This window comes from Amphiprion ocellaris, chromosome 9, assembly GCF_022539595.1.
Source record: "Amphiprion ocellaris isolate individual 3 ecotype Okinawa chromosome 9, ASM2253959v1, whole genome shotgun sequence".
Classification (NCBI taxonomy): Eukaryota; Metazoa; Chordata; class Actinopteri; family Pomacentridae; genus Amphiprion; species Amphiprion ocellaris.
The window spans coordinates 26,907,381-27,051,559 of NC_072774.1; the positions used below are offsets into that span (position 1 = coordinate 26,907,381).

The 144,179-nt window shown below is 40.8% G+C and overlaps 6 protein-coding genes across 12 annotated transcripts in view; 4 read left to right on the forward strand and 2 right to left on the reverse strand.

The window, feature by feature from the left end:
• elovl4a (ELOVL fatty acid elongase 4a) overlaps positions 1 to 6,264 on the forward strand; it is a 7,657-nt gene extending 1,393 nt beyond the window's left edge. The window contains exons 3-7 of the mRNA XM_023299793.3: positions 288 to 475; positions 1,406 to 1,486; positions 2,488 to 2,659; positions 4,010 to 4,137; positions 4,295 to 6,264. Coding sequence (XP_023155561.1) covers positions 288 to 475; positions 1,406 to 1,486; positions 2,488 to 2,659; positions 4,010 to 4,137; positions 4,295 to 4,621 — 896 coding nt within the window. The 3' untranslated portion in view covers positions 4,622 to 6,264. The remainder of the gene's footprint in view (positions 1 to 287; positions 476 to 1,405; positions 1,487 to 2,487; positions 2,660 to 4,009; positions 4,138 to 4,294) is intronic.
• Positions 6,265 to 15,114: 8,850 nt separating this feature from the next.
• LOC111589139 (protein SOGA3-like) lies at positions 15,115 to 38,622 on the forward strand. 3 transcript variants are annotated; one of them, XM_055013553.1, is made up of 12 exons: positions 15,115 to 15,265; positions 16,119 to 16,918; positions 17,120 to 17,344; positions 17,438 to 17,596; positions 18,296 to 18,367; positions 18,742 to 19,061; positions 19,289 to 19,448; positions 19,812 to 19,881; positions 20,064 to 20,610; positions 20,693 to 20,822; positions 20,949 to 21,269; positions 25,803 to 25,940. In XM_055013553.1, the coding sequence occupies exons 2-11, from the start codon at positions 16,178 to 16,180 to the stop codon at positions 21,057 to 21,059; spliced, it is 2,535 nt and encodes an 844-aa protein (XP_054869528.1). In that variant the 5' UTR covers positions 15,115 to 15,265; positions 16,119 to 16,177; the 3' UTR covers positions 21,060 to 21,269; positions 25,803 to 25,940. The 3 variants fall into 3 exon arrangements, with proteins under 3 accessions (XP_054869528.1, XP_023155650.2, XP_023155640.2); XM_023299882.3 differs by lacking the exons at positions 15,115 to 15,265; positions 16,119 to 16,918; positions 17,120 to 17,344; ... (6 more) ...; positions 20,693 to 20,822; positions 20,949 to 21,269 and adding exons at positions 24,239 to 25,472; positions 30,541 to 30,843; positions 33,303 to 33,833; ... (2 more) ...; positions 37,046 to 37,081; positions 37,164 to 37,304 and having other exon boundaries at positions 25,803 to 25,970; XM_023299872.3 differs by lacking the exons at positions 15,115 to 15,265; positions 16,119 to 16,918; positions 17,120 to 17,344; ... (6 more) ...; positions 20,693 to 20,822; positions 20,949 to 21,269 and adding exons at positions 24,241 to 25,472; positions 30,541 to 30,843; positions 33,303 to 33,833; ... (1 more) ...; positions 34,366 to 36,178; positions 37,164 to 38,622 and having other exon boundaries at positions 25,803 to 25,970.
• Positions 38,623 to 43,073: 4,451 nt separating this feature from the next.
• Positions 43,074 to 48,327, forward strand: echdc1 (enoyl CoA hydratase domain containing 1). 3 transcript variants are annotated; one of them, XM_023261045.3, is made up of 7 exons: positions 43,074 to 43,109; positions 43,980 to 44,051; positions 45,062 to 45,237; positions 45,373 to 45,515; positions 46,538 to 46,590; positions 46,730 to 46,810; positions 46,885 to 48,327. In XM_023261045.3, exons 2-7 carry the CDS (start codon positions 43,987 to 43,989, stop codon positions 47,321 to 47,323), a joined length of 957 nt encoding a protein of 318 aa, XP_023116813.1. In that variant the 5' UTR covers positions 43,074 to 43,109; positions 43,980 to 43,986; the 3' UTR covers positions 47,324 to 48,327. The 3 variants fall into 3 exon arrangements, with proteins under 3 accessions (XP_023116813.1, XP_054869438.1, XP_054869439.1); XM_055013463.1 differs by lacking the exon at positions 43,074 to 43,109 and adding an exon at positions 43,146 to 43,381; XM_055013464.1 differs by lacking the exon at positions 43,074 to 43,109 and adding an exon at positions 43,153 to 43,381 and having other exon boundaries at positions 46,906 to 48,327.
• Positions 48,328 to 48,895: 568 nt separating this feature from the next.
• Positions 48,896 to 52,812, reverse strand: LOC111562470 (E3 ubiquitin-protein ligase rnf146). Of its 2 annotated transcripts, none has more exons than XM_023261008.3 (3): positions 52,678 to 52,812; positions 51,909 to 51,971; positions 48,896 to 51,666 (listed from the first exon to the last, which is right to left on the reverse strand). In XM_023261008.3, exon 3 carries the CDS (start codon positions 51,652 to 51,654, stop codon positions 50,494 to 50,496), a length of 1,161 nt encoding a protein of 386 aa, XP_023116776.1. In that variant the 5' UTR covers positions 51,655 to 51,666; positions 51,909 to 51,971; positions 52,678 to 52,812; the 3' UTR covers positions 48,896 to 50,493. The 2 variants fall into 2 exon arrangements, with proteins under 2 accessions (XP_023116776.1, XP_023116768.1); XM_023261000.3 differs by having other exon boundaries at positions 52,673 to 52,805.
• A 71-nt stretch (positions 52,813 to 52,883) lies between these two features.
• On the forward strand, positions 52,884 to 54,433 carry mdh2 (malate dehydrogenase 2, NAD (mitochondrial)). Its single transcript, XM_023261018.3, has one exon. It carries the CDS (start codon positions 52,994 to 52,996, stop codon positions 54,005 to 54,007), a length of 1,014 nt encoding a protein of 337 aa, XP_023116786.1. The 5' UTR covers positions 52,884 to 52,993; the 3' UTR covers positions 54,008 to 54,433.
• Positions 54,434 to 55,126: 693 nt separating this feature from the next.
• rspo3 (R-spondin 3) lies at positions 55,127 to 69,292 on the reverse strand. 2 transcript variants are annotated; one of them, XM_055013462.1, is made up of 6 exons: positions 68,439 to 69,292; positions 63,890 to 64,084; positions 63,077 to 63,220; positions 62,830 to 62,991; positions 62,491 to 62,676; positions 55,127 to 56,151 (listed from the first exon to the last, which is right to left on the reverse strand). In XM_055013462.1, the coding sequence occupies exons 1-6, from the start codon at positions 68,536 to 68,538 to the stop codon at positions 55,934 to 55,936; spliced, it is 1,005 nt and encodes a 334-aa protein (XP_054869437.1). In that variant the 5' UTR covers positions 68,539 to 69,292; the 3' UTR covers positions 55,127 to 55,933. The 2 variants fall into 2 exon arrangements, with proteins under 2 accessions (XP_054869437.1, XP_023116801.1); XM_023261033.3 differs by having other exon boundaries at positions 62,830 to 62,976; positions 68,439 to 69,291.
• Between the last annotated feature and the right edge of the window lie 74,887 nt (positions 69,293 to 144,179).

The window sequence follows — 144,179 nt, forward strand, 5'->3', positions numbered from 1 at the left end:
ATGCCTCCTGCAGGTGAAGCCAGTGAGGGATCACAGCTTTCATTTAGATTCTTTTCTTCCTGTGAGTCAGATGAATTAAATCTGTTGGGAATCATCATCTTCCTCGAAGTATTCTGTTAAATAAGGTCGACATCAGACCGACCTCCAGACGGCTCACCTTGGGACAACATCCGCTATCTTCACTCCCACCTGTTTGACCTGCGCTCTTCTTAAAATAAGCTGACACTGAACCCACATTGTGCTAGTGGAACATTAGGAATATTTATGTAAGAACATCTGTCCCGCAGACAAGCGAGTGGAGAAATGGCCTCTGATGGACAACCCTCTGCCCACGCTGGCCATCAGCACCTCCTACCTGCTCTTCCTCTGGCTGGGACCCAAATACATGAAGAACAGGGAGCCCTTCCAGCTCCGCAAAACCCTCATCGTCTACAACTTCAGCATGGTCTTCCTCAACTTCTTCATCTTTAAAGAGGTAAGAGTGCTGCACTGCTTTACCTGCGTTATGTCATCTGCTGTAAAACGTAATGTCTGTGCATTATTTCACCTGCTCTGTGTCCTACATTATAAACACTCCAGTTCTTTAACCCTGCTGAAATAGCTTCAGATCACCAATTCAACTCATATAAAACTGTTTTCCACCTGCAAAAAATGACAAAAATGTAATTAATGCATCAAAATGACTCGAGGGTCATATTTTTAAGATTATAACCCAAAAGACAACTGCAAAAGAGATCATTTGAATAAGAAACCAGTACATAAATCATGTCTAAACAAGGATATTAGACAGACCAATACATACAACCCAAACATCAGTATCAATATGTTTATTTTCTGCATTCATCAAGTAGTTTTTTGATTTATAAAATGTCAGAAATTAGTGAAAAATGTTATTCAGTGTTTCTCTAAGTCAAAATGAGATCCTCAGATGCCTTGTTTTGTCCACAACTGCAAGTATACCATCACAGAGGAGTAAAGAGGCCAGAAAATACTCAAATTTAGTAAGCTGGAAACAGAGAATGTAGACTTTTAGTTGGAAATCTAACTAATCGATTAGTCGTTGCAGGTCTAGTATCATCTTAATTCTCAAGCCTGATCACGCTACAAACATTTCTTTTGCCACAATTATTCAGTAACAAGAAACATTAAAGTTTTATGAAGACAAACCTGTGCGTTCACCACTGACAGAAGTTTCTGGCAGACACTTACTTGCATGTGTCCAGAAGCTGTAATAAAGGAGGTGAATCTGAAATTCTCCCATATGAGTATGTTAGAGAATCCGTTCATGTCATGTGAGTATAGATTAACCTAATTACAGCATACTTTCTGTCTCTGTCACTCCCACCACGTGTCTTTGTCTCTTCATATGAGTGATTCAATCGAGTTATTTTCTCTTTATTTTCAGCTGTTTATGGCTGCGCGGGCGGCTCGATACAGTTACATCTGTCAACCTGTGGACTATTCCGATGATCCCAATGAAGTCAGGGTGAGTGTTACACAGACACACACATTTTATTATATAAAGCATTTACTTTAATAGTACCACTTCACCTGCTCTGTTATGTAACTTACTGCCTCACAGTTCATGCAGCAGTTAGTTTCCTAGAAGGAACAAAACACCTCAGCTAACTTCTACTGATAGATCCAGATCTTAGTCTGCTACTGTGCTCTACTCTACCACAGTGATTAAATCCATGTCAGCCTGCCAGGGAAGCTTCACTCTCTGTGGTTTTAGAAACACGATCAGTCCCTGCTCCTGTTATCTGAAAAAGCTGGAAGAGGGATGGTGACTGGTGTACAGTTTCACCTACAGTGCTGTTGCTCCATGACGTAGTTACATGTCGGTCGGAGGAAGTCGGTCTCAGATGACCCAGAGGTTAAGATGTGAAAGATCAGGGCAGAGAACAAACATGTTCTTCACACAAATGTGACAACTGCTCTTCTGTTTTTATAATGATATGATAGTAACTGTCTGTATATACAGCACCAAAAAAACAAGGGTTTGCAAAGTGCTTTGACAGATAAAGCAAAAGCAGGATACCTAGAAGGCAATAATAACCAAGGCAAAATGAAGGGGATTAAAGTTAAAATGAGAAAACGAAAGACGCAAAAGTACAAAATGCAACTTGTTAGTATAAAGAGATACAAATAAAAAAAAACAATAAAAACATTAGCAAGAATTAAAAGCAAGCTGATAAAATGGGTCAGTGATTCTGGGAGCCTTCTGTCCTCTGATCAGTGGTAGGTGATCAGTAAAACTGTAAAGTTATCTCTAAAATGAAAGGGGAACCAGTGAAGAGAAGCCAGAGTTGAGGTAATGTGACGTCGGCTGCTGGAGAGAGTGACTTTTGATTTTGGTTTGGTTGGTAGTGAAGCCTGGAGTAAATATTAGTGCATGACTAACTTTTTGAAGGTAGTTTTGGAAGTGTTTGTATTCTCCTCTCATTTTCTGTGTCTGCTTGTTCATCTGTACCTCTCCCCACACAGGTGGCAGGAGCTCTGTGGTGGTATTTTATCTCCAAGGGAATTGAGTATCTGGACACCGTGTTTTTCATCCTGAGGAAAAAATTCAACCAGGTTACCTTCCTGCACGTCTACCACCACTGCACCATGTTCACGCTCTGGTGGATCGGCATCAAATGGGTGGCAGGAGGGCAGTGTGAGTAGCTCACATAGTAACTGTCAACATTATGGTTTACGTCTATTTCAACACTCTATTCCTAAACGTTAAAAAAAAAAACAAAACTGTAATATCCCAATAAGTTGAGCAGCAAAAAATCCTCTCCATGGCAAAAAAATACAGTTTCTGGGCTTAATTTTGCATGATGTCGTGGATTTTTTGGCTTTTTAGAGTTTAGTGAAAGATAACAATGAAATTACATACACTACCGTTCAAAAATTTGGGACATTGGAAATGTTCTTATTTTTGGAAGAAAAGCAGTTTTTTTTTCAATGAAGTAAAATAATCAGAAATCCAGTCTAGACACTGTTAATATGATAAATGACTATTCTTGCTGGAAACAGCTGATTTTTAATGGAATATCTCCATAGGGGTACAGAGGAACATTTCCAGCAACCATCACTCCTGTGTTCTAATGCTACATTGTGTTAGCTAATGGTGTTGAAAGGATAATTGATGATTAGAAAAACCCTTGTGCAGCTATGTTAGTACATCGATAATTCATGGAAACATGAAACTGCCTGGGTGACCCCAAACTTTTGAATGATAGTGTATGTGAAAAATCTTATGGAAAGTGCATAATCCATGAGTTTACAGTTAGTGACTTTTAGATTTGCCAAATACATGTTATCAGTGTGTGGAAATGCAGCTTAAAATGATTCTCACATCTGTAGACGTCTGTTTGCAGCCCTGCTAGCAGCTCTGTATGGCTATACTTAAGCCTTGCAGCACTTTGAGCTAAATGCTAACATTATCAGGGCAACATATTCATAATGACAACATTAACTTGCTGAAGTTTAGCAGGTATGCCATGTTTACAATATTGTAGCATTTTAGCATGCTGTCATTTGCTAATTTGCACCAAGCACAACTGGCAACCGAGGTCACTGGGAATATTATCGATTTCCTAAGTATGTGGTCTTAAGTCAAAGTGTAACAAAAGTTGAGCCACACCAAAATTAGGATTTTACATCCATTTTGTCTGCACTAGATATGATGGAAATGTATCGCAGCAGCAGTTGAGACATCTCATTGAAAACCACAAACGTTACCTCATTATATATACAATAATTATGTAAATGTCTGCAAAATGTAATGATCACTAATCCCACAGTTTTGAGATATTTCACTCGAGACAGAACTGGTATCTCATTTAGCAGTTACGCCTGCCTGCATGGCTGATAAGAAACCAACATTACTGTATTTTTAATGGAAAAATATCGCATGAGATTCAACTGAATTGGATTTGAAACTTGTGCATGCTACAAAGCTGTATTCTTAGTTATCATGCCAAATTCTAATTTAAGCATTTTTTTCTTCTCTTTGCAGCATTCTTTGGTGCACACATGAACGCAATGATCCATGTCTTGATGTATCTGTATTATGGTCTGGCCTCCTGCGGACCAAAGATCCAAAAGTACCTGTGGTGGAAGAAGTATTTGACTATTATCCAGATGGTGAGATATCACTGCTTTCTGTGGCTGGTGTCTCTTTTGAAAGTTAATCTTACTGAATATCGAAGTGAAATAACAAATCTTGCACAGTCATTTTGAAAAGCTGTGAAACCATTATGCAGTGCAAAAATGTGACTTTGTGTGTCTCGTTGCGTCTCAGATTCAGTTTCACGTCACCATCGGTCACACGGCTCTGTCGCTCTATGTCAACTGCGACTTCCCCCACTGGATGCACTACTCGCTCATCTGCTACGCCATCACCTTCATCATCCTGTTCGGCAACTTCTACTACCAGACCTACCGCCGCCAGCAGCCTGCAAGACGCGACGCCTCATCCTCCTCCAAAGCAGGCAAAGCTCTCTCCAACGGCGCCCTCAACGGGCTCAGCAAAGCCGCCAACGGAGCCGTTCTGATGAGCAGCAAAGAGGAGAAGCCCCAGGAGAACTCTGGGAGGAGAAAGAGGAAAGGACGGGCTAAAAGAGATTAGATGAAGGGGAGCCGGAGAGGTTCAGGTGAGGTTGGACCTTGCTTTGGCTTCTAGGTTGAGAGTGCTAAAACATGCAAGACTTAATTTGAGGCAGATTTGGATGGATGGATGTGTTCAGGTGTGATGTGTTCATTTAAGCCATGATCTGAGTTTTGTAGATAAAACATGAGGCAGGCCTTTGTTGAGAGAGGATGGTTCTGTTAGTAAGAGGTGTCAAAGGTCAACACTAAGATGACCATTATCACAAATAACCCAAAATACAGTAGTGGCTGGTCTGGGATAGATCTTTGTATTCCTTCTCTTTATTGTGGTGCCAAGTGCGCTAGGTGTGGTTGAAAAAGTGACTTTCAGCAACTAAAAACTGAGTCTGAACAGGAAACAGAGTTTACTGGTCCCCTTTGGCATGCTGGGAAAGCTACATACATAAATGCACCTGAACTGCTTTAAAAAGATTATAAACTTATATTAGCAAACACTGCTGTACTGAGACAGGAATACACATCATAACACATGCACAAACATGTCAGTTTATATTATTTTTTGGTTGTTCACCTGTACAGATATAAAGCTGATGATAACTATCATGTCATTTCTTTCCTCATCCTATTCAAGCTAGTGTTGATGTTACCTGAGAGAGACTTTTAAGTTTACAGTTCTGCTGATACTGACGCCTCTGCAAATATCCATTTATATGTGCAGATGAAATTGTCTTATTTATTTTGGGATGTGGACTCTAACTTCTGAGCTGTCATCCTTTAGCGCTCAGATATATTCTAAGGAAGGAAAATGAATCCAGAGGTTTACATAGAAAGAGGAAGAATAAATTTCAGGCCCTTTGAGAGTCAGAGGATACTGTTCTGTCGCTGTTTTAAGATGGAATAATGATCAGCTGTAGCTCATGTAGGGATGAAATTTACTGGTTTTATTTCTGTGTACAACCATAAACCTATTTTGTATATCCCTACATGTCTGTAATGTGATGAAATGTCATGAATATTATCCAGAGAAACAATGGATCTGATGATTATCTCAGTGTCTCCCCCTCTGACAGAGCAGCTGTTCTTTCGTCTTTGCAGATGTTTACCTGTCTTTTTATATTATATCCTCTCTGAAGTTGTAGTTTGTCTTCGACGCTGGTGAACATGTTGTGTGCCGAACAAAGACGTGCTGGTGGTGTTTTGGGTTCCCTTTTGTATTTATGGAGAATTCAGAACTAGCGTACAGCCACTTTTTATCATGTGAACTACCTTTGGCACTGTTTTCTTTAATTATCTTCACATATTCAATCAAATATCGTTTTGCATCTGAGCTTTTCAGGCTTGAATTATGTCCTGAGCTGGCTTGAATGTAAATTTCTTGATGTTATTTATTGGTTTATTGGTTATTTATTGTTCTGTAAATACCGATTTCCATTTAGCTGAGAGTGCTTGTCTGTGTATTTGTCTTCTTTTTGTGTTGTATATATTACATTGTGATATTTTGTACACTGCGCATTTGGGAGTGTTCCCACCTTGTTAGCTTGGATATTTATACATCCACATTTCTTGTATGTGTGTTTTTTCTTTCTTTCCTTCCTTCTTTCTTTTGGTATCATATCTTTGAAGTCTCTTCAAATTAAATTAAACTGAATGCCTGTACAAACACTGGTTTCCCCTAACTGTCTACTGCATGTTGTAGTACATGCCACTGTCTGTCTTTAACCAGAATATCAATTATTTAACTTTGTAAGTGGGTCTAGACTCTGTTTTTACATTACTGGCATGGTTCTTGGCTATGTGATGGAGCAGCTAATGGAGGAATGTACCAAAATGTTTTTTATCATAGTGAATTTCCAGCTTTTAACACTAGAGGGCCCCATGGTCCCATTAAATGTGCATCACTGATCTACAGTCTGCTCACTATGCTCTCCACATCTCACACAGCTTCTGTAATTATGGAACAAAACTTTTCCTCACGATAAAGAACTCTATTAATCCATATAGGAGAACAATATAATCAGTCTAACTTTTTAACAGACATCTGTGAATAATAAACTTTATTTCCCAGTTATCAGTTTGGTATTATGGTCCATTATCAAACCCAATTTTGCACAGTCATGTTTCGTTTTTTTGCTTCATGTTACTTGTGAAATGGGCTGAATACTAATATTGAAAAGTTAACAAGGTATATTTACTTACAGTGCCAAATTCATCCTCATTGGAAGTTTTACTCTTTTATTGCTTTTCCACACTGAACCATGCTCATTATTTGTGGCTTTTTTGACAAGAAAAAATCTCTTCATGCCAAAATGAAAAGTGATTTCTACAAGGTAACATCTGTAATTACAAATATAAAATGTAAAATAAGTGATTCATATTTCAAGTCGGTATTTTGTAGATGCACCTTTGGCCACAATTACAGAACCTATGTGAATGTGTCTCAAACAGGTTTGCACATCTGGACGCTGCAATTTCTCCTCATTTTTCTTAGCCAGTCTGCTTTGGCTCTGTCAGGTTACGCAAGAACAAACATACTTCACAGTAGGGATGGTGTATTTTTGATGATGTGCAATGTCTGGTGTTCGCCAAACATATTGTCCAGTCTGATGACCAAAATGCTCAATTTTGGTGTCATGAGACCAAAGAACCTTCTTTCAGTTGACTTCAGAATCTCCCCACATGCTTTCAATTACTCCAGATTTAATAAGACATTATTCAACAGTGGCTCTCCAATAAAGCTTTGACTGGTGAAGAAAAGGCAACAGCTGCTGCATGGACAGCTCTGTCATCTCCACCTTCAGAGGAGTCATCTTGGTGGCCTCTCGCTTCTTCCTGGAACAGTCACTCAGTTTTTGAGGACGGCCTGCTCAACGCAGATTTACACATGCCATATTCATTCCATTTCTTAATAATGGATTTAGCTGTACTCAAAGAAATATTCAGTGATTTGGAAATTTTCTAGTATCATCTCCTGACTTATGCTTTTCAGTGACCTTTTCACAAAGTTGCCTGAAGTTTTCTTTTACTTCCCAGTGTTGTAATATTCAGGCACTGCTCTAATTTAACACACATTCACTGCACTGAAATGATCCCAGTTTCACCAAGTGTCACTTAAAGCTTCAATTGGCTGCACTTGTGTTAAATTAGATGAATGATTTTAAAGAGAATGACTAGTTACTGTATGTAAGCACTTATTTCACATTTAACACTTATAATTAATTGACTATAGGTACCACAGAAGTTCCAAAGATTACTTTATTCATTTGCGTGATTCAAACAAAGCTTTTACTTTGAAAGGTAAATGGTCACACACAGAGCCCTTTAGACTTTGGATGAAATGCCATTAAGATAAATTAATTTACAATTAATAAGCTGTTAGTGGTTATCTTTATATGTTAAAAACTTAACCCAGTAGCAGAGCCTAATCTGTCATTTGTTAGCATTGTTAACAACCTCATTAAATGTACTAATTTAGTAACTGATATTCAACTAACAAGCTGTAATACACTTGTTCATTGGATTCTGGTGTGCTGATAATGATTAATTGTATTCTCTAAACGTCTTACCTGATAGAAGTGCATCATAAACCGTTTCCTATGTTGCAACTCCACTGTGATTCTAGAACCTGCTGCTAACTTCCGCCCCACGATCCGCCATTGCGCCGTTGGAGTGAACGGAAATAACGCAACTCTTTCTGTCAAGGGCTCTGGTCTCACTGATCCTCCAGTCACCTTAGGCAACACCTGGAACGCACCTGCGGAGCGGAAACTGAACAGCAGCGCGCCACGATCTGTTTGTTTACTGCATCAGAAACCTTCATAGCAAAGACTACTGTTCATCTAAGAAGCTCCAACTTTTCCGAACATCCACATGAGAGATAGGACCAACGGAACCACCCAGAGGAAGCTCTTCCCTTCATGGACTGTGGTAAATGGACATCCACACACAGCTAGCATAGCGTAACAGGAAACACAGCTAAGCACAGGATAGCTTATGGGTCATTCCAGAATTGGAGGACATTTGGACTTAAAAAAGTTTTTGAAAAATAAACATTCTCTTTTACAATTCTCTGCTCAGTATTCATCAATAATAGGCAATAAACTATCAAAGACTTGATTGGCTCAGCTTACACATCAATGGTACCATTTTTATTGCATGTTTTATTTGTTGTTTGCTAACCCTACTCTAATCACAGTAACAGGGTTGCTAATCCATGCTAATGTTAGCTTTTTCTCAGGAATAGAAGCTAAATACTTAGCTAGGCTGTTACTGCTGACCAAGAGGACAAACTGACTGATGGAAAACAGTAAAGCTAAAAATAAAAAGAATTTGTCTGATCCTGATAATATGCATAACAGGGTTGCATGAGGTAGAGTGAGACATTCAATCAAGGCTGACAATGTTATTAAAATATGACAAATAGAAGGGAGGACATAGCTTTGCTCTACCCATTCTTCAGGAAAACTGTTTGATGTTAATTCCAGCATATCGTGTGATTCAGTGTTTTTTTCTTTAATTCCACCAGGTTGAAAAGTTATGCTAACAGGGTTGGGTGCATGTTGTGGGACACATGTTCCATGCATAATAATAATTATTTAAAATATTATGTTGATTAAAAAAATTTTCCCACAATTTCAAGACACATCAATGAAAAAAATAATACCAAAAAAATTGATTTAGGTTTCATTTTAAGTGTTTTATTTGAGATTCAATTTGGCCATCAGGGGAGTGGGACAAGAGAAAAATGACATTTTAGGGGGAACTCCAGACTTATTTGGTATTTTTAAAAACATTTTCAAACATTCTTTTCTCCTAGTTTTTTAGATTTGGTCTCAGGACAAGAACATTTACAAAACAACCGCATGTTTTAGTACTTTGTACATGGATTATTTGAAATTTGATGGGTGGGATGTAAAATGTCCTCCAATTCTGGAATGACCCTTATGTTAATGTGAATATACTATTTTCTTGGAGTTGCAGAGCTGTATGTTGCTGCAGGATTAAGTAAAGTGGTAATGGTGATGTTAATTAGGCTGCACACAGACACAGAGTATTTCATGCAAACAAACATCCTATTTATCTAACAGTGGAGTCCTCAGAAAATCACACACATGATCTGATTTGGCCTCCATAGAGAGGAAACCCAAACTTCCAGCTTCAGTCTGTTTTGTTCTGGTTTAACACGTGGGTTTAATGCCTGAAGACAGAACAAAGAGACATTTTAATGTGCCTGTATGGAGTTCGATTATTCTGTAAATATTGCGTGCTTTGCTTCTGTTTATTTTAATAAATGTTTTGTGTACCCGTTGGTCTAATTAATGTTACTTACGAGCCATTGGTTCAACTATTAATCAGAATATCAAATTGATAGTTTCGAGTATTTTATGACACTGATTTATAAGACTGATTTTTTGGTTCAGTGTATTTTCCTTCAATCTATGGTGGTGCCCAAATTCTCCACAAGTGGTTTATGGAGATTCATTTAATAACCAGGTAACACGGTTGAACCCACAGTACTCCACTATACTGATAATCAGTGATTTGGAATAATCTTGTATCATCCCCAGACTTATGGTTTTCAGTAACCTTTTCGCTGAGTTGCTTGGAGTGTTTTTTGTCTTTTTTTTTGTGGTTAAAACCAGGAGAACGGATTCACCAGTCACTCAGTCTTCCAGAGACATTCACTGCATTTAGAAAATCTCCATTTCACTAATTGTGACCTGAAGCACCAACTGGCCACACCCATGCTCAGTTAGTTGAGTCAATTTAAAGGAGGTGAGTGCTAATGCAAGTTGCACATTTTAAATTTTGTATTTTTAATTTACTGACATAACTTTGTAGAAATCTGTTTTCATGTTGCCATGAAGCGGTCTTTTTTTTGTAAATTCTTTGAAATAAGAAGTGATCCATGATTTAATGTTGAGAACCAATAAAAGATTAAAACTTCTAAGGGCGGTGAAGATTTTTATTGCCCCTGAAAAGACTGAACTTATACTTTTCACCACGTGACACTAAAATATTGCATAATTTGCTCCACATTTATCTGATAACTGGAGCTTCCTTGGCTCAAGATTTTATATACAAATGAACAATGAACTTATTTCACAATATATTATTGCCCACTACACATACATTAGTGCAAATGAGCTTTAGGCCTCCATAACCAGCTATAACATTAAAACACTGCCTGCATGTGAATACATCAGCAGTGATATAGTAATGCATTTATGTTCTGACACTCAGAAAAGGGTCATCGTGTGTAAATAAAACAACTACATGGATGGTGGTGGTTCCAGTACAGGGTGGGGACACATCTGTCACGTTTCAAGTCATATATTGATTATCTAATATACATTAAAGAAAAATAAGTCTGATAATAATGGTAGATGGTCATAAAGGAAGGAAAAGAGAAACCCCTATAATTTAAAATTACATTACTGCTCAATCCTTGTTGAATTCTCCTCCCATTCTGACGAATTTAGACAAAGGTTTCCATGGCAACTGTACACAGCAGCTGTCTCACACTCGTCCTCCCAGACCCCTCCCATCCTGTCATCCCCTCCTCCAGCCTCCTCTCCTTCAATCAGCCAGGGTCTATGTGGGAAAGAGCAGCAGTGCAATAAACTATTAAACAGGGTTTTAGTGCTTGTGTGTGTGTGTGGGTGGGTTTGTGAGTGGAGGTGTTGTGTGTGTGTATTGTATGTGTGTTGTGTGTACACTGTTGTGTGAGAGATTGAGAAACACACTTGTGTGTGTGCGCGATTCCCCCTGCAGAGTTTATGAGTGGGAGGCCTCCGCTGGCAGAGGGGTAGTACATGGATGATGTTTGTGTTATTCTTCAACCCAGAGCAATAATTTCACAACTCCGTAACAGAAAACCACATCAGCAGTCTTTGCCTGGACGGCGGCCTCATGTTCTTACAACTCCTTCAGCCCGCTCTGAACAGTCTGTTCTGGTGGACAAACACGTCTCTATAGCATAAATACTATGACAAAATGATCTATAGCTCCTCATAAACTGCTCTCTAAATGCCTTCAGATGTACAATTTCTTTCCTATTGAAATACCTCATATTATCTAAATATTTACTATACTAAGGACTTATTAATGGATACTCAAATACCATACAGTGGCAGATTTAGCCTGGTTGGCATCCTTAAGCCTGACTTAATGTGTTATATAATTAATTAAACTCTCATTAGGATTATCCTGTCAATGTTTGACTTGCCAATTCCATGTTAATCTAACGCTTTTGTTCAAATCTTGAATGAAAACAAAACCTTAGAGAGAACATAAGAACTAAATGCAAAGGCAGCACTAGATGTACAGCATGTGTATAAATGTATGTGTTTGGGAAATACAGTAAACTCCTGCCAGCATTCTGATGAGTGCATCAGCATTCATTTATGTCACTTTGAATGTGTCACTGTATCTATGCAGAGCTGCCTCCTTCAGAGAAGCCCCCTGTGGATTTCACTGCAAAGTAACAATTTCCCTGCCTGTCAGAAGCTCACTTGATATCTGGAGCACAACAACTGAGACCGGAGACACAACGTGTTTTTTATGCCTTGCAGAAGAATGTATTGCTACAATATCAGACCCCGACTTAAAAAAGCTCCCGACTGCTTAACTGACAGAGAAAAAAAACAGCAAATGCATAAGATTTTTTCAAGAAAAAATTAAAATAACTCTGTATTTTATGGCACAATAGTCCAATAAGCTCTGTGTTAAATTTTGTGTGGATGCCAAAGCTGCTAGTCACACTTTATTTATGGCAATTATATTATTGTACCAATGTGTTGCGGGGAGCATTAAGTGAAAGTTCACCGTGATACTGCAGATTATTCCTTATGTTTCACAGTGACGAGTGCACTGCATGGGATGTCTGCCTACACATGGTGTTACTGAGCTGATCTGGGTTAAGGGGGCCTGTGAATAATGGAGGGAGTGAGAGTGTGAAATGAATGAGGGGGTTATTTTTAGAAACATGTTCATCAGGGGCTCTCTTACTCCGTCTCTTGTATCCTGTCCTCGTAGCTGCTCTTGTGCTCACTCCAGTGTATGGTGTGAGATAAGAAACCAGGAAGCAAAGGATTCAAGGATGTAGATGCATACATCAGAACAGAAAACAGTGACAAAGATTGAAATGTCCACATAGGAAAATGTCAGACTGTGTAAATTATCCAGCATCACACAGGAATTAAAATAACTGATACCTTCTTTTTTTAGCCAATTATCACTTTGTTATGTCCATAATCCTGACTGAGACACATGAAGCAGACATCTGTCACTTTAATGCAAGCAAATGATTGAATAGTCGTGGGGCAGAAGGGCGTTAGAGGTGGGGGAAGTGGTGAATTTGTGAAAGGGACTGCAAGACCCCAAACATCTGTTATCCTGCTCAGAGGAAAAAAGGATCATTGTTCTTTCGCAAATCTGGCTGATTGGCTCCGCAGCATTCTGTCTGGCAATTAAAGCGTGATTACAATAGATAGAGTAGCTGCTTTTGCGCAGATTAGGATATAGTGTTGTAAAAAGCAGCCTTGACAGAAGCAAATGGATTGTACAGAGGTAGGAGGCCAAGAGCTGTGGTTACTGAAGCCTTGACAGAAGCTTAAAGCCGATGACATAAAACTTACAGAGCAGAGCAAATCCCAGCTTTCAATCCGAGTCAGTCTCTGGCACTTCTGCAGATTTACTTGTTATTTTCCTCACACAGTGGTGATGCAGACAACACAAGTGCACCTCCTTTGTTGTGTATCTTTATCTTATTTTTTTTCCTTATCGAGTTTAAGGAAGCTATCGATGCAGGGCCAAGAATTAAAAATGGCAAAGGATTAGTCAAGTAAGTTTGGCCCTGACAGTGGAATACAACCGAATCAGAATGACGATGCTGTGAGTTTATGGTGAGCCTAAAGACCTTTTTCTAAATAGAACAAATGGTCCTCCATAATTATTTCCACTGGAAAGACTGAAAACCTGCTTTCAAACCTAACCTTTCTAATTTCCATTTCCTGCCAATGCAGATTTGGACAAATGCTGGGAGAAATGAGTGGCACACACAATTCTAAATTAAATTTCTTATTTATCCCCTAAGAATACTAACTAAGGCCGAGCCTGCCTGATCCAAGCACTGAGTAATGCAAGTATGGAAGAATTGTGCACCAGCTTCAGTTTGAGATTAGTAGTAAAAGAAAAATAAAGATGACAACTGGGAAAAAGAGAGCAGCAGCCAAGAAACAGTAATAAGTATAACCAAGATTGTGAAACTTTAAAAACAGAACATCACTGCTTTAGAATAAGAGCCTCTATGAGTGAACTACAGAATTTCACTTAAGGTCACAAATGAAGATGTAACAGAAATTTACATGTATATGTTAATATACATATTTATGTGTAATGTAATCTTTAATCTGAAAAAAATGACAGCAGGTTGTTTTGGAATCACTAGTGGAGTTATGTGACGATCAGCGTTGGTTTGTCTGTCTGTCTGTCTGTTAGCAACATTACTCAAAAACAGACGGATTTGGATGACATTTTCAGGGAAGGTCAGAAATGACACAAGGACCAAGTGATTAGATTTAGTGATGCAGTTAATAGTCTGGATCCATGGATTTGTTAAAGATTTCTGTATCACTGTGAGATAGCGACACAGCGTCACTGTAACTATGACAACAAGTGAACACTACGTCAGCTGTCTGCTGATGATCACATGATTGTGATGCTACTACAAATCCACTGTTGCAGACTTACCGGGACTTATCTTTCGGAAAAGATAAAGGGCCATTGATTAAATTGTGGTCCCATCAATTCCTGCCACCCGCTACATATTTAGGTCACGTGATTCGGTATCTGTGCATAATGTACACATGCATAACACACACCTGTGCTCAGCGCAAGGTCATTTTGTTTGTCAGTACATCTATAGTAAATGGCCACATTCTATGGTGCAGTGATTTCTGCAACAAATTCTTTCAAGATTTCATCCATCAGAAATGATACAATGACTGAGCAGCCTTGGTGGAGTACTGCGCTCTCTAAGTGCTTTTCTTGTTTGTCATCTAAAAAAGACAGTTATTTAACAGTCTTAACCACAAGTCAACACTTAATTCAAGGTGCTTGATCGTAATAATTATCGTAATAATTTCTCTGTATAAATTCTGCTTTTTCAGCTGTAATCACTGTGCATTTCTCTTCTTTATTATCCTATTATAGTTTAATGAAAATCAAAAGACATAATGTTGCAACAGATTTCCCCAAAACCTGCAGGTGCTTAATTTCTTTTTAAAAAAATCTGCTCTACTTGCTCTTGTGCAATAGCAGCTGTTGAGTTTTGTCCATTGAAGTCTCAAATTAAAAGCTCTGCTGAACTCAGCCTCAGGACATTCACATTCTGTAGTGGACAATTGAAGTCAAGGTCAGTTTAAATGAGTGAATACAAGGTGAGTTTAGGGCTTCATCCAATCACAGCTCAGACAGAGACAGACTGAGCATCCCGTCCTCTTCCAATGAGAGCAGCCTGCTGCGTGCAGCTCCATCTCCTCCCAGCGATGATGTAATGTCATGAATATTGAAACAGGTTGCTCGGTGGCTGGGAGGCGCTCGACTCAGCATCTCTTCCCCATCACCACTACCCTTCAGCATCCGACAAAAGCACCCAGAAAAGGTAAGAAATTCATGTAGAATTGATGTTTCCCCCGTGTTAATGTCTTTTTCTTTGTGTAGACACGCGTGTTGTGGATGAATGTGAGCAGCAGTAACCTGTAATGAAGGGCAAATGTCTGTCTGTGGTCCACTTTGTGTTCTGAGCTGTCAGGCCTCCAATGTAGGCTGATTTACTGTTCCTGTTCACAGTTGTTTTTGTGGAGGAGATGCATTAAGTTGAGCTGTTTTTCTTGTTTGGACTAATTCTTCAATTTATCAGCGCTGAATGAGAGACTGTGTGACAGGAAGTCGATTCTTGCTGCTTTTTTGAAGCAACAAAAGGAAAAACTGTGCCAACAGTGCAATAGGTTTAAAAGGAGGTTTAGTGACACTTTTGTAGCTCATCTTCATCCGTTTGGTTAGTGAGTCATCGATGATGTTGAGCAGTGAGATGGAGGCTGGCAGTCAAGATGATGCTCTTCTGGATCTTCCTTTGTTGGATCAGATCAGAACCGGCTCTCTGTCAGCTGTTTAAATGTCTGTCTACTGCTTCGGGGTTAATGACATTTCCTTGTCTTTCCAGCCTTTGGGTGCAGATGACGCAAGTGTAGCTCCTGGTCTAATTACCGGAGCTGCAGCTGATCTCAGGCTGCATGATCACTGGTGCTCACGTACCTGCTGGCAGCTTCCACTGTAACCTAATTATCCTGGCTGAGAGCTTCCATGTAAAATGCATGATGATGCTTGGATGCAGACTCAGTTCCTTTGAGTATAAGAAACAAACTATTTTATGGACCTGTAGAACACCAGCAGCAGGACTGTGATTCTGTCCATCTTCTGTAGCCTTTAGATGTAAAAAGTCAGTTATTTTGCAGCTACAGGGACACTGGTGGAGGGATGGATGCTGCTGACGGTGAGCTGAGCCTCTGACACCATGATGAACCCATCATCTGCCGACGCGCCGCGGCAGCCAGACAATAGCAGCCGGAGGCAGCAGCGATCCTCGTCCCCGGCCGGCCAGAAAGACTCTGGATCCAAAGCTACGCAGAAAGGCAGCAGCTCGTCAAAGCCCATCACGTCAAAGCAAGCAGGAGCAGGAGGGGGAGGGAGAGGCAGCCGAGGTCATTCTCCCGTCTCCACCGGCAGGGAGCGGCAGGCCGGAGGCTCTCCAGCCGTCAGAGGCGCGGCTGCTGTCCAGGCTGCTGGTGCTGAAAGCCCGACGCTGAGCAGGCCTCCGTCCGCCGCCGCCACCGTTCAGCCGGCAGAGGATTCTCCGCGTCTGGTCGCCGATGCTTCCTCGCCCTCCAGAGCGGATCCGAACCGCGTCGTCTCCGACCAGCCCTGCGCGTCCAAATCCCCCAAACTGAGGAGCAAAAACCCGAGAGGAGGCGAGGCCGCCGCGGCGACGAGCAGCAGCAAGAAGAGCTCCAAAAGCACGGTGGGCTGCGGGCCCGGCTTCTGGAAGGAGGGATGCTTACAGTCCGAGCTCATACAGTTTCACCTGAATAAGAGCTTGGGGAAGAAAGGGACAAAGATGCAGACGAAATCAGCCTCTCCACCGGCCTCAGAGCCAGAGCTGTCCCCGGAGCCCCACACCCCACAGCTGGCTTCAGAGCCGGACCAGACGATGCAGGACGAGATCGAGAGGCTGGAGGACGAAAACGAGGATCTGAAGGTAGATTTACGAGTTTGTCAATTTAGATTTCTTTTGCGTGCAGATTATGTGATGCGACGGTCGCACCTGTTGTAGGCCTACATGCATGCAGGCTGCATGGTAACCATAGCTACTGAAAAATACGTATTTAAAAGGGCCTGGCGTTTTAATTTGTTGATAGATGCTAGATTTTATTATTTTGTGACGCACGTGTTTTGTTAGAATGAAATCGAGGAGATGCGGGCAGAGATGGATGAGATGCGGGACACCTTCTATGAGGAAGATGCCTGCCAGCTGCAGGACATGCGCAGAGAGCTGGAGAGAGCCAACAAGAACTGTCGGATCCTCCAGTATCGACTAAAGAAGGCCGAGAGGAAGAGGCTCAGGTTCACAGAAAGTGGCCAAGTGGATGGAGAGCTGCTCAGAAGTCTGGAACAAGACCTGAAGGTGAGACTGTGGAAAGCTGAGCATTGTTCAGGACATATTCAGGATCAAAAACCTAACTCTTGTCTTTAATTCTGTTTCTATCCCTTCTTCCAGGTGGCTAAGGATGTGTCTGTTCGTTTGCACCATGAGCTGGAAAATGTGGAGGAGAAGAGGACAAAGACGGAGGAGGAGAACGAGAAGCTGAGGCAGCAGCTGATAGAGGTGGAGGTCACCAAACAGGCCCTGCAGAATGAACTGGAGAAAGCCAAAGAGGTGAGAGACTGAAGGGTTTGTCTTATTTCTTTGCCTCCTATGTCCATTCTGCAATGCAAACTGTTGTCTGAGAACTGCAAAAAGTCACGCTGAAGATGTGAAATGCTGTCTAAGAATCACTGTCAACAGAGCAGTGTTTACAGGGCAGTACATGCCAGTATCTGACATATACACATGCATTATTCACATTATACACATAGAGCTGTAATGTAAAGTTTTTGTTATTGAATAAAAGACCAATATGCTGTACATAATTGCCTACGTTGTGATGAATTAAATAAATGTGGACTGAAATTTGAAAGAATCTACAAAACAAACCTAAATTCACAGGTACGTTTGGTTAAGCACAATGCCATTTTACTTATTTCCTCCAATGCCCAGCGGTAACATAACAGATTTATGTCCTAATCTCCTTTTAAGATTCCTGAGATACACATTCGAACAAAGACAAGGATGTTTTTTTGGCCTTGTTTTTTTACTTCAAGTGTCTACAATAACACTTGAAATGAGAGCAGTGTGATTTGAATTTGAATATTTTACTAGAAATGTTCTTGAGGCTGAGCTTAAGCGGTCCCATTTTTCCACTAGTGAGCCTTCAGTGTTCCATAAATCTGGATGATATCACTGCCTTCAGTAAGAAAACAGCGAGCTGATCATGATGATGATGATGATGATGATGTAACCACTGTTTCCCTGCAGCTCTCACTGAAAAGAAAAGGAAGTAAAGATGTGCAGAAGGCAGAGAGAAAGACTCCGCAGACCCCGATCGAGGTGAGTCAGCATCTGCATTATTAGACTGTAGAGGTATAAACCTGAGGATATGTTTGGTAATGTGGTTATTTTCCAATGCAATTTCCAAATGAAAACAAAATGTAATATGCACAGCTGGGTGTCAGAGAGTCGTGATTTATAGTGAGCTAAAGAAACATGGAAAAACATGATCGTAATGATTATAATATGTGCTTAGGCAAGGAAATAGTGTGGGAATGCAGATTTTTAAGCACACTGCCAAAGTAATTACAACTTGCAGAAGACAAGCTACATCCCTAGTTAATATTCTCACATGGCTCTCTGTAAAAATCCATCTTGCACACAGAATCCTGGAAACTTCAGGCAAATAAACAAACTGTTTCCCCTCTTCATAGGAAGAAAATGAGGATCTGAAATGCCAGCTAGCCTTCATCAAAGAGGAAGCCATCTTGATGAGGAAAAAGATGGCAAAGATCGACAAAGAGAAGGATCGGCTGGAGCAGGAGCTGCAGAAGTACCGATCCTTCTACGGGGATGTGGACAGTCCGCTGCCTAAAGGTGAAGCCGGGGGACCTCCAACCACCCGAGAATCTGAGCTGAAGCTCCGTCTGCGCCTCGTGGAGGAGGAGGCCAACATCTTGGGGAGGAAGATTGTGGAGCTGGAGGTGGAGAACAGAGGACTGAAGGCTGAGCTGGATGACATGAGGGAGGACAGGTACTCATTCTGGAAACTGGATTAAACCAGGAGATTGCTGGTTACAATGTAATGACAGCCGATATGGAAAGAAGAACATTTATATTCCTGCATTGCAGACAATCAAGTCTGCAATTTCATGAATTGTTTTCATGGTTGAGTTGGTGAAACCTTTGTTTTTGCAAAAAATATAATACAAAGAAGCTAAATTTCATAGCTAACGGTACTTTTCTTCTCACCTCTCCTAGTCTGGCGGCAGCAGGAGTGGACGGTTCCAGCAGCAGCGGTCAGCAGAGCAGAGAGCAGGGAGAGGCTCTGTCAGAACTCAGGCAGCAGCTTCAGCTGGTGGAGGATGAGGCAGAACTTCTCCGCAGGAATTTAGCAGATGTAGAAGAAGAGAACAAAAAGGTACATGGTGTGGACTGTCCTATGAAAATTCTAACAAGAAATTCTACAAATTCCAACATGGACTCTGAGTCACAAATTAACTAGAAGCAAATGTTTGAAAAGCAGAAGGTATAAAAGGGATAAACGGCCTCATTTGTTTTTTCTGTTTTGCACACTTTCTGTTAAAATTGCAACAGACTGCATATAGAATAAGATGTATGCCTTCTGTTGTTACCCAGCTATACACTGCTGCTGTATGTAAGATGACAAATGTCTCCCGTTTCTTATCTGTTGCTAATATTTTGATCATCAGTTACTCTGAGACTTTTGAATCGCAAACCAATACTAAACAAACATGGGATTAACGTTCAGTTTTATCTTTAGGTGACAAATGAGCTCAATAAACTGAAATACAAGGCTGGATCCCATGAAGCCGGATCAAGACATGGAGGAGGTAAATTGTTTTTGCAGGAAATAAAACAACTTCACTGCAGAGAATGAGATCTATCTTCTCTCTCAGCGTAATAAATCTGTGCCAAGTGAAAAATCAGTTACATAAAACCTCCAGGAGCCGTGCATTAAAGTCTAATTTGCAGAGGTGTTCCACTTTTCATCATTGCCTTGTTCCAACCCCAGGAGGAGCTGACCCTGCTAAAGTGGAGGCCCTCCAGGAGGAGCTGAAAGCAGCGCGTCTGCAGATCAATGAGCTGAGCGGCAAAGTTATGCAGCTGCAGTACGAGAACCGCGTGCTGCTCTCCAACATGCAGCGCTACGACCTGGCCTCCCACCTGGGCATCCGTGCCAGCCCTCGGGACAGCGACGCCGAGAGCGACGGAGGACGAGACGATGACACGCCTTCAGCCTCGGCCTCCTCCCCTCGCCTCCTCCCTCCGCATCGCAAACGCGAGGGCCCTATAGGAGGGGAGAGCGACTCGGACGAGGTGAGGAACATCCGCTGCCTCACCCCCACACGTTCCCTTTACTCACCTGTAGACAGTCGTTTTTTATCCAGAAGCCTGAAGGACCGGCAACAGATGATAGACATCCGCATCGAGGCGGAGAGGCTGGGTCGGACCATCGACAGGCTCATCGCTGACACCAGCACTATCATCGCTGAGGCTCGAGTGTACGTCACCAACGGGGAGCTGTTTGCTCGACTGGATGAGGATGAGGAAGGTGGCAGGTAATAAATACACCCTATAGTACCGTGTGATCACTACACTGTTACTGTCTTGCGCTCATCAAATTCTACTTTTGCTCCACAGGATCAGAGAACATGAGCTCCTGTATCGTATCAACGCCCAGATGAAGGCCTTCAGGAAGGAGCTGCAGAGCTTCATAGACCGGCTGGACGTCCCCAAGCAGGAGGACAAACAGGCCGAGGAGCCGCTGTCTGTAAGCCAACTCATGACTGACTGTAATCTCTGTAATGACTAATAATCACTTTTCTTTTTCTAACTGCTTGTCATTCTACTCTTCACTCCCACTTCTCCCCTTTTCATTACATTCTCATCTCTCAAGATGTTCCAGCCCATCATTTTACTGATCCTCATTCTCGTTCTGTTTTCCTCACTCTCTTATGCCACCATTTTTAAATTGGTATTTCTTTTCACCCTGTTTTTTGTTCTGTAAAGCACATTATTCACCAATATGCGCATTTTCATTGTTTCTTTTATTTACTTTTTCATTCATTTCCATTCTGTTATGTTGAACACATCGCATAAGGTCACTCAAGGTACAGGATATTATCACTTTCCAAGTATGACCCAAGCCACTCATCTACTCCGATGCTTTCAACATTTACTGGAGACAACACAGCTCAGTGCGACGGTGGAGTGTTAGGTGAGTATGTCGTTAAATTCCCTGACTGAGTCACTTTTTCAACACAATCTTGAGTTCCAGTTTTAAAAATGTTGTTGTCTCCAAGGCTCTATACATCCATCATACACCCACACAGGTGATTTCACTTCATGCCTAATTTGCCTTCCTCTCAGGACTGCGTGGGCACAAACTGATTGACACCTCCCTCACTTATTTGTTTATCTAGGTGGGACAGTGTTCAACCTCATTACTACACAGAAATTTATGACTGAATGCTTTCGTAGCTCAATTTAGTTTCAACCTGAGCAGAGGTCTAATCAGTTACTGTATCTGCAAGGATCTGTGTGGGTGTGCAAGAGCTTTAATTGGATTTAAAAATGCAGTGGGGAAAACTTTAGCCAGTTTTTAGAGGTAAAAATAATTTTTTACAAAGTGAAGAGCTAAAACTTGTCTTGTCTGTAGCCTTAAGTTGCATTGTTTTCTCTTCAGTGTTGGAATTGTGAATGGGTCAGTAACGCCAAAGGTTAATAAGATTTTCTTTCTCGATCTAAAATTTCTTGTATCCGTGTGATTTTTTCATGTTGCTGTAGAAAAACATAGTAATTGCAGAAGTTTGTGTTGTAACCAGTGATGGAGGCTGAGACTCTTAATGATGAATTCTAAAGGTGCGGATGACGTAGAATCTCCTCATACAGTCTCATACAGGCATTTGTTTGAAGCGTCATTTGTTTTCTTGTGCAGTCAGCACACTTACTTGGGTGGATGACAAAGTTCACATCATGCATAACCTTGTGGATGCAGATTTGGGTGCAGGGAACATGAATTGACCATAAATTCTGGCCAACCCACATGATTAATAATGAAGGCCATCTGGGGGCTACACACTTACTCATAGAGCTGGAGTTATGTTCTGATGCTAATGTAATTTTTGACATGTAATTTAAAACCAACCATTAAAAAACTAAACTTGGAAAAACAGTTTTAGATTTTTTTTTTTTAAAAATCATTTGATAGCAACAACAAAAAAGCTTGTTCTTTATGAGTCCTTATGTGTTACTTCTAGATAGTTAGCATATATACATGCCTGCATAAGTGAATGATGAAAATAGGTGACCAAAATAACAGACTTTTTGGATGCAGAAAAAAAATGACCAAGATGTCACTTTCTCTGCTACTCTAAAAAGAGTTTTAATTACTCCGCCAAGGAATGTGGTGTAGTTATGTGACGATCGACGTACATTCATCCATCTGTTTGTCTGTCTGTCTGTCTCTGTGCAACATTACTCAAAAATGGACTAAACGATTTGGATGAAATTTTCAGGGAAGGTCAGAAATGACACAAGGACCAAGTGATTAGATTTTGGCAGTGATGCGGCTTATAGTCTGGATCCATGGATTTGTTAAAGATTTCTGTATCATTGTGAGATAGCGGCATGGTGTCACTGTAACTATGACTACAAGTGAACACTACATCAGCTGCCTGCTGATGATCACATGATTGTGATTCTACCAGAAATCGACCACTGGGGTCTTACCGGGATTCATCCTTCAGAAATGATACTGGGAACAACTGATTAAATTGTGGGAGTGTTTCCAAGTCCCATCAATTCCTGCCGCCTGCTACATATTCAGGTTACGCCATTTGGTATCCGTACATAATGTACACATGCTTAACACACACCTGTGCTCAGCGCAAGGTCATTTTGTTTGTGGGTACATCTGTATTAAATGGCCATTTTCTATGGTGCCATGATTTCAGCCACAAATTTTTTCAAGATTTCAGATGTTGGAAATGATACGACTGAGCAGCCTTGGTGGAGTACTGCGCTCTCTTAGTGCTTTTCTTGTTGAAGTTGTGTCTGCAGGACTTTGGGAATGCTTTGATTTGTACATACTTCCCATCAATTGTGCCCAGTTACAATATCAAGTTCTGAATTCTCCCAAAATACTGTGCTATGGCTGCTATCAAATCTTGTAAAAAGTGCAAAGTCACAGCCAACCTTTCTGAAACATCATCCGTTTTCTGTTTGATATGAAGGTTGTGGACCTTTTGTAGTGTGACCTGAACAGCCTGCATCAGACATGGAAATCATGAATGGGCTCTCAGTCTGAGGAGGCCTCGGCCACCCCTTGACTCTGCCCCTGCTTCCTGGCAGTGCACACACAGACACCCAAACACACTCCCACAATAACACTGACACTCAGACTGTCTGACACTGAAACAAATGGGCTCATGTCTTGCAAGTTCTTCTTAGGCAACTGCACTGAGTCATGACACAATGTCAACATAATCTGCAACGAATTATCCAGAGAGCTGTGGGGAGTATTGCAGGGGGCACTGGCAGGGTTGTGTAAAAGCGCCCTTGGGTGGGTCTGACAAACAGAGCCAAAAAAGTGAAGGAGGGTCTGTTTAACCAGCGGACCTGACCAACAGGACGGAGGCGGTACCGGTCCACTGCTTTCAACCCACCGGTGGGATGTTTTACGTCAGATATTAGAGCCAGCTGTGCAGGGAAGAGGAGAAAGAGAGAGAGAGAACGGGGGATTTTATTCCACTTAATGAAAGCATCATTTCAGCTGTAGGCTCTCCAGTTGTTTTTAACTAAGCCATTGCATTCCAGCGCAGGCTGCGTTTCAGCTGCTTCACCGGCTCCAATCTGTGGCGCTTTCGAATCAAGACGTTTATTGCGACGTTCAGGATCGAGGTAAGAGTGCAGCAGTCAGTAGTAGTCACCGTTACTTAGCTTTAGTTACTCTTTTCAGGCCTGATACAGACAAGCTACTGTTGATCCATCTCTCAAATAAAATCCCACCCCTCGCTTTCCTCGTGATAGTCATCCCCCTCTCATACTAAGACAGCAGATGGCAGGAGGATGTGCGTAAAGCTACCGCTGCTCCAAATAAAATAAGGGAGGTGGACGAGCCAGCTTTGTTTACAGTCAAGGTAAGACACCAGGAGTTGTTTTGTACAAGTAGTGGACATTTAGTGCAACAATTTGTGCTCTCATGGTCGAGAAGAAGTAGCTGGCTCGTCTTAAACTGCTTATCTTCACCGCTGTTTTTGCGGTCCAGCGGAATTGATTCGTTGCCATGGGGACAGCGCAAGGTGGCACATCCAGCGAAGCGCGGCTAATTAGAGCGTCCCGGTGTTGATTAACGGCCGCTGCCTCCTCCAGGCGCCGTTCAGCTATCTGGCTTCGGGAAAATAAAGTCCTGGTTACAGGGGAGGTGTAAAAATACTCTCCGCTGCTCTTACATCAGTGCGCTCCGGGATATTTTTGGGAGCTTCTCCCATTCGCCTCGGAGCGGTTACTGGGTGTCTGTCACATCCAAGCTCTGGATTGTCGCCTCAGTGCGGCGCAGAGACACGCAGCGTCCTGAGCTCTCTGCATGTAAACATGTACGAGAAGCAGTGAGGAGAAGACAGAGAGATAAATAGGAAGCACTGTGTAGACTCTGGAATCAGAATGACTGCTTGACCGAGTCTCCGTTTGGACATGGAGGGGACCAAAGCGTCCGGTCCGGCTCGCACAGCGGTGTCTGCTGCCCTGAGTGCTGCTGTGTGGCCGACGGGGGATCTGGCTGGGTTTGGATAACTGGCGCTGTTACGCCACTGGTCACCACAACAGTTAGAGTTGATGGAAAACTACGTTAAACTGTATCAGAGTTTATTCCAATGCATGCTTTCCACAGCAGACATGGATACTTTCAGAATAGCTTGGTGATCAGCTTCTACTAATTAGTCGAGTTAATTTTTTTATTTTTTAAAGTTTTCTATTTTAATGCACTTGGGAAATGTGGAGTGCGTTTATGAACGGCTCGGGGCTGCACGGTGGGGGCGGTGCCGGTGGGGGATACGTGCCGTCTCAGGGATGGGAGTTTGTGCCGTGCTCCAGGATGGAGAGGGCAGATAGAGGCAGGGGCAAAAACGGCAGCCCGCTGAGGAGGATCTCCTCTCCACCCACCGTCTTCAGTCAGATCTACGAGCCCCAGTTCGGTGCTTCCCCGGGTGGAGGAGAGGGTGGAGCAGGCACGCAGCTTGAGATCCTCAGGGGACAAATGTGGCCCGGTCCCGAACCCCAGCAGCAGCAGCAGCAGCAGCAGCAAACACAACACACTCGGCTCAAAAAGAAATTTGAAGATTTGAAAAAGAGACACGTACAGGACAAGGAAGAATGGATGCGGGAGAAGGAGTCATTGTTGAGAGAAGTGGCTGACATACAAGTACTTGGGAATATTTACCTCCTCTGTGAAAGCTAAGTGTATTTATGTGTGCGCGTTCCGTGCGTCATTACGCATGGGAAGGTGTTAATTATCTCAGGTGTACTAGTCACAGTAGATTTGTCATTTTTGTGGTATTATTTTTAATATTCCTAGAATATCCTTACTAGATTCAAATTCAGAATCTGGTTTCTTATCAAGCATTGATTTCCTTCATAGATCTTCTGTGTGATTGTGATGAGAGGTGTGATACTGTCAGTGCATTTAGACGAGCAGGCAGTTCCTCTGACATATTTGATTGACAAGGTTGCTACCAACTGTGTTTCCACGCAGGGAGGAGAGAACAGGAGGATTCTGCTGGACCTGAAGACGGTTTTGGATGAAGTGCAGGCGGAGGTGAAGAGAGAGGAGGAGAAGAGGAGCGAGCTCCAGCTGCAGTACACCAGAGACAGATGTGCCTGGGAGCTGGAGAAGGCTGAGCTCAAATGCAGGATTGCACAGGTAGGTGAAGGAGGATGATGCTGTATGGGTGGGGGTTTAGAGTCTTTGACTGTACACAAAAAGCAGCTAGACAGTTGCAGGGTTTTAGAAAGTGTTGGTGTGTTGCTTTGTACAGCTTTGTAAGCATGACTTTGTGTGTGTGTATGTGTGCTGACACAACCAAAAGTGTGAGTGTAGTAATCCAAAAAGTATCTTGTTTAACAGCAATCCTTAAGAACTGCCCACACACATGGAAGGATGTTTTAGATCTTGTGTATATTATATTTGTGCATTTTCCCGTGTCTGTGCATGCCTGGTATTCACTGTGGTGTAAATTGGACTCGCCACCCATATGGCAGGGTTATAAGTCACTGTGGCATCCGTCCAACTCAAGCCTCAGCTTAGACAAAAGATTTGCACTGGGTAGACAAACTTAGTAGTCTTCGCTCAGCCAGATGACACTTGGCTTTCACCAGCTAGCTCTAAGCAGATGAGATATTAGTCTGTTTTGGCATTGGAAAGCTACTGTTAAGTGTGCTTGAAATGGTCAGAAAATACCCAGAGTTAAGTTTTGCATACCGGTGCCACGCTGTGTCAGGCAGTGGACCGATCACTTAAATGACCGTACAAAGCTATTCTTCAAAGCAATGTGGCTGTTAGGGATTTAGCTTTTTCTTGCTGGGTGTATCAGAAGATGGATTTATTTGGCTGCACTAAAGTCCAAACCTGATGAGACTCGTTCAGCCTTTGTAGATTAAAAAACTTTTGACTTTGTTCAGATTTGGATTTCTCTGCCTGCTGACTGTCTTCGTACTTTTTATATCTGTTTTTTCTTTGTGCTGTTGTGGCGACAGTATCTTTATCATCTGAGCCCGTCTGATTCTTATCACAGACATAACACTGATTGTTAATACATCTGCTCCTCACACACAGCTCTCCTTTAATCTGACGGCGATGAAGTCTCAGAAATTCCATAATATGGTGCTGGAAATTAACAAGGTGCTGCAATGCTACTGGAGAGCAGTTGGACAAAAGCACTGGTGACACGATAACACAGGAATTCAGCAGAGTAACATGGATTTACCAGATCACACACACACACACACACACACACACACACACACACACACACACATATAGTGAGTTTAGCTAATGTAATTCCCTTTATGTGAGCTGAGGACACGCTGTTACTCTTCAGCTCCTCTCTTTGTCCGTCTGGCCTTCTCACAGTGTGGTTGACAAAGAGCCATGCAAAAACAGACATTTACTGTTCTGCTTTGTGTTTGTTAAGCCCAGTGAGGCAGCGGTAGAATGATAATCCAGTTTATGCAGGAGGACACACAAACATAGACAATGTTTTTGCCAAGATGCCGATACATGTAAGGCATTTGTATCACAGGCAGTCACCCACCAAGGACAGGATAGATGTCACAGTGTTTGTCTTTTTTGAATATTTGCAAAGTTCTCATGGTTGTTTGTGTCTTTCCACGTGTGTAAATATTCGAAATATAGCGATTTTGAATGGAGAGTTGCACACACATCCAGAAACTCTCACAGATTTCTACACTGATTGCACAAACAGAGCAAATGGAAATGTGACTTGGGGTGAAGCCATGCTGAGTGGGGTTAGTTCCATTGTAAAAGTTGTTTTGTCTTCATGCCACATCCCGCCACAGTTTATAGCTTTGGCTACATGTTTACCAAGTGCTAATCTAAGGCTGCTCGTCAGGTTCAAAATACAAATCAGGCTTTCTGAAATCATTTGCAGCTGAGTAATCAAGTGACTGATTTACAGACCTTACACATTTGTAGCCAACTTGTTTTCCACATGGGACATTTTAGAGTCAGTTTTTCCATAAACAGATGTTAGTGCAAGAAAATAAGATTACTTTGCAATTTAGCTGTTGATCTTCCACTATTTGTTGAAATCCTTTCCTCATAAACAATGTAATTAACTATGTAATGCAGCATTTTGACAGAACCCCCAAAACAGAAGGTTGATAATTGGACTGAATTTCCATTTAGTTTCACTTAATTTATTTATTTATGAACTGCTGAACACATCAGGCTGATCTTAACATAGAAAAACATTAACTAGAAGGCATGTGAGGAGGTCAGTGGAGCTAGAAGGGTGTCATCTTCATTTCACTTCGAAGTGAAATGTGAACAATTTCAACATGGGTGAGAAACTCCTCAGTCATTTTCCACATGCTGGTTTCACTGTACCAGTAGAGGCCATTTTTAGCTCAGACAGAATGAAAACAGTGTGAAAGAGCTTGAAGGTAATTGCTGGGACAGTTTGGCTGTTTGTACTGATCACGATGATCAGCTGAGTCTTACTGAGGTGGGTTCAGCTGAACTCTTTGGTTCATTTATTTCAGCACTTTTAGGTTCACAAAGTTGGAATTTTGAGGTAATTTTCAGTGAACCAGGAAGTAAAATGGTGTCTGGTTATTATCACAGCATAGAAATCCTTAACCAGAAGAGAGAAACGTCTACTACTACCTGCTACTTTATAGTGTAATCAACATATTTATATTGTTTGTCATTGGATTGGTGGAGAAGACAAACAGTTTAGCTACATCAGTACATCATTATAAATCTGGCTCAGCTGATACAGAGTGTGATCTACTGTAATCACCATACCAGAGATTTTGGGCTCTGAGTCAGTTTAGCATAAACACGGTGGCAGCTTATCAACAGTTGTTTGTTTGCTTCTGTTCTATTCTTGCGATTTTAATTACACACCTTTTCTCCACAGTAGATTACAGCTGCATGTCACTACTGAATGTTGCTTCCACATCCTTTTCGGGCATTTTTACCACCAAATACCGAGAAAGCATCCAAGCTCCTAGGCAGAAGTCTCGGGCCGGATATTTCCAGGCATATTTCTCCGCATGCCACTGATTTATGAATGCTGCTGGCAGCTAGGAGACATCTTACTCTGTCTTAGCAGCCAACTCCCCCTCCTCCCTTTACCTCGGCTCCCCACCCCCCCCTCGGAATGTGACATTGTACAAGGCTGTGTGTCCGCTATTTATAGTGGGTCACCCTGGTGACACAGTTACCTTTATATACCCTGTGCCATGACGGTCAGGGTGGCCAAGAGGAGTTGGAAGTTGTTCCTTAGGACTGACTTTAAGGTGCATGAGAGTGTTTCTGTGAACTGGATATGATGCTTGTAATCAGTCTTCCTGTTTACATGTTCGGCTTCTCCACAAGACAGTTTTCCTTTGCAATCTCAAACAATGAAAGCAGTGCTTGACTCTTAATAAGCATCTTGTTTTTGCACTTTCACTATTTGTTTACATTTCAACATTGAAATAGACTGTGGACAGCACCCATCATCATCCATCTCTAATTGTGGAGAACTTTGAGAAGAGCCACAGGCAGACAGAATGGCTTGACTTGTTTTTCTACACCATAATTTCTTGACCCGAGGCCACAGGCAGAAATAGCACCATGACCGAGGCTTGTACCAAGGCTTTGGTTGATGTCTGTGGCTGAACACTGAAATAACACTTTGAGGCATGCTCGAATACACACACTACATACACATTCTCACAAACACAAAGGCACATGAATGCATGCACATGCACAGGCGTTGTCCTGGGCTCTTTCCAGCACCAAAGCCAACATTTTTTTCTCCGTTTTTATGAGCAACAAGAATGCACATTTACCACAGAATGTACAGATCTATGCACTAAAACACACCCTTTTTCTTAGTTGTTTTTTAAATCAGGATATTCTCTAGAACTTTCTGTGAAAAGGACAATTCAGAGGGGATTTCCTGAGAACATCTTTCTAAATTAAGAGAACACCAAGTCTTAAGTCTTTGTCGCTATCAAATTCACTTGGTAAATTCTGGAGTCTGTCTTAAGAACACAGAATAAGTCAGTGTATAGATTTGCAACCTTTCTTCTCATTTTCTGTAAAGTAGCATCATCCTTTCAGCTTAAGTTTTAGGCCCAGGATCAGGGAAAGTCCCAAGGGAAATGCCTGTGGTATTTTACTTACAAAGGGCATTAGTAGCGGGCAGTCAGTAATATCTTAATTAGAACAATAATGGAACATTATTCTAATGTTGTTAGGAATCAGAAGTTTGAGAGATTGTCTTTCTGTGGATCTGTGTTTTCCCTAAAAACTGCATCACTAGAGTATCATTTGGCTCAGTCCACATCTGCAGACATATTATTCTGTCCCTGAATCTACCGTATCCTGCACTGTATCCTGTGTTAGTGACCCCTGATCTCATGAACCCAGAGTGTGAGTTCTTACAGGATATTTTCACTGTTCAATCTTTTGTCTTTTCTCCCTCTTCCCTCCCATGAACCCACTCACACTCATCCCCACGGTGCATTATCCCCCCACTTCCTCCACCTTCTCTTCCTGCCGCTCCTTCATTCTCTTAATTCCACGTTTGACATTTTCTCCCACCCCTGCTTTGCATGTCTTGTTATCTGGCTCCCGTCCTCCGGTTCTCCAACTGCAATCAATCCTTTATCACCACCGTCTCTCCCACTCTCTCCCTGTCCATCTCACTTCTCTCTCCTCCTCTGTGCCCTCTGCTCTCCCTGTCTGCTTCACTCAGTTGGAGGGTAGAGAAGCTACCAGGTTGGCGAGTGGAGGGCTTCAGTCAGCAGCAGGATCCGGCTCTGTGGCGTCACGGAGTCCTCGAGAACAGACCGGCGAGACCTCGACGTTCCGCAGGGAGAGGGAAGAGCAGCGCAGGATCCTGGCCGACACACATTCAGCAGCCATGGACCTGCGCTGTCGCCTGGAGCACAATGAGAAGGACTGGTTGAGGGAGAAAGCCGAGTTGCTGGAGAGGTTCAACGTGGAGAGAAGAGAGTGGGAGAGTCAGCTGAAGGATATGCAGAAGAAAATAGAGGAGGTAAGATGCTTTGAGTGTGTGTCTAACTGAGAACACGTCCACATTTTGTGATTTGCTTTGTGGTTAAGGTTGGATATAGATTAAAGAAAAAGCAAGACTGTGAGTAAAAGAAACTCTCAAAGATATAAAATACTCTTCCAATCTCCGTATTTTTGATTGGGCATCATTCCGAGGATGTTTGACCTAAGTCGTATATGAAACATGGCTTCCGATGTGCTGAGTTATCTGCAGTGTGTAACACGTTACTCCTACATATCCTGCTCAGCATCAACACTGTCAAAACAACATCTAAGATCTGTGCAACGGCAGAGTTTAAAGACAGGAAGGAGTCCAACGAGGAGGCCGAGAGTTCTGCTGCTCCTCTGATCTCTGAGACTGAAACAGTTTGAGATGGACCATGAACTCGAGTGAAGTAACCTGGCATGCAACCGAAAGTCATTTATAAAAGATTAAAAGATAAAAAATGCTCTCTTCCATAGGTGTCTGTAATCTGTTAGTCAGAAATGTTTATTATCCAGTCAAGATTTTCATTTTGACGTTTTAGGTTCATAGACATGGATATGGTGACCTCAGTACCACTTTTGTGCCAAATTATTGACCTATTTCTGAAGGAAAAGCTGAAAAAAGGAACAAAACTTTAGGAAAATATGGATCTGTTTATGTTTAGAAATATGTAGGTTCATGTCAGTTAGAGAGCTAACTCTAAACTAATCTTGGTCCTGTTTTGGTTTTTATGATAGATCTTATTTTAGCAAATTTGTGCTAGGGGGAAATGAGCAATGAAAACAACTAGTCAATTAACTGAGTATCTGACTGACCAAAAAGTAAATCAGCAATAAGATTAATTGTTGTTTTACACGCAAAAATGCACAAACTTAGCTGCTTCCAGTTTCCCAAATGGGACAATTTACTGTTATATAGTAGTAAATCTTCTTGTCTTTAGTGTAATTAAATATATTCCGGTGTTTTATGTCGTTTATGAGCATTTTTTAAAATATTTTTGCATCAACCAGTATCCATTAAAAAAAATATTTAGCAGATATACTGTCATGGAAGACAAATTTTAGCTGCACCCATAATCAGAAATGTCTTCAGTAAGTCAGGTCACAAAGAAGGAATTAGATTAAAATGAGTGGACTAAAAAGTGTAATAGGATAAGACAGAAAAGATAGGGAAGTAATTCAGAACCAATTAATACGCCTAAGAGAGAATTAAAAAGGAAAAGAAAGAGGCAGTTTAGCCTGGGTGATGACAAAGCACGAGTCTACCAGTGAATTAAAATCCGACATGCCCAGAAGAGCAGATTAGTGTTATTTTTTTATGAGTGAACCCAAGTAGTTGGACAGAGAGCGAATGCACTGGAACAATTTGCTATGAAAAGAACATGTGGCTCTCATTTGCCCCTTAGAGACCGGAAAATGAGAGAGCAAAGTAACAGAGGAATAAAGCAGGCTAAAAGGCAGTAGTCCCTTGTAGATGTTGCGTGATGGGAAAGGAGCCCAGCCAACATGAAATAGTGACTATTTTGAGATTTCCATGGTAGAGGGCCAGAGGTTATCCAGTTTTATTTGAAGGAATTCCTTGAATGTTTTTTAATCTTCTCTGGTCTAAAAATGTTCGTTAGTTTTAGTGCTGCCTTGCCTGATTTCTCATCATCCAACTTTAGTTTGTGATCAAGCAATATATCTAAAATATTACGCCATTTACATTCTGTACACCATGTGAGCCTTTCATGACCGTCCCATATATTTAATTTCATCTCAACCACCCAGTGACAGTAGATTAATTGCAGAAAGCCTGAATGGATGTCTAGTTGTGACTAACGGTATTTTAAATAAAATAAATTAATAGTAATTTTGCTTTTCCTTCTTCATTGGAAAACATCCAACACTTAGATTTAAACATTAATATCAATGTAATTTACAATTTATGCGATATCAGTTTCTGTATCATGTAGAATTCCATTTTGTGTGCAGAATGAAATGTGCAATATGTTATATTTTTCTTCAGTTTCATGTGTACTATTTCATTATCATGTGTAATATTTCATTTACATTTGCAATATTTTGATCACATGTGCAGTATTTCACTTTCATCTACAACACTGTCAGTGTAATGGACAGCATTTTATTATCATTTGCATCCCATTTTTCAGGTGCAATATTTCATTGTCATTTGTCATATTACTTATTACATCACTATAATTGCCAGTATTGCTTTTTGCTGTTGTATTCTAGCCTTTAGTTTACATATCTTATTACAGTGTTGTACTGCACTTATATCTTATTGCTTTTCTACTTCTCCGCACCGCATTTCTTAGCAATGTCTGGCACAAGGATTTCCTTTGGTATTAATAAAGTTTTATCTTTTCTCTTATCTTAAATCTCTTGTTGACAAAGTGTTTGTTCTAACAGTAGCAGAATAGGTTTTGACCTCCTGCTTCTTTTTCCCATTTCTAGCTATATTGTGAGGTGAGAACCAAGCGTGGGGGACCTGGACGGGACAGCGGGAGGCAGGAAGACGACGACATTGTGAACAGGCTCAGCATACGTTCCACCAGCACCGGCTCTAGTCTGCTCAGTGACAGCAGTCAGTCAGAACCAAACAGAAATCCAGCGGTACCGGGCTTCAGTCGCAACAGGAACATCAGTGGTGACGGTGTTTGTCGTAACAGAGACAGTCAGCAGAGCTCCTGTTTCCAGGCGGATGGCTTCAGTGAATTTAATGTTGGTGGTCAGTTCACTCAGAATGATCATTCACAACCTGAGCTTGTGGATGAACTGAGATCCAGAGTCAGTGATTGTAAGGCAGCTGTGGATACAACAGAGCTGGATGCTATTTTTCATGGGCCTCCTGGATGTGCAGTGGCACCGGAATACGCCTGTAAAGGGAATGAAACAAGTGTCCACGCTGATCCTCAAGAAAGTCCGGTTTGGGCTGGACCGACTTACGGCAGTGAAAAGAAAAAGAACACCACTGCTCTTAATGCTGTGAGTGATTTTACTACTTTAAAGATGCAGTATATCGACCATCTCTTATCTTCAGTTCTTTGTGCTGCTGTCATAAATGTGTTTGATTAGCAGAGTTCCTGTACCCTTGTTTTGACTATCCCTTAGTTGCTTTAAGGATACAGTTCTCTTTATGTGCCTTACTATCAATACACAGAATTCAACTTGTCTATTTTCTTTCTTTCTGCTACTTGTCTCTCGTCTCAGGCTCTGAAGGAGATCGCTCGTGTGAGTGAGGAGCTTTGTAGCTACCAGGATGAGATCAGAAAGAAGAGTGGAGATAAGAGGTAAAACCACAACGCTATGTTCTTTTCCTGGTACCAGTATGGAATTATTCTCGTCACTACATGCTGAGATATGCCAATGCCATACTTTCAATGCCATGTTTGTTTCGGAGCTGTAACTAAATGATAAATCACATTTTAGCAACAAGTTATTTATACATGAGCTGTAATGACAAAGATTGATTTTGTTAAAAGAGATAGGGGTAAGTGTACTCTTTAATTCCTTTCAGGAATCGATCTGAATCCATGTGCCTACCTGGGGAAAGTGAGATCCTCTTTGGCCAAGATAAAACCTACCGGGAGGTAGATGAAGCTCCTTGCGACCTCAGCCAGATCTACAATGACCTTCGGGCCTTGGGGAGGGAAAACTGGATCACTTTGTCACCAGATAACACCTGGCAGGCCAGCAGAGGGCCGAATGACACCTGGACAGGAAACTCTGCTGATCCAGAGAGCTACAGAGGCGAACAGATGAGCCCTGGAGTTCACTCTGAAATGGATACAGCCGCCCCACCCATCCCTCCCCGCACCTCCTCCTGGAATCTGAGCTCTCATCAAGAAACAGAACTCCACATCCCAGAATCCCCCGTGACTACGGCGAGAAAGTGCCACAGCCCCTGTGTTCTGGTGGACAGAAAGTGCAGCAGTCCATCTATTGTCAGGAAGTTTGAGGCTATGCTGCAAGAAAACGAAGGCAAAGTTTTCATAGACGGTGTGGTGGCATCATGTTCTGTACCCGCAAACTCTAACTGTAATACAGGCTGCTGCCACAACCGCTGGTCCTGTGATGCAAGCAAGTTCACGAGCAGTAAGTTGTCTACATACGGGACTGTCCAGAAAAGCTTCTCTGAAGTCAACATACTGACTGCTGGGAAAGACTTGCGCTCAGATTACAGACCTGGTGTGAACCTAAAAACTCCAGAGCTGCACATGCCATCAGCTGTCAGAGAATTACCTGTAGATTTGCTGTTGTCCTCTCTGGAAATAACACCTGTCAGCCCCAAACTCCAGAGCTCCAGAAGAAACATAACGCTGGAACAAAAAACAGCAGAGTTCAATAGAACTTTGTTTCAGGCTGAGATGGGCCGTGGCGTAGAGGAGCAGAACACTTGCACTGTAACAGACACCTGCTCTGTGGGTTTCCAACCAACCCTGAAGGCATCAGATGAAGTTTTATCTCCTAAAGAGAATAATTTTCAGCTACATTGTACTGATGTCACCGCTAACGTCATGGATGCACATCCTGAAGTGACATTACCTCTCTCCATCTCAGAACCCATAATAGACTACACCGAGGTCCAACCGAGGAGAATGAGATGTGCTCCTGAAGTCCAAGAGGTCAAATTAAAGCAGGAAACCCCTCCGGTCTTCTCACCTGAACAGCCACAGGTTGGACCCAGGGAGGCTACAGTAACCTCTGCTGCGCTCCATTGTGAGGTCAAACACAAAGTTCGAGCAGCAAGCAGTCCTTCCAGAAAAACACAACACAGAGCAGCCACAGAAGCTTTTTTATCTGAGTCTGTCTTGCCTGCAAACATCCATCCAGGTCAGCCTGCCGATGATTTCAGCCCTAAGAAGGAGGATCCTCATGGAGTAAAGCCTCAGACAGCCAGAGCTGATGTCTCACTCCAGCAGACGTCTACTGAGATAAAACAAAGACAGACAACACAGCCAAGACATGCGTCTGACTCCTCCAGAACTGTGCCTCGAATGATGAACGACCATCCCTGGAAGCCCCTCACTCTTGCTGCATACCCCCGGCCTGAAGGATCCAGGTCCAACTATGGGGCAGTGGAAAGGATCCTGAAGAATTATGAGAGTGCAGCTCGAGCACAACAGAACGAGGCGGCTTCAAGCCCTAACTTCAACGTTGGGCAGGAAGAGAACGTCACAGAACTGGACATGCTGGACATGGACCCTCTGCCTTTACCTGCTACTCTGAGACACACACAGATGTCACACACCTCACAGACACACATCACACGTGCACAGCTCAGCAGCCACAGTGCCATGGGTGTGAAGGAGATACAACTCATAGTGCAGGTGGGTACAGTCTCATAGATGTGTGCACACTTCTACATACATGAAAATGTCTTTAAACTTGGAAACATTCAGAAGCCTTCACTTTGAATCAAATTTGAAAGAGCGTGCTTTTTTTTGGCTAAAGTATAATAAAATCAAACTATACTTTGAAGGCCAGATATGCCAGTGAACCTGGATGAACTTGTAAATTTCATTCTGTTCCATTCCATTCTAAAAACACAGAGTGATTGCCCTTGACTGAGGACAGCTCCGGTGGGAATGTTGTTTATTTCTGGTATGTGCTAAGAGAGAGAAGCAGGCCAAAGCCTCCATTATAATCTGGGCATCTGGGCCAATCCATTGCTTAAAGGCTCCCAACAGGAGGAACTGGCAACGTGGTGGATAAAGTTTATACTAGGCAGGGGGTGAATCGCTCTCTCCAGTTTGTCTTTCATCTTTCAGTCCTTCCATGGGGCCTCATGGTGGAAGTGTTTTTCTGGCCTCTGTGTTGCAATTACAGAAGTATCTGCAAGAAGCCAGCTGACTAAATGCCCTTGGCAGAGCACAGCAAGGAGAAAGCTGAAGTGATTATGCTGCTTTAAAGTCATGCAAATGTTAAAGAAATTGTGGGTGTAATTATCAAGCCAATTTTATTTGACCTCATGAAAAGAATGTAATTAGAGGCACCGCTTTAGTTTAACTTCACCCAAGGAGCACCGTCCAAGATAAAACTGCTGCTAAATGGTAGAACCGCAAAACGTGTAAGGTATTAAAAGTTCAACTTTCCTCTTGACCAAAATCAGCGGGTTCTGCTTGTGTGACCTTTTCACATGAGTGTGCTGCCTTTTTTAGTGTTCCTGTTTGAAATATGCCTGTTGTGTTCCCCAGGGTCAAGAAGACAACAGATGGAACACGTGACAAAATGTAAAGTATCTGAGTGTGTGAGTTAGATCGTAGACAGAACGGTGTGATAATCCTAAATGTTAATTCATTTGTTTCTCCACAGGAGCATGACGGACCTTCTGTCTCTTCTTCCTCCGTCCAGAAGAACTTTTCGAGGCCGGCTCGTCCAGCCAATCGTCGCCTCCCGTCCCGCTGGGCCAGTCGCTCCCCCACCTCGTCGTCCTCCACCTCCTCCTCTCCTTCGTCCACCCCCGTCGTGCCTCCATCCTTCCCCCTCCAGAAACACACTTCCTCCTTCACTTACTCACACGCCTTTCACATAGAGACGGTCATCATTTGATCTCCATTACACTGTGTGTTTGAAACAACCAGAAGCCTTCAGTGATAATATCTGAACTTGGACCCTTCCTTTTTTTGCTCTTTTTACTGTTGTATATACCAAATCCAGACTGCTTCTCCACTATTACAGACTCAGAAGTGCTTTAGCTGTGAGTTCAACTCACTCTTAGAATGTACGTGGCATCCTGGGAAGCCTAACTGACAAGAAAGGCAAGAAAAGGATCTGAAGCTACTTCAGTTATTCAGCAGTTCGCTCCGAGTAACCTGCCAGGAATCATGCATAGCACCAGAGGACAGTGAAAACATAACTTTCCAAAGGATGACCTCAGCCAGTGTGTCATTCATTCATGCCAACCATCTGAATGGATATCTTATGCTCAGGTCTGGATTCTAGCTTTGACTAGTGTAGCCTTGCATATCTACCAACAAAAGGACCCTTCACTACTCCCTCTGTCCTGTATTTACTTAAAATGAATGCTAGTTCATGTTAAAATGATCTACAAACTTTCAGCCAAGTGAAAACCAGACTGATGTATTTATGATGTACTTTATTTTGTATTTTGCGTGCAACATATTTGTGTGCTTTTTTGCACAAAATATGATGTTACATACATGAGATGCAGCATCATGTTGTCTACAGAGATAAAGACAGCGGAGCAAAGATTTCCTCTCGCGGTATTTTCTCAGTATGCTGAATAAAGCAGCATCAGTTTTTCTGCCTTCTTGAATATCACCTACAGTAAATGCCTGGACTGTACCTTGTCTGTGACTAAAACATTTTGCTTTGCTTTCATGTTTGGCTTTACGTTTTTCATAATTAAGCAAAAAACAACATTTACTTGACATCAACAGATAGATATGAGTTCCTTTTTTTTTTATAACTTTGTACCAAAGGCTGGTTTCTTACGCATTTTCCTGATTTGAAAATGAAATGGATTGTTAGTAATTGCATTAATTTTTTTCTGTCCATCCACTGCTGTTGTTTTCCAAACAAATGTATGTTAAACCTCATCCACGAGAGCCTGCTTTTTTTGCTTAACATACTTAATGATGCGTATAAAAAATAAAGAAAAGCCTTTTTTCTACTTTTACTAATTCTGAATGGTCACATATCAGGACATTACTCAGCTGAGTAGTTCAGTTTTTTTGAGTCAAAGTGATAAATCATATGATGAAGGTGATGCCTTTGTTGTTCTTTTTGTGTAATAAACATAAGGACATAATGATTTCTCTTCTCTTTTCACATCGCACTGCAAAGTAGCTATATTTGGATTATACTTGCAGGATATGTTTTTTAAATAGATACACGTCTAAAAAATCTTCTTGGCAGCTTAAACCCATTGTACCACTGCAGCAGAGCTAATAGTTAAGGGAGTGTAATTATAAAGTTCTATCCCACACATTGAGTTTTCTTGTAGATAAACCTTTTTGTTTAACTTGCATGTTATTTTCTTTTTCAGGCTAAGCTGACCTCACCACCGGGCAGTTGCCATCCATCATTACATCCTTCCTCAGTCATAATTTAATAAGACCCTAGGATCAATCGAACTTTACACAGAAATATTTACGTGACTAATCTAGAGGAGTCGTATGTGTCCGTTCAACTCGCAAAGATGAAGCACCAGAACCAAACAACTGTCTGGCTCCTCTCAGTTCAATCTTGGTGCCATCTTTGGTGACGCTGTGATCTCTTCTTCTGAATGATGACTGCATAACTACATGACAACAGCAGAGGAACTGTCTGTCACTGGGATCATCTGTTTCTGTGCAGTATGTTTGAATTCCTCTGGAAATGTTTCACACATTCTTACTCCGGTGGTGTATTAAGCACTAATTTACTTGCCAACAAAAAGTCATCGACAAACGTGCGTTTCAGAATTTTGCTGCACTGTCTGTTAAATGAATTAGTTTTGCCCCATCACACACACACACACACACACACACACACACACACATAATTATACTCCCATTCACATACATGAACATACTAAAGGACGCACAACCATGCTGCACACTCGTGGCCCTGAGCGAGACAGACACCTGACCCCTCACCCTGAAACCTGGCACTCTAGGCTGACTGAAATAACAGGTGCGACAATGTTGTGGTGCCAGAAATCCTACCCCGGCGATGATATAAATATAAATATTGTCATACTCTCCTGATGCACAGCCTTGCGTTTGGCTGTCTCACCCTGTTTTCTTGTGTCAAGGTTGGGCAAGAGTGTAGATTCCCAGTGCTGGCCACTGCTCAAGTCTGGAGGTTTCCAGATGCTGAGAGCGTTATATAACCAGCGCTAACTGTCTTGATCCGAGGACTGCTTAAAATCCCAACGCTGGAAAGAATTTATGGAAGAATCTGTATTATATCATGCAAGCAGAGTGACTGAGATGATTGTCACCAAGTGTGGAGACAGCAGCTACTTCAAACAGTCTGTTGATTATTTGGCTGCAGGTGTCATTAGGTCTGCCGGTGTTTGTGATGTCAGCAGTTTAATATCAAGCTTTCACATACTGATTACGGCAAATTTATAATGTGAAACAGTGTATTAAGAGCTTTTCAGTGAAACACAACTGTGGTTGTTTTGTAGTGTTATTTCATATGACTGAGAGCTTCACACATGCACATATTTTAAGCCTTCCAAAAGAGAAGGATTTATCCAGATTGCTGCACAGTCTTGAGTACACTTCTGTCACTGTGCTACAAAGGAATTCTAATTAGTAGTGTACGTTTTGGCAGGCAGCTCTCTGCGTGTTCATGAGCGCTTGTTCGGCTGCAGAAACAGATAAGCCAGACAATATGCATGGTAAACCCTTATTGGAAACTGCAGAGCATGGGACATTAGGTTTATCTTTGCAAAAATGCTTCCCTCTTTTTCCAATTAGAGATTAGGGTTCCGTTACTTGGGGCTTTTGTGAGTAAATAAGATTATTGGTATGTGTTCTGGAGGTGGTTTTAATGCATAATTCATATCACAGTAAATGGCTGCATTTTGTCTGTCAGTGGTTTCATTTAAATTGGCCACATCCACTTTGCTGCTTCCTTTGAAAAGTGTTCATAGTCCTCTGGTGTCTGCTGCCTCTCTGACCTAACAGAGGAAACCTCCAGCCCCCCAAGAGCCTCTGGCACCTGCTAACCTGCCATTCTTCTGGCTCGGAAATAGGCGGTTACTGGCATTTATTTGATCTGTGTGTGTATATGTGTGTGTGTTTTCTTATCTTGGTGAGTTGGTATAGAGTCATGCTGACTGCAGCGCATTCCCTGACTTCCTGTGGAGGCCCAGACAGCTGCGTATCGATCAGTGCACTGATGCATCAGTTGGACACACACAGACGTACATGCAACAGCATTTGCGCATTCATAAAGACAAATGTGTGAAATGTATATCTCTGTCTCTCTATTTCCCATTAGCCAGGTTGTAATTTCAGACAGGCTTCCATTATCAGCTGCATTATCAGTCTGTGGCTGCATCGCTGATATCCAGAAGGATGGTAAATCAGACGGAAAGGGCTGAGCAGACGATTAATGGAAGTGGACAGGCACAGTCAGAAAATGGCTTCAAAATTTACATTGCTGAAAGAAGAGAAGCAGCAGACAGGCTGCCAGTCAATCACACACACCAATCAGTCACTTACACTCACTCCTGAGTGATTTAGAGACCACTATGCACGCAAATTCCTCAAAGCCACTGTGTCCTCCAGGTGCTGCACTTCACAGAACGATATTTATGGAAAGGTTGCAGGGCGGCTGACTGAGCTGAATGTACTGTACAGAGCAAGAAAGAGAGTCAGCGTGTCTGGAATGCATGCCTGGGAAGAGTCCCACCAACCTTTTTGAATTCCTTCCCCACTTTTAAATAGACCGGAGAGGTGTGGACTTTTAAAACAGAGTTGACTCTGCTGCAGTCTTGGATACAGAGTGGTGTATCCTTGTTGATGACCTTTTAAGAAAGAGTTTGGTTTGCACAAAACCATCCAGTCAGGGAAAAATAACCTTGATTGTTTTTATTCACTCACAAATCTAACATAATGATGCCACTGAGTCTTAATCCAGTGAAAGTATTTTGCATGAGAGATTCATTGGAATGTAGCTGTAAAACAACATGCTTCCAAAGAGATAAAGATGTTAAAATCAGTGCTGATCACTGGAATGCGAATTCGACAGTATTTTGTCTTCCTCAGATAACATGCGTACATACTTGTTGACTCCTGCGGCTGAAGTTTGCTTTAAGCCTTTGATTCAACATGTCTCTGGAATCCTCAGTAATCCAAGTGCAACAGAAGAGTATTTTGGTTCCTCTATTTTTTGTTTTTTTTACAGAGACGGCTGTGAATAGCGGTAGAGGATGTGTGGATAGGAGTGACGGATTTGTGCTCCCAGTAGCCACAGATCAGACCACAGGACAGGACGTGTCTCTGTCTCCCTCTGTTTTTGGCACATTTTGCGTCCTTTTTCCTGCACCGTCTCTTGATATTTATATCATCCTCTCTTTCTTGTATGTGTCTAAATGTCTTTCTAACTGCCACTCTTTCCATATCTCCTATCCAGCCTTCTGCCTCCTTTATATGTAAATGTCATTGTACAAATCCTTACAAACCTCAGTATTTACGTTAAAGCTTGTTTTTTTTTTTTTTTTTAAGTAACCATTTAAATACTGATTGCTAAACCGTTTTAAAGTCGGGCCTTCAGGTCTGAAGCAGTTTACATCTGTCTGTGTTTGCACAGTACTATGATCCTAGAGCATTTCACACTTTTTACTGCTCCTCAGAAAGGTGTCACCTTTTGGTATGGTATATGTTTCTGGAAGGAGCCTTTAAAAGATAATTCCTCAGTCTATGTTGTCTACGGATCATTTATAAGGTGCAAAACAAGAACAAACGCTAAAGCCAATAATAACTGCAACGTTTCTTGCTTTAGTTTTGCTTTGGTAGCCCTGTTGCTGCTCTTTATTACTGTTCCAGCTCAGGAGAAAGCATAATCTTAACCTCAATCCTGTTATTCCAAACCCCATATTCAATACTTTCAAAAAACAGCTATTATGTTTATCACTGTCATTCACATGTTCAGTTTTGGTTGTTTGGCTTAGAACCAAATCACAGATGAGTGCTATTAGACTCCGCAGTGAAATCACCTTTTAAATTCAGTCAGGTTACTGTTGTCCAGCAGAGGCATTTGAAGCATTACATCAAACACAACCTGCTATTATGAAGTTCTACCACTAAGAAGACAGAGTAATACTCATAACTCCAGTTGACAATAGGCCACATTAATATAAATGCCAGTTGCTACTGCCAACACTGCAATAAAACTTGTAGGTGTTATTTAAATCCTTTTGTCAGTGTTACTGAATAAGGATATGTCTGCAGAGCCACTTCCTCAGTACTGTGTTTACAGAGCCGTAAAAGACAAAGAACAGATCCCTCCGTGCAGTGAATAGGCCTCTGATGAGCGATATTACAGTTTATGTTTCACAATAAATTATTCCTTGTAGGTTGTGCAACGTGAATGTGGCCATGTAGCAGAATTACACAATTTATGTTGCATATCTGTTGGACATCTAGGTGATAGTGCACAAAATGGAGGTATCACTCCGCCCCTCTGTGGGAGAAGTGAGGAACTACATTCATGTGTTGCCATTTTAATGTTCCTGCAGAGCTCTAGTTTCTAGGGGGACGAGTTTGAGAGTGACACCACGCGGCAAGGTTTAGCAAGGTTGGTGCTAACATTTTAGTAGCTCAATGTTTTGTAGTTTTTACGGTGGCATGTGTGAGTGTTTTGCGTAATATATCAGTTAACTTTGCTGCTCGTTGTATGTGGAGGTGAATAAGTTAAAAAGACCATTAAACTGTGTATTCATGACATTTAGTTTCCAAATAATTAGCGGTTTACTTCAAAACAAAGTGTGTCATTTAAAACTTTGACGAGTCAGTTGTGAATTTGAAAGATGAATAATTAATGTGAGCAGTCTGCTTCTGTTTAACCAGGTAAGTATAAAGACATGAGTGCTGTATGTTGTCCATTGAAATACATTAATAGAAGCACAGTAGACTGGCTAAATATTGCAGCTATAAATAATTTTTCAGGTCTTTAGCAGTATATTGTAGTGTTATTGTCAATGAAGCATCAGAATTCAGAGTAACAAGTCTTTATGCTTTATGTCTCTGTTTTGGAATATGTTCAAGAGCCCCTCACCTCTAAAACACCCAGTTTGTTTTTTCATGAAAGCCTTTTTATATGTTTAAATTAGACCAAATGACACCAGAACCTGAGACAAACTCACCTAATTAAATACACTTCTCTCTGCTCTGAAAAAATGCCCATTGCACCGTTATTTAAACCCCATTAGGGTTAAAGCCTTTTATTGTGTCAGTGAAATGTAATTTAATTGTGCAAAATGCTAAAGAAGCAATAGCTGCTGCTCATATTCAGGCAAAAGAGTATCTTAGGGCAAGTTCTCAAAGTTGATTTCCATTGTATGCTTCTGCTCTTTTTTTTTTTTTTGCAAAGCAATGTGTCTAAAGCAATTTCCTTAAATCAAGGCAAATCTGAGTATTCCCTCCATCTTTCTCCATCTTCATTCAGCAGCACGATGGTCCTCTGTGCATTGAGGCGACAGCTCTTGAGGAGCGGCAGCCGCTGTGGAACCTGGACCAGGTAATGGAGTCCAGCCAGCATTGTTTATCACCATGATGGTGTAGTAAATAAAGTCATAAATAAAGGAACATGAAGCCTACTGAGCTGAGCCCACAATATCTGTTCACAAATCAAAAACAATGCATTTCAAATTCTGACTCATGACTGCAGTGAGTCACAAACAGAGATGGTGTATTTTTATGTGTGTGTGGTGCAGCATCATGAATCCTTCAGGCTGATTCGCAGAGGAAATAGAGAGCATTAAAAGCATTCATCCTCCTCCCTTGTGTGAGCACAAGCATTCATTCCCAGTCTTGAACAACACAAGGATCCATCAGGCAGTTATGCATACCATTTCTTTTCATACTACAATTACACATACAGTTGCAATCAATATTATTCAACCTCTTTAACCTGCAAGACTTACTAGTCATGTGGATGGAAATGAATGAAACCATATCAACTACAATCTTGTCACAGAAGGTTTTGAAATTGCACATTTTAGAGATATTGAACATACAATTACTAAAAATAAATACAACTTTAACATCAAAATCATTCAGCTCCAAAGACAATATTTTTCTGATAATACTTTAAACCTTTAGATTTTTCTGGTAGATTAAAAAAAATAATAATTCTGGTAATCTGTATCACTCACTAATATTCTTTCTATGCTGCCACTGCTTTCTCAGCATAGCTAATAAATGGATGATGGATGTTGCCAACTTTAACTTTTGGTACTTGAAATGTCTTTTTTTGCTGTAATGAAATCATTTATCCTCATAGGTTAGTAAATTTGGAAGCCATGCATACAACTAAGAGATTAAAATGGCAACACTAGACAGGGGTTTAAATATTTTGACTAGAAACCTTTCATAAACCTTAGCAAATCTGGATAAATTTGACTGCAACTGTATGCTCATTCTTATTTGATTTCATTTTTGTTTTTCATTTTGCTAAAAAACATACATCCGATGATATAAACTAAGATGATGTACATTGAAATGCTCTATAAATTGTGCTCCTCCAAGGCTGCTGCAGAGACCGAGCAGTGGGTGTGTTTACTCCAGCACCGATGGCTTCAACCACCAGGAGATCAGAGAGAAGCTGCAGGCCTTTCCTGGAGGCTCCATTGATCTGCTGAAACAGGACTCTGGCATTGCAGTGCTGACCATCAACAACCCTTCTCGCATGAACGCCTTCTCCGGTAAGATGACTGTACATTTAACTCTGTATATTTTCAGACTGACTACTGCAGGTTTTGGTGTGCTGATTGAGATAAAAACTCGTAATGATTTGCACACAAACATAAATCACATTTGGAGATTTTCTTTCCTGCCAGGCAGCATGATGGTGGACCTGGAGGAGAGGGTGACCCAGCTGGAGAACTGGACAGGCGGCAAAGGCCTCATTGTTCAGGGTGCTGCTGAAACTTTCTGCTCTGGATCGGACCTCAACGCTGTTCGAGCAATATCCAACCCACAGGTAGCAGAGCAGAGAAACTGCATCTTTCTGTCTTTTTCTGTGCTTGATTCTTGGCTCGTGTCTCTTTACTAATTTCAGCTTCCTCGGGTCTTCGATCCTCAGTCCTCTGACTCGTGACCCGGACATCTATCTTAGTGTATCATAACAAAGGAAGTCTCCGTTTCTTACAACCTTCCCATGTTGTTTGTACTTGGTCCAGATTTTAGACACAGCTGACTGTGAACAACCAACATCTGATGATTTACCTTCTTTAAGAAGTTTGATAATCCTCTCCTTTGTTTCAATTGACATCTCTCGTGTTGGAGCCATGATTCATGTCAATCCACTTGGTGCAACAGCTCTCCAAGGTGTGAGCACTCTTTTTTAACTGCAGACTAATAAGCAGATTTAATCTGATGCAGGTGTTAGTTTTGGAAATGGAAATTTACAGGGTGATTGCATAATTTTTTCCTCAGAAATGAGTGATTCCGTATTTTTTTCCCTCTGCTTGATCTAAAAGACCAATTGTTATTGACTACCACAATTTTTTTTCCTTGATTTCTTTTTGTATTTCTTGAAGTCAGAAAGTTGCCATTTAAACGACTTTAGTTTTGTGGCATGTCTGTGATCTGCTTTTTTCCTACAAAATTAAACAACTGAATGAACATCATCCAAGGCTGGTGATTCCATGATTTTTGCCAGGGGTTGTATTATTATAAACATTGTTCTGCTCATATGACAGAGATCTTGAAACGCAGTGGTAGGTTATAATAAAATAATGGACTGGCAATGCAGCTATGCCACATGCCATATTTAATGAAGATTGATTTAAACTGTTGGATCTGAGGTGACGATGTCTCACTTTGTTAAAAACCTGTTCCTCGACTCCCCTCTCCTTGCATCTCCTCCTCACCTACTTCACTTGAATCTCTGGACGGAGGGACTAAGACGTGAGGAGAGGAGTCGAGGATGTGCAGTTAGTGAAATGTCTCATTGGCTGCTTTTACCAAAGTTGTCTAAATGATGCTTTTCTTGCCTTGCAGGACGGGATGAAAATGTGTATGTTCATGCAAAACACTCTTACGAGGCTGGTCAGGTAAGAGCTCTCGTTTTCCTCTCTACCAAGTCTTTCTTGCAAACTACACCAGCAACAGTAGCCGGTATCAGCTTAAAAGAGTTTAGTTGTTATGCAGTGTGCACCACAGTATGCTGACAGACTAGTTTTCTCAGTGCAGGCTGCCTCTCATCTCTGTTGCTTTGGTGGAGGGGAGAGCTTTAGGAGGAGGCGCAGAACTCACCACTGCCTGTGATTTCAGGTAATGTTTTTACATGACTAAAAGAAAACTGTCAAAGATCTCTGTTACATCACAGCATTTTATCTCAAAACTAGTAAGCCTTATGCAATTCTCAGATTAATGGCATCAGGCAGCGTGATCCAGTTTGTCCATAAACACATGGGTCTGGTCCCAGGCTGGGGTGGCGCCGCGCGACTTGTCCGCCTTGTCGGGAGTCAGAATGCACTGAAACTGCTGGGTGGGGCTGTAAAAGTGGACCCTGAACTCGGCCTGCACATTGGACTGTCAGATGAGGTCCTCGAGGCCCAGCAGGAAGCAGAAGGTGTGGTCACTCTTCTACAGCAGGCTGAAAACTGGCTGAGTCGCTACACTAAAGGACCTGCCCCGGTGATCCAGGCTGTGAAGAAGGTCGTGTTGTCAGGAAGAGAGCTTCCTCTGTCGGATGCTCTCAGGACTGAGAAGGATGTGTTTGGGACGGTGTGGGGCGGTCCGGCTAACCTGCAGGCTCTGGCCAGCAAACCCAAACACAAATGACCTGGTCTAAATGTCTCTTCAGACTCCCAGGAACGCCTCGGATCAGCAAACATCAACAGAGATATTTTCTAAATGCCCATCCTGGTCGAAATAGTTCATAAGATGCCAAACAAAGAACTGATACAGCACATGTGGGGAGACTGACTCTGGTTTAGCCTTACTGAACTGACTTTAGTGGACTGAAAACATCTATACTTTCATGTATTAAGCATAAGTCTATGTTTTAAATGTGGACTTCATAGTTTCAGTGAATTAATTGGAACTGCTTCATTGCCTCGAATATACTAATAATGTGAGCTCACTCGTCACATACTCCTGTGGTTCTGATGTATTTTTTTTACACCTACTCTTGACAAGTATAGAAGATGCAGATATACATATTAATAGTTCCACTAATGTTATTTATTTGGTTAGCTATTGCAAACGAAACTCTACAGTAAAACAATTACCATAAATACAAAGCTTCCTGTTCCTTTGGGTTTTTAGTTTAGAAACTAGATTTGGCAGTTACTTCTTCACTTCTTCAGTGTCAGCTGAGCTAACGTCTTGTTTTATTGATAGTGTGTAGACTGACACTGTAAATGAGGACTTATTTATCTACTAATTAAAATTGTATCTGTAAATAACAATGAAGATGCTGTATGATCCCACGGTATTATGATCAGATGTTTTTCTAAATCCCTACTGTGCCCATCAAACAAATGAAAACTGTCTGTGTTGCAGATCTCCTGACTATGTGATTATGATAATGATTCGATCGTTCCAGGCTGAGTCTAACCAAAGCAGACAGACACTAATGAAATATAACAAGCAGCATCTGTCTGCAGGATTGAGAGATGCTGCTGCACATCTTTCCTGTTTTACTTGTCTTTGTAGGTTAGTTCAGCTGAGCTTTCAGATTCCTGTGCTCATGATGCCATTGTGACCTGGATCATTCTCTCTTTCTGTCTATTGTAGTAGGGGATTTAATGCTGTAAGAGCTGAATTCAGACTGATTTCCACTACTTTGCTCAATGGCTCTTTTATCTGTATTAAGAACCTTGAAAGATACTAATGCACTAGGCCAGTTTAAACAGGAGATATATACACAAACTGAAAATCAATTTTAGATTTGGCACCATATTGTAGGTTATTATTCTATATAGCAAATGAGGCATTACTAAAGCACAAATGTGCACAGACTGAAATGGCAAGAACAGAACATGTTCCTGGAGGACTCCTGGCCTTCATCTCCTGTTCCCCTTCTAGAGGTCATGTTTCTTGGCTAGACACCCAGCTGGAGTGTTAATACCCGCTGTGGTCAGAATACCAAACAGCTACAAGGTGAAAGGAGGGACATCAAATCCTTTCTGATGTGGATAAAGGGGCTGAAATCTTACTTAAAATTGTATATAACACACAAGAAATATTTTCCAAAAACTGACATGTACTGTATCACAGTAAAATCCATCCATCCATCTATTAGCGACCCACTTCATCATGTAGAGGGTCTTGGGCAGCTGGAGTTGATCCCAGCCAAGTAAAATGAGAAGCCAAAAACCACACAAATATTTAGAAACAAGCCCAGAAATATCCCTTTAGGATGATGAAATGACACAGTTTATTCTTAAATTACAAACCATATAACAAAACAAAAAAAGTTTCCAAGCAAAAACGGTTACACAAACTTCAGGAAAGTCTAAAACTGAACCGATGATGTAAGAAATATAAAAATAACAGAACCTGAAATTTCTGCAGGGTGGCCAAAAGCAATAGCATGTCCTTATTCTTACTCCTTCAGACATCATACATGAGAGTTTACAACTGTAAGAAATGCACAAACACAAAATAAAACATTGACTCAGACTGAATCCAAAAAACATCAATTGTCAACATCCTGCCAACCAGTAGTGTTTAAATAACTCTCTCTTTAAACACACACAAATCACTAAACTTTAGAGACACACCAATTGAGAATACTTTAATTAGGGACAATAAGAATATTAATGAGGCTATAGAGGCCTCAACAGCTTTAAAATCAGAACACTGATATTTTGCATTAAAATGCCAATTCTTTAAAGCTGGGAAAGGTTAAAATATACCTGATATGTACTTCTGCTATGCACGTTCATTTAAAACAAGATTCTTCTAGAATTTAGTCTCAGAAAAGTTACTTGAAATCAATGACAAAGCTTCTCAGGCAGCCAGATATTCTGTGGACTCCTGAATTAAATGTCTATGCTTACTAAGCGTGAAGTTGAAATACCCACACAACTTAAGTACTAATTTACTTCTGTTTCCTGTCTTTATCTGGATAAATGATTTGAATATTTTCCTAAAAGTTAACAGTTAGGTTTGAGAATTTTGAATGAAAGGGTTCATAATCAGTTAAATCTGAAGGAAAACATGTAGGCAGGGTGGAGGCTGGGAACATGTTATCAAGGATTAAGTGCTCTGCAAGAGCAGTCATATGATTTGAGCTCTAACAAGGCAATTTCTGTGCGCTATGTTAGCTGAGAGAGTTAAACTGTAGATGGTTAGAATGCAGCCATAATAATGACTCAGTTCCATTTCCAGGAGTAACATCCTCATTATGCCTTATTTCACTGCATGTCACAAACCTGACTGGGACTCCCATAAGCCTTATTAGGTAAGAAAAGTAAACACAAGAACAGCTAGGTTTGGCAGAAGCAGGTTGGCAAGTCACTTTTACCTTAACTTCTACTTTTCCAGATTTAAAAGGAACAGAATCAATGTACATCTGTGATTGCAAGTGTTGAGTGATGATAGCTGAACACCACAATATTGCTGATACACCCCCTTCACATGATGTACTGAATAGAAAACTGAGATTTCATGGTTCACAACAACAGTTTTTATCCATTTGACTGTTTACCAAGTTGTCTCCCAGTACAACATCAAATCAAACTTGTGCCGACTGGCTATATCTAGGATGAGACTTAGAAACAGATCATACAGATACATTCAGATCACTGTGAACCATAAAAGAGGTACCAAAAATGGAGGAAAACATGGCTATATTTGTTACTGAATCTGTTGTGCCTCATTTCTACTGTATCAAGCAATCCACCCACATCCGATCTGCGACTGAGTGAACAACAGCATAAAGTGAGGAATAAATTAATGGAATGGAACATGGCCATTTGGTGATGATGGTATTAATGATTACTTCACACTTCAGTCACTGTACACTGGCCATCAGGCATTCTGGACCTTCCACTGCTACTGGATGAGGAAGGGGAGGAGGCGGACTCTGCACGTGGAGGAGCTCTGTCCTCTGGATTCAGTCTTTGTCTCCGTGGCCTGTCCTCCCAGGGCTCAACACGCTCTCCATCTCCCCCCTCCTCTTCTTCATCCTCTTCTTCCTCATCATCACTCCAGTCGCCAGAGCCAGACTCATCCACAGAGGTGTGAGGGTCAGAGGACCTGGACGGTGAGGCCTCCTCTTCCTCATCCTCTTCCTCTCCTTCTCCTGCCTCAGACCGCTCATGAGAAGTTGTGGGCCTGGGGCTGATTTGCAACTGGGAGAGGGCATCTTCCAGAGAGGGGCTAGTACTGGGGCCAGGCTGACCTCCAAGGGAAGTGGGAGGCCTAGCATTAGCTGAAGGTGCTGTAACAGTAGAGGAGATACCTGTAACCTGTTGCTGTACACCTGCTACTGTGGTATCAGCTCCATCAGCAGAGTTTTCTCGGCTTGCTGCCCCCATGGCCCCAGTAACTCCCTCAGTGTCCAATCGCAGTCCTGCCACTCCCTTCTTGGGAATATCCAAAATGTCCCTCTTCATCTTGCGTCTACGACCGTGCTCATTGCGCCTATACTGCACCATGTTCTCCAAGTCGGCTACATACAAAAAACCAGCAATCAGCATTTCAGCTGTCTTCTTGCCCTTGGAGAAAGCGTCCTCCAGCTCGCGGCTGGTTCGTTCATCATACTGCCACCAACCGTTACGGCCCTCATAATACCAAGCATGATCACTGGTTGCCCCGCCCCGACCTCCTGCCGATGCTTTCAGCTCCTCCGGAGAGAGAAGTGTAGGCCTTTCCAGGAAGTCATCTGGTACTTCCTGTCTGCATAGAGCACATCTTTTGCTCTGCCAGGAGGCTCCCTTCACACACAGGAAACAGAAGACGTGATGGCATGGCAGTTGGACTGGGTGGACGCAGCTCTGCAGACAGATGGCACACTCTGGTACAGGCAGGGCTGGGGATGAATTGCTGGAGCCCGAGCATGATGATTCTGCACTGTTCCCACTTCCACCGCCACTATTGCCACCTTTCTTACTGGATGGAAGGGAGCCAACAGAGTGGTCGACCTCTCCACAACTAGCCATCCTTAAGAAGTACTAAAGAACAAGGACAGTTATAAAGATGTGGTTATGATAGGCATGAGCTTCATTTTGAAACACTGTACCGAGTACAAAATTATTAGCATGGTTGTGAAGATTATTTTGAGGCTCTTAGTTGTAGATAAATGAACAGAACATTTGACAGATCACATACTTTGTACAAATTATTTATTTATTAGTGCTGTTGTAAACATTTTATTAATTAGCAGACAGATTAATGATTAAATATAAATACTCACTCGGAGTAGTCTTAATGCTGGTGTATCATTAGGAGAGCTGTTGTACCTTCAAACTTGCCACTGCTAAATGAAAAAGAACATTCAGTGAAAATGTATTTTCTCTCAGATTATCCTGAAAATAAACACAGCAGCAATGTCGAATATCAAACTATCCCTATTGTGCCTTTTTCTGACAAAACACCCTTATGTGACAAACAAGTCTGTCATTATAACAGATTAGTTATAAGTTAGCATTAACTCCTTAGTTATGACTGAAATGCAAGGGGCACTGTTTGTGGAACAAAGGGCTGTTCTGTTGTGTCTCTCACTACAATCAGCGAGTCGTGTCAGCTGTTACAACTTTGTGCTAACTTAACCCTGCAGTCCTTCTGACAGAGCTAAAGATGAACACAGCTAACGATATTCAAGTAAAACCAACAGCTAACGGTGGAACGTTAATACTCACAGTAAACGGTGACAGTCTGGAGGAAAACTTGTTTAGCTAACGGTAAAAACATAACAGCTACTCAAAAGCAGAGCATTTGCTGCTACGGTTATATGTACAAACACAAGTCAAACTATACTGTTACAGAGGCGACAAGCAAAGCCTTCTAACAATGAAACCTGTTGTAGTTAGCTAACGCTGCTAAGCTGAGGGCAGCACTCTGACTCCAGCAAATAGACGGAGTTCATTTGACGGCGCTAGCTTATTTAAGCAGGGCGACATAAACAGTAAGGAGAAGCATTTTCTCACGACACAAACAACGCAGCGATTGTATACCTACCGTACCGCTAGATATGGCTTCGCTGGTCTGGTTTATTGGTATAATTCGAGCGGCGGTCCTAATCTCCAATGCAAATTTACCGACTTCCAATGTTAACTGGCTTTGTTTTCCTCCGAAAAAGAAGCTGAGATAAAGACGACGACGCATCGGTACGTGATGACGCAGCTTGACGTAAGCTCGCACGACCTTTATCTACTACGCATGACAGTTTAAGAGTCTTCCTGTTCGCTCGTGGCTAGAGGACGTTGGTGTCACAGAGGAGAGGGGCTCCTTAGGTATTTTTATTTCCACTGAATCAAGAAACGAAGCAACACAAAGAAGATGTTTTCCCGTGCAGTGAGACCCACAGTCAGCCTCGCCCGGAGCTTGTCCACCTCATCGCAGAACAACGCGAAGGTGGCGGTGCTCGGCGCTTCAGGCGGCATAGGCCAGCCGCTATCTCTGCTGCTGAAGAACAGCCCACTGGTGAGCCACCTCTCCCTCTATGATATCGCCCACACGCCCGGTGTGGCCGCTGACCTGAGCCACATCGAGACCAGGGCCCAGGTGACCGGTCACATGGGCCCCGACCAGCTCGATGCTGCTCTGCAGGGCTGCGACGTCGTGGTCATCCCGGCCGGTGTGCCCAGAAAGCCCGGCATGACCCGTGACGACCTATTCAACACCAACGCCACCATCGTAGCCACCTTGGCCGATGCCTGCGCCCGCAACTGCCCCGAAGCCATGATCTGCGTTATTGCCAACCCCGTTAACTCCACCATCCCTATTACTTCAGAGGTCATGAAGAAGCACGGAGTGTACAACCCCAACAGAGTGTTTGGTGTCACAACCTTGGACATTGTCAGAGCCAACACTTTCGTGGCAGAGCTTAAAGGCCTTGACCCAGCTCGTGTCAATGTTCCAGTCATTGGAGGTCATGCTGGGAAGACCATCATTCCCCTCATTTCCCAGTGCACACCAAAGGTAGAGTTTCCTGCTGACCAGCTGTCTGCCCTGACCGGCAGGATCCAGGAGGCCGGCACAGAGGTGGTTAAGGCTAAGGCCGGAGCTGGATCTGCCACCCTCTCCATGGCCTACGCTGGTGCCCGCTTTACCTTCTCCGTCCTGGACGCCATGAATGGAAAGGAGGGTGTCGTGGAGTGTGCCTATGTCAGGTCTGAGGAGACAGAGTGCAAGTACTTCTCCACACCTCTGCTGCTGGGGAAGAACGGCATCGAGAAGAACCTTGGGCTGGGCAAGCTGTCAGCCTTTGAGGAGAAGCTGGTTGCTGATGCTATGGATGAGCTGAAGGGTTCCATCAAGAAGGGCGAGGATTTTGCGGCTAAGATGAAGTGAACAGTGTTAAGCTAGTCATACACAAACTAGAGCTGTGATTGATGATTTGTTTGGTCTTAAAAAGGCATCTGGGTAATTCAAGATCTGTCAGTGTTTCCTCTTACATTTTTGTTTTTGCAGTAGAATCACCTTGATTCGAAAATCCTGATTGTGACCTTGGTCCTATTTCTAACGAGTTACTTCCCATACTTTTTCAAACATGCCTTTATCTTGCACCCATGATTTGTGTACATACTGTACTGTGACTTATCTATATTTTCAAGATGTCAGATTGCATATATTTTCATGTACAGTTTGTGTTAGTGGGGATTTCTCTGCTGAATGAACGAGGAGGAAATACTGTCATCATGCCTGTTGATGCAAATGCAGTAGATGTTGGTCATGAGCAAAATATTCACACCATCAATAAACACTTTAGCTTTAAAACGTTTCTTTCTTGTTTTTGTGAAACAAAAAAATGTGTTTCTCTTCATAGTTTACTGAAAGGGTGACCAAATGTTCAGATGCTTTTCGAGAAACTAAACGGGTTAATTAAGATAAACGTATGTGGTCATCCTTCAGGTGGTTACTTATTAACAGCTATAAAATAGATTATAGACTGTTCAAACAATTGTTAGTGGAAAAGCCATAAAATATCTTATGGATTGTTCAAACATTTGTTAGTGGTTCAAATTGAATATTTGCTTGAATTTATTCAACTGGCGAATGTACATCTTACTGTGATAGTAGTTGCTATAGTTGTTTGTTTCTTTGTTTTTATTTGCAGAAACATTAAACTTGTTCCTGCAAAAACTGTTGCGCTTTGGATTTTAATATCGACTGCTGATCGCTAGATTTATTTAAACTACACCCTTCAAGATTCACAGTAAGTGCAGGATGAGGCTGCACAGGGAGAATAGTGGGAAAAGTAACAGAATATCCTTAATGCACAGATATAAAAGTGTTCACATCATAACTTTCTGCTACTGCAACAGTTTTCACCCATGTGAGAGCTTAGCAACCTTTGAATCAACAGATAATGGCTGCATGCTGTGCTGAGTTGCACTTTAATTTGAGGAAAGGTTTATTGAAACATTAAACAAGATGGAGGGCAGATTAAAAAAACATAACAGACACAAGTACAAACCCATTATAGTTTTATTTGACATACAGGTGTTGTTGGTTCCTAGTCAATGAGCTTTACTGAGAGCACAGAATCCATTTACACAAAAGAAAAACCAGTGGTAGATTAGATTTATCACTTATTTGAATAAAATTAGCTTCTGTTCAAGACTTACAGAACATGTTTTCAGTTGTTTTTGACTCCTTTAATCCACAGCATGCAGGCACCCCCTACATCTGTATGTTTTAGTGATTGTGAAGATGTCACAAAATGGCAAGATCACAAAAACTCATTTTTATTTTTTTACTTGACAAATTCTGCACCAAATAAGGAGATCTAAAGAACAGGAACAACAATAATAAACAATTGTTCTACATAATGCTGCAAAATCTACATTCAAAAAACCAAGATGCGCAATGTTGTACCAGAGCCCCATTAAATAACCATATCAACAAGTACATGTCTCTCTGTCCGTCTGTCTGACAGTCCTCCACACAGTTACAGACATTTCTCGCTGATCTTCAGTCCCAGCAGCAGTCTCAGCAGTGCCTCCTGCACTTTACAGAGGAGACACTCAGCGGAGGAAGTGAAGGAGTTGAGACTACAGGGTAGAAAAAAAGACTTTAACAAGTCAATAGTGGCCCAGGCCTTGTGGCTGAATGTGCCCCATCCTGCTTGTGCATAAACAGTATTTTCAAATCATACAGGTAGCAGCAACACCCCTGCAGAGAGGGGTTGTGGGGGGCGAACAGTGGGTGAGGGTGAGGAGGTTTTGGAGCAGGTAGGGTGGGGAGATGACAGGAGGAAGGTGGGAGACCAGTTGACTACTGTACAAGGCCGGCGTCGGGGGAGACCGGCTCTGTGTCGTGGCCTCTGCGGTGCCTGTGCTCTGTTTTGTTCCTGTTATCCGAGTCTTCACGTTCTCCTGTGTCTCTCTCCCTCTCTCGCTCCCTCTTCCTCTCCCGCCGCCCCTCCTGGTTCTCCTTGTCTTTGCGGTTGTTGCGGTTCCTCCGCTCTCTTCGCTCATTCTTCCTCCGTCCTCCTGGAAATTCAGGGAATGGACAAATTAAAGATTAATAATGGGGGTTGAGTTGATCAAGGTTTGCAGCAGTGTCAGAAATGTATCTGGTTAAGAAAAATACTTAGTTTGCACAAATGTTTACAACATTATTATATTGTTGGAAGTCTGGTAGGATAACATACAGTATAATAGTTAAAAATGTCTTGATGTTCCCCCATTGAAAGAAATGTAGATAGACAGATAGATAGATAGATATTAAAATAAGATTCAAAATTACTGGTATTTACAATAGAGTATTGCAAAAGTACAAGAAGGTACAATGTGAAAATAAAACCAATGTTAGGCTCACTTTTTAAAGAGCAACTCTCTTCCTTTTGTAATTTTATTCAACCCAGCCCAATTTGCTGTTGTTAACTTATTTTACTTCATGGTGTTGTAGGAAAATTTTGTCTTTTAATTAACGCAGCAGCTTGTACCTAACCAAAACCACCAGCAGGGTGCAGCTTTGCCTTCTAGTGCAGTGCAAGATTTGCACCACTAGATGCCAGTCTTTATTCACACACAGCAGCCGCTCTGTCCGTCTGACAGCTGTTGCAGTCGTCTCCCTATGATGAGCAGACCTTTGTCCAAAATAGAAAGCCTTTAAATAAACTCCCAATTTATCTGTTCTTGCAACACCATCTCATAAACAAAACCAAGAATTTTGGAATGCTGAAGGTTTATCTCTGCTCGGGCCACAGTTATTAATGATAATAACAAGATCCACCCTGAGGGAGGCTGGAGACAGGACCTGCAAGTGAAAGCAGAGGAGGCCCTTTCCTGTTGTTGTACTGCTGCCGCTCATGTGTGAGTGGAACGGAGCAGCACGGCCTGCTCGGCTGTTGGCTGGCCGGTTGGGGATTGTGAAACTGCTGAAGTAGGCAGTAGGCACAGACACAGGGAGAGATAAACCGGCAGAGAGAAAGAGATCTCTGTCTCTCTACTGTCCGCTTCACATTTGCCCCCCTACGCTCATCGTCTGTCCATTAATCAAGGCAGGTCTCCAGTTGGACCTTGTCTGACCCACATAGTCTATTGGTATGTAGCTTCCTCTGCCTGCTAATCTTCTTCCAGAAATTATGGACGAGACTCAGGAGATGGACAACATGGACACCACAGGGTTCATGTGGTTTAAGTGTAAGGTAGTGAAGAGTTTGGAGAAAAGAGTCAAACCAATGATAGTGAAGAGAGCTAGTTTCATGGATGGATGGATGGATGGAGTAATCTGGCACACTGACTCATTCGGGGTATGCCCCCTGTCCTTTATAAACACAGGAAGTCCCCTTCGCTCTCATTGTTTTCTCTGTCCTGACACCATAACTATTTACAAGTTCAGTGGATTAGTCATACTGTAGCCCTGGTGCCTTTGTCGAGGCAGAGGAGAAACCTAATCCGTGCCGGTGTTGAGATGATTAGGGGAGTGTTTATTAAACCAACCTGCATTTGGTTAGTTGGAACAGTTTCTGATGGGTTTTGTGTAAACTGTGTGTTGACATGTGTATAATGGTTCCCCAAACCAGACACCTTTAGAGGTTTCGGAACATTTTCAAGAGACATTTAACACATTCCCAATAGTCAGATTTCATGAATAATATCATCAAGACCAAGAGACTTGAGGCAAATGAGTGGTTGACTTTGGGAACAAGACAAGGAACTCTTACAGTAGCAGTGTAATGTGGAACTTGTATCTAAGGTGAAATAGCTTTGTTAAGTTCAATAAGAAGATCATACCATGCTCACATCTGTCTGATCAGGAGAGATCTATCAGCACTGATATTATTACCTGATATTGGCCTATCATATACAGTATCTTGTATATATGTTGTCTGATATTTGTCATTATAAAAACTTTCTTTTACAAAACATAATACGGTAAAAGTTGCTTAGGGTAATTTGGAAACTGTCATCACACAGTTTGTTTAGCATAACTCTCACTCCATTGTCCTCAATACTCTGGGCTCTGTCTGCAGCACATGTAGCAGAGCAGACTGTGGTGCAGAGTCAAGCTGTGTCTTCATTGTAAGTTGCAAACTAGTTGTAAAATACATTGCTGGAAAATTAGTAAACAACAACCCAGTCATTTTCCCAACATAATTCTAAAACATATCAACTATCAGAATTTCTTACTCCCTAAAATGGGAATTGGCCCCAACAATCGCTTCGATTCTTGTAACTACTTCTCATGAATCAGTGGCCAGATGCAGTGATTTAATGGAGTCTTTGCTGGAAATAGATGAGTAACTCTCTGTAAAACCCTACTTTCTGTCTCTGTTTATTTCGGAATTAAACTCCCAAGATAAATTGCATTGTTTTGTATATTTTACATTCACTGGTAGGTGTATTTTTAAACCCTAATGGAGTCAGGTTTCCAGTTCAGTGCTAAGCCAAGCCAACAGTCTCCTGGCTCTGGCTCAATATATAATTGACAGACATGACAACTTTTTCATGTAATTCTCAGCGAAATAGCATGAAACTATTTCTTTAATGTCGTTTCAGAAACTGCCACCACTGTGAAGCAACGGAAACATTTAACACCAAGTGCTTGAGTACTCTCTATGGCTCATAAAAGTGAGCACAGGAATATCACAGAAAGGTGTATTGTAAAAGAGCAGCTGTAAATCTCTGAGGTCACTCTTCAGCCTGTCACTCTGGTTATATGATGTGCATCTGCTCGTCTGTAGACTTCATGCTCCGCTCCAGATTTAGTACCAAGACTGGATGGGCTGATTTATTATGACCAAAACTGCACCAAAAACATTTGTGTCAAATTACAGAAAGTCTGGAACCAATAAAAACCTTGTCTGTGAACACTCTCAGATTCTACATACAATTAGTGCCACATCTAGTACACTTTTGATATTTGTCATCAGTACGAGTTTCCTGTAGTTAATGAGCAGGAATGTATGCAGAAAGCTGTTATCCTTTTCATCCTGTGTTATTCCTCTGAAATCCCTGCCCGTGCAGTGTGAACACAGCCACTAGTGTAGACCTGCTGAATTGTCCGTAGCTGTAATGTAACTTCTAGAAATCTGTTGCAGCACATTCACAAAGGACAGGACTCAACTGCACTGACAGCACAGAGAGGGGCTTTAGTGAATGGGCCACCACACACTGTGTGTATGCATATGTGTGTGTGTGTGTGTGCTGGCACAATGAGCACACGAGTGAAAGAGAAATGAGAGCAGCAGAGGATGAATAAGAATCCAGAGAGAGTATTAAATGAACTGAGGAACAAGGTGAGATTAGCAGACAGACAGACAGAGATCAAATGAGAGAGCAAAGGGGCAATGAGGGTAAGGGGAGGGGTGTGTGTGTGTGTGTGTGTGTGTGTGTGTGTGTGTGTGTGTGTGTGTGTGTGTGTGCGTGCGTGCGTGTGTGCGCAGTCGGAGGGGCACTGTGTGTTTTATGGTGGCACATCCTCTGTGGCAGGCGTTCTGTCGTCCGGGGAGCTTTTGGCGGGAGCCAGGCCGGGATTAAAGGCTATGGGCTGTCCCACAAGTGGAATGCCTGCTGCATGGCTGCCAGGATGTCATGAGGGGGGCTGTGGGTGTAACAATCCCCCCCTCATCGACTGGTTGGTGCTAGCTCGCTTAACTGTAGGTTTCTCTGTAATAGGTGTGCCGTGTGGTGGGAGTTCGAGGGGGCACATAGAGAGGTGAGCAGCAGGTCAATCAAAGGACAAATTAGCCAGAATTAACTGGAGAACTTGAGAAGCCGGTGAATGAAGATGCACAAACATTTACAATCTAGCAGTGGACAGCAGAGAAACACAGCAGACGCTGAACCCTAATACACATTCCCTACAGTTTTACAACTTTTATGACGTGATATGCTTAATTTAAAACATTTTTTAAAGGTTACTCAGGACCAACTGGAGGCTGTGATTAAGACATGGTTCTGGAGGCTTCACATACCCTTAAGACAGTAGTTGAAAGTTTGTCTTATTTGCTTTCTTGGCGTACAAGTGAGAGGATCAGTGCCACTCTCTCCTAAATATGTACCTTTACTCAGGTGAAGATTAGCTGCCAACAAAAAATGTCTCACTATGTAACTTCTCATGTTCATGTATGGATTCATCTTCAAATGTGTTAGGAGAGGTACAGCTGCATTATATTTGACTGAAAAGTGACTATTGAATGTTGAAAATGGGGCTTAAACATATTTAGCCAGTTTGTTGGTAGTATTAAATCTAAAAAAAATAATGAAAAATGTTCAGTTGTGTTAGCATTTCAGATGCATTTCATTAGTTAGAAGTGGCCTTTACAAACTGAGCAAAGATTCTGATACATATTTTTTAAAAAGATACATGCTTGTATTTGATCCTGAAAAGTTACATTAGGAGAGAATTAGAGGTTGAAATGGCTTGAAATCACTTGTAATACTTTTTAGGGAGTGTGAGGAGGATTTGGAGGGAGGCAACGGAGGGAAGAAAAGAAACATACAAAGGATCAGTGAATTTTGTAAGGGTCTCGGATGAGGAAAATAAAAAGTACAAGGAGTTGGAAAAAGATGCGTGGTGTAATTGTTGAGGGAAAGGAGGAACGGTAACAACAAAACCACAGGCAGGTGAAAGAGAATAAAATGAGTAATGGACTTAGTAAAGCAAAGTACTGTAGGGAGGAACAGGAAGAGGAGAAGAGGAGGAGAAAAAGAGGAGGAGAGGAAGAGGACGAGGAGAAGGATGTATCAGTGTCGGAGGGCTGTTGGAGGATTACCGGGGGCTCTCTGCGGTCGGACCACTGACCTCCTAGCGTGTGCAGAACGTAAACAGCGAGGAGAGGATGCGCCGAGGCAGATAATTAGCTTCCATTCACTGGGGATTCTGTTGGAGCTGGGGCAACTGGGTAATCACACGAAGGGGTAAAGTCGATAAGCAGGGTCTGTACTGTTAGTCTACACACTTCTTTCTTTCTTTCTTTCTTTCTTTCTTTCTTTCTTTCTTTCTTTCTTTCTTTCTTTCTTTCTTTCTTTCTTTCTTTCTTTCTTTCTTTCTTTCTTTTCACTTCCCGTCTCTCTGTGCCCCTTTCACCAGGCTCTGGCTAGATCAACAGAGCTGTCGACTCCACACTAAAGTCTCGGCCCCGACCCGACTGACTGGGAGCGCCAGCAGGGAGCTTATATGGGGGTCTATGTTTTCTTTGGTGTGGTAGAGAGTGTGTATGTGTGTGCAGGGGATGAGGATGAGGGAATGGATCAGGAGAGAGATACAGATAGAAAGTGAGAGAGAGAGATAGTCAAGGTGACAGAGGGCACATTTCACAGTCTGCCTTACAAATCACATCGACCCAGTCGACTCTCTTCACAAATTACCACCACGAGCAACGGCTGTGTAGTTATTTTAGTGAGACAAAGTTGGTATGTGTGTGTGTGTGTGTCTGTGCATGTATGTGTGTTTGGTGTGCAAATTTGTGCATTTGTCTGACTTGGAGAGGGTCTGTCTGTATCTGGATATGTGTGTGCATGTGTTGGTTTGTGTATGTGTGTGAGTGTGAGAGAGTTATAGAGTGTGTATGTGTGTAAGTGTGTGTATTGGCAGCTGTGGGGATAAACCAATACTGATCCCCTGGTCGCCGCGTGCCTCCCAGGGGGAGGATGTTGATGTTGAGCTGGCTGTTTCTGCTCCAGAGTCAACTGCTTTTTTGCTGCATCACACACACACTGACACACATGCGCACGCATACACACACAGTGTTTGTTCTGTAAGTGTGAGGCCCCGGGGGGCTGGATCTCAGCCTCCTACCCTGTCTGCGATCTGTCATTTAACACTACAGAGCCCAGGCCAAAAAACAACCAGCCGTAGCCACCAACCACCTCAGTAACCACACACACGCAGTACACACATAACACAAGGCGATCATAAATGCACCACAGCATTAGGTTTTCTGAAGAGACGAGCCCGTCTAAAAGCAGTTTTCACTCTGTTCATTAGAAATGATCACGCTATTCCCTGTTTACTAGGAGCAGAGAAAGCGGTTTTGCTGTTTAAAATCCAAAGAGGTCTCGTGGGAAAACACACAACATACCCATTGCAACATCACACATGTGTGTTCCCCCCACTGTCCTCTCTCTAGCCACAATGACAGCCCTCTGAGTAAACACTCATAGTCCTGAGCGGAAGAACGACCAGCTCTGGTTGTACAAGCTGAAACGGCACGGTCTGGAATCCATAGAGAGCTGAAATGGTGCCATGTGTCAGAAATACAGCGTTGGCAGTGAGCATGATGCTTCAACAGCTATTACTACTGACATTTTTTTTTTTAATTTTAGGTTCATGTGCTAGATCAGAAAAGTCTTCAATCTGACAACGTTAATTTTCTTTACCTGGACATTTCCTCCTCTTCACCAGGCACTCTTTGATCTCTGAGATTTCGGGACAGGGTTGGCCAAAGGGTGATGGGTACTGCAGGACTTGTCTGGTGCGGGTCTCCTGTCCCCGCTTGAAGCCGCAGGTTCTCCCAGACCTAGAGCAAGGGCTCCACTCGCTCCACTCACCCACCTCACAGTGCACTGACAGGGAACATATGTAGAGGGAGAGGTGAGGATGGGAAGTGTTTTCTAAAGTTTGAAATGTGGTTGCTCTCTTTTCCTTAAGTGTAGTTTCCAGTTAGAGCCAAACAAGACAAACATCTTTGGCAAGCATTTTTTAAGCACTGGACTGACCTTGTGGTGTGCACTCCATGAGTTTATCATTGGGCTCATAGTCCTCTGGACAGACATGGTGGCACCCTCCACTGAGCTGGTACAGACCTGGCCGGCACCGCATACATGTGTCGCTGTTCACACACGACTCACACTCTGCAGGGCATTCTGCAAGCACAAAATCTGAGTTCAACATGTTTTATGTAGCAGCTTTGCAGGGAAAGTAAAAGGCCAACACCATGTTTCATCCCCGTCCCTGAGCACTCACTGGGAACACACTCCCTCTGTGTGTCGCTCCGGACCAGGCCCTCGGGGCAGCTCTCCTGGCACTTGCCCAGGTGAAGGTAGAATCCTGCTCGGCAGCGCGTGCAGAAGTTCTTGTTGAAGCAGGAGTCGCACTCCGACCTGCACTCTGACAGAGAAACACAGACCCACCGCCAGCGTTTATTTAAACCGAACGAGTTATCGTGTGTGTCCTGCGCGTTAAATATACAGTGTGTCAGTGTGTGTGTGTGTGTGTGTGTGTGTGTGTGTGTGTGTGTGTGTGTGTGTGTGTGTGTGTGTGTGTCTGGCTGGGAAAACAATATAGGCCTCTGCAGGCAGATTTTACAGGTTGGCTTGTGATAAATGATTTTAAGTAGGGCAGCACTTGATTTAGTTTAATGTCGTCAAAAAGAGACATATTTCACAAGGCGACTAGGAACCAGTTTTTATATAATTAGATTGCATACATACACAGGCCATATTTTACAAGATGGTTTCAAAATCATTGCTTGTAAAGAGGTGCGTGTGAAGGGTGGACATAGCCCAAATTTTGACAGTCTCTCAGAACCAGCTAGACTTTAAAGTATGTGCTTGTAATAAAACACAGTTAAGAGACCATATTTAACCGAAGTTTGAGATACTTTCTGTGTGTGTTTGCTGAATCTAATCCAGCCATTCTCCAGTTAATTACACAAAAGACGGGCAACTATTTCCACAACTACTGACTTGTGTTCATTTCAAATGGGAGGAATATTTCCATTAATATACTATAATAATTCTTCGATACAAACCCAGTTTGTTCGTCATTATGACTCACTTGTGCAGGTGTTTCTCTCTGGGGATCTTGTGCCATAAAAGCCCAGAGGACAGGAAGTCATGCACACCCCGATCTGCTTCATCCCAATCCTCTCCAAATGCATGAAGAAGCGTGGCTTGCAGGACAGACAGCCATTGTAGTCGGAGCAGGTCAGACAGCCACCCTGCTGGCACCCTGAGCTCACCCCAGAGATCTCTGTTGACAGGAGCAGGAGAATGTGTTTTACATGATGCATAATATGGAAAATATGAAGATTATGTTATGAAAGCTGTATTTATCTTAATGCATAGTTTCTACAGATATTTTGAAGAGATCCTGGCATTTGATCAACCACACTTCAGGGGTGGACACTCAACTCACACACAAAGCCCGTATGGTCTTTAAATCAGTTGCTTTTGTCACACTTTCTAAGTCTTTTTGCAGTCACAGTAGCATTTTTATCATTTATTACTTGAAGATTCTATTTTATTTTGCAGCCTAAATGTATCTGCCATAAAATCTCTCGAAAAAAATTATATTTCTATAGAACTTCACTTACTTTTGTAATACTGGCCAAACCCACGACCAGGACTCTAAATCCTGATTTAAAAGATTTGATTCATGTTTGTAAAGCACATAAATGCAATTTGTATAGATGCATTTTATTTTATCAGGTTGAATTTGTTGCTGTTCATCAGGCTAATAACTATCTCTGAAATCCACATTAAACAAAATACAGAAGTTATTCAGAAACAACAACTTTAGTAGTGGATTTTTTCACAACTGTGCATGCTATGTCTCCTGTCTATTCTACCAACATCAGTGTTTTTAGGACTACACTCCACTTTTGATGTACTACAAGATTTGTATATCAATTTAGTGTATGTCACAAGTCAGTCCTTCAGGTAACAGTTAATAGGATAAAGATATACTGCAGGTTTATATGACGGAACTTTCAACAAATCAGTAAAAGAATCACCAGTGCTGAAAAGAAAAACTAATGAAAATGGGGAATCAGTCCAGAACTGCATGTTAAAGCATGAGACCGCATTAGTCATATGCAGAAGAGTTACATTACAGAATTATATCAGACAACCTACTCACTGTAAAAGCAATTTAGCTGATAGTCTAGTGCCAACGGCAGCAATTTATTCCATGTTTACAGCTCTGTGTATGTACATTAGTGCTACACTGTTTAGTTCTGTTGATATATTTTACAGTAGAGTTTTCATCCCCCACTCGACACTAATATGTGAGATAATTCACCAGACTTTGTCCTCCAAGGACGAGAGCCCAGGTTGTAGGTTTTAATGATTTTAACTGTATGCTGACAGCTTTGACACAGACCTTTTTTATGTCTCCCAAGTTACAGCAAGTTTGTATCAACATGATAGAATGTTTAAGTTATTGACTGAAAACAATGAGCCCTATTAACGCATGGGAGAAATATCAATCCTCCTGCAAAAGCTTGCATATGATATCTGTTTCAGTATCTGATTGCAGACAGACCACAAAGAGGAGTAACAAAGGAGGCTCGGGTCATTCTTCTGAAAACCACCAGATACACATTATAGGTTCTGTGCTGTTGGATAGTTTCAGAGAGGAAGTTTGAAGCTTCTGGTCTTTATGCTTCAGTTACAGGATCACAGTCTTTATGAGGATACAGAACATTTCTTTAGAAATGTCATGCTTTAGTTAAATCTGGAAAGTGGTACAAGGCTGTGGAGTTTGAGAAAATAAGCTCAGGGACAAGCATGTGACTGCCACATATTTATCCTTACAAGGAGTGGCACCTGTGACAGTATACAGGCTATAGCCATGAGAGACGTCTCATGTTCTACATATTTCTTCACCCGCTGTATCGCTGCTCTGTTCCCAAAGATGATGTTTTGAAAATGTTTCAGCAGTCACATATGGCAGGTAAACTAAAAGTAACCCCAGTAAGCACCCAAGGAATTGGCTTTCCTCTCCAGCCTTGGCATTTCATGCCACTGACTTACGCTGGCCATCTTTTTCAGTTCAGGGTTTAGCTGCCAGTTTACCATAGATCACGGATACTTTGTTTGAAATATCTTGACTATCTGTACAACTGCTGTCCATTTGCCACATGTGTTCCTGCCAAGCTGCTCTGATTCACAGAAGCCTTAAGACGCAGGAATTTGGCCTTGCCCCTGCGCTTGCACCAACGAAACCTCAGCTGGATGGCGGTATCTTGGGTAACATACCAATGAAGTCGCATATGAAATAAACACATTCACACTCACGTACAAAACTGGTTCACGGAGAAAACAACAAAACAAAAAGGGAGTTAGAAAACATTACGCTCAAGGTGTTGAAAGCCTACCTCTTTAGGATTCTATCATACAACACATTCAATTTACAAACTCTACTCTTAAAACACTCACATTCATCTCTGAATTGTCTTCATAAAATATGTAAAACCAATGGAATTCCAACTGTTTGCATCCAGGCCTTCATTTTTTAATGCATCATCACAGACAGGAAGCTCAGAATTAGGGTTCTGTCTCTGTGTGGTAATTTTGGCCTTTTAACTGGATGGTCATTGACTCTCCATTCACTCTTACCCCCTTCTTTCCCTCTAAAGTCTGTACTCGTTCACCCCTTCGCCAACTAATCCCTCCATCCTCCCTCATATCTCAGGAAGTGTTAGATATCTGCATCTTTGGAGGAAGTTTAGATTCCTAGAAGAACTCATCAGTTAATGGTTACTCCTCACTGTACGCAGGAATGAAATAATGCTTTAGTGCTGCTATCTGACATCATGGTCCATATGTGCATATACTCTAAAAACACATTGTGGTATATTATCCTGAAATGAAGCAAACTACAGAAGCAAACTGACAAAAGAATCATGTACATGCTGTTTTCTGTCGTGGAGCATAATTGAAGAAAAATATTGCACATGCATTCCCAGTAACCTTCCTGCTTTCACCTGTCTCACACTGTGTTGAGGCTCTTTAATAGATTTTTTAAAGGGATATGAACTTTAAAAGAGAATTTAATCTGTGTATTTTAATGCACTATATACAGCAGACACTACAATGTCTACATTTTCTACATTTGTACAGTGCAAATACAGATTTAAATTAGAGTAAAATCAACTCCTTACATGTGCTAGGTAAATTTGACAGTAGAAACTGTCCACATTAGGCATCTGAGCTCTGTGATCAAGTGTAAAGAGAAAAAGACAAAGTGAGACGTTTCAGTCCCAGGTGGCATGCATAAAAACATCACTCTGAATGTCTATTATTGCAAATCACAGACAGTTTTAGCCACGCTGGCAAGTGATACATGGAATATTCCAGTTATCACTGCTCTTCTCTAACCGAGTTAGTCACAGAGCACATCTGGAGACCCTCAGTGATAAAGTGTGCGTAGGAAGAACAGAAAAATATACTTTATTGATACTTATTTCATAGTGTCATGGAAAAAAGCTGGTCTTAGCTCAAGAGTTGAGACATAATGTTGGAGCTCAGGGAGATATATGGGAGATGAAATACCTCCAGACTCAGTGTGGGACATCTCTGGAGGTTGATGGAGCCAGCTGTCAATTCTGCACTTACTTACACTTTAAACAGTTTTAAGAGGAAGATTGGACATGGTTCTAAATGATGAATCTGAGTTCAGTTTCTGACTGGCATGGACCAACATCAGAAAAATCTTTGCCCCATAAATTTAAAAATGTTGCAGTTTAAGCACATAATTCAACAGGCACGTTACATCACCTAATATGGGAAATGAGGCGTGAATATACATTTAAACACATCAGCCCTAAGAGTCGAGAAACAAACTGTGCCTGAAGTCTGCTGCTGGCCGCTAGAGAGCGACGGGAACCAGGAGACTGAGCGCACAGAGCAGCGGCTGCAGGCTTCAGGTGGCACAACAATTAATTAATCCAATTAAGGCTCAAAGGTAACGAATTAAAAGTGCTCTACTAATGGAGAAATTACTGACGGTTCAAGCGGGCCATTCTGTCAATGTATTCATAGATGTACACGGTTGCACTGGAATTGGACGAAGAATCCAAGAATAAACCCCAAATTTGTAACATTAATATGGCAAATTTAACAGCTTAAACTTCATATGCAGAAAATTAGAGTTAGGAGTGTGAAAGTGATGATATATAATATTTTTTCCAGTGTAGGAGAATTACTACAGTGACCAAACCCGTCAAAAGTGCCGTTTTACGCATCACCCGAAATTTTATTTGGTTATATCTAGATAAGCTCACCCACTGTCGGTGTGCGTAAAGGTTTGTTTGGCGACTATTAACTTAATCCAAAAAATCCCAAATCCAGGTAATATCGCGAGGCTATAGTTTAGACATTTAGAAAAGGCTAAATATTGCAAGATCAGTCTTGTTGGTGAAAGAATGCTGGTTGAAGACTTTTGTGACCTTACAGTTTTATCAGGTTTGTAGATCTTCAATATGTAATTACATTAGATACCCATTCAGTTAAAAGTAAGGCAAACAGCATACAGTTACATAAAAAGAGTGTGACTTTGTGCACCAAACGCCAGGCAGCACGCCGCACTTCAGTTTACTCACGTTTATGCTGCCGGTGCCTGGAGCTGCTGTGCTGCTGACAACCAGTGTAATCCATGCAGTGCAAGATGATCAAAACAAAGGAGATCAGTTGTAATTGCATAGTAGCCCAGAGGTGAGACTCGTACAGCTAATGTCAATGTTCACCAAAACACTTGTCGGATAAGATTCCGTTTTCTTCCCCACGCGGAGGCAGAGTCCGGAGTGCAGATAATTCCTAGACACAGCAAGACTCCCAGCTATGTGGTGATATTTGGTGATGGTAGTGTACGGTGGCCCAATGATGCCTGGGCCACTTAGACTGTAACATCCTGGATAGGGTCCACATATGTGCCAGAATGAGTCAGGGGTCTGTTATCCTCGCTGTGATAAAGAACATTCCCTCCAACAAAACCAAACGCACCAAAAAGCTTTAATGTCATCCGTTGCGCGCAGGAGGAAAGCAAACATCAGCGTGGGTCAAAAAGGATGAGAAGAATTATTGATTAAGGATTAACAAGAAGTTTGAGATGTTAAATCCATGTGTACAACTCCAAATTGACCTTTCCCTCCCTGTTCCTGTCTCTCTAGAGTTGAGATGCGCCGTGCGTCCCGGTGTGGATACGCTGCTGCCAGGCGCGCTCAGGGTCTCGGCTTCATCTGAGCATCAGCTGAAGCGCAAAAAGTAAAAAGATCAACGCTGGTAATCACACAGTTTCTGAGATGAACGTTTCGCAGGTCCTGCTGTCAAACACACACACACACCTTCTCCCTCCTCGCTGTATCTGAGCTGCAACTGAACCAAAGTAAATCTCCGCAGTTTCAGCGCTTTTCTGCTTTGCGTGCAGGACCCATTCACTCCCCTCCCGCCGGCCCGCTGATGACTTCAGCCCTCTCTCTCTCTCTCTTTCTCTCTCTCTCTCTCTCTCCCCCTATGAGCTCCAAAGTTTATTTAGAGGGCATGCCCCCCGCGTCAGAGAGACAGACAGACAGAGAGATACTGGTTATTTCAGCGAGGGTTTACTAATGTGCTCTAAGCGTCTCTGTGTTTTCTGTTTGAATCTGAATACTCACCGTTTATAAAACGACTTCACACTTCTTTGCAAACATTTATTTCCCCATGTTTAAATGGACACTACTGCTTGTAAATCAGTTTCTACAGTTGACAGAAGACGTGCCCCCCCCCCCTCCATAAACAATAAAATTACCGAACAATCTATAAAATCCTTGAAGATGAATTTGCTTTGGTTTGGACACAATCCCAGCAGCCGCATTACAACAGTGCTAAGAGAGAAAAAAAAGCTCCGGTCTGGCGGCAGCTGTTGAGATGTAATTGCGTACCTTTAGATCCATTTTCCTCTTTTATTTCAGAATGAGATGACGTTGCAAAGTCAGTCCAGTCATACTGTAAGTTTGCAGTGTCTTATATCAATTTTCAACGTGACATTTGAGACTGATCCGCAAAAATCTACATAAAGATGTGCTAGTTTGCTATTATTTCATGCACCATGTAGCCTATAAAATACATTAGAAAGTGTAATGAATTAAAATGTTCTTTTATTCGGTGGCAAAGATGGTTTGGTGTCTAGGGAGAAAATGAAGCTGCAGCATCTCATCATATTACCTCTAGAGGGAGTTAGTTCCATAAAAGCTTGAGGCACATATTCCTGACAGACAGTATCAGTGTGGTGAACTGTAGCACACCTTTCTTTAATGAGTCCAAATCTGATGTTTTTTTGCCGTGTAGTTACACAATATAGAGGATCATTCATGAGAATAATGGCCTATCAAAGGTAAAAAATACATTTCTTACGACTCTTTCTAGTATTTCACATCAAGAAAACAAATGTACATAAATTTGTATAAATAGATCGGTCTTGTTAGCAGATCTTTAGCATGCAGATGGAGATAAAACAATTTTGGATGCTCAGGTGATAAATTCTCTTCAATGTGGAAACGTTGCGATTTACCTCCAGGTTTGTGAGGCCGCAGCTCAGCAGTGGAAAAGGGGGCTGAAGCCTCATTTGTCTAACTAGTGTGTTGATGTTTAGGGGGAACAGTATGCACAAGTCCAGTGCTTTTCCTCCCTGTGGCTTCTGGTCTTCCATCAGTCACTGTGCTGAGAAAAGCAATGCAAACACAGCGCGGCTCTTTCTTTATGGGAATACTTCCCTGTTTGCCCTGTACTAACTCAGGACCAGGACAGTGAGACATAACAGAGATTGATGCATTGTTTTAAACCCTTTCACCTCCACTGAGGCAGACTCCTGAATCTAAACTATAACAAGGATATTAAGTGATGCATTATAGTTACACAAATTAATACTTTAGTGTTTGACAACTGCACTGTAACACCACTATTGAATTTAGTCTGACTGAAGGTTATTAACAGGTGTTTCTCTGCAAAGCAGTTGCAAAAAATGGTGAAACTTCCAAAATATTTTGATGCAATCTTATGAAAAATTATGAAATCTTCCACTTCCACCTCTCCTTAGTCCCAGTGGTTTGTTGTAAGGGATATAGAGGAATAATGCTCGTCTTTGTGTCCCAGTCTAAACTACCCCTCCATCCCCTGGGGGTAGGAGTGTGTACATGTGTGTTTATGTGGGTGTGTATGTGGCACTGGGGTGAGGAAGGTTAAGGTCACTTGGTCAGTCCCTGTGACCGTCCAGTGAGAGAATCAGTCGACACCTGTAAATGAAGTCGGGCAGGTGCATAAACCCTCCTGACCAAGGATGGATGCACACTACAAGTTTTTTTTTCCTCTTTAATACCACATCTTGTCCTATTTTAGCCTTAATCTAATTTCGGCCTTGTTCTCAGAAAAGAGTTTGTGCCCTCATCCTTGCTTTCTTAGTGTTGACACAGACGTAGAACTTTTGAATCCTCAACTAACATTTCTTATGTTTTTGTTCACAAAACAGACACAAGGCAGATTGGAACAGGAGCTTTAAAGTTCTGATCCTACAGTATTGTAAATTATTTACTTCCATAACTGTGAGAATTACCACTTGTGGTATAATGGGTGGGTCCATTGTTAAAAATGTTGAAATCAAATAAAAGTGCAAATGCCTGAAAAACAACACTGAAATGCAATTGTGTGGCTAGACAGTGAAGACATCAAATATTCTTTTGTTAAACTTCTTACTGTTAAATCAAAACGGAGCATTAAGGCAATGTAAAACTCCAATAACTGAGTTGACTATTTACACGTCCACCAGACATTAAGGGTATGTCTGACCACCAGATAAATAAAAGTCCAAAACTGACTTTCCCTTTTGCTCTGTCCTGGTTTCCACCAACTCCTGAGGACGATATCTGGTTCTTTAGCTGTTAAATGCTTTTGTTTGTTTGCATTTTGTTTGAGCAAATGGTGTACAGTTGATTTATCAATGAATTTTAGCAAAATTATGTTGTTGTTTCCCTTAAATTTTGATTACAGCACCTTTTAGGGAGTGTCAGCAGCACATGAGTCTGGGATTTAAAGCGTGACATGATTTAATTAAACTCCTCATTTCCCAGCCACAAAAAGGCCCATCAATCAGTCAAGCAGGTGTCTGCTCTGTTATACCCATGTGACATTGCACAAATCTATTCACCTCGACATTATCAAGAAAATCCTACAAATCCTCAGCCGCATCAGAGCGGTGAGCATACCAGGATGCCACAAAGCTCATGCCTATGATCTCCAAACTGTTCATTCCCCAGCCTATGACTCATAAAATTCCCAGATGACAGTGACAATGTTGATTCACTGTCCTGTCATCAGCTTATGAATTAGGTCGGGCTCAGTGTGGACAGCAATTGATACTGGGGTCTGTGAAAACATAGTGGCTCAGTCTGTGGAGTTAGAAGCAGGGTTTTTCTGACATTGCATCTATTAAAGCTGCAAATATCCCAGCAGCTATCATGCACATTCTCTCAGCATGAAGCAAGCAGCAAGAGATGGTGTACAATGTTACAAAAATAGACCTGAATGAGCACACGCGTACACAAATACAGGATCTAGGAGTTCTAATAAATAAGTATTGATTCTTGAAATTCTATCGTACGCACAGACAAGCAGGATTAGATTAATATAAACACGACTAAGACAGGTGTGCGTTCTGTGGGGAGGAAAGTGAGCAGACCTCATCCTAAATGTGTGTGTGTGTGTGTGTGTGTGTGTGTGTGTGTGTGTGTGTGTGTGTGTGTGTGTGTGTGTGTGCTGGGGGTGATTGAGGGGATCATTTCATAGTAAGAGGGATTGAGAAGGTAGTCAAGGACAGATAATCACTGTGAGCAAGAGCTGTCAGCTGTACACACAGAGGGAAAGCAGGTCAGAGTTTTGTATAGAGAAGGTCAAAAGAGAAGGGCACTGTTTCTGTGTGTGTGAGTGTGATGTGAAAGGAAATTCCCCATCTTGAAACTTATTTCCCTCAGATAATGAAAAAGAGCAAAACAACCTGTGTTATATTTGTGTGAAGGTAATAGTGTGGTGTAATCTGCCCTCCACAACTTACTCCTAAAGAAGCAGGTGTAGAGACATTTTGGTAAATATGCTTTACTTTCTTGCCAAGATCTAAGTGAGAAGTTTGCCACTTCTCACATACAGTACCTGCATGTTTATTTTGAATCCGGAGCCAGGAGTTGATAAGTTTAACTAAGCATAATGACTACAAACGAGAGAAAACAGCAAACCTTGCTCTGTCCAAAGGTAGCAAAATCCACCTAGCGTGTTGTATTTTGTGTCATAAATCTGTACACAAGCTGAAGTCCAAAAACAACTTAAAAACCTGAGTTAAAGGGGATCATGTGCCAGACTATGTCTTGGCTTGAGAAGTGACTTGCTGGGGTGTTGTCATGAATTTGAGGTTGCCAAGCAACCAGCAAAGCACGCTGGTCAAGAAATAATCAAACCCTGCAAATCCTCAAATTACTCTTTTTAGACATGTTACCTTTCTGACAGGGCTGGGCTTGGTGTTGTCATGTTTGCAGTTTTCATGCTAAGCTAAACTAACAGCATGCTGATTGTAGTTTCAAATGTATTGTAAGGATATGTGAGTGGTTTCAATCTTCTTATGGAACTTGCAGCTGGAAAGTAAGTGGCTGATTTTTAAAAATGCTGAACTACTGCTTTAAGAGTGTGTCTTCTGAAGAAATACAGTGTTGTTGCAAATGGTGCTGCACTGATCTTGCTGTTGGTGTGTGTGTGTTATAGTTTATGACTGTGCATTTGGATGTGTAAGGAGAAATGTGCACTACTTGTGCATGTGCTGCACCGTGGAGCTGACCCCAGGAGGATTCCCCCACAGCAGGCCTGACTAATTTGGCCATGAGCGTGGCATTAACTACACATTCCTTCCGAGCTGGTGTCTCCACGTAGCTCTCTACCTCGACAGCAGCACTTTAAATAAACTGAGCGCAGGACTGTTAAGGCCACAGCTCTCTGTGTCTGACCGCCGGTACGACCTCGATTGATGTATTTCCGCTTCTTTTTAGCTTCCTTTTGAAAAGCACGACTGCCCGGTGAATTGCCAAAGTGACTAGAATGACAGGAGAGGGGGAAGTTAAGAAAGTCCTGAGTTCACTGGGGTGAGGAGGGGTGTTTTTATCCTTAAAAAATTAGAGGAAAAGTCAGTGAGCAAAGCCAGCAACCTCTTGACAAGAGTGAGAAAGTTTATATATTCTCTTCCCTCTCTCACTGCCCCAGTGTTGGGTTTCTTATGAAGCCGTGGAGAGACAATGACAGCATACTGGGGATCAAACACTGCTACCCAGGAAATTTTAATCATCGGAGCACCACCAGCTTTTTTTCCCATCGGTTGTTGCCGGGCAACAGGTGGGGCAGACCCCAGGTATTCTCTGTATGTGTGTGTGTGGTATTTCTGCTGAGGGAATAGGAGGGTGTGCAGATCAGAGTGTGTATAGAAGAACCTCGGGGTTATTTTATTAATCTGCATGGGGAGTCTTTTCTTTTCCTCCCCGATAAAATCCTTTCTACTCATTCTTTATAGCAGGCGGCCCGTCTGCCCTCGACTTTTGTCCTCCGATCATTGGGCTCTGCAGGGACCCGTGTCAGGCGTCGCCCTCTAAGGCGGCCTGTGTGAGAGTAGGTGTGGGTCTGTGTGAGAGATACACAACTCTGTAATCAGTACGGAAAGTTTGCAAAGCTGCATCTCTCTGGAAAACCGAGTTTATCATGCAAATACTGTAAATCATTTTTGTTGACTTTTTACAGCACACATGGTCCAGGAACAGCCCTCAAGAAACTTCAACATTACTCGCTATAGAAAGTTGAAAGAAGGCAGATGGCCTGAGCTTTATTTTTCTAGTGAACAATTTCCTCTCAATCTAAGGGGTTCTAATGGAAAGAGCTTGAATTAAAACATGTGTGAAAGTACAATTTACCCCTTCGTTTCTCACCCAGGCAGAACAACCCCGGTGAACCACACTGCAAAGCGAGTTTCTCTTCTTATAAAGCAAATGAATTCAGACATTTTTCCATCCAGTGAAAAAAAATTAGGACTCATGCCTTCTTCCAGCAAAGCTTAGTGTTGGCTGCATCTGCTCGGCCCCCGTTACCGGTGGCAGATTTTGGGTTGTTGATTTCAGGAACGGTTGAGACAGTGCGGTTTTAACAGTCAACAAATAGCTTCTCAGATGTTCCACACATTTAGTCATTGGATTGATGCTTTTCTTCTCTAAAGTGCACTTGGTAAACTTTTGAAGTCCTATATGTTGCATGGTTCCAGGGTGTTTTGACTCGGTTCAGTTGGTTCTTATTGCAACGGAAGTATAATTTACAGCACGATAAAATTGTATAATTGGATACACGGAAACTAACTGTTCCATTCTGAGCCAAGAACACTTATCCAGACAGCTTCCACCTAATACAAACAAAATACTTCAGACTTCTGAGCCAGACTCAGAGACTGTAACTATGCAAGTGGCCCTGTTAGGTTGTACTGAGGCACAGTGGTGTTGAACATCAGCATGCCAACAGTGACAATGCTGATAGAATGTTCAACACGTAAAATACTTACCCTGTGCTACATCTCAGTTTCGAGTGCTTGCATGCTAACATTTGCCAAGTAGACGTAAACAGAAAGCACCAACTAAAGCTCAAGAGGATATCTTTAGTTTTACAGGCTCTTCAGAGTATTGGGAAAATAAAAAATTTTGATGACAGAAGGAAACCTGAGAGGTTCCTCCAGTGAGGAAGCTGCCAATTTCATAGGAATCCATCCTGTAGTTTTTAACTTAAAAACTGAAAACATGATGCTCACAGTGGTGCGAGAGGAAAAGTTAGGGGATCACCAAACTCAGCAGATTCATGGATGTGGATTTATCTTCTGGCGACCAGGAATATCTCTTTAAGATTGTATGTTAATACATCTAAGAATGGTCTGGATTGGCTGACTTAGATCCACTAGTGGTCTGCCCAGTATGAGATTACATAACATTTGTGAAAGTCTGCAACAGATAGTCAAACTGGCAGTGATCTTATACAAAGAAAATAAAATAACATCAGCATTTGTCATGCTCTGTTCTGGTTGAGGTTGGTCACCTCTATAGTAACAAAAAAACCACAGAAAATCTCTCCTCCAAGAGGCTCTAAAAATGAACAATTGTTGAGTATTCACACACAAGCAATCCATTTCACGTTTGAAACCAGTCATATAAAAATACCCAGGAACCATAAAACAGCAGGATTCAAGGGCTGGTGTTTTTTATAATTAAAGCCAAAGCTTATTCCTGCTAATGACCAGAGTGGGAGTGTTCAGTGGGGACAGTACATGTGGGCTGCACACAGGGGAAGTCCAAATGATCTGCAGTGGCTGGAGAGAATAAAATAAAGATAAAATAAGAAGAGCAAGATTGACAGCAACAACTTAGGGAGCAATAAATTATTCAGTTCCAATGATATAGTAAATTGCAATATACAGCACGTCTCCATTGGCATTTAGACACTTTGTGAACCTATGGTGTTGTACACTGTATTGGAAAAATTAATGTGTGGTAACATGAGTGTAATTTAAAACACGCGATGTTTCAACATCAGAAAAATGAACTACTACAGTTATGATGAGGTGAAGTTGTGATACTTCCTAGAATTCAGCTTCAAATCATTTTCAGAGGAGGTACTAATCAGGGAGGGTGATATTTCTAAAGTTCTCCTTGAAATACAGTCACATTATTTACCCAGAGTGAACCTGAGCGGAGCCGGACAGAACACATGTTTGACGCATGTGAAGCACATGAGACCAGTAAAACACGCCTGATCCTGCATCTCACCAAAAGAGAGGGGCGACTGACCACAGTGGCTGTTTATAGCCAGTGATAATGGCCTCCGTATAAAAGCAACAGTAGGGCTAATTATGCCAGTGAGCTCGTGACACTGGGCGGTTATTTCATTAAACAAGATGCCAGGTGAAGACAAGACTTTTTATCTGAGCTTAAGTCTCTGTGCCCCAAAATGCATTGGTGGATTTGAAACACATGTCTTTAAAAACACCAAAAATCACCAAATTACACCATTTATTAGGGCCAGAAAATGTAAAAACACAAAGAATAATCACATTTTGACTTTCCAGTGGCCCTTCAACTACTTTTCTGTGGCATACAGTTGGGAAACGCAGCTATATCTAAGCTTTAACCTTTCTCTAACCAGATTCTCAAAAAAATAATTAATAAAATTCTGCACTCCTTGGTGCAACTAAAAAGTTATTAATGACTCAGCTGCATCCAACAGTCATGTGACAAATATTCTGGGACTTTTGAGGTTAATTAGGATGAACTACGGGCTGTGTTTACACAGAACAGAAAGGAAACAAGTATGGAAACTAAATAAAAATCTGTTTAGGTAAATATCTATGACCCCCCTTCCTGCCCTTTTCCCTAGTTTTAGTAACACATGTGGGCACTTGTACAAATATTGTCCATGCAAACTCCAGGTTTTTTCAATTTTTGTGCAGTAAGTAATCAAAGAAATTAAACTCTCATTTTTCTTGTGATTTATGGCATTATAGCCAAGTCATGCTGCACAAAAACATGCCTGAGTTCCCTCGATTTACAGTCAGGCAGGAGTTTATGTTGCAGTGAAAAATGAGCCCACAGTGAGTAAAAATGAGACAGGAGCAAAACATTCAGTATGAATCTACAATATCTGTAGTTTTTCCTCCTGCAACTACAGTATGGTCGTGTTTAAGCAACTGCAACCATGTGTGCAATGTCAGCCAAAGATTATGGCCATAGTTATATGTTGTAGTCTTTGCTTTTGACTGTCAACATTTTGCATCCCAGATAAATGAATCAGCCATGTAAGTTTCTTGTTTATAAAATTTTCTCAGAACAGTGAATCATTACCAAAGTGATTGCTGCAATCATCGGTCCGGCAGTCCTACGCCATAGTCTAGTTGTTCTGAATGTGTGGACAGCAGTGTCTTAAACTCTGGGTCGGAGCCTAAAATGCTTTCTGCAATCCCAGATGACACGAAGCCTGATGTGTCAGCATGAGAGCCAGGATGATTATTACTTTAATTACTTTGATTGAAATGCGAGTTAAGCATCTATGACTCCTTGGCATCCACTGTTCCTTCAATCAGCGGGCCTTTACGTCCTCAGAGGAACCCTCATCCAGGTCGAAGGACATAAACAGACATGCGATGTGGGACTGGCTGTTGGGAAGGGCTAATGCAGCACAGATTTGAGGGTGTGGAGGGAATGCGGTTGGATGTGAGTGATATGGGCAGGTTTGTTGTACTTGGAGGGCTTGCTTGGCAGAAGATATTCCCATCCTTGATCGTGACTGAAATGAGTTGGCTCCGGTGGTCCGCACCAGGAAGTAACACTTACCTTGCATTACTTTAAGCAAAATAATATGTGGCATATAATCAGGCATGCTATATCTTACTTTCCGAAAAGTAATTGAATGACCAGGGGATTTGGTGCACGCACGCACGCACGCACGCACGCACGCACGCACGCACGCACGCACGCACGCACGCACGCACGCACGCACGCACGCACACAGGATATGGTGGATATCACCCATCTCCATAAGAGGTGACTCACTGTCATTTCAATGTGGAACTTACTAAAATATTAAAATTATCAACAGGTGGTAAAACACATAGGAGAATTTGTGTGTGTCCATGTGTGTGTGTGTGTGTGTGTGTGTGTGTGTGTGTGTGTGTGTGTGTGTGTGTGTGTGTGTGTCTGTGTCTGTGTCTGTGTCTGTGTGTGTGACTGACATCTTGAGCCAAATATGGGATGTGGTTTAGGAAACAGACGGAAACACACATGGCGAGGCCTTGAAAGTTATAGCATAAATTCTACAATGCACAGATATATGATATCACATTAACAACTGCAGTAGTTGTGATTAACAACAGCTTCTTCAGTCTCAGAGGGACTGAATTCACTGAGTTCAAACCAAACAGACCTTCCTGCATGCTCTGTCAAATGAGTCACTACTTTCCTTTTCTACAACTTTCTCCATTTTAAATTTACTCCTAAGTCCACCCTTTAGCTTCCCTTCAGACAGACCTGCAGTGGATGGTGCTTGGCCATCCATCAATGAGCAAAAAAAAACCCCCAAATTGCTGAACAAATAGTTGCCAGTGGCTGTGGCCCAGCATGTTTAGTTAGTTGATTCATGTGTTTGTTATAAGGTGTTAAATCAAAGTTATTAGGCTATAATCATCTTTTACAAGACGAGACTAGTGACTCAATTCCCGGCTGCTGTCGTGTTGTGTATGTTTGGTTCTGGGAGATAAAACATTTTCTCCATCTGTGCTCTGTGCCAAGAAGAATTTATGGTCTCCATGGTCTTTTTCCTTCAGCGTAGCTTCAAAACAGCTTTACAGCGATGCTTGTGGAATTATTTACATCACAAACAGCCACTATTTGACATCAGCGACGGCAAATCAAATGACCTTGCTCTGGAGAGAAAAGGTGAAATATTCTAAATCTGCTGGATGAGTAAATCTAGAGGTGAAATATCTGCAACCTTTAAACACTAAAGCATGTGGAACATTTATATGTGATAAAAGTAGCTTCAGTACGTTAATACCCACGCTGTTTACAGTACTCCACCGTTACTGAATGAGCTACCACATCTTAACAGTGTTTAATCGAAGACACAACCAGAGAGCGAAAGAGGCTGGAAGACAGAGCAGAAAGAGAAGGAGGAATGCATGTTATGATCCTGCTCCAGCCCCTGTCCTTCTTTCCCCTTTTTCCCCATTTTCCTCCTTTCTCCCTCATGTCTCTCTCTCTCCCTGTCTCTCGCCCTCCTGCTCTCCCTGTCTCACCTGCCTGCATTCTGCCATCAGCTGATTACTGCAATGAGTGTCACCTGCAGTAATTAGTTCATTCACCTGTTCTCTACCTCACCTCCATGCTTCCATTCACTCCCCACTGGACCATAGATTCACAGTCCCTTCTTAGATTCTGTTGCCCTCCGAGATTCAGTTTCCACATGGACTTTGCTTCCCCACCTTTGGATTCTGTTTTACCCCTCCTGGATTTTCCCCACATGGACTCAGTTCTCCTACCAGATTCTCACCAGCCCTGCTTCAGTCTCCAGCCTGTTTTTCCTGCCTCGCCTCCGTCTGCCCCTGGATTCCCTCAGCCTGTCTTCCCCCTCTGTTGTCAGTTTCCCCCATCTTGTGAGTACGCCTCTATAGTTTAGTATTGTTTATTCACTTTAGTTTTGTAGACGTCCATTTTTGCGTTCTTAGTGTTGGTTTGTAGAGTTTAGAGTAGTTTGGTTTAGTTCGGTTCCCCCAATTTGGTTCTCCCATTTATGTATTGGTTTAGTTATCTGGTTTAATAAAACATTTTCCTTTATTTACTTGTCTGCCAATTTCTGTGTCTGCGCTTGGTTTCTCCAGCCCCCACCGTAACAATGCAAGAGGAGACGAAGAGGGTGGAAGAAAGATGAAACGGCATGTGTCTGCAAATAAATCAAATGCGCACAACATCCTCATGTGCCAAAGTGAGTGATAACAACATAATGTTTCGGGAGAATCAACTTTTAGCAACTGCAGATCAGATCCCACAAAAGGAGACCACACTGGCTTGGGATCTGAGAGGAGGCTGCCCATAAAGATTGTCTCTGCAGTGTAAGTAGTTGTCTTCCAGCTATTCAATCAGTGACGTTTTAGTGCTGGGTGTTTGGTGCTGGAGGTTTATGAGTGTGTGGAGAGGTTTTGCATGAGAATGGAAAAACATAGCTGTGCTGAATGTGGCCTAAAGCAGAGCAGTGTGGGTTAGACCAACTTTACCTTTCTGAATCAAACTGCTCCCTCCAAACTGTATCTTTATATGCATCGATTTACCATTTGTCTTCTCATTTACAGCTGGATTGTGAGCCCATAAATTTAAACCTGAGCAGCTCTCAGCGATGCTTGTTTGTACATGAGAACACACACAGAGAACCAACACACTTTTGGAAGGATCCCCACTGTAGTAAATAAATGTCTGGATCCGTAGCGCAGCAACACATCAGTTGTGTTTTCATCAGCAACTGAGTAAACAAATAGACGAAGGTAAGAGGACTGTGTTGGCAAAGCAACACGAGGTATTTTCTTAGCATGAGCCCTACTGTTGTGATGACGCGATCGTCGAAACACAATAATGTCTGCGCATACACAAGCAAAAATAGCTTTAAGAATCAATGGTAGCACGTTTGATTTCTAGTTTTTACAGTGAGAAGGATTTGCTGACTTTTAAAGAAGTCAGATGAATAATTTACACCAATGACATGAAAACATATTTATGTTTATTTATTTATATGTTGGGCTGCACAGTGTCTTGGTGGCTAGTACTGTCGCTTTGCAGCTAGAGGATCCCTGGTTCTCCTCCCGGCCTGGGCCTGGGATCTTTCTGCATGGAGTTCGAAGGACAGACAGACCGAGGAAAAACATGTTTTCCAAAGCACAGTTTTGACTTTTCAGTATTAAATACATTATAGAAATGAATCCAGCTGTCAACTCTTATTGGACTAATGTTTTGTTAATGGTTTGCTCTTACTAGGAATTGATTGAAATAGTTTTTTTCCCCCTGAAGTCATGGGATTTCTTATCATAACAGAGCAACAAATAATTTTAAAATTATGTGTATTCAAGGGCTGCACAGTGTCTTAGTGGTTAGCACCATTGCCTTGCAGCTAGAAGATCCCTGGTTCGCCTCCCGGCCTGGGCTCTTTGTACATGGAGTTTGCAAGTTCTCCCTGTGCATGTGTGGGTTTTCTCTAGGTACTCCAGCTTCCACCCACAGTCCTGAGGTTAACTGGTAACTCTAAATTGTCCATAGGTGTGAATGTGAGTGTGATTGTTTGTCTCTATGTGTAGCCCTGTGATAGACTGTTACCTGTCCAAGTGTCCCCTGCCTTCACCCTAAGCCAGCTGGAATAGACTTTAGAACTGTATTATGGCAGGTGCGCAGACATGTTGGGTGAGCACCTGCCGGTTAGACTAATCTTTGGCACAACTCAAGCAGCCAAAGCAGGACTCTTGAGATGACCCACAGTTTGAATCTTTGCCAAAATAAACTGTCTCCTGGAATGTGAAACATAACATCTGGACAGAGAGAACAAATGGATATAAACGGTTCCACGATAAATGTGATATTCTCAGGGACATTTTCACTATTTCTTTTTAAAAACTACAACAAATATGTGATACTTTATTTAACCAGATCAGTTTAATTTTCACCCATTTTTACAACACAATCTCCCCTCACTATTGTTAGAATTAAACTGTCTGGAATTTTTATTACTAGAATTTTAGCTTAGTTTCTGTTGAATATTTTCAATGTTTTTGTTCATAGTATTTCTAAACCTTACCGTGTCTTTTATATTTAGACACTTTTAATCAATTTATTCTAAATCTAAATGTCGTGAATGCTGTTTCCACATATCGCATATCATGATTTAAATGTACATAAATCAGCTGGGACAATTAATATGAATAATAAGGATTACCTTGATTACAATGACTCCTGTCCAAGGGCAATTGAACAGTCAGTTTTTGAAGTTAATGTGTTAGAAACAGGAAAAATGGGCAGCATGGGATCTGAGTGACTTTGATAAGGGGTCAGAGCATCTCACGTCTCCAGGTTGTTGGGATGTTTCTGGTATGCAGTGGTCAGTTTCTACCAAATATGTTCCAAGGATAATGAAATGAGCCAAGGGTCCCTAAGGTTTACTGATATACTGTATGTGGTGAGCTGTCTGGTCTAATCCCACAGAAAAGCTACTGTAACATAAATTACTTCAAACCTTAGTTTCAGAACACAGAGTACATCACTTTAGAGCATCCACACTGGCTCATGTACACTGTTGAAAGCTTTTACAATGGGACAGGAGTGTCTGAACTAGAACTTTGAATGAATCATGTTTTCTTTTACATCATATGAATGGACAGACTGCTTATCTGGAGAAGAGACGGCATGAGGATGAACTATAGGTGTGATGCTCTGGGAAATGTTCTGCTGGGAAACCTTTGGTTCTGGCATTCATGTGGACTTTAAATTGTACCACCTGCCTAAACACTGTTGCAGGCCACGTATGCCCCCTAATAGAAACGGGGAGCCTTTTGCTGCAGGATAATGAAAAATTGTTCAGGAATGATTTGATTTGGCTTCCAAATTCCGCAGATCTCGATCTGCACGTTTGTGGGGTGTTCTGGAAAAACAAGTCAGATTCGTGGAGACTCCACACTGCAACTTCAGAATCAGAATGTCTTTATTGTCCTTGCATGAGAACAATGAAAATGAAAGTGCAGTCCTTAAAGTGCAGGACTAAAAGGATCTGCTGCTCATGTCAACTTTGTGCCTGAAACCACAAGACACCTTCAGAGGTCTCGTATTATATGATGGGGACCTGCAAAATAGGCCATTGGATAGTTGGTTTTAATGTTGCTGATCAAAGCATGCAACTGACGCATTTTTTAGTCAGTATACTACACAGTATGTATGCTCTTGTGTGTGTGTGTGTATATAAGTTTAATTGGTTTAAAATTGAAAATGCCCTCAGGGTACAAAAGGGATCTCCACTCTCAGGACTTGTAAACACCTCAGCACGGGGCTGTGTGTCTCTGTGTGTGTGTGTGTCTGTTTACACACCTACATGGACACACTCCCTGCCCTGCACATGCCCTCGGAGAAACATGCACCACACACTCGTGCACACACACACACATTTTATGAGCTTGCTAGAAAAACAAATAAACAAACTCCACAACTCCACTGAGCAACAGCACACACTCAAACTCCAGCACAGACACGCACCGTCTCACCATTCATTTATCTGTCTGTGGATCTCTGCTTCTCCAACACACAGCAGACAAGCAAAACAAAGACATTTTCGCAGGTTTAAATGAATAATAAGTAGGAATGGTGCGTTAAGGTACATAAAAACAGACTTTTTCCACCTCCCCCTGCCTTGTGGATGAAGATGCTGTGGCGCTCTGTTAAACTCCCTCCCTTCATCTCTTCTCACCCTCCTCTCCTCTCTCATCCCGCTCTCTGCTCCTCTTTCTCTCAGAGTCACGGCTCATTGGAAGACAAACATCCTGACCCTCTGCACACCCTCCAACGCTCCCCCCAGGCCCATCTATAAACTATCACTCCCTCTATTCCTCCCTCTTATCCCTTTCTCCCTCCCAACCAGCTTAGCTTGTAACCGTATCCTACCTGCAGCGTATCCTTTACATGCATTCATCAACGTCAGCCATTTAGACGAGCTCTTAGAGAGCAAGGAAAAACACAAAACAACATTAAATTAGTTTGAGGGAGAGAGAAAGAGAGGGAGAGAGCTGTGTGATGTGAAAAGGAGGCGTCCCACAGAGAAGGCATGCACGGAATCAGTAGCATGGCCCCCTTGCTGAGCGTGAGAGTCACTGATTCAGGACATCTCAGTGTGAGCTGCCACTGGGGGTTTCTCTGACTGCTTCTCGATGCAAAAGTGGAACCCTGGACGATTTCTAATCATATTGCAGATCGCTCAGAGACTATACAAACCATAGAACATCATACATGGGGCAAGGAAGCAGCAGAAGAGATACTGTACGGTGATATTCTGATATGGATTATCCCTTATTTGCACTAAGCTATGATTTAACTCAAGACAAATGGTGCAACAGTGGAGAAAGACAAAAATAGATATTAGATGGAGAAAGGTGTAATTATTTTTTCCCCAAACTGGTGCTTTAACATTGATCTAAGAACTAGTAGCCTGTTGTTTGTAAAAGCTGTTTCTTTTGTTTTTGCCCAGTGAAAAATGACTGTATCACTCTTAAATACGCTAATAAATATTTAAACATCTGTAAAAGTCTTGTAACTTTCAGTTCAGTGTGATTATGAATGTAAAGGGATATTGTCAGTCATAAGAAATGTGCCACAGTGCGTAAAATAAATGTTGAAAATACATTTTTATAAGTCAGTAATTTCATAAACCTCTGACTTTGAGCTTGCTAAGAGAACTTACAGCAGACTGCACCAGTAAGTCGCAAAAAGTTTTTTGACCAAGTGTCACATTAGCATTCAGCCACAGTATTATTGAAGTCTATGGATGCATGTGAGTCCTCAAACTTCAAAGAAGCAAGAGACAAAAGAAGAACTAATGTTTTTTTTCTTCTTTTAGTTTGGTCTTGAGAATGCTGAGGTTGATTTAGGTTACTGTTGGTAGACATAAGTCCCAGGGGCTGTGAAGCCACAGCGATCCAACCACCATGTCTTTCAGCTTCCTGAATCAGTTCCACATTTAGCAAGCAGACCACATCACCAGGAGTGATCCTCCATGCTGGCTGATTCTCGCCTGGTAGAGAAACGACAATCAAACTGAAAGAGATAAGGCAAAGGAAATGCTCACTTGAACTCCGTGTTTGGGTGCAACCTAACACAGCAGCTAAGTTTGTTTTCCAGCGATGTGGGTTTGCTTTGGTACTGGGGCTGGTTGTTGAAATTGAAGCTGGATGGTGGGAAAATTGAGGAGAGATAAGCAGAGCAGCGAATCAGAAGGATATTAAATCGACTTTAGTGAAGAAGGAAACATGTCTGCAGGGAGCTTTGTCTCAGAGAAAGGGTTAACCCTAACCCTTGATTGGTTATACGTCACAAATAAAACTCCTTTAACTTAACATCTGTAAACAAAACAAAAACGTATCAACAAAGTTTTCTGTTAGTTTGTGTTCTTCAAAGTTTAACTCCAAGATTTTAAATACTTTCATTTACTGTAAATGAATATCTACTCCAAATGTCTCACTAATAATCATCATCAGCCTTAAAAACCCACAAAACACCCCTCTATACTAGACCACACTTAGTACAGTCCGGTTCCCCCTTCTATAAATCTGCTTGGAATCTTCCACTTCCTGTTTGTCAAAGTGGCCTTCTACCTGGACAGGTTTTGTTGGAGTTCATGCAACAAACATTTTGGGTAACTGCATTTTAATATGGATGGATGACACTGAATTAGAGTCTGTTTTAATGAGACTGAGTTAAGATGTGTAGCTCTGTCATTAAATAGGAAATTATTTCTCAGAATTCACAGAGGAAGGTCTGAAATGTTTGCTAGGTTAGCGTCCCACATGTTCTTTGGCTCAGCTAAAGCTAACTCTCTCCAACTTCTGGATCTCTTGAGTTGCTGGTTGTTAAAATATCTTGCTGTAGGTGCTGAAGCTCAGAAAGTCTGAGATGTTTGTTCAAAATAAGCTCATTCTCAAGTCTTATCTGAACTGTCCTCTTTTGTTTGAACTTTCCCTAAACTTAGGAGTTAATAACAGAGCAGCACATTCAGGCTCAGTTTCATTTATGTAGCGATTAAATTTGAGTGTCATTCATTGATGTTAAAGTGCAGTTCTTCAAATGTTTGTTGCACATGCTCCCAACCAAACCAGTCCAGGTGGAGGACGATGTGAAGAGAAAGCTCCAGAGGATGAATATCACACATTTACATTGGAAATTAATGTCCTTTAATTAGACACTGTCATGCAAAAGTTTGATTTCCCTTTAATGATGTTCAAATCTTTGTTGAGTGTTTTGTTGATGTTGGTTTCTAAATGTTTTCTGACACTCGGCCCCAAAGATTAAAACCTTGTACGGCTCACAAGCTGCAACAATTCACACATTATCAACTATCTTTCTGACTAAACTAAGATAAAAAGTGAAAAACTGCCTGATTCCTGCATCATGAATGAAAATCTTTTTGGTTTTTATGACAGTAACGTGAATATATTTGGGTTTGACATTTTATAAACCAAAACAAGAAATGAATTACTGGAGAAAACAATCAACAGATTAATGGACAAAGAAAATGTGTTTTCCAACATATATGGCTGAATTCCTCCAACATTACAAGATACATACAATTTGAATTCAATTTTATTTATATAACGCCAAATACAGGTCAAATTGTCTCAAGACACTTTATTTTTATATTTTTTGTCATATTTAAAATATGACAAAGTAAGAAATTTAAACCTCTTGACTAATCCAATTTATATTAAGAGACTAATCGACAACTAAAACAACTTTCTCCACTAAAACTAATAAACATGAGGTCAAATAGAAGGAACAGTTTTAAATACTGCAGTCCCACGATGACAAGAATAAAGTTTGTAAACAAAAACTAAATCTGCTGGTGGATTCCTAAAGTCCTAATAAATGATAATAAAGTGTGATACTAAAGGTTTGTGGTGCTAAAAATGTCAAAGTAAAGATATGAAGTTGAACATCTGGATGGAGGTTGATAAAAGTTGTGCTCCCTTCATTTCTCTGGAGCAACTCCATGGATTTTATGGATGGTGGTTAAAGACCTGCTCTTCTAGTCGTCTTCCTTCTAGTCGCTGTAAAAAGTCAGTCCATCCTGGCCGACTTCAACACCTCTTCATGACAGCTTGTTCTGCCTCCAACCTGGTGGAAACTCCAGAAACTCGGGAAAACCCGTGGAGACTCGAAGAACTCGTCGGGCGGGGGAAGGTGTGGTGGGCGGTGGGGGGATGTGGGGGAGTAGAGGGGGGAGGCCACCACCCACCTCCCCGCCTACTCTCCGCCCTGGCTCCACCCAGACTCCGCCTTGGCCCTGCCCATGTAGTCACTTCACGAACTACGATGCCAAAGGGACGACGAATTTATTTCTTTTTATCTGATCTGTAGCTCAGTGAGTTAAGGATTTGCCTATGGAGCTGGAGGTTGCTGGTTCAAGACCAGACACTTCTTAAATTTTCTCAAAGTTCTGACAAAGACAAAGAAAGAAAAGGCCGGTGCAGGTCTCGAACCTGCGACCTACCGCTTGGTAGTCTTCTTCTTATCCCCCTGAGCTACTCGCTCAGATACAAATTCTTCTTTTTTTTGCGCATTTATCATCTATTTTTTGTCGTTTTCGAGTTTTTTTTTAACTCGAGTCTCGACTCGACCGATTTTCTCAAGGGGTTGGACTTCAGCCTTTGTGCTGGAGGGTTGAACCCTCAGTTCCAAGACTTTCCAAAGCCTCCACACCTCCCAAGTCCTCAGGACCTGAGCTTTCACACAGTCTGAGGGCTGAAATTTTCTAAGTCCCACAGTAGTTCTCTGTTAGATTGAACTTTCAGACAGCCCAAGGACTGATATCTTCTCAGTTCCTGAGTAGTTCTCTGTTAGTTTGAACCTTTCCACAGTCTGAGGACTGAAATCTTAAAAGTTCTTGAGTAGTTCTCTGTTAGTTTGAACCTTTAGACAGTCTGAGGACTGAAGTTTTAAAAGTTTCTCAGTACTTCTCTGTTAGTTTGAACTTTCTGGTGAACAGAAGCCTTAAAACTTGTGACCATGAGTCTTGACTTCACATTTAGATCATCCATCTGAGTTGTTCTCAGACCTTCACCTGTGGGTTTTTTAGAAATCCTCAACAAACTTTGATTCTCTTCACTGAACAGTAAAGTTTGTGGAGATCAGAAGGTAACATTAGTTTGATCAATGCCTTCAACTACTAGTAGACTTTATCTGGAAAGCAGTTTTCTGAAATGAGTTCTTAGTAAATCTGTCCACAATCAAACCAAGAACATAGAAAGAGGAAATGTTTGAAGAAACAACTTGATGTTTTCGTTTCAGACTAGAAAACGCTATAAGACTTTTATCTGTTTTTGCTCTTTTTGATCGTTTTATTGTCTCTTCTGTTTAATTTGATCTTCTAAAGTCTAACTGGTGTCTTTTCAAATGTTTTGTCTTTAGTTTGATTCTTCTTAAATGTTTAGTTTTGCTCTTTTCTCACCTTTTATTCTTTTCTAATGTCTGATTTGATTTCCAAATGTTTTGTCTTTTTAATGTTTAATTTTTTTCAAATGTTTTATCAGTTTGAGTTTTTTTTCCTTTGCCAATATTTATTGTTTCGATTAAATCTTTGTTTTTCTTTTTTAAATGTTTTACTACCTTTTAATGTTTAATTTTCTTTTTAAATGCTTCATTGTATTTTCTGTTTAATTCCTATTTGAAGTTTTATTGTCTTTAAGATGTAATTTTCTAATTAAACATTTAATTTTTTAATTAAATGTTTTGTCTTTTTAAAGGTTTAATAATCTAATTAAATGTTTTGTCTTTTTTAATAGTTTAATAGATTTAGTTTAATAGAGTTAAACATTAAATACAATTAAATTATATTAAACAGACAAAATATTGAATTAGATAATTCAACAAGATACAATACATCATTATGAAATTAAACAAAATTTTTAAAATACAAATATTAAAAATTACAGATAAAATATTTTCCATAATTAAACATTTAAAAAATACAACTAAACAAGAAGAATATTAAACATTTTAATAAATGCAAAACATTTAATTCGATTATTAAACCTTTAAAAAGGAAAAACATTTAATTAAAAAATTAAATGTTTAATTCAAAAAATTACATCTTAAATTTCTTAAATCTTTTTCATAATAAAACTTTTAAAAAGTTTTATTGTATTAAATTTTTTTCCCTTTGATTTAATTGCTTTTTATTATGTAGTTTATTTCTTTAATCTTCTTTTTCTGTCAAGATTTTAATCCCAACCTTAAAAATGAAATAAACCCTTAAATCACAATGAAAATACTTCTGTTGTCACAATCATGAGTTAGTCAATTATTCAGTTTATCAATTCAACTTTATTTGTTTAGCACCTTTTACACAGATGACAAAACTAAACAAGCAAAGAGAAAAAAACTATGCTAAAACTATGATTAAAACTCAATAACATTTAAAAAAAAAAAAAAAACATTTAACATGGTAATAAAATATGTTGTGTCCAGGGGGTGGAGGGAGTTTATTGAAGTCTTCTTGGGCTCATATGGTAAATCATTTAAAATATAAACTTGATATTCAGTCTAAGGAAACTGCAGAGCAACAGAAGAACCAACAATATTTCCTGTTTTCTCCTTTAATGAGTCGACTCTTCTTGTGCTTTCAGACCAAAGAACTACAGACTCTTCACAACCTGTTCAAACTCTTGGTACAGGACCTCACCACACGGGTCAAGAAGGTTTCCGTCTAATTTCTACTCTGAAGCTCACCTTCCCTGCTCAAACTGCTGACAAATGTTTCTGCTGCTCTAAAGTCTGGTCTCCAGAACTTCCTAAAAACTCTCAAAGTCTCTCCTGCTGCAGGTTGCTTTGTAGAACTGTTCCAGAAAACCTCACTAAACCACATGGAGGGGCCTCAAGATAGTCATCCAAATGAAACCGAACAAAAACCAAACTAGCACAACCCAAACACTAAAGTCTCCTGCAGCCTACCAGAGAACCTCTGAGAACAGAGAATCAGGACAGGAACTCTTACCTTCTGGACAACCAATGCTGGTTCTCAAACAAGAATACAGAATGTGTCTGACCAAAAACCTCTAAAGACTCACTACAGCCAAGATAAAGACACAACTCAGCTGGACCAAATCCACTAATCACTGCACACATTAGCACCATGTGCTAACTGTGGCTAAAGAACCACATTTACCAAGACAACTATCCAGTACAAAGCCCTAAAACACACCAAGAAACACATTAAAGCCTATTTTACTGCTGGAAGCTGCAAGCTAACGCCTAAAGAACAAACTAAACCAACAGAGCCAAACCCGGTTCTGTGGTGAAGAGAAGCAGAGGAAATGTTTGACTGCAGCTAAACAAAGCAGGAAGACACTGAGCTGCTCAGGTGTTCCTAATAACACCAAGCAGCCACCTGGACAGCCAATAGGAACACAGCTTACTGGAAGTCCAGAGGGCTGGGTTAGTGAAGGAAATTTAGTTTAAAGTTGAAGCAGAAAGTTAACAAAGAAAGTTGAAAACCACCTTCTGATCCCTGAAATCTCTGAGTTTTCACACAAAGAACACCTGAACATGTCAAACTGGTTCCATAGTAGAACCATCATTGTAAAAACGTCATAGTATGGTGTGTTGCTCAAAAAACATTAGGACCCGGCTGTCAGGGGACAAACATGTAAGAAACATGAGAACAGAGAGAATCCAACCAGTAGGTCACAGTTTATCATCCCCCAGTCATCTCCTGAAGTCCATATGGTGAGAGACATCAGTATCTGGTTGTTCATTTACCAGAGGATGCATATAATCATGCTGATGTGGTCTGTACTCTACAGTATTTTAGTGACTCAATAAATGCCTAAGTTGTTTTTTTTTTAAATGCTTTTTAGTTTTTAATAAACATTTAAGAGCCTATATGTAATCAATAAATGGCCTTTGCCTATCTTAAGAAAAATTCACTCAGAACTCTGATATGTTAACAGTACTAAATAAATCAATAAATACATGCATACACACAAAAATAAGTTAATACATTAACTGTGTTAAGATAAGATTTAGATTTTTAAAAAAGTTGTTTATGTTTTTGCAGAATCCAGTATTACTCACTGGTTGGTCATTACATTTTATTAGTTTGATTTCACTGTTTAAAATGATGCCACCTCTTTTCAGACAGAACCTGTGATAATAAAACAATACAAAATTTTTAGTTCCGTGTTAATAAAGCACTTAAAGCTTTAAGTATGGCTAAATGCTTTTTTCAAAATTAAATATATCACTCCTTAGGTGGTAGTGGCCCCAAGTTCAGTAAAGTTGGAAAGATATTCACAGATTCAGACTTCCAGCATCAATAACATTAGATATAGGTTGTCAAAACATAAACGGTGCCTCTTTCCCATTGTTGCAAGGCAGACAATGTGCTACAAGCCCAGTTTTATCAAAAGTAGCTGTCTTTCAAGCTACAGGAATAACATTGGTGTCTATGGAGTGAACAGGGTCCATCTGTAATTTACAAAACCACTGCAACAGTAAAGAGAGACAAATATTCAATAACTTCACTCTTATACATTGTAGTGTCATTAAAATCACTGCAGCCTTCAACTGGCTCCTGTTGACAAAGTGTTTTAACAGAAATGTAAATGCTGTAATTTGATTCTTTTAATGAACCATGTAACTTGAATGGATGTGATGCTGGTGTGACCACAGTGCACACGTCTGATGTTGCTCACAGTGGTCCAAGGGACGCTCAGGGAGTTTGTGTGTTTGCTCACACTCAGGAAAAATTAGAGGGAACATTGCTCACCAATAGGATAATTGCGCAAGAATAAAATCAAACAACACCTCCATTCATTCATGCTGGATTCCAACTAAAGCCTGCTTAATGCTGTTTGCCCTGCAGAAAAGAGGTACAACTTGGCTGCAGTTAAAAGTAAAAATACAAAAAGATGCCACTGTTGCTGAAAAAGTCTTTTACTTACTTGCTTTTGTTGACTATGATGTATTTTCCAGATACATTTTCAGTCATTATTGATGATACACACTACATAATTTTGTGTGACAGCAATTGTTTGATATTTTAAGGATCAGACAAAACAAAATGTATTGGTTGTTTAGAAAACCCTTTCAAGCCATCGTTGGATGAACTGGACAGACTCTGACAGGATCAAAAGTCTCTCAGTGGTGTTCTTGTTTTCCTGTGTGTTTCCCTGGCTGGACTGAGGCTGTTTGAAGTGAAGCCCGTCATTGATGAGCAGAGTGCGTTGCAGAGCAAAGAGAAGCTCTCTGGAGTGATGTGTCACGCTTTCATCTTCTGCCTTCTGTCCATCATGTGTACGTAGGTTCCTCATGACAGCAGAGCTTCAGACGGCCTGAGTCACTGAATGAAGTCAGTGTGGAAGTTGTGGGGAATGTCTTTGAGGTCATGAGGAACAATGAAAGGTTGACAGGAGAAGAAACTGCTGGGAGAAGGAGGGCGTGTTTTAACAGCTTGGACTGAGCTCTTAGCTTAAAAGTGGAAGACGTGAATCTGGCATGAAGATCTGGTTGCATCAATGAAATCACCACATAAGCAGGGCATTTGCTTTCATAAATGAGTTCAGCTTTACTGTGATTGAACTGTGAATTTGTGATTGTCCACTAACAGCAGATTGTTGGTCAAACTGTGACGGAATGGAAAGCAGAGGATTCCAAAATGGAGAAGATTTGTGGCTTATTTCTGCATTACGCATCTTGATTTTACAGATTCCAGACAGGCTGGAGTTGATGATAAAAGCTTTGTTCTCTTAATCTACAGTGTGAGCTGATTGCTTAGGACAGAACAGAACTAACAAGCTCAGTGAAAGGAGCACTTGATTTGTTGGAGAGGTATTTTGCCCCCTTAGAAAACCTTTTTCTGCCTCTGCATTGGCAGCATTGTATTTTTGTGTTGTCTCTCTGTCCATGAAACTCTTGTTAACACAACATCTCAGGAGGCAATTTCTTCAAATCTGCCACAAACGCCTACTTAGACTCAAGGATGATCTGATTTTTGTAGTAAAAGGTCAAAGGTCACTCACAAGACATGTTTCAATCAATAACTCAAGAAGTCAAATGCTAATTATGATAAAATAATAGATGATATTGCTCTTATTCAGAGCCATAACTCAGGAACAGAAGGGGAGATTGTGACCATATTTCACGCACTGAACTGGAGACACTGTAATCTTGCCACTGTCACTTTAGGGCTTGCTCTGGGGGTTCAGGCATATGTGTTCTGTAAAGCGTCTTGAGACAATTTGACCTGTAATTGCCGCTATATAAATAAAATTGAATTGAACTGAATTGAATTCAGTTTCCAGATCAGGACTGGACCAGAAATGTGCTCATTTTCTTCTGTGTTCATGTAGTAGTGCATGATTTCAGAATTCCTTCAAAGTCCTCATTATATATTACATGAATCTCGATGTAAGCTGCAACCTGACAGCTCGGCGGAGGATACAACCACAAACCACTGATTCTAGTTAGGATTGAAATGATGTATAGCCATGAAAACAAAATGCCCGGGCAAAAATGGCACAGTAAAAGGAAATAATGGGAATCTATTGTAACCCACTAGTGCTAACATCTTCCTGGCTGGATAGCATTTTACCATGTACAGCAATTCACCAGCTAGTCCTGCTAAAAGTCACCAAGCTTTCACAATCCCATATTTTACAAAGACACATGGAGGAATGTTGGTTTGCCCCTTTCTGATGTAAAGCTGAAACAGAAATGTGCTTTAGAAATGTGTTTGTTTCCAGCCTTTATATAAATCAAAGAGAAAACACTTGGTACTGAATAATCACAGGAAGCTGTAGGATCACTGTTCAAACTCTATACAATGTGGATGTCAATGTGATTTTAGCGCCTCTAAACTGTCATACACTCTGTTTCTCTACTCTAAACACTCCATCAAACTATTCAGTACAATACACTAAATACTATAGTACACATTTCTAGCTAAAAGGCTTGCAAGTTATTTGGGTTTGATTAATTTTGTTCTACCACCCACAGTGTCTCTGGTGTTGACTTGATCTGATTCTGTGTCTTTTACTGCCACAGCTGTGAGCTTGAGGAAATCACCAGGCAAATAAAACGCCATTCCAATTGGAAATCAGTTTCAGTGCATCTGTCTCAGTAATGAACTGAATAAAATGGTGCATTTCTCTCATTACACTGCAACAGAAAACATGTGACCAACAGCAGTGCAAACAAAAACAGACTTTCCCGCCATGTGCAACTGATCAAACACGGTGAACTTTTCAGACGGAAAGTCACGGTGAGATCATGACCTTGCACTAACTGTGGGTTACTGCACCGGTTGGTTGGTGCACCTGCACTAAGGAAGTCAGTCGCTGAAGTTTTTTTGCTGGAATGTGAAGAGTTGCAAAAGGAACATGACAATCTATAATCTCCAGGTGCCAAAAGAGGAGTCAACAGAGGTTGGAAGGAAATTATCAGTTCACGAAAACAGAAAAAAACTGAAATGTAAACATACAAAAAGAGGTTTTCAACCCCACACAAAAATATTCCTTTATCGGTTTGACTTTTTTTCCATCTTGATGAGTAGGTTCAGTGAGTAAGTATGTGAGAATGTGTTGTTGGCTGTATTCTGTGTAAACGACTCGTCGGCAGCAAAAATTTCTGGAAAATAATGATACTATCTCTATCCATGTGTTCTAATCAGGTTGCAGAAAAGTCCCAGGAATATTTTTGGGATGGTGTTTTTTAGTTCATGCTATTGTATTCCAATAATGATGTCTATAAAGAAGCGATATCATCAATCCCCTGTGTTCAGACAGAGACTAGGACAACAAATCCACATTTTCTATTTTAACTGTCGTCTGCCATCTCTCCTCTCATACAGGCCCAATAGAAGTACCTGCATATTCGAGATATTGTTATTTTCTTTTTGTTATTTTGCATTCGTGTTTACAATTCTCTACTAAATGAATGGATTTTTCTCAAAAGCCACACAAGCACTATGATCATGATCAAAAAAGTCAACTTAGTCTTCTACCATTTTCAGAAATCTTGTTCTTCCAGGTAACTTCAGATGAGTCCCAAACACCCTCCAAAGTAACAGCTACCATCCCTGCAACAACCCAGCGTACGCTTGACTGACGGTCTGGAGGACTCCCGTATGAAAAGAGAGGAGAGCGAAGTGGAGGGACGAGGAGAAGGAGGAGATGAGAGGTATGCTTGGACTGTTTGTTTCCGTTCAGTGTTGAAAGAATATCCTTTCATCTGCGCTCATAGACTGGTGTCTGTCGTCACACACAGGGCAGCTAGTTGAGTTTTATCTGCTGGGGATTTACAGAGAATTATGAGGACACCCGCTTGTTCCTGCGCCCAAGTGTTTAAGTGGTCTGACTGATAACGCCTTCACAGATCTATGTCTCAGAGATGTGTGGAGACCCGTTTACAGCAACTAATGTCAGAGGCAGGATTGTTGCAAAAGCTCCACAATGTGCAGTATGTCAGATTTCAGATAATAGTGAGCACAGCAGTGATTCATACTAGCTGATGCTAGTAGACTGACATCAGTGAATCAGCTTAAATTCTGATGAAAAATAACCTTTGCTTCTAAAACTAATGATGGAGTTTTAAAAAAACTTTTCTCACAGCAGTATGTGTATTTTTCTCACTATATTAACAAGTGACAGCTGCAATACGAGCAACAACAGAGGAAACATTCAGTCTTTAGCGTATTTCTCACATAGAACATTGCAAATTGTAACATCTGTCTGTCAGCATTGTGAGGGCAAGATAGACTTTATTATGTAGCAACACAGATTAAATGATGTGTGGTTATTTTTAATGCATCAACAAGGAAGTTTCTTAATCCTGTCTGTGATTTGTCAAAATCATCTCATGTGTGCTTTGGTGTTCTTAAAGTGTAACAAATGTACTCATATTTTATGCTAGGTTAGATTTTTATCATGTGTTTTGTAATTACTTATTCGCTGTCCAGGGTGCTGAATTATGGGCTAATAGGTCATACTGCATTTATACCTGATTTTAGATAAAGACCAACATTTGCCATAACAGAAAATGCCTTTCATGTTGAGATTTGCATTGTGTCTGCAAGAAGAGGTCCTCATGGCAAACAGCCTTGGGACGATAATTAATGTTTCTATACCTAACAAGCAATTTATGTAATTTTAGACTTACAATGGATGATAATGGTAATTAAAGACTGCTTTTACTTAGTCTCTTAAAAATCAATATCCAATATTTATTGCTTAACCTTCCTGTTTACAGGTTTGTAGGACGATATAAGGTGGTGCATGATGGAGCACCAAATTGCTTATGTGCCAAAGTTCAGTCATATGTCACAACTAGAAGGACTGCAAAAATGTGTTTCAGTTTGAGTCATCCTGAGCTACTTGATGGGGATCCTTCCAGATTTTGACACTGTGCTGCTTCTGCAGGTTCATGGTGAAATCGCAAATGTGCAACAGCAAGTGGTCACAAAAACACGTGACCCAGGTCTCAATGTTGATCTCACAGTGTCACGTGGAATCCTGAATCTTATTCGCATGCATCTGATGGTACCACAGTTCATTTGTGCACAACAGGAAGTCAGAACGTTTTGGCTGCACCTCCTATAAGATCACGAGAAGTTAATAATAAGCAAAATAATTCCCCAAATAACTTGTTTGCAATAATATTTTTGTAATTCATGATGGTTTGACAACACCAAAAGCAAGAAAATTGATGCAAATATTTTTTGTCTCCATTATGTGATTGTTCAGGATGTGATTTAATTTTGCTTTCATCATAAAAATATAATCATGTATCTCAACTTGAAACTGGATCATATATGTCCAGAACACAATAGGAAGGTGAACCTGCAGCTGTGTAGATAAAGACTTATTCAGAAGGCTACAGGTTCCTGCAGCTCTGAAGTTTTATTAGATGTACTTATAGCAAAAAAGGAATAATAAATAAAACTAAAACGTTGTTTGTTTTTCATATTTTCTGAGGACTGGATGTGTGCATATCTGCACGGCTTCTCAGTCAGCCTGTAGACCCCGACGTTCACAATTGGATGCATTGTTCCACACAATTCTCCTTATCAGTTGAAGGTTACGTTACTCCGTAGCTGTGGCAGGCAGCAGGTCGTGGTCCAGCTCCACAGAAATGTACACTAAGTGCAGTCACCATGACAGCTTTGCACATAGTTGACCACGTGGATGGTGGAGGATCTGTCTCCAGGTGGAGATGAGATCTCTGTGTGTGCATTTGTGTCAGACAGCTGTTTCAGTGTTTGTGTGTTTGTGCATGCATTTATGAATTCAAATGTTTGTGTAACAGTGGAGGGATGAAGAGCAGAGCTGTTGGGTCATAAGATTTGGATAAACACAGTAAGATGTCAGCAGGTGCATCACTGTTTGCAAAGTCAGTATACTCAAATTCATTCATGTTTTCTACTGATGCATACCGTTCTAGGCATTGTTGTGTTGTTGGAAAACTGAACGTCAAATATTACTAAAGTTCAAGTCGCTGCAATGTGAATCTTCTCTCTGTCTTTCCTCAGAGACTAACACATATTTTGGTTCTTTCTGTTGTCACATTAGGATACATTTGTTTCCCACAAGTCAGCTGGGAGAATTCTGAATATGAGCGTTGTGTAGCTGCATGTGGAGACACAGAGACAGAGGGTAAGAGACAGACAGAGGCTCAGAAACAGATGGCTGTCCTCAGCTATCTGCCTTTCGACTGTTAGAACACAGCCTGGGACACATAAGTCTGCATCACTGTGGTTTGGGTCGCTTCAAATCTACAGCTCTCTGGCTCTGAATGCTTGAATAAACAGATTCATCCTCACACACGGGACAGAACATACACAGATGTATGCATACACAATCGCTGCAGTATCCACATACAGACAAACTCAAACACATGCAGCTGAAAAAACATTTTAGCTCAGAAGGAGATTCTAAGAAATAAAAACTGTCTTTCAAATTGCATCAAAAGGGAATATTGGTGTGACCAGTATAAATATAACTACCACTTTGTGCAAAGAATTATTTTCTTTTTAAGATCTGGCCTGTTGCTGAACATAAAACGCAGACATTTGCATAATTACAAAGAGTGTCAGCATGACTCACAAAGACAATCTTTAACTTAGTGTCCAATTAAAAAACTCTTTTATTGCGCAGACCCACTAAAAGAAGACAACTTATTTTACTCATTTTAAATCTAATTACACACTTTGACAATTGAACAGTGGCATAAACAGCTTGTCTTCTTATGATATTCTATGATCCTGTGTTGTGCCTGGAATGGACAGGTTGAATTTCTAAGAGTCCAAAGTTGTAAAAGAGATTTATCACATTCCTCTGCTTAAAGTTTGCACTACCCTCACGGTCCTCTGGCCAGGTGTCAAAAGTGTCAGCACTCAGGCCTGTTCTCCAGATATGTTGGCATTTATGTAGGCTTAATATCAGACTGATCTGAAAAATAATGCTGTGCTCCTATGCCAGCCAGCCAGCCAAGTCCAGATTAAAGTTTTTTTTTCTACTTTTCTGTGAAATTGCAAGCAGGTGTTCATCCTAGTTTCTCTCTCCTCCTGCTTCCCCCTATAACCTCCCTCCTCACCCGCCTCACCTCATGCGTGTAGAAGTGTAACATTAGTTCTCAACCTGTCTGGTTTAAACAAGTTTCCAAAACCGAAGGTATCATTAGGATGTTGACCTGAGTATGTACGAGGAGGAAATTAGATTAGGATCCCACTGTTCGTCTCTCAGTACTTGTTCTTAAAAAGTCCCATTCATATCATCACAGTTATATTATTTCTTAACTGAGCAAAGCAGAAAAAACGGGAAGTATGAGCAGAGTAATGTGGAATTTGACTGCCGGCCAGAGTGGGATGCAGTTCATTTATGCTGCAAGCAAGGAAAGCATTTCAGACTGTTTATTTTGAAAAATGATGTGGGAAAGAAGGATAATGAGGTTCTACTTTTACTGAATGCAAGATGGCATGAATATGTTCCTTTTCTTGTCTCTTTTGACACGCTGTCTTCATTAGTTTTCTGCATGAATATGTTGACCAATAGATAGTTGTGTTAAAGTTCATTTTAAGGTAAACAGGTATTTGGAAAATTAATAGTAAATGCTTTGCTATAATCTAACAGTTTTCCAAGAAGGTAATGGTCACAAAAGATCACCTAAATTCCTCAATAATGTCAGAGCTACAAGGTTCAGCCACTGTGAGCTGCTGGTGATATCAGACCAAATAGGCCTATTGGCAAGATGGAAATCGTGTCTGTTTCTAAATCGTGCCTGAAATCAACGCATTTGATACGTCTGTGACAAAAAACATCAGAACTTGCATGAAAACATTAGAAAATACACAGAATGTTCTCCGCATTGTAAACAAAATGAAAAGAGAGCAGGTGCCAGGACACGGGTGCTCGTTCTCGCTTTGTTTGTGCCTTATTTTAGATCGGACGGGACATAATATGAACTGAATCATCCCAGTAGGAACTTTTTCAGGAAATATGTCACTTCTCTCTTTCTCCCTTAGCCTTTTGCTCCTTCTCCTTCCTGCCTGTCCCCAGTTTTCCCTTTTCCCTACCCCTGAACTCAAATAGCACAGCAAGGAAATGGATGAAACGTTTCTTTTCAAATCCGCTGCACTCCCTGTCCTGGAGAGACCCAACAAACTCTCACCTTCTTAAATTCACATCTCTGCTTCTTCATCTTCACTCTCCATCTCTCATCTCGCCCTCACCCCTCCCCTCCCTCTTGTTCTCGTTCTTAGTCCTTTGTGTCTTGGCTTTAGTCGTCTTGATGTATCTGGGAAAAGCTCTCTGAAAGGTGCAGCCAAATCCCTTGGATATGGAGACGGTTCTTGTCTTTTTTCATCCGTAGCAGGTTGAGATTGATGTGCCGCGTAAGTGGTCTTGTTCTATTCAGCTATTAAACACATCCATCAACCTAATTCTCAATTATTAAGATGAGATAAACAGCAAGGGGGAGTCTAAGTGCTGGATTGCATGGTTACTGCTGCTGCTTCAAGTGATTAAATAGCATTTAAGAGGTTTGGGGTCTTCACTCATCTCCTTCTTTAAATGCAGTTCTGACTGATGCTACATTTTACAGGAGAAGCCATCAGGATGTTTGTGTGTCTTAGCATCAGGCTCGAATGTCATCCCATGTTGAAAAACCGATGTTGAGCTGAGCTGCGCCGCTCAAACTCGTGATAAATTGCTGAGCAGATTGAGCCTGTGAGAGAAATAATGTACTGCTCTGTCCGGCTCATTTCCTTTCAGTTAAATCATCCTAGTGAAGCATCCCTCTGCGCCTTTGAGACGGTGAATTCTGTTTTAATGCGATGCTGAACGGTTTACCATGGTGCAGATACAGTATATACTTTATAAATTGCTGAAAGTTGGAAAAATAAAACAGCCAGGATGCATTATGGGAATTATTCACCCTTCCTACAGACTAAAAGTCGGGATGTTTCAGCTTCAGCTCCACCATCTGGCTCTTGTGATTCTAATAATACACAATAAAGGTGTGTACAGCTCCATGAAAAATCACTAAAATGTCAAGTGATGTTAAATTGCATCACCTCGCAATAACTGCAATGATTCTAAGCTGACAAATTGAACATGTCATCAAAATCAAAACAGTTCCTTCAGAAAGACTACATTGAAAAAACAAGCCCTATAGCAGACTTTCTATGCAACAAATGTGAATACACATGTGATCGCTGCCATACAAGCTAGAAATCCTGTGATCACTGAAACAGAAAGTGGAAATTTCTCAGTTTTTGACCTACAGGCTGTTGCTATCTGTATGTCTACATCATGGCTCCACATGGGACAGAAATGTCAAAGGAAGTTAAAAGCCTGATCGTCAGACTTCACAAAGACAGTAAAGGATACAAAAGATGCTAAAGATAAATTAAAAATATGTCAAAGCACAGTTGCAGCAGGACGTTACTGTCCTCCTAAAATGACACCACAAACTTTCACAGTTTACATCTGAAAAGCAGAAGACCAAGTGCTTTAGACGTGGCATAGGGGATTATAATCAGAGCTGGAGTCTCTGTGACAGCTCAGAAACTGTGAGGAACATTGTATAACATGAATAAAAAACCTTCACCTGCTCTTCAGCACTGAACTGCAGCATTAAGCTTTACTAAAATGTATGAAGAAAAGCCTGATGGTCAGATGAGACCAGGAGTAATTTGTTCGGCTCACATGAGATCCAACATGTTTGGCATGAAGCTGATGGTGCTGCAAGAGTGCAAAAGGTGTTGGGGAGAATGAATGCCTGTGGCTCTACCAAAATACTGGCTGAGAAGATGATTTCCAGTCTGCAGAAGCTTGGCAGAAAAGAAATATTTCAGCATGATAATGATCCAAAACACACTGTAAAAATTACACAGGAGTGTGGCCAAGTAAGTAAGTGCTCTAACCTGAGTTCAATAGAACACCTTTGGGGTACTTTAGAGAGGAAGGTAGAGCAACACAACCCTCCAGCAAAGAGCAACTGGAAACAAAATGGTATTGGAACACTGAGTCTGTCATCAAACATAAATATGGACAAAGTGCTGAAAAAGATTTGAATCACAGTAATGGCAGCACTGACTTTAGTTGCATCGAGTCTCTATTGAGGAGCCTATATTTTTAATATAGGAAATCTTAACAGTTGTTTTTAAATTTTACATAAGAGTCAGTACTTTATTGTTCAATTTATAAATTATTGAGAGGTGATACAATTTTAAATAATTTGACATCTAAGTGATGTTGCATGGGGTGAACTTTTCAGAAGCATACTACTAATTTGCTGGCCTAACCTTTAAAATGTTTTGCCTTATTTTGAAAAAGGATGGAGCAATATTACTTTATGTTTTATTTGCTGAACTACAAGTTTATTTGTACTTAAAACATGGAAATAACTTTTTCTGTTTTTTTGCCATTGATCTCTTGTACTTAGAACTGTAGTAAACTAATGAAGTGTAGCTGAACATCATTGAGTTTTTCATGTTCTTGCCTCTACTCTGTTGTCATTTAGTGTTTTACTACTGACAGGGTGGAGTTTCATGTACAATTTTGTATTTATTTTAAATTCTTGACAGACTGAGGTCTTAAAACAAGCAGCAGTTGCGCATTATTCTAACAAATTACTACTTGATCTTTGTTTTTCTGTCATTCCAGTGTTAAAGCGATGACGGTTAACTCCTGAATTTGAATGTTTTCCTCATTATGAATGCAAAACAGGCTTTACAAAGAATAAACATGTGGATATGACACATTAATACTGTAAAAATAATGCTGAGTTTTTTGTAATAATGTAACTTTTATGGCCTTTTAGCAACACACTGCTTTGAACACAAATAAACACAGTTATTGTGCTACTTTCACCTCCAGATTCTGTTTGGCACATTCTTCTTAAATGTACACGTGCTCATATACAGTGTATACACACCTACACACACACACACACACACACACACACACACATCTTTAATGGGTGGTTTTTATTAGCTTCCTGCAGCCTACTCACCATATATTGCACCGCAGCATTCCACCAGAACAATTTATGGATTTTATTAGATTTCTACGGATGTATGCTTCTAGAATTGTTGGAAAACTGTGGCAATGTCCAGGCTGACACACACACACACACACAACACACACACACACACACACACACACACACACACACACACACACACACACACACACACACACACACACGTATATTTATATATATCAGTCCCATCTGCTCCTGAGAGCTATCAAGGCCAGCAGCAGCTCGCTCTAATTGGACTGTAGTCCCCTCAGCTTTCTGCAGGGAAACCATATCTTCAGCCTCCACTGTCTCACCAGGAAATTCGGAGGGACAGGTTCCTTCCATGCTCTGCCAGCAGGAGTATGTGCTTTTTAGCCACCCGCTTCAAAAATGTGAAACATAAAGATATACACACACATCTTTGGTTTGGTGATCAGGACTGCCACATGTTTGACAGTGTTTTTGCTGACTGCAAATGTTCTGCTTCATTGTTCATCTCATGTTTTCCAAGAGTGGACTTCCTAACCTAGCAGAGTTTTAACTTTGTTCACTTGTCCCTTATCTTTAGCTTCATCTCTGTGGCTCTTTTCTTGGCTTTCGATAGAAATTTGAATATGCTCAAGAGACAGACTCTTCAAACAATTATTTGCTTTTTCAAGGGACCCACTTACATATACAGTATATTCTGTATGCTCATGTATACCCACTCCATGACCGCGTACAGAAACATGTATGAAGTGCTTCTTGATGCATCCCACGCTCACTGCATACAATGCACACAGTGACTTTCTGAGCTGACTGTAACAGAAACACCTGTTTCATAAAACTGTCTCCCACAAAGTTCTCACAGTGACAGACGGAGACGTGAGAGAATGTCTGCATGTGTTGCCTTTTACCCTTTGGACATGGGTGAGTAATTCACTTTATCATCATAACAAAAGCAGGATGTAAATCTTTGTTCTGGTGGCATGAAAGTCAAAAGGTCATCCCAGGTAACACATGTTGGATAGATAGGTGGACAGACAGATGTATGCAGTGGACAAATGAGGTGTCCTGTGGAGCAGAAGTAAAAGACATGGTGTTATCCTACACCTACCTTCCATAGTGTCTTACTCATGCTCAGAAACACTTGTTTCTAGTCTATGGCATGTGCAGGATCTCAGTGTCATATCAAATAAGCGACTGAAGCATGGCAACATTGTTAGTCCTTGTTCAGAGCCAACTGTGCTGTCACCGTGTTAAACCACAATTACTGACACATGTAGAGATTTAAAGGCATTAACCTCAGTGTGTAGGCCTGAAAAACCACTTCCTCTGTCAGTGTTATGCCCCTCAGCTGTGGTCGTCCACGATAGGTACACTCAGGATTGTGTATCTGTGATGTTTTGCAACACTGATAATGTGGAACTTTTACAGTAAATGGTCTTCGTCATTCGTCTGTTTCTTCCTAAAACTCGGTCCAAACTCTACTTCACCCGCGATAAGATGAAACTACTGCCAGGCAACATTAGTTTGCTGATAATTGTAACAGAAAGTGCAGGAAAAGTTGGGTTTTTAATCTTTAAATGGTGCAATGTTGGAGTGGAAGCTTTTCCTCGGTGGATAGGGGCAGCGTTCAGCTCCCGCTGTGTAGGACATATTGTTCTCAGACTGCAACACTTCCTCAAAAGATAAACTTCTTCTCTCAGACATTATATCAGTTTGCGTTTGTTTGACATAGCAATCGCAGCTCACTGTATAGCTAACCCCAAAGGTTTATATACAATAGACTTGTAAGGGAAGTGGAGTGGGTGGGGTTTTCTTTTTTGAATAGAACCTTTTTTTTTTTCTTGCACACATCTTGCAGACATCAGCTGCTCTGAGAGCAAACTCAGGTTGCTTCACTCAATCTGTGTGCCTCTTTCTCAGTCGTCCAGATTGTCACCAGATAGTCACAGAAAGCTTCACTACCACAAACTGGATTATAAAGAACAATGGATTCCAGCAAAGGACAAAAGAGTGTAACCCAACCAGACAACACAACACAGATGCAAAAGAACCAAGAAGCATGGGAAGAACCACAAGGTAATAAACAAGCATGCTTTGACAAATAACAATTAACATAAGGTTGTTTTTTTAGTACCACACTGGAACATTCTTCCATATCACAGTGTAAAAAATGTGCCATTATCCACTTTTATTGTGGCTTTCTGTGCAGTATTCATAGAAACCATGGGCAGAAAAAGATAAACTTTGTGTGTGAACTTAACATTAGTAGGTTTCTCCTCAGCTGGGGGGTCATGTTTTGCTGCAGGTCCACACTATGGTGTCTCTAATCACATTAAGTCATGATATATAAATATGTCATGGCACCGTGGGGGTGGACGAGGACCAGAAGAGGGCAGTTCTGATAAATAGATGTGGCAAATGCAGGAGGACGGAGCGTGAGAAGATCGAGAAGTACCAACTGGAGCAGATGTGGAAGAGGAAGTCCGAAGAGGAGAGTAGCTCTTCTCTGCCCGGAAGGATAAAATTTAATCTGTTTCATTAAAATACATGAGAGGCAAACTATAAGGAACACTTGTAAAGCACTACTATGATCTCAATAATGAAGGTGGAATAGAAAAATCTGATTTTGACAAACAAAAATTCCAATTAAACGTCTAAGGAAGAATTTAGACGAATAGGATGGATAACTTTCTTCAACATCATCATCAAAACACCCACTGAGGGAATATTTTTGGGAAGATTGCTGTTCCATCCTTCCAGCACCACAGACTTGGTTGTCATCCATTTTTATACTTATATATACACATTAAATAACTTTATTTAGAGTAATTTTCCTCAACACTAGAACCCAGTGTCCCAGCAATTGATGACTGCCTAAAACTACAGTTAAATAGTGTGAAAAGTGTATTTTCTCAGCCAATGCAGGACTGAATAATTGCACTTTGGAAGGTGTGGTTTTCATAGCAACGTTCACACTGTTTAAATTATTCTACATGTTAAATACATCGTGTCAAACTGAATCAATCAATCAAAGCAAATTGCAGACGATCATCATTATTACTGCAATTTTTTAGAAGTATGATTTAGACCATTAGCAAAATGTTTAGGCAGGCGTCAGTGGTGACTGCAAAGAAACTAGCAGCAGATACATATTTTTACTGCATACATTGGACTCATTAGGCCAAAGCAGTCAAGAATGTGAGGCCAAGTAATTGATGTTAAATAGAAAAATGTTCAAATATGGTGCAGACATACAGCTTCCATATAACACACCAGCATCCCTCACATACTCTTTTTTGTTTAACTTTGCGGGGAAAAATTCCTGGGACTCTCCCTGGTTTTCATAACTCAAGCAAAGCTGAGTGATTTTTGGATTTGTGTAATTTTTCCAAAAAGTTTTTTTTTCTCGCTCTCATCTGTCTTGTTACTGAATATTCTTTATGTACACATGTAACCACTGCATCAAATTTTGACAGGCCATTTGATCCTATGTGTTTCATGAGTCCAAAAAAGGGATCTTTTGTGTTGCTCCACTCACACATTTTCTATTTGAAATGAAAAGATGACTGATGTACACATCTATGTATGTCATTTACTTTACCAGCTCCGTATGGTGTCTTTGGAACTTGTATTCATATTTTTCTCTGTCAACTTGGCAACTTAAAGGAAAACATCAAAGTAATAAGAGTAATTGTGACTGATCTTAATGTGTTTTGTTCGTTGTTTGCTTTGACAGGTACATTAAATAGTTCTCAAAGATTGTTATCGATAAACACAGAGATAGGCAGCGAAAACAACTGAACTTGATCTAATATGTTATTTTACCTTGAATGGGAAACATTTTTCTAGCATCTAATTTGGTCTATCTGGCTCCAATCAGGGATAATTCAAGCAAACACAAATGGTTTTGTTTCCTAACATTTAAGATAAACAGCTCTTTGGTCTGGAAGGTCAGCCAAAATCTTCAAAAAAAGAAAAATCTCTGGCTTGGTGCATTTTGCTCTGGTTGAGTCCTTTAGCGTTATTGAGTGCTGCCAGCGACTTCTTTTTGAGTTTGCTTAATAGATTGTGAGCACTTGCATTCTAATCAGGATCACTTAGGCCTCAGATAAAACAGAGCTGACCAGTTAAATACATTCCAGAGTTGATCTGCTGGATTTCAAACCACATACATTTCATTTGGGGCATTTTATTTAGGATTCATATTAATAATGTCCACCACATGTAGGTGCAGATGATGTTTTCACACATTTGACATTGTTTTGCTATATGAGCACATGGCTGCAAAAGAAAGGCAGTGATCATTATACAGTTGAAAACAATACCAGATCATAAAAAGAACACAAGCTGTCTTTTGACAAGAGTATTCGACAAATCCGATGCCATCGACATGATGGAAATCGTTCCTCTGCAGCTAGTAAAAATCATCCTTATTTTTAATACAATAACGGCATTCAGAACGGTTTGAAATAGTTTGTTTTATAGATGCATTTCTCAATACCCTGTAATTTGTCTGATTTTTGAGTGCCTGTGTAGTTTTATTTATGTTTTGGTCTCAACGGGGCTCTGTGTTGTAATAAAATACATAACAGTTTTGTATACATGTTCATCCACAATCCACATTATATTCAAAACTGAGCAGCGACCCACAATGTTGCAATGGACGACTGTTTGGAGTGTTGGAAACTAAATGTTTCAACTGCAAATGACATGTGCATGTCAGCGCTGCATTTGAATCACATTAAAACTACAGATGTTTTCATAACCCTCTGATCTACACCAAAAAAAAAAAAAAAAAAGTCTGAGGGCCAGTTCTGTTAGCTGCCCACAAGCCAAGAGTTTGGACAGAGTGAAAGGCAAGAGGTTTTCATAACCTCATGTCCCCATCTTCCCTTGGTCCGAGTTGTACAAGTTTATGACCCTTGGATGTGCTGCAGAGTATAGGGTGATGATGCCAGGCTCAGCTGTTGCTGTTATTCCAGTACGGCTGTGCAAACATCAGGCAAATGTTATTTCCTTGGAGAGTAAAGCAGAGGCCAATAATTGCTGCCAGAGAAAATTATCAGAATTCTTACTTAGATGCTTGAGGTGAAGGTGGCAGGGCTTTAACCTCGAATTAATATTGGTCACTATGAAGGGAGATTTTACCAAACCAAACTTTTAGTGCTGTGGACTTGAACCCGTCTGATCCTGGGCTGTGGGACAAGACAATATGAGTTGTATGTAAATCTCTGGCACCAACTCAGTCTTTTTGTGGACAATCTGGAAAGACTGTTATTTGTTTCCATTTTATTTGGGATCTTGATTACAGAATATATCACAACTGAAGACATGAAGACATGATGGTTTGATTAGATGATTTTCAGAGTGAATCTCAACTTCTTGGAAAATGGAACTCGACAAGTGGATCTGACCTGCAATTGTTGGTTTTTTACCAGACAAGCATGATGAAAATGGAGCCCAGCCAATGGCAGAGCTAATGATTTATCAGTTATAATCAGCTCTAGAGTGGACGCAGTACCATACAAGCAGCTGAACTGAGTTACCTTCACTGAGTTTTTGCTGTCAGCCTCTGGGATAAACTGTGGAGATGACAGGAATGGTTCAGCTGAGACACTACCCTTTTATGTTAAATAAAAATATTTTATTGTGTGATGTTTAGGAGTTATTTCTGATTTGGTAATGGGAAGGTATAACCAAGCAGTTCTTTCAGTGATGCCACCATTTATTGTAAAACTCCAGTACAGAGAGTGTGGGGCAAAGTTCAGCAGATGAACATTATCAATCAGAAGGATAAACACAGAGACAAGCTTAAATCCTGTTAGATGGACTTTTCCATCTCTCCGCTGATAAGGAAGATGGGAGTGGAGGTGCTTACTATCATCAGACACTCAGAAATTAACTCCCCAACCAACCGGACAAGTCAGGATGGGGATATGGATGCTAGTGATCTGGAGGCATGTGTTTTGCAGGTTTTTTCAAACATGAACTTGATGGGTCATTATTTGGACAGTGTCACAGGATTCATGGGATCTAATGAAGGTCCAGCAGCTATTTTTATTTACTGCATCCAAGAGCACATGCACCAGAAAATAAAGATATGGTGATGGAGGCATGGTGTCTCAACTACAGAACAACATCCGTGGCTGAAATATTAAGTAAAATGAAGCGACAAAAACTGCAATTCCTTGAATGGCCACTTGATGCTGACTTCAAAGTGAGTCAGTTCCCATAGACTCTCATGTTAAAGTGTTCAACTTTACAGCAGAAATAAACACATTGACAGGCTGGTACAAAAGAGAGTTCTGGTCCTAATCGGCCATTTCAACATTCATGACAACTGTACAGCGGAGGAGTTTTTATAGAACTCATCCATTTTAATTTTACAAAGGCTTTAAGTTATGCATATTTAAGGTTGTGACTGCTTTGAGTGCCTATTGGTTCTGTTACAGGACAGGCCCGCCTCAACTCCACCTTTTCTCCAACCATTTGCTGACTTTTGGGATTGGGAGGAGTCAGGTGTCAGCAAACGGCCACAGCTAGAGCTACCACATTGGGTTTTTAAAACCACGGTTCAGAAAAGTTATATTTGTTGTCACAGAGGATTCATCCATCTTTATATACAATTTATTGTCTCAACTTTCATTGTATGTCATGCTTGTTTTGTTGCTGGCTAACCTGCACATTCATGATTAACATTACAGAAACTTCAAGACACTACTGTGGCCATTTAAAAAGAAAAAAGAAAAAATCTGAGCTGAAAACTTAATCCAGATGGAAAAGTTTGTCTACAGCTTGTTGTTTTTGATTTCACATCCTGCAGTTAAAGTAATCAGACATCTAAACCAAAAGTAAGCGAGGTGGGTGGCAAGTAAGTAAATGCACATTGACTGACAGATATTTGTTTACAGCAGCTGTTAGGCCAGCGAAGACAGAATCTCAGCCAAACAAGGATGAGCAGGTAGGTTATCAACATTTCCATCAGGTTAGCCATCCATGGATCCAGATAAATCTCCTCTCCATTCCACGCTGGTGGAGACATGAGCCATGTCTGGATCTTGGACTGTGTTAATTGGACCTGCCCTGTTTTATAAACTGACAAAGAATTGTGTAGTTTGTTTACATGGAGAAAATTTTTTATTAAAGTTCCGTCAAGGCTTCAGTGTAGAAACATTATTGGAGCCAAACATGTTTGATTCCCACAGGACTGCATATAAGAAATGAAAAGCAATCAGTGCTGAAGACACAATAAACGAAGGTATGTGTTTCTGCACCCCAAAGCTCAAGTACATTCTATGTAGTGAGATTCATTCTCAGTCCATCTGTCTGAGGTGTGTGTGCAAAGTTGCCACGAGTTCCTGTTTTTCAAAGGATAAAAAACTGTGTGTTGTTTGTGGCCTTTGCACAAGGAAAATCTGGACTTTCCTTGCTGGGTTTCCACCTTGTTGTTTACCTTTGGATTAAGCTCTGAGCCTTTAAGGGCTGGGTCAACACTGTCCCACTTCTTCATCAATCATCCTGTGCCTCCATCCATGCCTCCACCAGCTCTGGAAAAACACTCACACTCCCCAGGTTCTGGGGTTGCAGTCATATGTGTAACAACAACATGATGCTGCAGGAATGGACGCATTCCTGAAATTCCTCCGAATTTGCGCGTGTGAAAGTTTGCGTCAGAACAGGAGGAAGGAGGGAAACGGGCAAAAGTGTTGAGAAAGAAGAGCTGTCAATAGAGAGAGCGATGAAAAGAGAGGGAACAGTATTTTAGAAATGTAGGAGGACTAGAAATGGGAAAGGAGGGAGTCAATTACTTCCAAACAAACAAAACTCTGCCTACCTGTGGAATCCTCATCTATTCTAATTATGAACAGAGAACAGTCAACATGAACATCAACATGGCTGCTTGTACTTTTGTTTGCAGTTATAAATGACTTTTTTCTGTAAATCTGTGAGTGAACATCCCATCACAGATTCCATCACAGCCAGACGGACACCTGAAGCTACAAGGTGTACACCGTATACTGCACGTCAGACTTCTCTTTCAGCACTTGCTCATCATAATCGCGTCCCATGTCAAGGTTTTTATTTATAGTCCTTTATCTGAACAGCTATATCTGCATGCGTGGATGTGAGTGTGTGCATGTGTAGTTACTACTGTTCACTCAGTGCAAGTGGAGCCGCATTAAAGCCCCGTAATGCAGCACATTTAGTGCATGACAGAAAAAAACCCTAATTATAAACCATGTGAAAGTTGTTGTAGAAATGTAATTTAAGCATTCAGGAAATCAAATATAAATGTATACCTTAGATATAAGATACAATGTAACTCATAAATGACTGGGATCAAGCTGTTCTCAATCTTTTCCACAGAAGTTGTTTTATTGGCTAAACATGGAACATATGTTGAGCCAAAAGCAGCTTATTAATTAGTGTAACATTGGTCCAAATCCAATGTCACATTCAAACCTTTACACAGTCTTATTCCTTCTCTCAAAAAAATGTAATGTCCTCCATAATGTGTCTTTTGTAACAATTAAAAAAAGAAACACTTAACCAAACACAGGCACATTTCAGAAACTCCTCAAGTGTTTTTTCAGGGTCGAAGAATATTTTGATTTGAGGTAGTGTTGCTTTTTGGCCCTCCTCGCCTCGGCCAGGTCTTTCTTGGATATTATGTGTGGTCACGACACAAATCATGGAGGAGCCTGTCTGTGAGCTGTAATGCCGTATTAAGTCCAAAATATATCAGAATACTGATCAGTATGCAGATAGGCTGTGCAGACAGACAGACAGATGAAAAGCAGCCAAACATTTGTGTGTAATTGTTTGAGTTGTGAGAGGAGATCTACAACTTTTTGGCAGGAGTGACAAGTTATCATGAAACGATGATGATGAATCCACTGGGAAAGTTTTTGTGTCAGTCTTGCAGAAGATTTGACAAGAGAGAAGGTTTCTTTGCGTGCTGATATTACAGTAACCGCATATAAACAGCCAAAAATATTAGACTATAGAGGTTTGCAATTACATTGTAGCGACAGGTTTTACATTATGTCACGGCAGAAGGTCACAATCTAACAAGCATGAGTCGAAAGACGTGACATGGTGTTGCTGGTTGCCAAAAAATTGAATCTATAATGGAAGCACACAGAAGAGAGGTCTTTATAACAGATAGGGAGCAATGGATTACTTGCAAAGGAAGGGTAGAAAGGAGGAAAGTCGTTTTTTTTCCTTGAATGTCCTGAGCTGATGTTTAAACCTCAATGTGTTCCAGCCGTGCAGAGCGAAGCAGAGATGTCTTGATGTTTCCACTCTCAGGGAAATCCTATCCGTCTGTGTTTAAGCATGTGTATGCACATGTGCACGGACATACATACTGGTCATTTTTTTCTCCTTTTCATGACCCTCCATCTATAAATCTGTTTTCATCCCAATTGCTCCACATCCTCTCCCCTCCTTTGTCTCTTTCAACCAATAACTCTCCTGTTCCAGTCCAGGAGAACCAGGAGAATAAACCCAATGTAATTATTTTTTACTGAAGCCCCTATTTTTTCTCTCTTTTCAATCCGCAAACAAAACACGAAGTAAAAACAGATGTAGTGGTTTGTTTTAGACATGCAAAGCAGCTGAAACCAACCCCAAGGAGTGGGTGTGATATCCCATGAGTCTCTGGGGCCACGCACATTCTTTTGGCCAAGCCCAGATACCAACACTCACCTTCAATTAAACTCTCTGACTAAGTGCAGTCCCAGTGTAAACACATTGTTTCTTGTTTCCCAGATAAGACAAACATCAGGCAGGCTATTATGTGGTCTTTTATGCCACTGTGGATTGTGTGAATCACTGTCTTCTTAGTTTACAGAATAAAGACGAGACTCGTACGAAATGCAACAGAAGAGAAAAAACAGGATAAAGATATATGTAGAAGAAATGCCTTGTAGAAGCAATAAGCAGCAGCTGCCAGAGCTTCCATCGGTGTCTAGCCAGCCTCCCTTGGTGCTCCATTCATGGCACGACTTATTTTGGAGGAGGTGGTTGTTGTACTACAAGTGGCAGGTCTCACTAAACTCACTCTGTATTAACACAATTTTGAGAGAAGCTTGTTTAGAATTTTCAAATCTGAATTTCTGCAGGACATTTTCAAAGGTGTCAATATTGCCTTTAATATTATTATATAGTTTTTTTCTTTGCATCACTTGTGGCTACACTGACTGTGTAACATGTCGACCATTTGCACAGTGGATCTGCTGCAGAATTAACTTTTTTAACGGCAATGCTTGCAAGGCACATAAGGTATAAGATTGTGGCAAAACATGACGGTGAGCTTTTCTTAAGGGATTGTTGGATTTTCAGTCTCTGGAAAGTGCTGTGAAGCTTAAATTTTTTCTTTAAATTCGTGAAATATTAAGAAGTTAACATTTAGAGGCTACAAAAGAGTTTATAAGGAATTAAATTACTAATTTAATTCATCAATTCATTAATGTGATGGAAAACTCAACTTCTTTCAATCAGTTGCTCTCGGTCAATACATTTTTCCTTCTTTATATAGTACCATCACCACGACCACAATACTACCTGTATAATACTAATATTTTACAGCTTCATAACAAAAATAGTGTTTTTTAAAAATTATTTCTGGGGCAGAAATCAAGACTCTGAAGTGGAAGCCGCATTTTGTACAAAGCAGACATTTCCTGTATGTAGAAAGCTTAATAAAAAATAGATACTTTATGATCCATTTCTGTGTAAAATAAACGCATCATGCACACCTTTTTCTAAAATACATACATAGACAACTGGTCTCTGTGGCACATATCCATCAATTTTCGCTGCTTCTCGCATCTGGTGTAGTCCCTTTAGTTCATTATATTGGAAGGTTACATTGTGCATTCAGTGTAATCATGGAGTCAATGGAAAAAAAAAAAAAATATTTATGTTTTATTTTGTTGCATCAACCTTTTCCCAAACAATTACTGACAAAAAAAGAAGACAATAGGTGACTAATAACACAGTGAATAAGTCTACTGTAAACCAATATTACGCACTTTTTCTACATGTTTATTTAAACTGAAAGGTACAAACGACAGTTTAGCATAGCATCTCTTTTTGTTTGAGAAAAACTGACTGTAAAAAGAAAAATATATGAAAAAAAGGTAAATGGAGAATTCACACGTTGCAAAGTCCCATATTTCAAAGGACATTTTAGTTTATGTAATAAAGGACTTTTTATGGGTAAGAATGATGTTGCAAACACATCCTATAAACAACTAAAAGAAAATAAAGGTTTCCTTTCTGGTCTAGTGAAACTAAAATAGCACCAATTAGACTGTTATAGTAACAATACATAGACGGAGGATTTTGGCAGTGAAGACGGTTATGGTTCGTGTTGTTGTCGCACATTGACAGAAATGTCTGAGTCATCAACCGAAGAAAAATAATTATTTACAGAGGTTGGTACCACTGCAGCTCCACTTTTACTTAGTAAGCAGTTGGAGGGGAAAACCTGACCTGAATATTGTTCACTGCTTACACTTAAAATATCTCAATAACCAACGAAAGCTTTTTGGAAACAATAACCGACGTTTGCTCAAATTGCCTGTTAGGTTTATGAATCAAATGGTCTCTTTGGCTTTTGTAGGTTCTGACCTATTTAAAACAAATCATGTGTAATTACTGGAGATATGCCGCATATTATTGACAAAGATTTTCCACCAACTGAAGTTTTCAGATTGATTTCACCGCCGTCCTTCCTTTTACATTTAATAACATCAATGTGCGGAATAAAAGTTCAATCTACATGTTGATATACAGCGAAGTCTTAGTGAGTAAACGTTAATTCGGTATTATTAGTGACCTCAATGTCAGAAAACAGCAAGATTTAGATAAAGGTTACAAAGATGCTAAAAAACGACTCTGAGCTTAAAAAGAAGGGGAGTTTTGAAGAATTCTTCTCACTTCTCAATATTGTGTAAATTGATGGATTTCATTGATGCAATATGAATACTAGAAGGGCAGAGACTGTTATAGTGGCCACAACATTGTAGATCTCCATGTTAAAATGTGCTGGGAAAATGGAAAATAACAGCAGAAAAGCCACAGCAACCCATCTCAGTTTAATTATAATTCAATTTAAGAAGCCTTTCTTTTTGTCTCTATAAGATAAAGACCCCATGTCGCCATGACATGACAAGTTTAGGCCACTAACAAGCCAGGAATGTTGGGCAGAAACTATTTGCTTCATAGGATGGAACACAATAAACCAGATGGAAACTTAACTGGACTTTGGACAACAAACCAAAAACATACCCCCATATTATCTTTGTGTACTGCTGAGTGATGAGTGGAGCAACGGTGAGGTTTAGCAACTCAAATCCAAGATCAGATGATGTCAGTCACCTATATATAACTCCAGCCAATATTGGAAACAGTGTCTTTTATGTCTTAAATCTCATCTTTTCTATCATCCAGCCAGGTTATTCTTTCCCCCTCACGTCATATCTCTGTGATGTATTTGCGTCTCACACAGGATATCTTGTTTAAAGTTCATACAAAGTGATTGAATGCTAAATAAACTTCAAAAACCCACAGTCAGGAAGCAAAATTTGTCTTGGAACAGTTTTTTTCAATCAAAACCCAAAGCAAGAAAGATCGAAATCGAGCAAAAAGCACGTGCACACAACTGAAATGTTTTGTAATCTGTCCATTTTCTACAGCTGGTTGCAGCCCTTTGACCACAGAGCCTCTGAGATCTGTTAGACTGTGAAAAAACATAATTTGTCAATACATCAAACCATAAAACACGAAAGCGCAACATCCAAATAAAGACTGATTAGAGTTTTGCAGGAGCTAAGCGTGGCTCTTCTGGCTGGTCGATACAACACTGAGCTGGAGGCGGTGAGGAAGTCGTCATCTGGATCCAATGAGGCAGTTCAGAGAAAGTCTGCTTGTTGAACTTGTTGAAGGGGCTCCCTGACAGTTACACAAACTCAATTCTCTCCTTCTCCTGTTCTTTGTTCTCGTCTCTCCCTTTCATTTACCTTCTCATTTCTTCTGCTTTCAGGTTCTTTCAGCTTTACCGTCCTTGTGTTTCCACTCCGTCTCTTTCCTCCGCTTTCCGCTTCAATCGATCTTCCACTTAGCAGAGAAAATGTGATTCCACTCAGACACTTTGCTGAGCCAATCTTTCTTGGCCAGACACTCTTGAAAACACCTCACATGTATTCTGTACCACCTACAAGCCGCCTTGTCATATTGGAGATACAGTATAGTTTTAAATGATATACATATATAATGATTTCTCTTTTAAAGGTGGCAACTTTGTCCTTGGAGGAAGCCTTTGTCTTTCAGTTACCTTAAACAATTGCTAGAACGTTTTTGGATTTGACATTGCAGCTGGAGAGCACTACTGTCAACACACATTACATGCATGTGAGAAAAATACTGACAGGAAGAAATTCTATTATTATTTCAGAAAACAAGACAAAACCCCAAATGAAACCATTTATAGGATGAGGCTGCTGATATTCTATGTTTTTCTTCTAATCAAATAATTGCATAAAAGATCCAAAAACAACACTGAACTCATCAAACTAACTGCTCTTGTCAGGATTAATGTGATATAACTGTTTCTTTGGTGCTGCACTAAACTCTTTTGTTGTCCAGACACAAACCAGTGAGCCACACAGCTGCACCGGGTCATGTTTTCTTGAATAATGACTCAAGCATTTATATTCTTCTATATATTGCCCGAGAGAATGAAATGTATGTTACTTCACAGCTTAAAGTTTAACTTAGCAGGGAAAAAAACATGATGTTTGCTTCTGCTTGAGTAAAGTTTGCAAAAAAAACCCCAAAAAACTACAGTGTCCGACTGTTTCAGATAAATAATAAAATAAAACTCTTTGTGTCTCATTTTCAGAATGAAAAAATTGGTATCGAGGCACCCGGTTTTGGGCTTCTTATTGGATTTCTTAACAGTATCAAACATATCTCTGAACCCCAAACAAACAAGTTCTGGTTGTTTTTTTTGTTCCTGTTTACTCCCTGTTTGCTCATTTTTCACTGCAATAGAAAGTCATGCACCTCTGTGGAAACAGAACAGCCATGGATAGAAGGACAGAGGTCAGTTAAATTTCTTTGAGTATTTGTTTAAAACAAATGAAAATAATTTAAAATGCCTGAATCCAGCCCATGGCCCTTGGCTGCTCTTAAAAAAAACAAAACAAAACAAAAAAAAAAACCAGACCAAATAATAACTTTAAAAAATGCCCATAGATGTTTCCAGTAGTGGCAAAAATGGTGGTTTTACACACTATGTTTAACTATTTGCATTTTTAGATTTTAAGTTTAGCCAACTAGTCAAGTCATTTAATTTTTGTCATGTTAATATTAGTCCCATTTGAGTCACTAATAGCTTCACAGCTGTGTTGAGGAGCACCAAATTTTTTCTTTTTTACAGAATCCGATTTATGCAAATAATTAATTTTATGCAAATTTTTAAAGAATATTTGTAGAAAAAATTCCTGACAGAACATCATGTCATGTTAGGTTACTTCAAGGACCATTAGAGAGCTAAAGATCAGACGAATCTTTCTGCTTTCACAGTTTCTGACTCTGATAAATTATGTAATTTTAGCAGTTTTTACAAAATAACATTCTTTTCCATGCTGTGGGTGGTTTTGTGGTTCAAAGAGTTGAAAACTGACAAAATTTTAAATTAAATATCTAAGGCCCTATCCTCATATACACACTTTTTAAAATGTGTTTCAGCCTATTGTCCACATGCAAATCCATTTTCAAGCCACTGAATTCCTTTGGGTCTTTTGAAAAGCTGGGTGAAGATATTCAGAAACAGGGACTGCAGGAAAACTGAGTTTTTGGCTTGTGATGTCAGAGAGTGTGCTGTTATCTCCTTTGTTTAGATGATATGATTTTCTGCAGTGGTGCTAACGTGGCTAAAAGGGTTTTTACACATAAATGTGCAGCTACTTATCTACTAGATTAAAAAACAGAGGCATCAGAATCAGTCCACACGAATGAATCCTTCCATCCCCAATGCACCACTGGTGGTAAATGATGAAAACGGAACCAATAATGGCTTTTTTTAAGCCTCTATTGGCTAGCATGGCTTTTGGGTTATAACACCACCTGTTGGTGTGGAATGTGGTGCTTGATCATGAATGTTTTGCTTTTTTGTGTGTGTACAGATCTGTTTTTGAGAGCAAAGGACAAAAGAAAATCCTATTTCAAAAAATACCCATATGTATTTGGTCAAAGACAGAATGAACTAAAAAGAATTTGCTGAAATAAAGTACTTCGCACACCTAACATATCCCCACTGAACCACAGCTTGGAGTTTTCACAATGCTAACACCCCTACTAATTTCCAATCATTTTCAACATTTCTTTATAAATCTTGAGCCCAATAAAGATCTCCATTTTATTCCCTGGCGTCACTTTCAAAAAACCGAAAAACAAAGCACAAAATGCAAAACATTCACTATCACAGCCATAAAAAAGACAAAAAGGCAAAGAAACCCTGAGAAAACCAGAGTCACACATGAGATCTATTAGTACAAAAAAAAAGTTTTACACTTGACATTTCCGCTGCTGTTGTTGTGAGCACAACGTGTTGCTATGGACAACAAGATTCAGTGTTTTCTACTGGCTGACAGATTATTTTCATAGAGTTGTCCTTACGATTAGACGCAGAGATCGGCTCGAGCTCCGTAGAGGTTTTCTGCTTGGAATCAGTGTGTATAAGTGTGTGTACGTCTACAGCTCAGTGGGTTAGTGGTCGGGTTGGGACAAGCGGGATCAGCTGTATCATGTAAGGCTCTCCAAACAATAAAGTCACTGTTTTAATCTTGCTTCCCAAAATCCTTATGAGAGGGGCAGTCTTTCCCCCTACATAGTGTGCTCTGTCATCACCTCATCCACTACAGCATAAACGCCGGCTTAATTGGAAAAAAATTCCACCACGGGCAGCAATTTTCCCAAAGAAAAAGAAAATATGAAATATTTTGCTGACCAAACAAGCCAAAAGAGAGAAAAAATGTCTAAATTCTCTGACTAATAAATCATCCAAAACGCCTCAGTACCTTCTCGCTGTCAACGCGGTCAGGAGTCAATTTATTGGTGGGTCTTCACTTAAACCCCGAAAATGCCATGATTGTTCCTGCGGCCTGGCATTCAATCCTGCAAATTAGTTTTTCCTTTCCTCCCTTTTACTTTGGTCAGGCGGTTTGTGACATATGGACGAAGAGAGTCTGTGTGATTTAGATTTGGGTTACAATGACAGAGGTTTTCTTATCTGCCTCAGATTGTGAGTGAAAGTGTCTGTAGGATGAAGGTGGCTGCATCGAGGGAGAAAATTGCTTGTGTGTGTGCAAAGGGGAGGACGAGGGAGGCACATGGGAACCTCAGTCATGGAGAAAGAGCAAACTAATCTCCACCTTGGTTTGCTCTGATGAGGACTCCATGTAAACACACTGTAATTAATGGCAGAAAATCTCCCTCTTTCTGCATCCTCGACCCTTCCTCCACAGCAGCCATATTGCTGTTTTTGCCAGTTTTTTCCATCTATCTGTCTGTCTGTGCAGGCCTCAGCACCCTTGTTCAGACCTAATCTGTCTGTCTGTCAGTGCCTGGTAATTGGAGCTGTTTAGGGGGTCATCCAGCCCAGGTGGGAGGGCTGGGGGAGTGTGCGTGTTTATGTGTGTGCTCTTTTTTGTCTATGTATGTGTTCATGTGTGCAGTCAGGGACAGGAATGTGTGTCAGACCAGGAACCGCTGCTTCCCACGGCTGTGCCACCCGTGAGCGATGCATGACAGGCATACTGAAGGGCACACGTCATATCGAAGAATCCTACAGGTGCACTTGAAACTTAATTCCGTTGTTCAAGTGTGAGCCGGATTCCTCTGTTAATTCTCCTTCAGGGTTGCTGATGTCAATTTTATCTGTGACCATTGTCAATTTTAATCATTTCCCCCCCTTTTTTTGTTGAGATAGAAACTACAGAAACCAAAACAAAATGCCTCATGTGCAGGTTGTTAAGTGTCTTTGATGTGGTTTCCCGAGATGGAGGCAATCCCGATTATTTTAGCTCACTTGTAGTCCAATGGATCTATTTGTCACTCCAGATTCAAACTTTCAAATTGGATCAAGGCGTGTTACACTCAATAGAGCATGTCAGGTTTATCGTGACGGAAATTGGAGGGTATTTACAATATCAACACGGTTTCAAAGTTTGTGAGCCTCCTTTGCTTGTTTTTGTCTAGAAACCTGTGTTGTGTTGAAATCGCCGATGGAAATGCCTGATATTATTGTGCACACATGTAGTTTCAGGAAAAGTATTTCCCTGGGCTTTCATGCCTCGGTTGAATCTAATTATATTGATAGAGTGCATACATATAACAGAGGAATGTGCACCAAGGAAGTAACCACGCTCCTTTGGAACCAAAGAGAAGATAATGGAAATTCACAACAGACTAGAGGGAAAATAAGAAAATGATTTCCATTGCTTGAAACAACATCTATGCAACTTTGTATTGTCAAAACTGCATGCAAGATCAAACCATTCTTTTATCTCTAAAGAAATTCCTAACCGAGCTGTAGATGTGCCTTAATTACAGACAAATTAAAGTAAGATAAATGCACTTGCATTTTAAATGAAAGTAGTTTCCTTTGATTTCTCACTATACAGGCTGCAACAGGTCACTATGCCAACAGAAATGTTTTAATTGTCCTGTATGAAAGCGAAGGCAGCCAGTAGAAGTTCAAGTATGTTGACTTTGATCTTCGCCTCCGTGTTGAACACACAACAGAATCCAAATGTTGCTTCCTCTCGTGTGACAGTTATCTTTGGTCTTGGGATAAAAAAAAAACTGTGAGTTTACAGAGCCAACTGGAGACAATGGCAGTTTGTTGTTGTGCTGTCTCTCTCTCTGTCTGTCTGTCTGTCTGTGTGAGTGAGGTCGAGCTGCAGGGTCAGGCCAAGCCACCCATACTCTGCTGGAAAGAAATGATCATTTATCACCTGCTGATTCACAGGGATTGGGTTACCAGAGCGAAAAGGGGAAAAGCTCGATGGGATGGAGGGAGAGAGAAGGAAAAAGTAGTCCAAAAACTATATAAGCATGCAAAATATCAGATATTATGATGTTTTTTTCAGCATTTTCAACTTCTGTCTATAAGTGATCAAGTAATATGAACAAATGCTGTGCTGTATTATACCTCTACAGCATTCCAGCTGAGTTAGTTCACCCTGCACAGGTGTACTCAGACCCACTGATGCAGGTGACAGATAACAGGCTTCTTTGACATAATTCCAGTCACATCTACAGTATTCTTCTTAACTCAAGATGTTTTTTTTTTAGGCAGAAACCCAACTTACTGTAGCCTGCAGCACATAAACTCAAATTTACAGTGCACATTTTGTAAAGCCTGACCCAATACTTTCAGTAAAATCCATAATTTGGAATAAATATTAGATCTGCAGACCTCGGGCTCGGGAGCAAGAAATTCCGCTGGCTTCCACTCGTCTGAATTTCCAATTTATGCGGATCCGTGCCTTGTGGCATGTTGGAGAGTTAAACTGTCAACACTGAGGCATGCCTGTATGTACCATGTAACAGGCACAACACGCCCCGCTGCAGCTTGGAAGAGCTCACGGCAACAAAACAACTCCCTAGCAAGAAATACAAAACAGCTACCAGGAAAAGGTCAGGATGGAAATCGTGTTGGACCGAGGCCTGTGCATCTATTTCAGCAGCAATGACAAAAGCTGTTAATTGGTAGCAGGTAACATCTGTTCATGGGGAAATTAGGATCAAACCTCAGGCCTGCTTAGTCATGTCCTCCAGACTCCTTCCCTCTCTCTGTGTGTGTGTGTAGTTGTGTTGACTTCATAGTGGGAGGACTGTGAGTGTTTGTGTCAAAACTGGACAAGACCTAAATGTGTGTTCATGCCTGTGAGACAGAGAAGAAGAAACAGAGGGCATATGTGCACCCATTCAGACACACATACTACTGAGGGTCTTCCTCTGTGTGTCCTCTGAAGTACCCTTCTGACAGTAACCAAATCCCTGTCGATGTGTCTAGCCGACAGACAGATCAGTGAAGGCTGCATGTCAGGAGCAGTGACCCTGGCTCTTTAGCTGTGCATCCACCATGGAGCCTGGAGGTCAATGACACGGGTGGGGAGGGGGGTTGCTAGTAAAGATGAAAGTTTCAAGGCGGGCAACATTTTTTTACCGGCACAGACCACTAGTAAGTCTAATCTATAGATACCACAACAGGATGTTATACTGCTGTGTCTCCACCAATGTCCCGACAAACATCATCTGTATTAAACACAACCCAAATGTGGTCAACTCATGTGTTTTGGTCAAACCACTGTCAGATTCATCAGCGGAGGAAACATCTGTCACACAGCACTGTATATCAACAAATCAAACAAACCTATTCACTGCAGAGGGTAAAGCAACTGCAGGACAAAGTCACTCCATACTTTTGTCTTGCCCTTGCACCGTATTGACAGGTTTTACTGAGGGAACTTGTTCTTGTCACTGTGCTAGCCATTCTTCGGGGGCACCTGTACAGGGACACAACTGATCTACACTGGAGTGGAGAAGCTGTTGGTACAATGTCAAGGCCGAAAGCTAAAATAAATGAGCAAAAACGGCAGCTGCGGGAGTTGTGGCCTGATCCTGGCCACTTGGAAAAATGTAAAAACTACTTTGGAACAAGATATGACAGGAAAATCCACAGCATTCACTAAAGCATAATTTGGCATGATGAATGTTTCGCTTATGATGGATCTACTGTTGATTTTTTTTGCCATCCTAGCTCTATACACATATATCTCTGTTACATGAACTGGTAATCCTCTAAGTTTCCCCCTTTGCAAAGCCTTAAAATGACTCGTTTGACTCAGTTTTGAGTGAAATGAATGTATCAGCATGGACTTTGGTACATTTGGACATTTCTCCTCATGATCACCAGGAATCACTTGGTGGTTCCTGATGCTCCATCATCACATCAAATGTTTTCATTTCCCAATGACCATGTTATCATGCTGATGTTAGCATAAAACTCAAGGTACCACAGGGAATGTCTGTAGGTTTTGTTTTATAGCATTAGGGGGTTGTGGGTAGCACTGAGGACGAGGCTATGGAACAGTATGTGTGTATAAAGTGGGATACCACCATCTAATTTGTGTATTTCATTTTCAGGAATGGACTTCGCATTCATCACATTTATTTATCGGATATAGTGTCAATTCTTGCTTTAGTTATGTTTGGGGGCTGCATAGCACAGTGAGTTGCTCTCCGCTGCAAATCAGCACACATTACGGCTTATTTAGGCTTTTTCTAATCAGGACAACCCTACGAATGCTCAGATCCGATTTCTAAATCTTTGTCTAAACCCTTCTTCTCTGATTGTTCTCTCTTCTCCAACTTCCATTCTTTCCCTGTTTCTCAGTCCATCTGTTTTGTAATGAGATCCCTGCATCGTTATGAGTTACAGAAAACAGTCGTGGTGGCTTTCCAGCTATTTGACTGTTTATCTCTTATGTGCACCACAGTGGGACCATGTTATTGGGATAAAAGACCATCAGGACAATAGCCTTGGCTGCACTTTCACATTTCGTCTGAGTCAAATCCACAGTCTGGCAGGTTCAGCTCGCTTGAGTAAACCTCATATAGAATATCACATTGTTAAAATGTAATATGATTTATAATTTTGGTACAAATATGAAACATGCACCGTTCGAATCTTGTGAGGTTTATGTTGTTTTACTATTTTGTTCTGGCTGAATGATAATTGATTACACAGCACAGCCACTGAAAGTTAAGTTTGGTTCAGCTCAATTAGAGCAAATAGTCTGAATGGAAATTTACAATATTTCAGCTGAGTTGAAATTAATACTCTCTATGTTTAATTTAATAGATGTGTGTTATACACAGTAAAGAACAGCGTGGGCATATTTTATGTTTTTTTACAGATACTGATTTTTGTCACTGGTTTATCTCATCAGAACTAGAGTGACTGTATATTTAAGACTCTAAATAGAAACAGTCTTCACAGGGACTGTCCTGCTTTAATATGCACCCAGAAGCAGCATTATGTTTGTTGGTTTACCCCCACTGTCTTTGGAACATCCCATTGTGCTTTCCTCTGCCACAAGATAGCCACTGGGAGTAAAAAAAAATCTCTAGTACTCATAAAACTAATCTGCTTGCTGACAGTTTATCAGGTGATTGTGTTCTGCAGCATTATCCATCCATCATCCATCCAACTGGGTTCGTCCAGCAGTCTAAGTAGAGCTACTCAGACTTTCTCTTGCTCCTCCAGAGGGATAACAAGATGTTCCCAAGTCAACCAGGAGACATAACCTCCCCGGCAAATCCTCTCCGTCTTGGGGTCCCTTTCTGGTTAGATTGGTTCAAATCACTTCATGTGCGAGGCATTTGGGAGACATCCTGGACAGATGCTTAGACCAGCTCAGCTGGCTCTTTTGAATGTTGAGGAGCAGCAGTTGTACTCTAAGTTGGTCTGAAATTACCTATTGTATTGTATTGCTAAATAAGTCCAACAGTACAAAGTGCCATTGTGTAGCTTAGAGTAATTTTATGGTGTCTGAGCAGAGTTGGAGGTGAACTGGTGTGCTCAAGCTGTAGTAAGAAGCACCGGTGTAGCGTTACATCTAAGCCATTTCAAGGCAGTGATGGATTATTTTCTGGAAAAACTTCTAAATATGTGACTTTGATAAACAGAAATGAGATTTTAGGAGTTTAATCAATGACCAAAAGCGGACTCCAAATACTCAAACTGCTTGTGCTTATAGTAAAGTTGAACTGATGGATTGGTCGGGTACATAGAAAATGTACACAAACTACGTGTCATTCACTTAGAATTATGTCCAGCATGATAATCATAACAGCGCGTCTGGCAAATATGTCTCCAAGTCCAAACATTTAAGTCAGCAATCTTCTGTTTTGTTTGAATATTCAGTAACTTTGAGGAAACCCTGGAATGGTGTGGAACCATTCCTCTCTACATCTCATTTCCTGGGCTGAGCGTGCTTAGAGAAACACAACAACACTGTAATTCAGCGTCCTACAGAGGTCTAGTTTCTCAAACCCACTCCAGTCTCACACTCACAAAACCTTGAACTATTCCTATGATCCACAGTGATGTATTAAAGATATATTAAATAAAAACACTATCATTCTTGCAGATTGCAGAGATAAAAATACATTGTCAGAGGATAATGTTCTCATTTGTTTCAACTTTGTTAATACAACTCTTCAGCTGAAGAACACACTTGCATAGCTCCAAAATCACCTGTGTTTTTACTACTTTCATTAATTAATTACTCAACCCTTCTGGCACAGCTCTGGAATCAACAATAACTCATCTTTTGTCCTTTGCGTCATGCTGGTGAACTGTTCCAAAAAACTCCAACTTCCCACAGACAGATCATTTGGAGAAACCTTTAGCAGCTAAAGCAAAGCCATTTGGAGACATGCATGACTTCTCACCATAGGCCAACAGTAAAAATGAATATTTGAAAGACTGCAACACACTGAACATTAGGATATTTTACTGTCTTGCCACCCAAGTCCTGACCGAATCTAATAAAGTTTTTACTTTCTCAAAAGTTAAAATATACATTTTTGTGCTCATTACAGATACTTTTTGCGGTATATAACAGACACCCTGGGCACCTGGTGTACTGTACTATAATCACTATTGACAATTTTATAATCATGAGCTATGGCTCATCGCATGCCAATACGTCCTTTATGGAAGGCATTTAATCCTCATCAGTGTTATTGCAGGGTTGGAGTCTATCCCAGCATGCACTGGGCAGAGGCATGGAAGTACACTGGGCAGATAGCCAGTCTATCAGAGGGATTACACACAGACATTCATACTGTTTCTGGCAATTTAGCACACAATGCAGTGATCCATTTGACTGGTATGTAGCATGTGTCCCTCTTTAACCTCCAAAGGGAACCTGCTGAGTCCAGTTAAAAAGCTCCAAATGTACATTACCTCATGTGTTTCTGACGTTGCCCTACTTGAACTCTTTCCACAGCACAATCAGACCAAACCTCCTCCATGAAGCATCTTGAGAATCCTTCTACTCTGTTTGATGTTTCAGAGCAGGCATATCCTGGCTTGGACCAGTCCAGCTTGGCCCAGACCGGGTCTTAAATTCCACTAGCATCGAGTGCTGTGTTACAAGCACTTAGCTGGGGGAAGTAAATACCATCTTTATTGCAGCTCATCAATTTGGTTTATATCTTATTAAATTATGAAGTAGGCATGACAACAACAGGTAAATCTGACATACTTCCCCCCCTCTAAGTTTATATTGTTTCCTTTGGGAATAGCAAGTGGGGGCAGGGACTGGGTTGCCTTTGGGGACCAGCATAAAGCCTGGTCAGTAATCTGGGGAGTCTGTGTGAATGTCTGTACTTTCAAGCCTAAAAGACCCCACATGAAAACACACCTGTGAGAAAGCCTCGCCACTGAACAAAGACTTACTGTGTACAAAAATTTTTTTAGACTAAATTAAATAAAACATAAAAACTTCCTTTATTATGTTATAATAAAGGAATTCAAGTCTATTTTTCACAAGCAAACTTTGAAAAAAAAAAATCATATAAACTTTTAGTTACGTTTTCAAACTCAAAAAGATTAACTGGGAAGTGAAGAAAACCTCTTTATCAGAACATACCTTCATGCTACAACACACCATGGCTTCCTCTTCCTGCCAAAGATAGAATGGAGTAAAGATGGATAGATGGCTGCCAGTCCCACACTGAACATCTCTCTTCACACCTTCCTGTACAGATAGAGGTTTAATCGTGACGGTATACAGGTAGTGGTGGTGGTTATTATCAGTGATGCAGCGCAGCCTGAAGAACAGAGTTTGCTCTTTATGTATGCCTCCCTTTATTTTAAAGCAGCATCTACAACAAAAGATAAATATTCTGTTAGGAGCCAGGAGTCTCCGCATCTTAACTTGTGCTGTGAAATTACCATTAATCACAATAAAGGTGCAGATTTTGCAATCGGTAGTGACTCATAGACTACAGGGTGAAACAGTAATATAATTATGCATTTGAGTCCATATTTCTTAATCCATTCACACATGAAGAAAATATATTTTCTTGCAAACTGTCTCTTGGTGCAGTAGATTTGAAGCACATAGTGTAGGCAGAGTTTGCATCATTATGAAAATTAACATTATTTATCCGGGAGTTTGCAAACAATACTGGTTCTACACAGACACAATGCATGAACTTAAAAAATATATTCAAGATGAGGCAAGAGTAGAGTTTCAGTGAGAGATTAGATGCAGTTGATTTTCAGAATAAAATACTGAACCTGACAGCTCTCAATATTTTCACAAACCAGCTTTAGGGAAAGGCTGCTCAGGTCCTGATAAATGATTACTGAATGGACCTTTCACTTCAGTGCTAAGAAATCGTTTTCCCTCATGTCTGAGCCTAACCAATGAAGGCTTCAAGATCTGGCCAATCAGAGACAGAGAAGGATGAGTCATGCCTTCGCCAGCATAAGAGAAAAAAAATCTGACTTGCCAATGATGACTGAATGATAAGCATCCGAGAGGATTTACATGTAGATATATATGTGCTATGTACCTGTGTATGTTCTGCATTACACCACTGGTAATCATGTTTCTACAACCTGTGGAACTGAGAGTTCAGAAAGTCCAAGGCAATATCTCATCAACTCCAAGTCTTGTGTGACCTTTGAAGAACCTTGCACCATAACAAATACAAGTCCTGTTATGCAAACCTGTTGTTTTTGGTCAATGTTCTTGGGAAAAGTTAATCTCATGTACGTCCATGCACCAATCAGAGTCTACTGATCCCTGAATCAATTCAGCGATTCAAAGGTGATTATTCTGTCTGATTAAACAGATAAGCAATTTTTTGTTGTAACAAAGTGACTGATTTTGCTTTTTGTGTCTTGAATGTTGCCTGAAATTCTCAAATAAACTTGAAACCAAGTTTTCAGGGGATTTAAAGCACACTATATGCTGCTACTTGGAATATCATGCAGAAAAATTTATTTAATTCATTCTAAGGTCAAGCTTATCGGTCTAAGAATTCAAACAATGCAAAATCTGCAATTTGATGGTTTGACACACTGTTATAGTAAGAAAGAAGTTTGAACTTCTAAAACACCGCTTAAAGGTCATTTTCATGAGATATTCCAGGGAAGTTTTACTGCAACGTCTTCATCAAAACAGTTTCTGATTAGACGTAACTAAGAAATCCCATCAACTCAACAGAAATAATTTATCACTGCATGTTTCCTCTGAGGGAGTTAGGGCCTTCTGATCTATTTTTCAAACAGTAGCATATTTATAATTCACATATTCAATTTTTGACCCTGTGGACACTTGCAAGATCCTTGATAAAAGGAAGGCATCGGCTTGTGCGGATTAATGAATCATTTCATTGCTTTATGCAATTTGTCTTTCATATCTTGTCCAGTTGAGCAACTGCCTTAAAATCAGTCCCCAGCACCCCATTTAGCTTTCACCATACATCTTGCCCTCATACTAACATATTGTACCATATATAATACAGTATATACATTTGTTTAATGAGTGTGTACACCAAATCAAACAAGAAATCACGGACAGAAAAAGGAAAGGTCAAGTTCCCTCCACATGCACAGAGGGACCGACCTTGATATATCAGTGTTGTAATTAAAGCTACATTTCATGTCTCAGTGGCTTTCCCCATAATATTTACACTCCTGTTGCTGCAGTTCAAGAGAATTCCCCCCTGTACGTGATACAGCAGGGAGGAGAATTCAAATAAACATCCACTCAGAGGTAACAGGTTTAAGATGTCGCAGTCAGACAATCATCCATCTTACGGCTGAAGTCTCTGTCACCTGCACTGCAAGTGAACAGGAAAACCCTCAGCATGTGTGTGGAGGTGAGTGTGTGGAGCTTGGCGTGTGGATACACGAGGAAAAATGGCTTCCCCCAACATCCCTCAAAAGATCAAACATGGAAATAATTAAGCCAACAGTAAATAAAGTGGAGATGAAACAATAAACAGTGAGCAGCACTGAGACAGATGTAGCAGACGAACATCAGGCCTCGCTGTTTGATGTCTGATTTTACCAACTGGCTGTCAACAGTATATGTAAGACAGAGACAGTGCACTGAGTACAAGCTGGAGATGTACTGCAGCTACTGGAGCCTATAGTGTGAGCTAAGTGGGTGCTGCTTAATTCAAAACTCGTTTCACATGTGGTCTCCAACGCTAATTGCAAAAGGCTTTGCGGTTTTAAAATTCATAATTAAAAAGTACACAGATGGACAGATGTTTGATAAGAGGCGCAACATGTACAGCTGATGTAACTCAAATTCACACATCTACTGTAACAGCAAGCAAGTCCAGCAGTTTAGAGGTTTTATTTATGTGGATATGCATGTTCCAATTTCCTCAAACAGTCCAAAGACATGTAGAACAGGTAAAGTTGAAGTTCTCACGTTCTGGTTGAAGTATACTGTCGTTCAAAAGTTTGAGGTCACTTAGGAATGTCCTTATTTTTGAAATAAAAGCATTTTTTTTCAATCAAGATAACATTAAAACAACAATAACGCAGTCTAGGCATTGTTAATGTGGTAAATAACTATTCTATTCTATTCTGTTCTATTCTATTCTATTCTGTTTTAATGGAATATCTCCATAGGGGTACAGAGGAACATTTCCAGCAACCATCACTCCTGTGTTCTAATGCTACATTGTGTTAGCTAATGGTGTTGAAAGGCTAATTGATGATTAGAAAATCCTTGTGCAATTATGTTCCATGAATTTTCATGGAAAACATGAATGGATGATCCCAAGCTTCTGAATGGTAATGTATGTTATGCAGCTAAATTTTCCTGCTCATTCACCATCCTAAACTCTTCCTCTGACATTAAATGTAACTAATGGACAGAACTTATTAAATGCAGAATCTGTTTTGATTTCTAGATATGCCACGGTGGTTAACCTTGTGATGCCCAGTGATGCTCACAGAAACAGTTTCGAGGATCTTTGTCTTGTAGCACTTGAAGCTTCTCTGTTTTGAATTTTGTATTGAATTTAGTGAACCTTGCCAAAAAAGCCTCAAAACAAACATTTCCCCCAGAGTCCCTCTGTGGGACATTAGAAGCTGGACAGGTGTGCAGGTTGAGGTTGTGAGTTGATTTTCATGTGCTTAACAGGCAGTTTTACAGAACTAGGTTTTTGTTTTCCATCTCTCTCAAGCTTTATGTCATGTATCTAGAAAGACTTAAAGCCCCGTGTTTGTGTGCCTTTTAAACGTTTCTGTACCTAATCACGTTTGTCCTTTGCCACACTGTTATTTTGCTGATGTTACAGTTTAGCAGGTGTTAATGTACCTGAGTTAAAGTACCCTGTGATGGCAGCAACATAAATGCATGCAATAAAGATGAAATCCCGACATAAACTAGCATCACGGACTGATGATGCACATCTAACACGCTATAAAGTCAAGCACATAATCCGGATTTAGAACCCGGCTCTCTTACTGCTTAGATGGGCCTTATGCAAACACATACACGCTCTCTGAGGAGGTGGTGGGTCCTCAGTACTGACCACGGATTGTGGTGATAATAGCAGCCACATGTTTCAGGACCTGTTATACTGTAAATATGCACACACACTGAACACATGCAGAGGAGCACGAGAGCCAATGCAGAGCCATGTGTTGGCTTCCTCTGTTCCTCTCTCCTGCTCACAGTGTGTCTTTCTGTCCCCATCCTGCTGCTTAACATCCTTTCACTTCATTTTCTCATTCTTCCTATTTACGTTCAGTGTCTCTGAATGTGAAAAACGTTTCTCGGGCAGTCATGTAAATCTAGAGCCATATCAGGTCAAGGGGAAACCTCTAAAAGTAGTCAGGTATTCAAACTTGTCAACCACTTGTGATGAAGCAAAGCGCTTATATTAAAGATATAAAGATCTATATTACAATAAAAAGCCATATTATCTGGCAAGTGTGGGCTGTGGCACCAAAATATATATGCTAGATGAAGAAATCATCATCAAGTATAATAAGGTCAATGTCAACACTGAATAATTCTGAGAGATCCTTGTTCATCAGTTTAGTCAGAAAACACATTTTAACCCCTTAATACTCTCAGTTGTGAAATTTCAGCCGCTATATTTTAAATGCATCTGCCAATCATTTGACAGCATAAATCCTCACAATTCAAACACTGTCAACCAATTCCAAGATACTAATATCAGAACTTCTATAGTAACAGTAGCAGCCATAGCCCTGTAGCTCATAATAAAATAAAAGACACAGCAACAGTAGTTTCTGACCTTTCCTGCCATCTATAGGAGCACATACTTGTTGAATCACTTTGTGCTGTCCAACAAAAAATGCCTCCAAGCATTTAGTCTTTATTTATCTTCTTTAGGTAAAAATGGGGGAACTTTTAAGGAGCTAAGCAGTAATCTTTAGGTACCAGTGGCAACCATCCTCAGTGTAATGTGATGCTAGAGAAACTGACTACCTGATTATACAAATCAAGAGAAGTCTGGGTGTGATACCAAAGATTGGGAATTGTAACCTTTTCATTTGTACCCGTATTCTTTTTCAATGGTTGATAAAGGATGTATTTAAAAAGGTGGATTTTAGATTTTTGGAAATTGTATCTACATAATTATAATGATGTTATGCAACTGGATATCAGACCATTTCCTGCGAGAAGCATGTATCCTTAGACGTGCATTACACTTGTATAAATGTGCTTGTGTGTACATGTATATAAACTAGCAGTCAAAAGTTTGGACACATTTTCTCATTCAATGGTTTTTATTTAAGCATATTATACATTGTAGATTAATACTGAAGACATCAAAACTATAAAAGAATACATATGGAAATATGCTGTAAACAAAAAAGGGTTAATATTCAGTATTAATCTACAATGTATGAAATAATGGGGGCTGCACAGTGGTGTAGTGGTTAGCACTTTCGCCTTGCAGCGAGAAGTTCCCTGGTTCACGTCCCGGCTTTCCCGGGATCTTTCTGCATGGAGTTTGCATGTTCTCCCTGTGCATGCGTGGGTTTTCTCCGGGTACTCCGGCTTCCTCCCACAGTCCAAAAATATGCTGAGGTTAATTGATTACTCTAAATTGCCCGTAGGTGTGAATGTGTGAGTGATTGTTTGTCTATATATGTAGCCCTGCGACAGACTGGTGACCTGTCTAGGGTGTCCCCTGCCTTCGCCCGAGTCAGCTGGGATAGGCTCCAGCGACCCTAGTGAGGATTAAGCGGTGTATAGATGATGGATGGATGTATGAAATAATACAAATAAACGAAAAATATTGAATAAGAAGGTGTGTCCAAAGTTTTGACTGGTAGTATAAATGGGTAAATGGACATCTATAATGAAAAGGATATAACATACATAAATATGTGCAATAACCAACTTTTTTTCTTCCTTTGTGACTGTTATTAATATCTTTATGCATTTATTCTACCATGAACTGTAATTTTGTATGCAGCTAAGCTGTATATATAAAAGCACTTAGGAAAAATACAAAAATAGGAGGGTGATGGTACAAAATTTATGCAGTCTATATATGAGGCAACTGCCATAGCTGCTGTTTAATAAAAAAAAGTTATTATAAAACAGGAATTTGGCAGCTAAGGGGATATCTGTGGTGGTTCTGAACCATTTGACGAGAACATAGGTTGAAATATGCTGGACTGAATGATTGGAGGAGCTCTTGCTAAAATGCCTCATTATAAAAAGCTCTTTTATAATCTAGGGGCAATAAACTGTCTCATCAATTATTTAAAAACTTATGTTTGCTTCCTTTTAAGCATTTTATTAATTGAATTAAAATTCTATATTTTATGTTTTTGCATCTGTTTGTTCAGTGAAAAGTTGTGTGTTTACCATCCTGAAAGCATCCATCCATCTTACGGTCAATCTGATATCTGTACATGAATCGCTAATAAAATTTAAAATTCACTTCCAGGACGTCCAGGGAGAAAAAAACAGAACATATGGGAGACGGTAACTTAAAACACAGCGGAGTATTGACATTCCTTCACCAATGACTGATGAGTCCATTTGTGATGAGGTGGAGAAAAAGCAACAAACTAAAAACCCGATCAAGAATTCAGCAACCGTGTGCTGCATGGTACCGCTACATGGATGTGTGTGTTTGAGGGAGAAAGGTATCAATAATTCCCATCAATCATCCGCTTCCTGCCTCAGTCAGCAGCTGGTATGTAGGAGAGCTGTGAGAATCATTAATTACACACACACACACACACACAAGCTCACACACTACATCATTACTGTCAACAGCTGCCGAGCAGGCCTTGCGAGTATCCAAATAACATCATTATCACAAGTATTCTTCAACAATGTGCCCCCTTCCAGTCCCCCTGGCCCTTTGCTCCACAAGGAACCAAAAGAAATATTCCTGAACTCGCTGGTCTGATGCCCTCAGCAGCACCACGGGACCCTCGAACCCCCCCAGCTCTTCACACTACTGAGGCCACCTTTGACCCCCGTGGATGTGTCAGAGAGAAGTCGGACTGAGCGCCTGTCAGAGGACGGTGGCTCTGGGGGCAACTGAGCTCCGGGTAATGAGCGAGAAGTGTGTGCATACGTGTGTTTATGGGTTGAACACAGTGTTTGTGTCTTGATGTTTCTGTGCACACGTGTATATACAGTTGAGACTGTGCTTTTGTGTCCAGGTATAGTTATTAAAGTGAAATAGGAGTGTTTTTAGTGGGACAGATTTAGCTCATTCTGGGGTGAAGCTGTGCGACCTGCTCGTCCATCACCGGTGACACAGTGCAAGTCAGTTAGAGATAGAATTTGCTCTCAGCTCACAAATCTTAACACAAGACCGGCCATTTAAACACACACATTCCGATGGTTTTCTCTCCTTTTGTCATTTATTAGGTATTGCACTATGGGCCTGATATGTTTTACAGGTTTTATTCAAGGATTTAATGAACAATATGTGTAGTGAAGTCCTATGAGTCAGCTACGATCTGTGTTTACTTCAAGTCCGACTCAGAGACAAATACTTGAAATGATTCATGTAAAGATCGTGTTTATTTGGAAAGCTGTAGGAGCCTTATGTAACTTTCCCTGATATACATCGCTGCTTTGCGCAAGTGAAGATTTCCTGTAGAGCAGAGGTGGTGATTGCAAAGCTAGCAGAACACGTAGAGCCACAATAGTCACATTAATGGGAGGTTAGAATCAATACTATCCTTTAAGGCTGTGCTAAAAGACTATTACGAAACAAATGATAATAGAAGATGAGTAAGAATTGGAAAAAGGGCAATGCTAAAAGAAAAACAAGGCTTAAAGATAAAAAATATCATCAAATATGATCAAAAATGACCATTTTGTTTAAGTTCAGTAAACAAACTACGCATTAAAATACAAAAATGCAGACTTAAATGGCAACGACAACTGGATAAAAACTATTTTAAAAAGAGCCTTTTTTAAAGGCAATTGTGCAACCCCAAAAGATGTCCAAGATTCTATCAAAACACCCAACAGAATTCAGTCTGTATTTTAAACAAAGAGCAAAATTAACTGAGGGGAGCATTAAGATGCCAGGAGAAGCTCAATCAACTTCTCTTTTTACTTATTATTTGTTTTCTAACTTTCGTGGCAGCTTTGAATTCTGTGACAGTAAAGCTAAATTCACAACTCAGCTGTCATCTTTAATTCAAGTTATATGTGGTTATAAAATAGGGTTTCAGCAGAAGCTTGGAAGTGACAGCTGGTTAACATATAGGAATAATGGACAACATTTCAGTCACTATTTATTACTCATTCCTTTATCTCACAATGGAAATAGAAAAAAATGTAAATAAGAGCACTTTTTTGGAATTTAGCCATTTTAAAATACAGCATACGTGAGCACAGAGAGCAAGAGATAAGCCAACAGATGTACAGTGTCTTGGTGCTACATTAGGCCCTGTCAGCTGTTGTGATATGAAACTATTTTGCAAAGTGTACAAACCACTCTTTTGTTCTGTGATGATTTGAAGTACTCCCAGAACTCTTTGGGTACTATATTCTGAACAGAATCAGATTTTGCTGCTGCCAATATCCAAAACTGTTGCGTTGAAAGCAGCCAGCTAATTAAGAAAAACATCTGTCACAATGAACTGCAGCATTAAAAAAAAAAAAAAAAAGACAACGAAAAACATGCATCAGCATAAAATACGATGATAACGTTATTCCTGAATCGGTGAGTTGATATTTTTAGTAATTAGAGCTTTTTTGACTTCTTTTGCTCCACAGGCTTCCTAAGGAGAGGTCTGTGAATAGATCTCCAGCACCTCAGGAGCACACATCATAACTCTAACCTCATCCCATCATCAGCTTCTGACTCACAACACACTAAGAGTTCCCATAAGACACACACATACTGTAGCAGAGCCCTACTTGAGCTGGCGGAAGAAAAGATTCAGGTCAAAAAGATTAGCACCTCCCCCCGACGGTGAAGTGTCAAGTGTGGGGAGCTGAGAGAGAGACGGGGGGAAGGAAGGAAGGTCAAAAACCTCAGAGACATGAATGAAAAGCACAAATGGTAAAGATAGATGGACGGAAGGAAGAAAAGAAACAAAACACTGAGATTTAAGAAAGAGTGAGAGAGAAGGAATGCAGAAGTTTATAAGCAGAGAAAGTATGTTTCACTCATCCTTTCATTGCAGACCTTTTCATCTCCTCAGAAAAAAAAGAGAAAAATGATGCCTGTATTTTTGTTGTTGCTCTTGTGGCAGACTGGCTAAAGTGGTCTGAGCTGTTCTGGTTATTGGCCAGACTAACTGGTGCTCAAGCAGAGTCATGCAAGGTCAAGAGTGGCCGTCTGATAGAGCCGCCCTGCAGGCCACTTACTGCTGACGGGAGATAAGTTAGAAGTTATTTGTGAAACCGAGCTCATCTTTTTTCTGAAGGACACGAAGCACAGACTCACGTGGTTCAATCTGCAATTAATGCTCCTTTTTATTGTACATGTTTTTCCAATGTCAGTTACAAACAGCCCAAATATTTATTTCACGTTGACAATAGACATTTCTCACTTGGTGGCTGAATCACATGTTGAAAAACAAGCCAGTCAGAATAAGCATTCACACGTTTCATGGTACAGTGTATTCTGATGTGCACCACATTTGTTATTCTGATAATAACTGACATTCTGAATCCCAGCTTGGGTTAAACCATATCTTGACAAAATATGTCCAAATGTTATTGTGTACCATACTTCTCACACTCCAGCCCTCTATCAAATGACAAACCGCTGGTGTTATTTACGGGATCAAAGCACACAGTTCTGCTTTGTGGTGGTACCCGAGACTGAAGTCAACTCGGATACGGTATGTGAATGCTGGCATTTATGGCTCTGCTCTATCCCAGCGGTCCTTCTTACTCCTGACAGTCGAAGTTCTTTAATCCAGACAGCAAAGCACACCAAAGGACTGAAGTTTATAAGGAAACAATAAAAGATGAACAGAAGGAAGAACAGGAAGTTACTCACTTTTAAGTTCAAGTGAGAGCTATTGACATCCCGCTGAGAGGTATCAAGTGGATGGACCTCCATCTGTCCCTCTAGTGCAGACACTGAGGGGTCCCACGTGTTCATCAGCACATCATCATGATACGCTGACTGTGGCTGTTCTCCATCAAACAGCTGTCTCACGGTTCATGAAAGATGCACAAAATTAGTCCTTTTTCAAAAATTTGTATCTAGATGCTTTAAACATTTCACAGGTAGATGGTTTTAAACTGTTTATGGCAAAAAACCTGGGATAGAAAAGCTAGCTGTGTCTCATTCTTTACCCATTTTACAGCAAAGCAGAATAGCAGTATTGTTTATTCTCACTTTTTGCAGTACAATTCACAACTGTGATGCATACATACTGCCACACAGAATGCCATCAAATGCAGTAATAAAAGGATCAACCCTGCTTTCTAGAAATGAAGTTTATTTACTACCCATATGCTACAGAAAGAGAAAAATAATGCAGCAGATATTTTATGTTTAATTAACATAATGAAAACAGTTTTAACAGGGTTGCCACATATTGATGTTGAACATATCTACAGTCCAGTACCCCCAACATTACGCTACTATACAGCTAAACTGCAATTCTTATTTCTGGTTTGTGGGAAATTATTTTTTGGACATATCATGAATACATGTCTTATCAGCATATCTTTATTATGTATTTTAATGTTTTACTGGTGCTTGTTTTAAGCTTCAGTTAAAGTTGGTGTAAAATGTATCAGTCAAAACTAGCTTGAAGCATCACAATGGCTATAGATGTATTTACTTGATAGATTTAACTCAAACCTGAGGCCGGGCTCATACAATAGGAATTTTAAAACCCTAACAGACTATGAAATCAGACTGCAGCACACACATCAGGAGAAACTTCACAGATATTCTTCTCTCTAGTCTCAGACATGGTCACGCTTTAAGATTTGGAAATAATGTTGGATCACACATTGTTAAGATTATTGCGCCAGATTGAACAGTCAGGGAGCAGCACGTCTTATGAGAACAGAGACTGTGGTGCAACAACTCGCTGCAACACCAATAAAACTTTGCAGTAAGAAAAAGCAAAAGCAGACGGCTCAACGAGTGTGCCTGAGAAAATGAGATGGTTGACGTGGGCAAAACTTCAGTAAGAATTAGAGGTAATATGTAGGTTGATATTTGTAGCTGACATTAGCCACAAGGGCTAAAATGTTTCCTGTTGCTGAGATAATCACACCCATCATCATTTTAACTACACTTAAAATGAAGTTATGTTTGATATTAAAGGGGCAGATGCGATGACCCTGCCAGCAGTTTCGAAAGTTCAACACTGGATCTGTAAAAGCGTCACATTACCAGATCAGAACATCGGGTCAGTCCCAGGTCCCAGGTCAGATTGTTGGGAAGGGTGAAATGGGGGTTAGTTGGCTTAAAGCTGGCCTTAAAGTCTTTCTCTGGTAATTGGCTAAAACCCTAAAAACCCACCCCTGTGTCCAAAATTTACACTTTTAGAACATTTTTTACTACATGAAAATAATCCCTGTCTTAAAAGAGCTTAGATTTGTTTCTCCACTCACTGTAGCTTGAGTGCAAGCTCACTTTCAACTCTAAATACTGGAATAATAGCGCCATATATGTTGTAGCCAAGAACCGATTCTGAAGGAGAGTAATAATATAGAAAGAGCCACCATGTAATTTTACAGAACTGGCTCCTAAAGTATGAAACCCCAGAGTTCTGAATCTGGTTTTGAAGAGATAGTCTTCGGTACACTGCAGTTTCAAGGTGGAAATGTTGAGCCACTGCTTGTTTTGCACATGATGTGTCTTCTAGCATATAAAAAACACCATATGGGTACATTAACAAGATAAAACATTTAATTGTCACAACAGTTTGTCTGTAAGTAAAGTTTTTGTTTGTTTGTTTTTTTGCCTACAATAAACACACTAGAGACTTTGAATGCCGCGTAACAAGTCCTGCACTTTGTTCATCGTACCTCCCAGCCAGAAGTTGTGTGTAGGACAAGAAAGTAGCACACTCAAAATGTAATTCTTCTGAAAAAAAAAAAAAAAAGGACCATCTACCATTTGTAGCACCGGAAAACTTGAAAATATAAGTAATTAGGTGTTCCACAGAAAAGAAACTGTTTAAAATGGCTACTGGTCCAGATAATCCCTTGAGTTTGTTCCTTTGGCTCTGGAGAAAAATGTGCTGTTACTTCCAGTTCAGTGTTGTTTCTTTCACAAAATGTCAACTGTGTCAGAGACACAGATCAGATCAGTGCCTATTGCATTATGGCTGTGGTATAATAGCATCAACTGATGGCTCACAGCCTAATACTCTGCAGTCCGTGTGAGTCAGAAGGTGAAATTGACAAAATACAACTGACACGTCTTCCTTTAGTAACATCTCTCTCCCTAAAATGACATTGCGTGTGCAGTCATGATCTCATCTCAGTATGGACATTTATCACAATGCCTTGTGTTAACTTCTATCATAAGATTTATGTCATACAAAATTTGACCTTGGCCCACGAAGGTAAATATGAAGAATATATCCGGATCTTCTGGCATCAACTCTTCTCCCATCCATTCATGTCTCGATGTTGAATCTAAGTCATAAATCACAGTCACATGTTCTCAATGACAAGCAGATGCTCACCAAAGTTCAATACAACAATTGTGCTTCATAGAAAGCAAGTTTGTCACAAAAGTTAAAAGGTTCCTGGCCCGCAGCTCTAACCATGAAAAAATAGAAAGTCTCCACGTCTTTAAAACTTGTATCATCCCATTCTATCTTCAATGTATTTATTTTATAATTTCCACCAGCAAATGCTCTCTATGATCATTTTGGCTGTAAAAAATATCATAGGTTAGTCACAGTACACATGTAGCAAATGTATTGACCTGAGTAAAATTACCTCCTGATGTGAAAACTGAGTCCTGAGTACTTAAAAAACAAACTAACATGAGTTTAGCTGGTATGAAAAGAGACAGAGCAGCTTTTCTATCTCTGTGAGGACAAAACATTTTCAATATACGAAAGGGTAGCTCAATAAATGTGAAAAAAATCATGAACATATACACCGATCAGCCACAACACACAAGCAAAGCAAATAACATTGATGATCTTTGTAGAGTTCAGTGTTTTGCTGGGAAACCTTGGGTCCTGGCATTCATGTAGATGTTACTTTTACATGTAAGACCCACTTGAACATTGTTCTAGACCAAGCAGCCTAATACAATCTCCACTGCCACGCCCCAAAAATCACTGAGGAACAGCTCGAGGAACAAGATCAAGAGCTCAAGGTGCCAAACCCCTGAGATCCCAATCACATCAAGCATCTGCACAACCCACAGGACCCAAAAGATTCGATACCAACGTCCAGTGCCAGACACAGCAGAACACTTCCAGAAGGTGTGTGTCCATACAATAATGCGTCAGACGTGTTTTGGGGAACCTACACATTATAATGCAGGTTGTTTCAGTGTTATAACTGATCGGTGTATATTCAGATTCAGAGAGAAAGAAGATATCCAGACTCCTGTCTTACTCGTATTTTTATTTAACCTTTATTTTACCAGGTAAGTTACTTGAGAACTAGTTCTCATTTTCAATAAGGACCTGGTCAAGAGGCAGCAGGTAGGGCTGTGTCACTGAGGAAATGGTTTGGCAATTAATGCTTAAAAATTTCTTGCTAATTAGAAGATTAAAAAAAACATGATCACAGTTTTTACACATAAAATTCAGTTTACTTGTCACTTGGAGAGGTACTTGATTTGGTCAAACAGCTGTCTTAAACAACTGTTGATTTTCTGTTGAATTTCTAAAGACAGAAAAAATAGCCCTGATGACATTATCAGGTCTAATGAAAAGATTCTGTTATTGTGAGTTCCTGGCTATGGAAGTAGTGACCAACTTATCGAATATTTTTAATCTCTGAGACTGAGGAAGAATAAAGAATTTCTGAAAAATTCAAACTGAACTGTACTAAGGCATTATTTATTATTAACCAAAAGAAATATGCCCATTTGAATTTTGGTTGAACAGCATCTTTATCCTCATTAGAAATGGGTAAAACAGTCGTGTTTTCCTGTACCTAAGGATTTCAGTTATCTCTGGTACCATCCATGCTGCTGCAGTATCATCCCACCCATTGGCTTACTCATCTTCAAATAAAAGCCAATTCATCACAATCATTTTGACTTAATGCTTGCCAGATGGCCAGTTACCGAGTTCACAATCCACAGAGCCTTATAATAGTATCAAGTTACTCTGTATAGCAGGACAAACGTATGTCATGGGAGGTTAGTCTCAATAGCTCTGGCCCTGTGCCCAATATATGCCAAGCAGAAATGATGCTGTGGGTCCCTCACATTTGACTGAGTACATTACTGCCAGTGTAGATGGTCATTGTGCCTGGTAACAGCATCAAATAACACATCAGAAGACGTACAAGACAGGATGTAATCGGCCGTCATAATCCAACAACGGGTGCAAAGCCTTTAAGATAGATCCACTGTGGCTTCCAGTACCTGCTTGCAGTTAAAGAGACAGAGTGTGCAGAGTGGTGCTCATGAAAAAGGAATGCTAGTGTATAATGGAGCTATTGATCAATGTCTGTCCACAAAGGTTTCAGCTATCAATTCTGCATTCCATCCAGACCAGAAAACGTAGAACTCAAACTTTCAATATATGACATTTGACAAAAGATGAGAGAATGAGTCATTTATTGCAGCCTGCATCATGATGTATATCTTATCTGGACTTCCGGCTTCTTTATAGCTTTTAATGTGTAATACAGACTAAAAACAAAACAAGTGAAGGGAGGAATATGAAGGTACATAGAATGGGTAGTCTCTTTTTATATATATATATATATATATATATATATATATATATATATATATATATATATATATATGCGACTGTTCAAAAGTTTGGGGTCACCCAGGCCATTTCATGTTGTCCATTAAAATTCACATTTTCCTTCATGTGCTAACATAATTGCACAGGGATTTTCTAATCATCAATTAACCTTTCAACACCATTAGCTAACACAATGTAGCATTAGAACACAGGAGTGATGGTTGCTGGAAATGTTCCTCTGTACCCCTATGTAGCTATTCCATAAAAAAATCTGTCGTTTCCAGCTAGAATAGTCATTTAACACATTAACAATGTCTAGGCTGGATTTCTGATTAATTTAATGTTATCTTCACTGAAAAAAATGCATTTCTTTCAAAAATAAGGACATTTGTAAGTAACCCGAAACATTTGAACAATAGTGTATATAATTAAGTTTAAACTGGAAGCCAAACATCGCATTCTCCGCTGTGCGAAAGTGGAACTTGACCCTTATTTCATATTGCTTTTTGACCAGCTGGGGAAGTCACTGAGGTCAAAAGTCAAAGCTATGGGAAAGAGAATCAAGTCATCAGTTGTTAAGCCAGTCAATACCCAAGACAGACACTTAAAGAGAAACTCTGACCCTGAGGAGTCTTCTTCTAACGACATTGGACTTCCTTAGTATTCGTTAAATCTTACCTTTGCTCATTTCCTTTTTTGTTACCTGTGTTTTCCACCATTGCTCTTCCTGCACCATCTCACCCTGCCTGACTTATCTACCCCAGCTTGGCCCCCAGCCAGTGTAAAGTTGCCCCTATGTTTGTTTTGTTTTGTTTTCCCCACCTCTTTCTCCTTCTTCTCTTCCTCCTCTTCTCCTCCCTAAAACCCTCTTTCTGGGTGTCGTGAATCCGAAGGAGCCATAAAAAGGGAAACGCAAAGCTCTCAGCCATAACAGCACTGCATCCCCTGTGAAATCCTAGACGGCCATTAAGCTAATGGGGCACTCTGGCCCAGCCGGTGGTATAACTCAGTCCGCAAGCTCTAAGGCCGGGACCAGGCACAATGGGGCCCCGTGTTCCAGTGTGTTGGTGTAAACATTGCACAATGAGCCGGCTTCACAAAGCATTAAATAGACTTCGATGGGCAACTCGCACGTAAATAGAATTAAACACAGCTGTCAATAGCTTTAAGGCTCCATTTCCAGAAAATCATTCAGAAATATAGGCCTACTGTACTTTTATGTGAGGAGAACTTTACAATGAGACTCCGTAGCAGTTGTGAGTAATGAGCATTTTCACAGCTCAAAGGTAATCTGAGTTAGAAGAAGTCTAACCAAGATGTAAAGAAATGGCAGCATCCTTCATTGAACAGGAAATCATAAAGCCGGTCTTGGTGGGTCTTGGTTGGCCGGTCCAAGGTGCAGGCGTCCGTCGCTCCCTCCTCGTGAGAAAGGGCAGCTGAACTTAAGCTTTTACAGTCAAAAGCACTTACTGTGTTTACCCATGGTTAGCAGGCCAGCACGCACACACAGAGCTGAGGTGGTAGGAGATCGCTGGCGCTCTCCCTCCCTCTCACTCCGTCTGCCTGCTCACTTTGTTTTTAACAGGAGGAGAGGGGATGATACCAACCTCAATTACAGGGGAAGTGCTCTTTTATGGGCCTCTCTGGCACTGCACACAGACACACAATGTGAGTGTTAACTAATGAATTCAGAACAATGTAAATTTCTTTACAGAGGAATTTACAGTAGACTCCCTCCTGTACGCTGCAGTTCACAGACAGCCAATGACGGCGCTAATCTAATTGTCACCTTTCCAGTGGTAGCGTTATTATGGGTGTAATGTGGCCTGTTAAGTGAAGGGAAATTGTCAGTGTTTTGTGGTACAGTTGTGGAAAAGTACTCGAGGAAAAAAGCAAAGGAGAGTGAAAAGGGACAAAATGGGATGTTTTAAAAAGGAAAGTTTGAAGAAAAAGAGGACAAATGTGGGGAATGAAATGAGATTTCTCCCACTGCTGCTCTACATCCCTGCAGCCTTCATGCTGAGAGGCATGAGCACTAAAGCCCCCTCCGAGACGAGGGAAATCAGTTTCATTTCTCCTCTCTGTGTGTTCCCAGTCTCCTCCTCCTCCTATGTAGGCCCAGTGCTCCCCTACACCTCAACAATGGGAGAGTGGAGGAGTGTGGATCCCGTCCGTTCTCAGGGCCAGGGGTGTAAATTCCAGCGAAGCCCCAGGGCTCCGGATAGAAGGGGAGACCGAACTCTGTCTGTCCCCACCTCCCTGCAGCCCTCAGGGGGGCTGGAAGGTAATGAAGCCTGGGCAGCAGGGGCTTGCTGAGGTGGAGAGACCAGGGATATGTGTGTGTGTGTGTGTGTGTGTGTCTGTGTGTGTGTGTGTGTGTGTGTGTGTGTGTGTGTGTGTGTTTTCTGTGTGTGTGTGTGTGTGTGGGGGGGGTGTGTGTGTGTCTGTGAGGGTTTCTTTTGGGATTTCTTGTCGGACATAGGGGAGGGGATTCCAGGGCCTGCTCTCCTCGTCACCTCTAGTGACCACATGTCTAATTACACAGCATGATGCGCACACACACACACACACACACACACACACACACACACACACACACACACACACACACACACACACACACACACACACACACACACACACATCTGATTTTAGACTCGTATGCTTTATATTATTCTTTGACTTGTTTTTAAAATTGTCTTTACATTTCTGATTTTCAGCCATGACTCTAGATGGAAATGCTGGTCAGTTGCCACTTTGGTCCAGTCTCTATCTCACTATCACATAGATTGGATTTTGACTTTTTTTTTTTTTTTTGACATTCATGATCCTCAGCGGATGAATCCACATGATGTTGGACCTGATTTTTCCTGTAGTGCCTCGATGAGTTGATGTGTTTGGTTTTTGGTTTTCCGTGACATTTTGTTCAGATATACTTGGTGTATTTAAGACTATTCTGAGTGATTTCAGTGATTTATATTATTTTT

What these genes read in the sequence shown, in the direction of transcription:
- LOC111589139 (XM_023299872.3), top strand. Translation starts at nt 25,044, where the DNA reads ATGTGGAGTGCGTTTATGAACGGCTCGGGGCTGCACGGTGGGGGCGGT. An exon ending in GAGAAGTGGCTGACATACAA is followed by an intron (nt 25,473 to 25,802) that starts GTACTTGGGAAT and finishes GTTTCCACGCAG; the next exon opens with GGAGGAGAGAACAGGAGGAT. An exon ending in ACACCACTGCTCTTAATGCT is followed by an intron (nt 33,834 to 34,058) that starts GTGAGTGATTTT and finishes CTCTCGTCTCAG; the next exon opens with GCTCTGAAGGAGATCGCTCG.
- echdc1 (XM_023261045.3), top strand. Translation starts at nt 43,987, where the DNA reads ATGGTCCTCTGTGCATTGAGGCGACAGCTCTTGAGGAGCGGCAGCCGC. An exon ending in TCGCATGAACGCCTTCTCCG is followed by an intron (nt 45,238 to 45,372) that starts GTAAGATGACTG and finishes CTTTCCTGCCAG; the next exon opens with GCAGCATGATGGTGGACCTG. An exon ending in ACTCTTACGAGGCTGGTCAG is followed by an intron (nt 46,591 to 46,729) that starts GTAAGAGCTCTC and finishes TTCTCAGTGCAG; the next exon opens with GCTGCCTCTCATCTCTGTTG.
- LOC111562470 (XM_023261008.3), bottom strand. Translation starts at nt 51,654, where the DNA reads ATGGCTAGTTGTGGAGAGGTCGACCACTCTGTTGGCTCCCTTCCATCC.
- mdh2 (XM_023261018.3), top strand. Translation starts at nt 52,994, where the DNA reads ATGTTTTCCCGTGCAGTGAGACCCACAGTCAGCCTCGCCCGGAGCTTG.
- rspo3 (XM_055013462.1), bottom strand. Translation starts at nt 68,538, where the DNA reads ATGCAATTACAACTGATCTCCTTTGTTTTGATCATCTTGCACTGCATG. An exon ending in CAGGCACCGGCAGCATAAAC is followed by an intron (nt 64,085 to 68,438) that starts GTGAGTAAACTG and finishes TCCTGTCAACAG; the next exon opens with AGATCTCTGGGGTGAGCTCA. An exon ending in CATGGAGTGCACACCACAAG is followed by an intron (nt 62,677 to 62,829) that starts GTCAGTCCAGTG and finishes GTTCCCTGTCAG; the next exon opens with TGCACTGTGAGGTGGGTGAG.